This window comes from Panthera pardus, unplaced genomic scaffold (assembly GCF_024362965.1).
Source record: "Panthera pardus isolate Hobbes unplaced genomic scaffold, ASM2436296v1 HiC_scaffold_18, whole genome shotgun sequence".
NCBI classification, from domain to species: Eukaryota; Metazoa; Chordata; class Mammalia; order Carnivora; family Felidae; genus Panthera; species Panthera pardus.
This window is the reverse complement of record NW_026526743.1, coordinates 12,935,253-13,070,268: the sequence shown is the minus strand read 5'-3', so window position 1 is coordinate 13,070,268 and position 135,016 is coordinate 12,935,253. Positions and strand designations below refer to the sequence as shown.

Here is a 135,016-nt window from a genome sequence, read left to right as displayed (position 1 = left end):
AGGTAGCGGTCGTGATCGCCCTGCATCTCAGCTGGGCCGAGTGAGGCTCACGCTTACTAGCTCACGTTGAGATGCTTGAGTAACTTGCCCAAGTGCCTGGCGAGCAGTGGTGGGGCTGGAGCCTGCTGAAGTTCTCTCAGACCCTCTCGCTCCATCCTTCCGTCTCACTCCCACCCCCCACCCCCCCCTGGCGTCCCTGCCCAGGGGTCACTGGGGCTGGTGAGATCTTGCACAGCTGCCCTGGCCGGGGCATATTCATCTGGGGACTGTTGTTTTGCCCCGAGACCCTCTCCCTCTTGAGGCAGGTGACTCCAAGGGCTGCTGTTCCCCTGAGAAAGGGTCACTGGTGCTTGGGGGTGGGGCAGAGCCTGACCTGAGAATGGGAGAGAAAAGTGGGGGGGGGGGGCGCAGAAGCAGTGAGCGGAAGGAGGGGAAGGGGAGAGTGGATGACGAAGGCCATGGTCAGGCTAGGCCAGGGAGTCTGGAGGGGAGCTGAACTCTGGGGCTGGGGGCTGCTGCTCTCCGAGCCCTGAGGCCATGGCTCTTGTTATTTCAGCAGGAGCAGATCCGGCCCTTCCCTGTCCCTGCAGGTGTGAGTGAGCTCCTGACAAGGCGTGGGGCGTGTGAAGGGGAGTGTCAGCCTGCCTGCCCCGGGGTTCTGTGCTTGTCAGTGTGTCTGTCCAGATGCCCTGGGCCTGTGTGTCACCCAAGCTTTGTGCGTTCAGAGGTGGAGTGTGACCGTGTGTCGCCATGCTTCTGTGTGTGTCTGTGTGTCCGGTTTGTGGGTCAGTGATTCAGGGTCCATCTGTTTGTGTATGTACTTCTCTGTGTGTGTCTGAGGGTCCAAGTGCCCACTAGGCTGTGTATCCTGCGTGTGTTTGCACCGTGTTACTGTCTCCGCGCGTCCCCATGTCCGGGTGCCTGTGTGTCTGTGTGTCCGGGTCCGTTTCGAGTGTCCAGCAGGGGTCCTGGCCGCGTAGTTGCTCCCTCCACCTCCTGCCCGCCAGTCGGTTCGTCCGCGCGTCCTCCTCGGGAGGGGCGGGGCGGGGAGGGGAGAGAAAGGGGGGGGTGTCTCTCCACCCACCCCGCCCCCACCCCCACTCCCTCAGTCCCGGGATCGAACCTTATTTAGAGTCGCGATTCGACATCTGTTTTCAAATTTGATCAGCTCTGAACTTTATTTTCCGAGTTTGAGGAAAATTATATTCCATCGATCGCGCTCCCGCCCCCTCCCCCGCAGCGCCCGCCGCCGCCGCCTCCATATATCTGCGCGCCGAGCCGGCCGGGCGGCCGCGAGGGCGGAGGCGCGCGGCGCGCCGCGGAGGAGCAGAGGGAGGAGAAGGAGGAGGAGGAGGAGGAGGAGGAGGAGGAAGAGGAGGAAGCGCAGGAGGCTCAGGAGGACGGCCGGCCGCCCGCGCCCCCGCCGCCGCCCCGTCCCCGGCGGCCCGCGTCTCCGGCTCTCGGCGCGCCTCTCTCCCGCGCGTCTCTCTCCGCGTCTCGCGGTCTCTGCTCGGCCCCCCTCTCCGTGTCCCCCGGCTGTCCCTCCGTCTCCGGGTCTCTCCGTCCGGGTCTCGCAGTGACTCTCGCTCCCGCTCCGTCCCCCGGGGCCCCCGGGCCCCGCCCCCCGCCCCGGAGCCCGCTCCCCAGGACGCCGCCGGGGCCATGGCTGCGGGATCCGAACTTTAAACACTTCTCGCCGGACCGGAGCGGAGGCGCAAACCCCGGAAAGTGAGTGAGCGCCGCGGGCCGGCGCGGGGGGGGGGGATGGGGGGCGGGGCGCGGGAGGTGCTCCCGAGGGACCGTCGGAGCCCGGCCGCCGAGCCCGGGGCGGGGAAGACGGGAGGGGTCGGCGGCCCGGGGTGGGGGTGGGGGCAGCGCCCAGCTCTGGGGGTGGGGGGGTGGGGGAGAGGGCTGGAGGTGCGCGCACGGGACAGGGGCTCCGGAGGCGGGGGGGGGGGCGGAGGAGTGTGTGAGAGCGCTAGAGATGGGGGCCGGCAGAGACTGGGGTCTATTTGGGAACCGGGGCCGACGGGCACACCTGAGGGGGTTCTGGACGTGCGGGGCTAGAATCCTGGGAGGTTTTAGAGACCAGGACTGAGGGCTTGAAATTTGGGACCCGGGGGTTCAGAGCCAAGAGACTGGCTATTTGGGGTTGAGAGCTGACAGTTTGAGGCTGGAGTCAGTATGGGGTGTGGACCTTTGGGGCTGTGGTCAGTGTGAAGGTTTAGCTGGGGGGGGTGGTGGTGCTGGGAGGTCTGGATTTGGAGCTGGAGTTCAAGGCTGAGGGTCTGCACACTTAGCTCTGGATATTTGGGGTCTGGATATTTGGTGGAAGGGGGTCATCCGGGCCAATAAATGGGTCTGCACACTTTGGGGCTGGGAGGTCCTGACCTTCCAGAGACTGTGTCCTTCTGGGGACAGGTGGCCAGTATGCTGCATGCCTTTGCTGTCTGTCATTCCACCACCGTCCCAGGGCCATGCTGGGCCACCTCTGCCATCTCCTCCGTGGCTGGGTCTCTCCTTACTGTGTCTCTGTCTCTTCCAGCATCTCTGGCTCCACCTCTAACTCCAAGAATCTGTCTCTGACTCTTTATCTCTGTCTTTTGGAGCATCTCTCTCTTCCTCTTTGGGTCCAACTCTCGGACGATCTCAGAATCTCTGTGCCTCTTTCTCCCCAGGTCTTTCTCAGTGTCTCTCTGTCTCTGCCTTTCTCTGTCTCTTGCTATCTCTCTGTCTCTGCCTCTCCCAGCATCTCTGTCTCTGTCTCCCCCTCGCTGGTTTCCGCTCAGATTAAGCCGGGGACCTAATTCCAGGCCCAGGATCGAATTTTCTGGCAACAAAGGGAAATAGCGAATCGATCGGTCGCTCCGGAGATTAAGAGACAAGCGGCGCGCGGATCTATCACGGCTAAACGGCCCCCCCGCCCGCTCCCCCTGCCCGGCCGGCCCGCCGAGGCCCAGACGCGCTCCGCATCGCCAAGCAGCCTCAGGAGCCTGGCTGCCCGGCAGGCCCGGCCGGCCTCGCTGAGCCCAGAGCTGACTGCGTGAGCTAACTGCGCGCCCTGCCAGGGGCCGAAGCCGCGGGAGGGTTCCCAGCGCCAGCACTGGCCCCTGGGGAGGGGAGGAGAGGGAAGGAGGTGAAACCAAGGCAGTGAATCACCCAGAAGAACCATGCTGCACGCACCTGTGGCCGCAGGTAACACCTTTCACTCACACCTGTGTATCAACACACCCGTCACGTTAGCGTGTCCCCTTCATTTCCCCACATCTGGACCTCCAGGTAACATTAGTCTTCTTATACCTGTCCCCTGCAGGTAACCTGTTCTCTTCATCTGTCCCTGTAGGTGTCACCTATTTCCTGTCACCTGCTTTTACAGGTAACACGTGTCCCTTGCAACCTGCCCCACAGATGCCTATGATCTCTCGGTGACACGTGTCCTCTCTTACCTGCTTCTCCAGGTAACACCTGTTCTCCAAAATCGGCCCCTTCCATTCGAATCCCTGCCTCTGTCCCACGCATGCCACATCGTCCCTTTCCTACCTGCACCCCCCCATTCCCTGAAGCTCTAAACACACTTATTAAACACACTTCTCACACATTCCTGTTCACTTCTGTGTCTCAAACAGTACCTGTCCACCATATCTTCTCTCTCCGCCCCCCGCCCCACACACACACACACACACACACACACACACACACACACACACACACACTCCGTCCTTCGCACGTAAGCACTCATCCTCTTAACCTGCCCCCTCCCACCTCTCCCGTCCCATACTCCTCCCTTCCAATGCTAACCTTGTCCACCCTCGTACCTGTCCTTCCAGAAGCACTTCCCACTCATGTGTCACCCGAGAACACACCTGCTTCCCACCACGCTCCCTGCCTGCACCTACCGCCCCCACACTCCGTCTCCCATCCTTTGGCCCAAAGATACCTACTTCCCGCTGTCTTTTCCACTTGTCAGTTCAGGTGACTCACCCCAGACGGCAGGTGCACCCACCTACCCGCACCTGTCTCCTAATCGGCACGGCTTGATCGCTCACACGTGCAGTGGGCCCTGGGCACCCTTCCTCGTGTGCCTCCCCCCCGCCATGATGTCTCCTAGAGCCCTTGTCCTGAAAGTCACCCCTCCCTGCTCCACCCTTGAGCTGCTCACGTTTATCTGGCTCCTTCTATCTCTCTGTCTCTGCTTCTCTTTTGTCTCTCACACCACCACCTTATTCGTACACATGTTTGGACGGGGAATCTGACCTTGGCCTCAGGCAGCTACCTGTTGCCCCACACCGTCCCTCAGGCACTACCTACTTCTTTTCCTCCCCCACAGAACTAATTCCCCATGTTTCCCACATCCCCCCTTCCTTGCTGCACGCGGTCACCCCAGCGTCTCTCCATACCTGCCCCTTTCTCACCTGTCTGCCAGAGCATCACCGGCTCCAATGTCCTGTCCACTCACTCCTGCAGCAAACACGTACCGAGGCTTCCACACCTGTCGCCTCCCTGATCTCTCTCTGCTTTTCATCTCTTCAAGTGGGTCTCTGCCATACCCCTGGCATCCCCAGCCTGTCCACAAAGGGAATGCCTGCTCCTGGCCACACTGTTGCCCCACAGACGTGAACCAGCTTCGAGTCCCCTTCTCTCCTTCCCTCTCACTGACGTCCACGTAGCTCTTGTCCCCTCACAGCTTTTTCTTTTTTTATTCTTTTTTTATTTAAATAAACATTTTATTTATTTTTGAGAGAGACCGAGCATGAGTGGGGGAGGGGCAGAGAGAGAGGGAGACACAGAATCCGAAGCAGGCTCCGGGCTCTGAGCGGTCAGCACAGAGCCCGACGCGGGGCTCGAACTCACGAACCGTGAGATCATGACCTGAGCCGAAGTTGGACGCTTAACTGACTGAGCCACCCAAGCGCCCTGCTTTTTCTTTAAAAAAAAAAAAAAAAAAAAAAATTTTTAAAGTAAGCTCCATGCCCAGTGTGGGGCTTGAACTCATGACCTTGAGATCAAGAGTCTTATGCTGTGCCGACTGAGCCAGCCAGGCCACCCCCCTTCATGACTTTTACAGACATTGGGTACATACCCCAACACCTCTCAGCCGCCTTGTCTCGGCTGTGCTCGTCTTCACTACCTGCTCGTGCGGCCTGTCACCCCCCTACCCCCATCCCACCCCGGCACCTTGAGAGCCTAACCTTCAGATCCCTCACATCTGTCTCCAGCCTGCTCCCCTCTGGAGATACCTGTCCCTTTTCACAGGACATGTCACCAGCCATCTAGCCCCTCAGGGAACACCTTCCTTGATGAGCTTAAGTAACACCTGTAGCATTTGCTGACCACATAACACTGTTCCCAGGGGTCCCCACACCTGCCCTCTGCATCGTACAGACTCCCTTAAGCCAGAGGCTCTCTGACTTCAGTGTGCAGGGGAAACTCGTGGAGGGGCCGCTGGCACATACCGCTCCGGGCCTCGCCCCAGAGACCCTGGTGTGGCAGGTCTGGGGTGGAGCCTGAGACTGCATTTCTAGCAAGCTCCAGGTGCTCCTGGCCCGCGGACGGCTCCTTGAGTAGCACCTGCCTACTCGGAACATGTTCCCAGCTCCTGCCCGGTTTCTTTGCGTTTTGGTTTTGTTTTAGATTTTAATCTCTGCACCCAACACGGGGCTCGAACCCACAACCCTGAGATCAAGCCTTGCACGCTCTGCTGACTGAGGCAGCCAGGAGCCCCAGCCAGCCGCTTATTCAGGCTTATTCAGCCTTATTCAGCCTGTCTCGGTGACTGGCAGTGTTCTCAGTTCTTTCGAACCACGGTCTCGTTTCCTCCTCACGAGGCCCCCGGGGAGGCAGGTCCTTATTCTTATCCCCAATTTACGGAGAAGGAAACTGAGCCCCGAGAAACGGAGTCGTTTCTCTGAGGTCTCAGAAACTGGCATTCTTGGAGGCCATCTGACTTCAGTCATCCAGGTGTCCTTACCTCTCCCACCTGCCTATCAGGTGACCTGCTTCCTCCACAGAGGCACCTGTCCGCCCTGTCACTTGGGCAACACTTGTTCCTCCATGACCCAGCAGCCCTCCTGCTCCCCAGCCTCGCGTTCTCCCCCCCACTCCTGCCATCAGTCGTGTCCCATCTCCCTGCTCGTACACCTGTCTCTTGGACACCCACTCCCCGGGGCCGAGCTGGTCACTCACATCCTCACTCCCTCCCACCGTCCAAGCTGCCCGGAGCCAGCCCAGCTCCTCCCAACACGCTCCTGTCTCCTCAGACACCCCTTGTCCTGCAGAACTACCCATCTCTGCACACCCGGCTTCCCCAGCCTGGTGCCTCTCTGCCCGCCCTCCCTCTGTGTGCTTCCTCTACTCCATCTCTGTCTCCCGAATCTGAGTCTCTGTCTCTCTGTGTATCTCTGTCTCTCTCTTCCTCCCTCCCTGTCTCTTTGTTCGCTGTGTTTCTCCACCTCTGTCTGTCTCTGTGTCTCTGTATCTTCTCTCTTTATAGGGTCTGATTCTTGTTCTCTGTGTCCTGCATTCTCTGTCTCTTTCTCATTCTCTGTCTCCTCCCACCTCTTCTTTCCCTCTCCTTTGTTCTCTCCTCCAAAAGTACAGGTTTTGGGGGCTTGAAGTCCTGACCCACGTTTGAGTCCAGGCCTCCCCACTCACCCTTGTGGGACTCTGGCCAAGTTACTTTTCCTATCTGAGCCTCAGTTTCCGCATCTGTGAAATGGGCATCACGGCACTTGCTACCTCCCAGGTCGTGTGGTGAGGATGGGGTGGTGAGGGAGGCAAGAGGACCTGGGCCAGATGGGGGCTGATCTTCCCTCCGTGGCTTCCTCTCTGCTCCCATCTCTTCCCAAGGGCTGCTGGCCCCACCTGGATGTTGGTGGGAGTATGTGTGGTGGGGGAACGGAGAGAGAGATGGGCAGAGGCGTCCGGGCCAGGGCTTGGGCATGGGACCCGGTGTGGGGCTGGGGACAGGGATCGATCCGCCTCGGCGGCAGTGCGCGGGCCAGGATTGCATCTTGTCACAATAATTTATTGCTCTCATCCCGTCTGATCGATGGAGCTGAATTAGCACCGTGCGATGCCCCTGGAGCCCCGAGCCTCCCCCAGCCTGGCCGGACCCCGGCCCTTCTCTGGCCCTCGTGGGATCCCCTGCAGCCCAGGCACCCAGCTCCCATGGGCCCAGGACCTGCACTTGGCCCCAGGCTCTGGGGCCCTGCCCTCTGTTTCCTGGTTGCCTGTCCCCCTGTGCCTCTCTTCCCTTTTTGCCTCTATGTTTGCCTTCCTGGGTCTTTGACCCCATTTATCTGTTCCTCATTTTCTCTGACCCTCAGTCACTCACTCCTCCCCCATTTTTGTTCCTCATCTGTTTCTCTGTCCCCCTGTTCTTGTGTCTCAGTCCCCCATCTGTCTGTCCCCCTGCTTCATCCCTCAGTCTTCCTGTCCCCCCCCCCCCCGTGCCCCTGACCCCACGTCTCGCTGTACCACCTTCATCACTGCCCCTTGGTCTCTGGCTTTCTGTCCCTTTGACTCCCTGTCTGTCCCTCTGTTTCTCTGCCTCCTTTTAATATGAGTTTCACTTAAGCCCCGTTTCCTGAGCACATACTTGGTGCCAAGCCCCATGAACAGGACACAGGGTGCCCCCGCCCCTGCCTCTTGGCCATCACGGTCCAGAGGGGCCCTCTTGGACTTCGGCCACAGGGATTAGCTGGCTACACTTGCCTTCAGCTTTCTGTTCCTCCACCCCTCCGGCACTGCCAGATCACAGTCCTTGCCCCTGCACCTCTGTCACTGTCTCTGATACAAGGCAGTTGGCGGGGGGTGGGGGGGGGGGCGGGGGAGGGTGGTGCTGGGGTGTAGGGATGAGACAGGGGAGGGAGCTGGAACTGAGGAGTCTAGGGAAGAGGTTGGGGTTCAGGATGAGGCAGGAGGTGTGACCTGGCCAGGTGGAGGTGAGGAGGAGGGGCAGGGTGGGTTTTGGAGTTGGGGTGGTAGCCAGGAGCTGGGTCAGCCCCCGGGGACACTGACACCCCCCCCCAAAGACCACAGCTGGGCATTGTGCTGGCCATGAGCCCACACTTGTGCCTTCCCCTTGCTCCCGCCTCCTCTGCCCCTGTAGCCCCTACAGCCTCTGCCCTCCTTGCCCACTCCTTTGCCTCCGTCCTAATCCCTCAATTTTCCGCATCTCTGCCCCTCCTCTCCTTTCTCCCTGACGGGGTCCCTCCTTGGAACAGCTCTCTTCCCGACCTCTATCTCCCTAATTCACTTTGTCCAAGCGGCTCTGACTCACTCCCCTTTTCCAGGTTTCCCTAACTCGTCCCCTTCTGTCCCCCTCTGTCTCCCGGTAGGTGTTGCTTTCTGCTTGTCTCTGTCCCCCACCCTCCCTCTCTGGGTGTCTTCTCCCTCCCTCTACCCGCCCCCCAGGCTTCCTCCATCTCTTGGGGTCTCTGAAGGGGAAGGCAGGGGGTAGGGAAGCAGCCTGAGCTCTGGGTCCACATCCGCGGTGGCGCCTCCCGCCCTCCCCTCCCCCAGTGCTGTTTGGTAGGCGGGGTGCGTGGCACTGCGGCTCCCACCTCCCCGGGGACGCTCCCCCCCCCCCAACTGACACGGTTCCGCGTGCTGGCCACAGCCCCAGGGATGTTCGTGCAGAGACTGGGACTCAGGGAACGAGAGAGACGGAGACAGAGAGATAGACCCAGAGACACCAGCGAGAGGGAGAGAGGGGGAGAGGGTGGGTGTGAGGTCTCTGGTGCTGCCATGGCTTGGTGCCTCTCGCCTTCCCCAAATCGCATCTCAGACACACCTTCTCCGGGCGGGCCGGGAGGCCGGTGCCTCATCTGTCTGCCCTCCCGTCCTCCTGTCTCACACAGAGAGTCCGGTGTGTGTGCATGTGTGTGTGCACACACGCAAGCTACTGTAACTCTGTGTGTGTGTGACACTGCGGGGGGGGGGTGGGGGCGGGCTTGACGGTTCATGTGGCTGTGACTTGTGTTGCAGACGTGACCTGCGGAGACCTGTGCGTTCCAGGGCAGTGGGGACTAAGCGTGGGAGCGTGAGCCCGTGGGGGCTGGGAGACGCCGTCTGAGCCGTGTCTGTGAGCCTGTGCGTGCCTTGTGCGTGTGACGCTCCTCTGCGGGCATCTGGTGTGACTGCCCACGGTTCTGGAGTTGTACGGAGTCTGGACTTTCCAAGTCTGCTGGCCTGTCTCAGTGACCGGGACGGCCCACGCCGCTGCAGGCGAGGAGACCAGAAGGCTTAGTCCAAGGGAGGCATGGTGGGGGGGGGGGGGGGCTGAGCGGGCACCACCCCAGGAGCCGGGCTGGCGAGTGTGGGCGTGGGACACCGTGAAGGAGCAGCTGTGGGCTGTGGTCACAGCTCCTGCTCGCCCTCCCCACCCCCACCCCCACCCCCACCCCCACCCCCACCCGCGTCAAAACCAGCCATGTGAGCCTGGGTGGCGGTGCGTTTTGTGTTAAGGAGGTGCCGTCGTGTCTCCGAGCCTGTGGGATTGTGTCCGAGTCAAGGCTGGACGTGAAACGATCCTGCGTGTGCCCCGAAGAGTGTTGAAGGCCCTGTGCACTTGTGGTCGTGTGTCTGCGTGTGCTCTCCACGTGGGAGCTGACGCCCCAGCACGCGTGAGGCCGTGTGTGTGTGTGATGACGCGCGGGCACAGACGTGTGTTCCGCGCTGCCCTGTGTGTGTCGCGTGTATTCCGTGGGTCTCTGTCATGGGGGCCTGTGTGCTTCTGTCCCTGCGTTTTTGGGGTTTTTTTAAACTTTTATTTTTATTTTTTTGGATATTTATTTTTGAAAGACAGAGAGACAGAGTGCAAGCAGGGGAGAGGCATCGTGAGAGAGGGAGACACTGAATCCAAAGCAGGCTCCAGGCTCTGAGCTGTCAGCACAGAGCCCGACGCGGGGCTTGAACCCACAGACCGTGAGATCATGACCTGAGCCAAAGTCAGATGCTTAACCGACCGAGCCGCTCAGGCGCCCCGTCTGTCCCTGCGCGTTTCGTGTGCCCGTGTGGAGATGCGCTAGCTCTCAGATGAGCCAGCCTGTTGTGGGGATGATGGCGTGTGGCCTGGAGAGAAGCAGCGAGCGGCGTGTTTGTGTGCCAATGTACGTACACGTGCGCTCACGCACCCCAGACGCAGAGACGCCCCCGCCCGGGGGCAGGCTGAAGCATTTGGTTGATCAGGCAGGGGTGGGAGTGGGGGTGACCTTGGGGGGGGGGGCGGGCAAGTCCAGGCAGGAAAGCCCCCGTCCCCTTCCTGGCCCAGTCCTCCTCGGGACAGCCGCAGAGGCCCCCTTGGTGCCTGCGGTGAGACCGCCTTCGGGCCCGTGTGCACACAGATGTGGGCAGGCGCGTGTGCGAGCACGTGCACAGGTAGCGTGCGACAGCGGGCGGCTGGGCCGTGTGCGGCCGGAGGGGACAGGGCGCACGGTGCACGACGCGTGCCTACCGGTGGGGGCCTGGAGAGGGTGGTGCGAGAGTCTGCCGTGTGTCCGCGTGTGCACAGATGTGTCCTGCGTGGGTGTGTGGCCTAGGGAGGGGCGTGTCCCCGGCGCGGGTGCAGACGGAGGGTCAGGGTGTATACGCGTGTGTGTCTAGGTGTGAGGTGTGTGCCTGTTGGCGTGTGTGTGCGTGTGTGAGTGCAGGGGCGGCAGCGGGAGAAGGGTCTTGGGCCGCGTCTCTCTCCTCTTTAGACAGAGCCCCGGAGAAGATATGAAATTTAAAAAAAAAATCAATTTTCATTCCACTTGTGCAGATTGTGTTAAGGGGAGGGGGTGCTGGGTGAGGGATGAAGGGGCTGTGGGGGGGGGGGGTGAGGCCCGAGGCGGCTCCCGAGGCGGCCGGAGCAGCTTAGAGAAATCAAAACAACTGGTTAAACCCCAGCCCGGGGGGCCGGGGTGCTGGGGGGGGGGGGGTGAGGAGACCAGAGGCGAGGAGAGATGTGGAGAGACAGAGACGCCCAGAGACAGGGAGAGACAGAGACGCCCTAAGACAGAGACAAGAAACGCAGACCCTGAGAGTCTTGGAGCTCCAGGCGGAGAGAGGGATGGAACAACAAAGACCTCTGTGAGACGGACCCCGCCAGCCCGTGGGCCTGAGGCCGGGAGCCCCATCTCTAGAGAGACAGAGGCAGACGTAGGCCTGAGACGGTGCCCGCTTTATACACGCAGACACGCGCTGGAGAAGTGCGGGGGGGCGGGTGGACAGACAGTCGGACAGACGGCGGCTTGACCTCCGAGTGCCCGCCTTGCCGCGACACAGCCCGTCACCCACTTGGCCTCTGGGCGTGAGCGTGCTGCTGGGCGGGCTGGTCCGTGTGCGTGTGTGTGTGTGCATGTGCGTGCGTGCGGTCTCGTGGTGGCTGTATCGGTGCCGCGTGTGCGTCTGTGTCGCCGTGTGTGTGACGCAGGGTCTCTGGTGCTGGTGCGTGTGGCACCGTGTGCAGCTGTTGCGTCCCTCGTGTGTGTCCCCTGTGTCCCCGGCTTGGCTGTGCTGGTGTGTGTGTCCGGGTGGGTGTGGCGCCGTGTCGGTGCGCGCTCGTAGGTCCGCGTGTCTGTGTGTGATTGTGTCAGTGTGTGTTTCTGTCCACGGTTGTGTGTCTCCACTTCCGGGTGGGATCAAGGTGGTGTGTGTATCCCTAGACAACCGTGTGTTCCTCTGTGAATATCTGTGAGCGTCGTGGTGTGTGTGTGTGTGTGTGTGTGTGTGTGTGTGTCGGTCACGGGGCGTGTGGCTGTTTTGACCTGCGTGTCTGTGTGTTGCGTATGACACGGGTGGGCGGGGGGGGGTGCCGAGGGTGCCGTGTGGGTCTGTGTGAAGTGTGCCTGGGCCGGATTGTGGGTCTGTGTGACTGCTTGGCGAGGAGGGGAGAGGCAGCGTCTTGCCTGCCCAGCCCCTCTCCCCACACTGCTGCACGCACACGCACAAGCACACACACATTCAGTGCCGTGGCTGCAGGCGGTGGAGATGGGGGGCGGCGGGGGGGGGGTGGAGGAAGCAAAATAAAATTAAAAATTAAAGCTGGCCCGGGGTCCCCATCCGCACGGCGCGGACCGGCGGGGCGGGGCGGGGGTTTGCAGCGGCTCCCCCTCCACAGCTACCGGGTCTGGGGCCGGCTGTCCGTCTGTCCAGCGTCCTAACCGGGCCCCTGCCTGGCCCCGCAGCCCCAGCCCCGCAGGCCCCGCTCCTTCCACCGGTCGATCGGCGATCAATGGGGCCAGGGGGGCGCCAGGGGCAGGGCGAGATCAAAGGGACCCCAAGAGACGGACAGTGGGACGGAAACAGAGATGCGGAGACAGAGATGGAGACAGAGACGGAGACGGAGAGACAAGGATGTGGGGAGGAGAGACGTGGAGAGACGTGGGGACCCAGAGAGAGACACGGGGACCCTGAGACGTGGTGCTGTGGACCCTGTCAGTCAGGGCAGGGACCCAGTCCCTGTGGGCCTGACCGGACAGAGACGGGGACAGAGAAGGGGCAGGCAGAGATGGCGAGACGGCAGAGACGCGTGAGAGATGCGGGGGGGAGCGTGGGAGCAGGGCCCGGAGCGCCGATCCCACGGCTCCTCGTTATAACGTGTCCGGAGGAGGCGGCGGGGAGTTGAAAGCGTCGGGAAGAGAAATCAAAACCAACACGGAAATGAGAGGGGCCAGTGGGGGTGGGGGCGGGGGCGGAGGCAGGAGGGAGGGGGACCCGGAGAGGCAGAGCGAGCGGGAGGTGGGAGAGAGGTGGCCGGCGAGGTGCGGAGCCGGAGCCGGGAGGGAGATGGGGAGACTGAGGCGGGACGGGCTGGGGGCCGAGCAGGGGTGGTGGCACAGCTGGGGAGAGGGGAGAGCCGGCGGAAGAAGGGACGGAGGGGATGGGGTGCGGGGAAGCCAGAGATGGGAGAGACCCGAGGGAGGTTGGGGGGGGGGCACAGGGGTTGGGGAGAGGGGGTGGGAAAGGATGGGAGGAGACCCCCTGGGTTGAGGAAGACAAGGAAAGAGAGAAGAGAGATGAAAAAAAGGAAAAGAGATGAGGAGGAGGCAGAGAAGGGGAGAGAGAGAGAGAAGAGTGTGGGAGGGGGGACGGGGGGGGGAAGAGACAGGGAGGGAGAGCAACAGAGAAAGTTGGGGAGATTGGATGGGAGACAGGGGACATGGGGGTGTGGGGGCAAAGTGGCCGCAGGAAGGGGGGACCCTGAAGAGGCAGATGAGGTGGCCGGGGGCCTGAGTGATGGAGAGGACTGTGTGGGAGAGACGCAGTGGACACCGGGTGGCGGGGGGGCCGCCTGGGTGCCCGTGGGGACCCGGCAGGTCTGGAGGGAATGGGCCATCTGCCAACTCTTGTCTGCCGTCCAAGGGGTGAGGTGGGGCTTGTGGGGAGCAGAGCGGCCGTGCGGGGTCTTTGGGGAGAGCGGTGTCTGCGGGGAAGGCTGTCTTATAAGAGCACGTCGTGGGGGTGGGGTATTTGAGGGGGGTGTCTGAACGAGGAGGTCTGAGAAAAGTGCTCTCTCTGAAAGGTGGGGTCTCAAAGGGAGGAGCGGTGAGGGGCTGAAAAGTATCTAAGGGGGAGGATGTGCCCGAGGGCTGGGTGTCTGAGAGGAACAGATGTCCAAGGGTCTGGGGGCGCGTGGGGGGGTGTCTGTGTAGTGGGGTATCCGCGGGGGAGAGGCTGTCAGAAGGGTAAAGGTTCTGAGAGACGGGTGAGGAGGGGGGAGGGGGGTATTTGAGGAGAGGGGTATCTGAAGGAGTAAGGGGGTCTGAGAGAGAGGACCTGAGAGGGGAGGCATGTCCAAGGATGAAGGGGTGTCTGAAAGAGGAGGCATATTTAAGGGGGAAAATATGTCTGAGGGAGGAGGCAGATAGGAGCACAGGTGTCTGAGGGGGGAGGCATATCCATGGAGGAAGTGGTATCTGAGGGGTGCTGTTTGGGAGAGGCAGATCTTAGGGGAAGGAGTGTCTAAGGGGGTTGTTTCGAGGGGAGGCATATGGGAGGAAGAAGGGTATCTGAGGGGGGGCCTCCCGGAGGGAGGCAGATCTAAGAGGAAGGGGTGTCTGGGGGGGCGGCTGGGGGGTGAGGGGAGGCAGATCTAAGGGGAAGGGGTGCCTGGGGGGGGCTGTGGGGTGAGGGGAGGCAGATCTAAAGGGAAGGGGTATCTGGGGGGGCTGTGGGGTGAGGGGAGGCAGATCTAAGGGGAAGGGGTATCTGGGGGGGCTGTGGGGTGAGGGGAGGAAGATCTAAGGGGAAGGGGTATCTGGGGGGTGCTGTGGGGTGAGGGGAGGAAGATCTAAGGAGAAGGGGTGTCTGGGGGGCTGTGGGGTGAGGGGAGGCAGATCTAAGGGGAAGGGATATCTGGGGGTGCTGTCCGGGGAAAGGGGATCTGAGGGGGGCTGTGGGGTGGGGGAGGCAGATCTAAGGGGAAGCGGTGTCTGGGGGGCTGTCTGGGGGAAGGGGATCTGAGGGGGGCTGTGGGGTGGGGGAGGCAGATCTAAGGGGAAGGGGTGTCTGGGGGGGCTGTGGGGTGAGGGGAGGCAGATCTAAGGGGAAGGGGTGTCTGGGGGGGGCTGTGGGGTGAGGGGAGGCAGATCTAAGGGGAAGGGGTGTCTGGGGGGGGCTGTGGGGTGAGGGGAGGCAGATCTAAGGGGAAGGGGTGTCTGGGGGGGCTGTGGGGTGAGGGGAGGCAGATCTAAGGGGAAGGGGTGTCTGGGGGGGGCTGTCCGGGGGAAGGGGATCTGAGGGGGGGCTGTGGGGTGGGGGGAGGCAGATCTAAGGGGAAGGGGTATCTGGGGGGGGCTGTGGGGTGAGGGGAGGAAGATCTAAGGAGAAGGGGTTTCTGGGGGGCTGTGGGGTGAGGGGAGGCAGATCTAAGGGGAAGGGGTATCTGGGGGGGCTGTCCGGGGGAAGGGGATCTGAGGGGGGCTGTGGGGTGGGGGAGGCAGATCTAAGGGGAAGGGGTGTCTGGGGGGGCTGTGGGGTGAGGGGAGGCAGATCTAAGGGGAAGGGGTGTCTGGGGGGGCTGTGGGGTGGGGGAGGCAGATCTAAGGAGAAGGGGTGTCTGGGGGGCTGTGGGGTGAGGGGAGGCAGATCTAAGGGGAAGGGGTGTCTGTGGGGGGCTGTGGGGTGAGGGGAGGCAGATCTAAGGGGAAGGGGTGTCTGTGGGGGGCTGTGGGGTGAGGGGAGGAAGATCTAAGGGGAAGGGGTGTCTGGGGGGGGCTGTGGGGTGGGGGAGGCAGATCTAAGGGGAAGGGGTGTCTGGGGGGCTGTGGGGTGAGGGGAGGAAGATCTAAGGGGAAGGGGATCTGAGGGGGGCTGTGGAGTGGGGGAGGCAGATCTAAGGGGAAGGGGTGTCTCAGGGGGCTGTCCAGGTTGGGGGAGGCAGGTGCAAGTGGTAGGGGTCTGAGGTCAGGGAGGCGCATCTGTGGGATCCCTCCTTCAGGGTGCTGGGGTCTGTTCTGCGGCGGGAGGGGGGGGCCCTCTCTGGGCCGGCGGGTGAAAGCTGGGGACTGCTTGGGAGCTAGATGAGCCAGCCCGGGGGGAGGGGGGTCCACTGGGCGGGCCAGGGGGTGGGGGCGAGGTTCAGAGCGAGACAAATCTGGGGCGGCCAGATAGACAGAGACCCAGAGACGCTGAGACGGATGAGAGGTCGGGCACGAGCCGGCCGGAGAGGCGGCGGCGGCGGCAAAGCTGTTGCGGGGCGGGCGGGTGGCGCGGCCAGCCAGCGAGTGTGAGTGAGCCAGCGAGTGGGAGCAGCGCGGAGGGAGGCTGGGGGCGACGTGGGTAGTGACTGAGGCACAGGATGAGGGCGAGGCTGCGGGAGGAGAGGCTGGGAGGCAGGGTCCGTGGGACGTGGGTGGAGAGGGTGGCGGGTGGCGGGCCGGGAGGGCCCGTGGGGAGCGCCCGCCCCACTGACCCCTGTCTGTCTCTCCTGCCTGTCCCCGCCTGTCCCCGTGTGTCTGTCCCGGCCTCTCTGCAGGGCTGGCTCCACCATGGACTGTAGCTGCGTCTCCGACCTTCTCTTCGCCCCGCCCGCCCTGCCGGCTCTCTGGACCCCCGGTAACTGGCCCGGACCTCCTGCCCCTCCCAGCCAGCTGGCTCCTCCTTTCTGCACCTCTTCCTGTCCTCCCTCCTCTGTCCGGGTCTGTCACGGTCCCCTGAATGCAACCCCCTAATGAGAAACTTGGCTAAAAACTTCACAGCCAGATGTCCCTGCCACCTGCCTACTGGGACGTGAGGGTCTTTGGAGGGTAGGGGAGGTGCTGGGGTCCGAGAGGGGTAGGCTCCTGGGATCCGAGGTGCTGGGGTCTCGGCCTGCTCCCACCCGGGACCTTGGGCAGAGAGGCAGGTACTGGAGACGCCCGGGCAGTGATGGAGCAGGGCGGGGACCAGAGGGGGCACCAGGCCAGGCGCGGGTGTGCAAACGGACAGGGGCCGCCTGGCCAGGGGGACATGGAGCACGGTCCAGCCAGCCGGAGCCCTGGGACAGAGGACGGCCTGCTCAGAAGCGGACACTCAGAGCTGGGGATGTGGACAGTAAGACTGGCTTGGACGCGCATTTAAGCCCAAGTCACACGCCCCACAGATGGGGAATGCGCGTGTGCACGCGTGTAGACTGGGACTCTGTGCCTGCTAGTTTGGGGGCTCGGAGTGTGTCCTTGCGTCACACGTCAGTGCTTCTGGAAGAAGTGGTCGCACTGGGAGGGTGTATGTGCAACGTCTGTCTTTGTGTGAGCTGGTGAGCCTGCTCGTGCGCGTGCACACACACACAGACACACACCCCTACCTGAGCGTGTCTGGGCTGGGTGGGGGGGTTTCTTCGGGACATCGGGCAGAGCATGTCTGCGTTTTAGGATTGGGGGTGTCTGTGGGCTTGCCAAGCACGTACCTGCCTCGGGGGTGAGGAGCTCTCGACCATTACTTCCCGGTGCGTGTCATGGTCCGGGATGGAGGTCTCGGTGCACTTCGGGCTGCGTGGGCGGGTGGGTGCCCCCCAGGCCTCTGTGTCGGTGTGTGCGCGGTGGGGGGAGGGGTCCTTGCATCCGTGGGTCACTGTGACTGAACTTGGGGGGGGGGCGGTCTGTCACAGTGTGTCTGCGGGCTGAAGTTGCGGGTCCTCTCTAGTTGTGCGTTGTGGGTCCCGGCAGATCCAGTCCGTCTGAGGAAATGTGTTTGAGGGCACGTGGTGGTTCCGGACTGGGTCGTGTATCTGCAGGTGTGGGGCAGTTGTGCACTGTCCTCTCGGGGTCGCGTGTGCGTGTGCGTGTGTGTGTGTGTGAGATGCAGTAGCGGGTGTGGAATGGGCCGGAGCTCACGAGCTGATTGAGCCCCATCACCCGAAGTAAGAAAGACCCAGAACGGGGTTGAGAGAAAAATTCTCCCTTCGGGGAGGAAACCGCCTGGCCTCCTGAGCCCTCGGCGGAAAGGCATTAGCACCGATTCTCACGCACCAGCACCAGGCAGCCTGGGTGGGACCCCGCTGCTCCTTGCCTCCTACCGCTGAAATTCTATTAAGCCAGAGAGGGCAAGGACCTACCCTGGGGCCACACAGCAAGTAGGTAGCTTAGCGTTGTCTTCCTCCCCAACCTTGGTTCTTTGTAGGCTGATCCTGCCTGCTGTTCTCAGGCCTGGGCCCCGGGGTCTCTGAGGAGGGAGGGAGGACAGAGGATGTGGCCCAGGATTGAGCACAGAAGTGGGCCCGGGGCCTTGTGGCTGGGAGGGGAGATTCAGGGGTGGGCGAGAGACCCTCCCCTTTCCATCCGGCTTATTCGGCACATTTGGACAGTAGGGTGCAGGCCACTCGTGTGTGTGAAGCGTGTGCCGAGGGGCGAGCCGTGGGTGTTACAGAGCGCAGGTGCCTGCGTCTCGTGGGTTTGGGAGGGCGTTCCGCAGGCGTGGTCTCAGCCCGCGTGCGCCTGTCAGGCTGACACCCGCGTCCCGATGCCGCACCCGCCAGTTCTGCCACACTGTGTGTGATTTGGGCCTTTGGCGTCCTGTGCGTCTCCCGTCATGGCTGCGTTGTTGTGGGTCTTGGTTCCGAGGGGCCAGAGATGTACGATTGTGTGTTGGGACGGACGTGTGATGCCGGGTATCTGGTGTGTCCGCCGTGGTGGCACGTCGTGGGCGAGGTGTCGTGCCCCAGCAGGAGCGCCGCCCTCGGGGCCGCCTGTGTCCCACGGTGTAGCTGGGCATCCCTGGAGCGTGAGGGGACGGCTGTGTGCGTGCTGCAGGTTTACGCTTATGCACACTGCTCTAGGACCGACAGAGCCAGGTATGGGAGGGGATGTGGCACGTGAGAGTATAAGTACACGGACCGGTGCAAAGACACACGGGCACACGGGCCTGGCCGCCCCAGGGTGGGGTCAGCGGAGGGCTTCAGGGAGAGATGGAGCAGGGGGCAAGGGACAGGGAGGGGGCCATGCAGCAAGGGGTCAGGGGTGTTCCAGAGAGCAGGAGCGACCGGGGGCTTCTCAGGGCAGGGCTGGAGGGGGCAGCGGGAGGAGGGCTGTCCCCGTGTCGGGGGTGCCCTTCCCCTGCAAGCTGCCCCCTCCATTTCCTCCCCACGGTTTGAGGCCGCAGGAAACTGATCCCTCCCACCTCCACCCCGGGGGCGCTGAACCTGGCAGACTTGTGCCAAGGTCGAGGATGAGGCCGGAGGTGCCACCCCGGGGTCCCCGGACAACGGAGTTCTTGCCTCTTTGGCCAGATGGGGGACTAGACACCAGCTGGGGTAGAGAGTAGGAATTGGGTCCCTAAAGACATCAAGGGGTGGGTAGCTAGCTGTTCATCAGAGGCTGGGAGTCGGGGGAAGACCGGATGCCTCTCGGTTCTGGAGTCCAAGTAGGACCGGGAGCCCTGGCCTCGGTGTCCTGACCCGGGGCCACTCCCCTGCCTCCTGTCCCCAGGGTTTGCCTTCCCAGATTGGGCCTACAAGCCGGAGTCGTCCCCTGGCTCGAGGCAGATCCAGCTGTGGCACTTCATCCTGGAGCTGCTGCAGAAGGAGGAATACCAGGGTGTCATCGCCTGGCAGGGGGACTACGGGGAATTCGTCATCAAGGACCCTGACGAGGTGGCTCGGCTCTGGGGCATCCGCAAGTGCAAGCCCCACATGAATTATGACAAGCTGAGCCGGGCCCTGCGGTGAGGAGGGGTGGGGAGAGGCCGGCTGGCACCTTGCCCCTTCTCCCCTCCCTGTCCCTCTCGACCCCCACCCCCTGGGGCTTGCCCTCAGTCTCCTGGGGCAGAGTCCCTCGGATCCCAGCGCGCAGTAGCTACCGTGACTACTTGTGAGCGGACGGGAAGCAAGGAGGAAGGCCGGAAGCCAGCGTCCCAGCCTGCTTCACCCTTTCCTTGCCTTGTGACCTTGCTGAAGGGACTTCTGTGAGCCTCCGTTCCCCCAAACTACAGTGCTCTGTGCACCGTGCCTGGCACAGAACGTGAGTTAGGGGCCCTGCCCAGCATTCCCTCATTCTCTCTCTAGCTACTACTACAACAAGCGGATTCTCCACAAGACCAAAGGGAAGAGGTTCACCTACAAGTTCAACTTCAGCAAAGTCGTGCTGGTCAACTACCCGCTGTTGGATGTGGCAGCAGCCACCACGGGCTCCCCACTCTTGCTGACCCCTGGTCCCTTTGGGGGGACCCCTGGGCCAGATGCTCCTCCCCTTACCCCTGAGGTGAGTTAGGGACACTGAGGTCCCAGCACTGGGTGTCTGGTGCCCCCCTCGCCAGCCATCAACCCCTGGGGAATGGGGCAGCCACTCTGAGCGGTGCTGCCTCCCCCCTCCCCCTCTAGACCTTGCAGACCCTGTTCTCTGCCCCTCGCCTGGGAGAGCCAGGGGCCCGGGCGCCCCTGTTCACCCCTGAGACAGACAAACTGCGTCTGGACAGCCCTTTCCCGTTTCTGGGCTCCGGTAAGAGCCTGCGGGTGCTGGGGGAGGGTGGGGGCATGCTGCACGTGTTTGAGGGGAAAGGATGGGCAAAGATGGGGAGAGACAGGATGCAGGAAGGAGGCCCGGGGCGAGGTTGTGTGTGTGCACGTTTTAAAAGCCACAGGAGGATTCGTGGAAGGCAGGGAGGAGGGAAACTAGAGAGGGAACAGCCTGGGAGAAGGGCTTTCAGGGCGCCAAAGGAATGGGGAGACCCGGGGAGAGCTGGGGGCAACCACAGGGTAGGGGGCGGCAGATGTCACGTGGGAGAGAGGGGGAGAACTGGGTGGAACACTGCAGGCAGCCCCGGCAGTGGAGGTGTGCCCGGCCTGATCTTCTGTCCCCTGTACTCACCAGGTGCCACCGGCTATTCCAAGCCCCCTGGCCTGCTGGGTCCTTATGGCCGCGCCTTCCCAGAGTACCCCTGGAACTTTAACCCGTACCTCACCGGCCCCTTCCCCAAGCTGCCCCCCTCTCTCTACCCCCCACACTTCTACCCCAACCCTCTGGCCGGTCCCCTGGGCCACCTGCCCTCAGCAGGGGCAGGGGGAGGCCCCGCAGCTTCACCCCTGCTGGCTGCGACAGGGGAGGGCCTGGGCCCTGAGCGCCCCTCGGGCCTGGCAGCCACCCCTCGCCTGGCACTGCCCGGAGCTGGGGGTCCAGAGGCTGCGCTGGGTGGGAAGGAGGACAGCGACTCGGAGCTGGAGATCACGGATGTCAGCGGCTGCAGCTCTGACAGCGAGGGCGACGAGGGCCTCCCTGTGCCCCCCAAGGCCAAGGCGAGCAAAGGGGGGATCGGCAGCTGAACCATTGTGGGGTAAAGGATTCTGCCAGGGTGGGGGCTCGGGGGGGGGGGCAGCCTCTGCCCTGGTCCAGTGTGCCCTCCATGTCCCACCCAAGGCCAAGGCCCTGCCCTCGGCCCCTCCTAGGACCGGCCACATGGTCACCCACCTTCTTTCCTAACCCTGGGTTGGGGTCTCACCTCCCCCTTCAGAGGGGGAGGGGACACAATGGTCTCCAGCCTCTTTCCCAGGCTCCGGTTTGAGGGGGCTCCCCGCCTCGCCCCACTCTGAAAGTGCAATATGGCGCCCAGCCTCTCCTGCCCACCCACCCACCCCTGTGCTGTGACCTGCGTGTTTGTTCGGCCATGTCTGCTCTTGTGCCAGCCCCAGTCCTGACACCCTCCCCACACAGGCCCCCTGGGGACAGGGAGCTCAGAGCAATAACCCCGCCCCCAGCCCCTGCCCAGGAGGGCCCCCTCCCCACAACCCCCAACAGCCACCTCCAGAGAGTTTACTACAAAAATAAAGAACGGAAAGGAGTGTGAGATGTGGGGGAGCCCAGTGTCATGGGTGACGGCGGGGGCTCAGGGTGTGGGAGGAGTGGCCTTGGGAGTCTCTGTTAAAGCACAGGAATCAATGAAGAACTGGAGAAGAAGGGGATGTCAGACAACCCAGGAGGGTCCAGAAGCCACTCCAGAGCCCCCACCCCACCCTCACACACACAGACCTCTCCTTAGGTAATATATATTAAAAAATAAACCTCCAATTCAGGGTATAAAAACAGAGCAAAGGCACTTGGGGGTGGGGGGATGGAGGGGTGGCCCAACCCCAGGCAATACAGAGCTGGCCCGGGGAATGGGAGGTCACTGTGGGTCCGCCCTGGAATGAAGCCCTGAGTCCCCCAAGCAGAAGGCAGGAGGGAGAGAAGGCCAAGGCCAATGGGAGGTTGGGGGGAGGCAGTGATCCCAGCTGAGCCCCCCAGGCACGCCTGGCTCCCTCTCCTCAGGCCCTTGGGGTTGGAGATGCTGCGGCAGCTGTGCGGTGGGGGCGGGTGGCCCTCAGTCTTGCAGAAGGCCTGGGGGCTGGAGGAGAAGGGAAGCGGAGAGATGAAGACAGCAGCAGAGAAAAGGCGGGGAGATGGCGGGGGAGAGGGTGTGGAGTTGGGAGGACAGAGGTGGGGGGCAAAGAGGAGGGAGGGAAGGGAGAGGATGGGCAGGGAGGGGACAGAAGAGCCCGAGAAGCAGAAACTGATGGCCAGGAGGTGGCACGGGGAGATGCAGCGAGACCAAGGGAGAGAGATGGACAGGGCTGTGGACAAGGGAGCCCTGAAATGCCCACTCTGGTCCCTCCCCTCTGGGCAGTGTTGGGGCCTCCGGTTCCCCCACTCACCTGCCTGGGACAGGGAGCCTCAGGTACAGCCAGGCTGGGGGACAGGGTTTTCCCCAAGCTGAGATAGGAGGAGTCGTAGGCGACAGAATTCCTCTTCCACCTCCTGGTTGGGGGGGGGACGGGGGCAGAGAGGTCATCAATGAGTGAGGTCCCTCCACCGAGCCCCATCCTCCCCCAACTCTGACCCTCCCCCCAGGCCACCACCTCCAGCTGTTTAATGGTCTCCTCCAGGCTGAGCAGCTTCTCCTGAATGTCCTGGGTCTGGGTCTGTGTCGGGCTCGGGGGGCCGCCCCCCGGGACCCCATCCCCTTCACGGGGAGGCCCCGCCCCACTATCTTCCTCCGAGGGAAACAGGAGTTGCTTCAGGGACAGCACTGGCCAGGGACAAGAGGACAGAGTCAGAGGCAGGACTGGCAAAGAGGGGAGGTGGGGTGCAGAGGTGAGCCTGTGGCTGGAGCTGGGGCAGGGTGGGAGGGCATGGAAGATGGCGTCCTGGGAGAGGTTGAATTGAAAGGTCAAGGAAGGGACAGAGGCTGCAGAAGGAGGGGCTCGGCCCCCTGAGGGTGGCGGTACAGGCCTGGCATGCAGGCCCGGGCAGGAGGCAAGCTGGAAAGCCGGGCTGGCAGCAGGACGGGACGGGACGGCACGGCACAGGGCTACCTTTCTCAAGGGCCTTGGCCGCCAGCTGGCCTTCAGGGCCAGGTCTGCAGTAGGGCAGGAGGGTGCTGAAGATTCTCTCCATGCGGCCTGGGTGGGGGAGCAGGGAGGGTGCTCAGTTCCGGCCGGGTGTCCTCGGCAACCCTGCCCCCTTCCAGCACCCCCCGAAAAGGCTCACCGTCAGCTGGGGGCATCTCTCGGCCACCACAGTTGCCATTGTCCGAGCTGCTGAGCAGGGGTTCCCGGGTGCTGTGGGGAGGAAGTACTGGGTGACCCCACAGCCCTGGGGGGCAGCAGGGAGACAACAGCAGGAGGCAAGGAGGTTCAGAGACAAAGAGAAATTGAGGCTGGAAGATGGAGACAGAGGGACCTGGAGAGGAGCCAGATGGGCTGTGACGGGGTGGTGGGTGTGCATGCACGTGCACACACATGCACACACACACAGGGCCAGAGCTCAGGTTCTGGGGCACAGAAAGAGGTCTCCCCCGGCTCCTCAGCCCTCCAATTTCCTCCCAGGCCCCTCACCTGCTTGGGCTGGGCCGGGGTTTGGGGCGAGAGGCAGGGGCAGGGACCTTCAAGGATCCAGCGGTCTCCGTGATGAGGGCACACCAGCTGGGGAGACAGGCCCCGGGGCAGTCAGAGCCCCCCAGACCCTGTGTCAGGGCCTCCCACCGCCAGCCCTGCCCCTGGAGACCCGGGGCCTGGACCTCCTCTTCCACCCAAGCTTAGAACCCAGACCCCCTCACTTCTTCCGTTCCGACACGGTCTGGGCCACCAGCTCGTAGATCTGAGCCTCTTGGTCCCAGGTAAAAATGACATAGAAGGCTTTGTGATCTGCAGGAAGAGGGAGGGGGGTTTTGGAGCCAGGGTCACCCCACCTTGTGCCTCCCCTGAGCCTGGGCAAGCCCCTGACTGCGGTGGCCTCAGACGCCCCAGCTCAGTCCGTCCCTCCCTCTCACTCCCCCTAATCCATCAGGCAGCCAGTCCCCAGTCTGGCTCCACACACAAGCCCCTGGAGCCCCTGGTGCAGCTTCCCGGCAGCACACGTGCAAACCCCTCCTCACTGGGCTCCCGCCCCCACCGCTGCTCCCCCACCATCCCCAAGAAGCAGCCACGGTGTCTTTTCGAACGCCGGTCAGAGCTGGCTGCTCCTGTGCGGGCACGTGTAGCCCTAAGATCTACAACCCGGCCCGGCCCCCCGCCATGGCGAGCTGGGGGCCTCTCACACCGCCCCCTTCTCAACCTCCGCAGCGGCCTCCCAAGTGCTAGAACGTGCGTTCCCCAGCTCTCTAGAGGGTCACCTCCCGTTCCACGGGCGGGTGTGCCCGGGGCCGCCGGGCCAGGCCTCACCGGTGGCCACCTCGCGGGTCATGGCGGACGTGAGCCGCAGCACGGGCCGCAGCATGGTCTTGCCGTCGGGGGTGGGCGTCAGCGTCCGGCTGTGTGACTTGAGCAGCAGCCGCTCGTCCTGGCGCTGGAGCAGTAGCAGCAGGTCGTCCAGCAGGAGCACGTGGACCTCTGCAGGGCAAGGCCGGAGCTCAGCGGCCTCCCCGCTCTGAGTGCCCCGCCCCTGGGCCCCACTCGGCGCCAGCACCCACCTACAGCCTTGTCCTTCGTCACCCGCCACGTCAGCGGGCCCTCGTGGACCAGCTTCCTCTTGGTGATATCTAGGTTCTGGAGGCAGGAAGGCGTCATGGTCGATGCAGGCGAGGGCAGGGGAGGGTCGGGATGATTCACAGGGCCAGGGTCATAGTCGGGGATCATCAGGAGGGGCAACCCGCTGGGAATGAGGAGGGGTGCAGGGCACAGGGGTGGCTCTCACTCCCTGGGTGCATTATGGGAGACTCCCTGGGGCCAGAGGGTCAGGGCTGGCTGAGGGCAGGGGAAGGCAAGGGAGAGGAGAGGAGGGGAGGCCAGGGCAGGCAGAGCCACCTTGAACTCGTTCAGCATGGGGTCGCTGCTCTGCCGCAGGTGGGACAAATCCAGGCGCTTCTGATAATCCTTGAGCCGCTGGGGCAGGGAAGGGAGAGTCACGGGGACAACCCAAGGGCTGGGGCTGACCGACAGTGACCCCGAGGGGGACAAGCCAAGGGCTGGGCCCGACCTCCCAAGAAGTGGCCCCGGGGAGGACGAGACAAAGGCCGGGCCAACCTCTGCACACATTCGTCCCAGTGCCCTGGGCCCAGGGCCACACGCGGGCTCACCAGCAGGTCCTCCATGTCGCGCACAGCTTGGTTGACGTGGTGCAGAATTTCCCGGCAGCACTCAGCCGCCCGCTCCACTTTCTCCCGTTCGGCCAGCTCTTCTGTGGCAGAGGAGACACCGGCCCCGGTGAGCTCCAGCCCCGGAAGCTCAGGTCCCACAGCCACGCGGGAGATGGGAGAGCGGGGCCCGCGGTACCTGTGTTCTGCCCGATGCTCTGCAGGAGCAGGGGGTACTTGGTCAGGCGCTGCATCTCCGTGGGGATCATGTCCTTCAGCTGCAGGCGGCGGCACCGCGGGCGGCTCTCGGCCTCCTGAGGGGAGAGTAGCGTGGAGGCGGCTCACCTTGGGGACTGGGACACCAGCCCCCTCCGGGGCCCCGGGGTCCAGGCTTCCCCCTTACCTGCACAAAGGCGCAGAACCGAGGCTCCTTGCGCTGTTTGGCTTTGAGCTGCTCTAAGGCAAATGACTGGTGGCTGCAGAAGCGGGAGGAGATTTTCTGGAACCAGGAGCCTTCGGCACCATCAAACTATAGTGAGATTCAGGCCAGGGAGGGTGTCTCAGGTAGGATTGGAGAGAGCAGGGCCTCACGTGGGAATAGCGGCCTAGACAGGAGGACAGGGCTAGGGGCCCAGACCCCCGGGTCTTGATGGAGGGGAGGCTTGAGAGCTGGCCTCCTCGGGCCTGGATTCCAGGTCCCTGGCTGGGAGGAGGGGCTCCCAGGGTGGGCAGGGGCTGGGCACCCTCACCCGGGCCAGCAGTACATCTCCGATCTCCTCAATGAGGTAGCCACTATCCTGCCTCCGCTTCATCAGTTGATCGAGGAACTGGGCTGTGGAGCACGGTGAGGAAAGGGGGTGCTCTGTCAGGGCCCTGTGAGGACCTCCGTCAGGGTGCAAGGTTGTATGCAGAGCCGGTCAGGAGACGGTGGTGGCTGGGCTGCAGGGTGTCTGCCTGATCCTTGGGGCCAACGGGCTGTCCCCCACCCCACCCCCACACTTATTGATGTGCCCCATGGAATGTGAGCTCTGGGGGTCTGGGGCTGTCCCCACTGCTAGAAAAGAAGCTGGCCGGGGTAGGGACTCAGGGAGACGTGCTAGGCTCCAGGTCTAGCTGCCAAGGCCTTGAAGGAGGGGGCCCATGGTGGGGCGCACTGTGGGGCCGCTGCCCTGCACTCACAATGCACCTCGATGAGCTCGTCCAGGCTGGGGAAGATGTACTGTAGCTCCTCCAGGGGGAAGAAGCCTCCTTCCGCCATGGGCTGGTAGAAGAGGTCGTGCAGCACCCGGAGCATGCGCACATGGGCCGCCTCGGTCACCAGCAGCTCTGGTGGGGGGCAAAGAACAGGCAGCATGGCTGGGGAGAGTGCAAACTACAGGGTGCAGTCTCAAGGGCAGGTTGGGAGAGGGGGACGAGGACGACTCTCTCTGGACAGTCATTTGCCCCTGAAATAGCCACTGAGGGTTCCTTAGCCCATCACGGCTTTTCCTCGGCCGCAGCAGCCAGCCAGGCTGTGGCCACGGCTCCCAGTTTGCCTGGCACCGATGCATTTCCCGGCACGTGAGATTTTCATTGCCAAAGCCAGGAAACTCCCAGGCAAACTGGGATGATACGGTCACACCACCACCAGCAAGCCTGCAGCTGTGTTTCGTGTCTAAAGGTCCAGTGAGTCTCTCAGCCTTGGTTTCTGGAACAACAACAACCCCTCAAACACACGCCAATAGCCTTGGATTCAGGGACCCCGCCCCCAGAGGGACCATATGCTTGGATTTCAGGGGCCCCAGGAGTTCCTGGAGACCGAATGTACAATTCCACATTATTCGTATTTTTCTGACTAGAGAAAGTGCTGTGCTGTCTGCTACGGTAGCCACTAGCCACATACGGGCCTTCAAAATTTAATTAAAATGAGATGAAATACAAAATTCACTTCTCAGTTGTACTGGTCACATTTCAAGGGCTTAAGAGCCATTATGTGGCTGGTGGTAACCATGCTGGACAGCACAGATGTTGCGTGTTTTCATGATTCCGGAAAATGCTATCAGATGGCGTTGCTTTATGTTTGGATCACGTCCCTAGGAGGGTAACACAAAAAGGATTCACCTAACTGCCCTAAAAATTCCAAACGAGTACCCTTCTTACTAAGTAACTTGTAAATGAACTTCCAAACCAGAGCTTCCAAAAAGGTCTTCTACTTTTGCCAAACCCCCCTCCGCACAATTTGAAATCACAGAAAAGAATCGAGACAGAAATGATACTCCCATCATCTCTCTGCCCAGAAGCAAGCACTGATATATTATCTTCTGAAACTTGCCCATTTCGCCCCTAAACGGTTAAGATCACAGTAATAACCGTCACATCGGAACGTTCTTACCCAGCCCCACACCCACGCTAAACATCACGTGAAACATCTCAGCTTCGTGACAGTCTTTTGGGGTAGGACCATTACTATCCGTGTTTCCCAAATAAGGAAGCAAGGATTTGCACTAGAAATACAACTTTCTGTACCATTTCCAGCTCCTGCCTGCACTGTCCCGCACTACCAAAAACTCTCTGCGGACGTCAGTTCGACGGGCTGACAGCCACAGTCCTGTTCCACGAGTGGCTGTTCTACAATTTACATAATGAATGGCCCTCAATGGGAACAGGCCAGCTTGCAGTCCGGCCTGTTGTCATTGACCCCCGGGGGGACATCTCCCCACACCTGTCTCTTCGGCAGAACTGGGCTGTGTGGCTGGCCACAGGGGGTGCAGGGAGGGGTACTCACCGCTGATAACCTCCTGCCGCTTCACCTGGCTCTTGGGCAGGCTGTGCAGGGTGCCTGGGGGGACGAGCTCCCGCCAGCCAGGGGGCTCTTCTGGTTCCAGCTCTAGTCCAGACCGACCTGGGTCCCCTTCATCTCCAGGCTCAGGGCTGTGGGACAGAGGCTTTGTTAGGGCCCTGGCTTGGGGCATCCCAGGGAGAAGACCTCCATTCCTAGTGTCCAACCCCCCTCTGTGGCCTTGGCATTCAATGCCTCCAAAGTAGCCCATATGCCCCCAGATCTCTAGAAAGAAGAGTCCCACACCTTTCCTGTGACCTTGGTGACCTTAGCATCCAAAACCCAGGTCTCTGTCACTCTGGCAACAACCCCGCCCCCACCATCCTTCTGACTCTCCAGGCTGCCTCAGTGGATGGGGGGAAGAATGACCTACGTGGCTCGTCGGGCAGGGCCAAGCACGGCCGTGGCAGAGCTGGGGTCCATGTCCACGTCACTCCGGGAGCGGCCCCCACCCCGGCCCTTAGCCCCGAGGCTGCCCCGGGAAGGCCGGCGGCGGTCACTCACCCGCAGGCTCTCCGAGCGCCCCAGACGCCCCGATAGCCTGGACCCCGAGGCCAAGGACAGAGTCAGCCAGAGGCCAGTACAGAGACAGGGAGAGACCAAGACAGGGACAGAGATGGGGAGAGACCAAGACAGGGACAGACGGGGAGAGGCCAGGACAGGGACAGAGGTGGGGAAATACCAGGTCAGGGACAGACAGACCAGGACAGGGACAGACGGAGACGGGGGTAGGGGAGACCAGGACAGAGATTGAACATGCAACAGAAGAGAGGAGAGAGTCAGAAGGAGCAGTGGGACTTCGGGGTGCTGGGGCAGTGGGGGTGGTCAGGAGGGGTAGGGAGGGAAACCCAGTATGGAGCACAGGACTGACCCCTCCCTTCCCTGAGGCAGGGGGATGGTGGGGGCAGAGCTGGGAGTGAGGTGGGGAAGGGGATTTTAATACTTAGCTCTTCTGCTGGGAGGGTGATGTCCCCACCCACCCCTTGCAGGGTGAAGGGGAGGGGGTGGCCCATGGGGAGAGGGGAGGGGCTGGGAGAAGTGGGGGAGGGGCTAGCCCTCCCCCAACCCAGGGCCCAGGCACCCACCTCTTCCACTTTCTGGGGAGAGAGGGGCACAGGGTCAGAGGTGGACCCAAATGGAACCCAACTGACCTCCCCCACCCACCAAAGGGTCCCCAAAGCAGCGGCACAAGGACAGGCAGGGGGCAGAGCCTGCCCCCCAACTGTGAGGGGGACAGGGCCCCCAGGCATGGAGCACACAGGGTGGGGGATGGAGGACAGGGCACGGGGAGGCAGGAGCAAGGCGCTGGGCGATGGCTTAGAAGAGGAGGGAAGGGCTGAAAACCTGAAGGGGCTTGGAGCGCAAGAAGAGGAAGTGGGAGGAGGAGATGAGAAAAGAGGAAGCCGGAGAAGGAAAGAGAAGGCGGAAAATGGAAAAAAGGAGGAGCAGGGCAGAGTGGAGATGGTTCGGGGACAGCAGGTGCAGATGGCAGCGCGACCCGGCACACGGCACACGCCTCCCCAGCCTGGTAAGCCTGGTCCTGCTCCCAGCAACCCCTCCCCCCGCACCCGGCCCCGGGTACCTCTCTGTCTCAGCACCCTCCTCCGTGTTCTCCGGGGGCACCACGGGCTCCAGGCTGGCCGGGCCCTGCGGGGGAGGGTCCCCCAGCTCTGGTGGGGCATCAACACCTGTGCGGGCAGCGGGGGAGAGCGAGGCTGGCTGCCAGGCCCTCGTGGCAAGACCCATGCTCTGGGGGGCCTCCATGACCCCCGGGGAATGGGGGATGGGGGCTAAAACTACCCAACGCCGGCCAGACACCAGAGGCTGCCCTGTGCTTCAGCGGGGGACGGACAGATGGAAATGGAAAGGCCTCTAAGAACACGGCTGTGGGCAGCTGGGGCCGGCGGGGGGGGGGGGGGGGGGCGGAGGCGGTGAAGAAAACACTGAAGCAGGGGAGACCAGACCGGGTGCTCTGCATGATGCCTCCGCGTCCATTCCCTCTCCCGAGCCTCAGCCGGGACTTACGGGAAGTGGGGGGGGGGGGGGGGGGGGGGTCCCATTTAGGAACGAGGAGCCTGAGTCTCAGACAGAGGAGTGACTCCCGAGATACAACACAACTAAGCCGCAGAGCCAGGATCTGAACCCAGGCCCAGCCAAGCAGCTGTCTCAGACCCATGGGGGTGACTGACAGTGTACTGAGAGGGTCCTGGGAAATGCCGCTGTGGGGGGCTGACGGGAAACGTAGTCCAAACAGGTGGGAAACGCATCACCTGGAGAGCAGTGGGAGCCTGAGAGGAAAGCTGTGGAATGGGTGAACTGAGGGAAGGGGGTGGTTTTATTAACAAGACTGGTGACCAGGAGCAGGGAGGGGCGGTCTCTCTGAGAGACCCAGGAAACTCACCTGGCTCCCGGTCAGGGCTGTCCCCAGACAGAGGGTGCAGAGAAACTCCAGGGATGTCCTGCCCGGCAGCTCCAGTGTTCCGGTCCCGGGAGGGCACCCCCAGGCCTCCCTTCCTTTCTGTAAGGCCTGGCTTCTCAGCTGGGGAAACATCCAGAAGAAAGTGGAAATGAGAGCCCAGTGGCTCTAACCCACACAGCAGCCTGTGCTCCAGCTCCATCCTCCTGCCCCCCACCCCCTCCCCGAGGCCCCCAGCTAGCTTCAGGACCATTACCATCAGCCTCGACTTTGAGGTGTCGGAAATCTGGAGCTGAAATGAAAAGACGGGACCATGAGGTGGGGGCGGTGTGGGGGAAGTCAGGGAGGGCCGGGGCCAGCCACCTCACCCTGAGGCTCTCCCCGATTCCAGCGGGCAGCATCCAGGAAGATGCTCAGGCCTTTCTTCGTCTTGGTTGGCTCATCTGACCGCCGATTCCCTATCATCTAAGGGAAGGAGGAGAGTGGAGAGGGGGCTATGCATTTCTGAGACCCCAACAAAGCTGAACCAGACCCCAGGAGGCCAGAGTCACGGGGCTCCCCAGGAGTCCCTGGGGAGAAAGGGCCAGGTTTGGGCGCTCAGGGAAGCACCTTTTTTCGGAAGAAATTCCTCCCTGACTTCTTGTCCCCGCTCTTGGTCCGCACCCCAAGGTGGCGCATGTACAGGCTGATGGCGTTGACCACAGCGGCACTGTGGGAAGGGGATGGTGAGGGCCCCGACACGTGCACAGATGCGCACACGCCCATGGCCGCAGGGACACCGCTATCCCCAAGGCTTCCCCTCCACGTTCGCTCCCCACCCCAACCCCACAACAGCTTCCAAGTGAGTGTCTGAGGAAGGGGGAGAGGGCTCCGGAGGGCAGGGCCAGGGATGCCGTTCCATGCCCAGGCCCCCAGACCCCTGGTCCTCCTCCCTGGGTCCCAGGGGGCTAAATGCCTCTCCTGCTGTCCTCTCTGCTTCCATCACCTCTTTTCCTCATCAGTCGAGATGGTGTGTCTGTAAAAAAGAAGAAAGAAGTTTGTGATAAACTTGCTGGGACAGGAGAGAAAGAAGAGGCAGAGAGGGAGAGTGCCAAGGCTGAGGGGAAGGAGGATCACAGCAGGGAGGAGTGTCTCTTTCGAGGGCACCAAGGGCAGCCGGGAGCTGCAAGGACAGGACCCAAGCGCCAGGCCCACATGCAAGGCTGTGGAAAGACCTGGAAACTGGGAGGGTGCCCCAAAGCTGGGAAGAGAGGACACAAAACCAGACAACCAGACGGATTAAAATGCCAAGGCCAGGGGACCCAGAGCCCAAACGTTAAGGAACGAACCGTGAAGTTGCAGGGACCACCCCCCCCCCCCCACCAGGCTGGACAGGGCACGGGCCCCACTCACTGCATCTCTTCCAGGTGGGTCAGCAGCCGCTCGGCCAGGTGCCGCTCCCGGGCCTCAAAGCTGGCACGGTCCCGCCCCACCCAGGCCTCCAGCTGGGTCAGGTCGTGCTCCCAGGGCGTCATGCCCATGAGCCGCTTGGAGCGGAAGTCCTCCAGCAGCTGGCTGACGGTGGCCTGCTGGCTCTGCACCACCTCCTGCACAAACTGCCGCTGGAGGTCCTCGGAGAGGAGGTCGGGCCGTGTGCGGTCTGTGTAGGGACACAGGCAGGGGGCTGGAGGCCAGTTCCACCCACCCTTGGGCTGCAGTGACCAGGGGGAAGGGGAGGAGGAATCTCTACTGTCCCCGTGAGCAGAAAGGGTGGCCTCCCTCCCTGAGACTCCCCGGATACCCCAGCTCCCCGGCTAGCAACCTCTCCCCCACCCACAGTCCCCTTTTCTCTCCTTACCAAGTTCAAAGGCGACAGTGGGAGGGACTGGCACCCGCAAAACCTGCTCGGGACAGAGAACAGAGAACGGAATGAAGGAGAGGACTGGGCAGTGGTGGGGTCACGGGACCGCAGCCCAGGAGCCCACTGGGAATGACGGTCTGAGGGGAGGGAGCGGCGGAGGGTGGGCCAGGGTGGCCCAGAGTCTCCCCAGGACCAAGGAATGGGGGGGGGAGGGGCTGGGGTCCCCCGAAGGTGTTTCTCACCGCGGTCTTTTCCAGGAAGCTGTGGCAGAAGTCGAGGAAGGCCTTTCTGGCCTCCTTAGGGCCCAGTGAACCCAGCATGTCCGCGTGCAGGCAGCAGAGCTGGGGAGACAGACTGTCACTCGTCTTCCCCCTCCCCAAACCATATTCTCCCTCAAAAAGCCTGGGGCTCAAACCTTCTGCTAGTGCTCCCTGATTTCCATCATCCCCCCCCACCCCAACCCGGCCACCCAGGCCCTTGCCTCTCTTGGCCTCCCTGGGGCCACCAAGAGCATTTGCTAATTTTCTGTCCCGTGAAATGGCTCTCTCCGATTCTGTCTCCTGGCGTCACCTGCTACACTAAGACAGCTAGGGGCGCGTACCAGATGCTGCTCTAAACCCTTTAACCACGTTAACCTGGTCAACGTTATCCCATTTTACAGATAAGAAAACTGAGCTGAAGAAGCTTGCTCGAGGTCACACAGCTAGTAAGTGGCAAAGTTGGGATCAGAATCCAGGCAGCCTATTCCACTATACCCCACTGCCTAGGAACACCGTGAGCAGGGCGCCCGGGGGGCTTAGTCAGTTAAGCATCTGGCTCTTGATTTCAGCTCAGGTCATGATCCTCAGAGTCGTGAGATTAAGCCCAGAGCTGGGCTCCGTGAGCTGGGGGTGGAGCACGCTTGAGATTCTCTCCCTCTCACTCTGCCCCTCCCCCTGCTCTGCTGGTGGGTGCTCTTGCTCTAAAAAAAAAAAGCCACAATACCACGAGAGACTTGAGGATGCGTGTGTGCGCGTGTGTGTGTGTGTGTGTGTGTGTGTGTGTGAGGTTCTGACTCGTCTGTGCCCCAGACAAGGCCCAGTGCACAGTGGGGGCTGAGTAAATAAACAGGTGGACAAGTGGGCTCTCTCATTCATTTACCGCTCTTTTCCTGAGGCTGGCTGTGTGTCAGCCCCATGCTGGGTGATGCTGGCAGGGCACTGGAAATTCCAACCCGGCTCCTGGGGTCTCTCGTCCGGTAAGGGACATGGTCTCTGCGCTAAGGACTTGCCCCAGCAGGGGCAAGAATCTATTTCTCTGCTGTAACCATTTCCAACAAATCTGCGTCTGCACACCCCCAAACTCCAGGAGAGGCCAACAGGAAGCAGCCCACGGGACCGCAACTCTTTCTTGGCCGCTTTCCCAGCTGATGAGGTGAGGGAGCAGCAGGAGGACAGATTCCAAATGCTGGGGTGCGGGGAAGGGGGGCATCTGGGTCACCTCAGCCAAGCCCCCGGCCCTCGCCAGGCCTTAGTTTCCACATCTGTAAAAGGCCATGGCAGTCAGCACCACCCTGGGCTGAGTTCCAAGAGCTCAGGTTCTAGAAACCTCAGGTTCAGTAGGGGGACCCCCTCGCCCGGAGGGCCAGAGCCTCCATTCACAGGCAAGGGGCAGCTACTTTTCTGGAGAGAAGGCACCTTCCCGATTCCTGCCGATCTCGGAAGCCACAGGATCAGTCAATGCGCCCTCCCTTCTGCATCCCCCAGGCATCCTGCCCTGGCATTTCTATCAATCTCTGGTTTCCAGAGGGACCTACTATGCATTTCCAGTGCAGTCCAGTGCTCTAGGCTACCCCCTAACTGCAGCCTGTGCTGGGTTGCCCTGGGTCATCTTGGGAGGAGATCCTTGCCTGGAACCCCCTCCAGCCCGAGCGGTGGCCTCTTCCTTTCTAAATCACCCACTGGGTTCTCTGGACTCTGCATGTTTCCAGACGGCATGGCTCTCTGGGCATCCACCACCGCCCAGGTAATTTCTGTCTGATATCTGTGGATCATCAACTGCATTCTCTCTGCCTTGTGGGCTGCTTGTGGTGGCTTCTTATTTCTGGACCGGGACCTCCTGTGCCACCTGGACCTGGGAAGGCTAGTGGCTTTCTCCCGTGCACCAGCCCTGAATGACCGGTTGGCACCTGCCGAGGCCACAGAGGGGGATCCACTTGCAGGGTCAGTGGGAAAGGTCGCTGTCACTGCCACGGGCTGGGAAGGCGGGGGTGGGGCACGGTCTCTGCCAGCTTCAGGATTCCCTGCTGCCCTCCGGGTGCCCCTGCTGGGTGTACTCTCCCGCCTGCACCTGCTGCTCACGGAGACGGACACGGGGCACCTGCAATCTTGTCGGGATCATGCGGCTAGTTCTCTGGCTCTCTGTTTCTAGATCTTGTGCTGTGTATTCTGGATCTGTTTTCCAAACCCTCCCAGCTCATCTTCACTAGTCCATCTCTCTGAGTGCTGTGGCCTGTCCCGGCCCCACCCCTCCCTCTGCCCACCCGGCCTTGCCCTCACCAGGGGTCCCGGCTCAAACTGCAGGGCGACGTGCTGCAAGAAGGCCATGAGGTGGGCAGGCCGCCGCTTCACCTGCTCCAGACTCTGGAACTGGCTGTTTTGCTCCTCTGCATTCTGAGGGTGGGGATGGGGGTGAGAAGGTGGGGAGAAGGGGAGCCTTGGGCTTGACCCGTCCCCCACCCACACCACCACGGGCAGTGGTGTCTACGTTGTAAGGGTGGTGGCCAGCGCTGGTGTCGGGGACAGGGGATGAGATCTAATGTTATGCATGTGGGTGACAAGGACAGGCATTAGGAGACAGAGTAGGGGTCTGTGCCGCAATTAAGGAAGACGGTGACAAAAACCAGGGTGAGAGTAAAAAGGGTGAAAGTCTGTGCTCTAATGGGGCATCAGGGATGGGGTAGTAGGGGATGGCAAAGTGGTACCCAGAAGATTAGAGAAAGAGGGGCGAGCGGCGAGAGGAGGCAGGGGGCAGCATCCAACGATGGACCTAAGGAGGGAGGGGACCCTGAAGATGGGACTTGAGGGCTGGGGCCTAGGGAGACTGGGACAGAAGCTTTTCCACCCCTCACCGTCTCCAGCTCATTCTCAAAATCTTCGTCTTCAGCCCCGATGATGCTGACTGGCACCAGGCCAGGCCGCGGTGGTCCCGGGGCCTGTGGAAGAGGGATGGCTTCAGCTCACAGTGCTCCTCACTTCAGTCCCCCAGTCCTCTCACCCCAGGCTCTCTCCACTCACCAGCCCGCGGGCAATGTCGTCTGCCTCCATGGGCTCCACAGGGCTGAGGAAGAGGAGGGGCCACGGTTAGGGGGGGCAGGAGGCAGCGGCACAGGCACAGGCACAGGGCGGTTACTCACAGATTCCTGGCCCAGGTGTGAAGGTGAGTAAACAGCACCCCCCCCCCCCCCAATCCCGGCCTCCGCAGCTCAATGGGGCCTCTGTGTGGCGACAAAGAGCCCTTCAGAGGCCAGCCAGGGCAGGGAGCCCAAGGACAGGGAGCCTTGGAATGGGGGGAGAGATGGGGGCCCAGGAGCCTGGGTCCATGAGAGAGCTGTGGACATGAGAGCCTGTAATTTGGGGTCCCTAATGGAGGAGGGGCCGGGGGGCCTGGACTCCTGGGTCTGAGGGAGGAGGGGGCTGCAGGCTGGGTCCTAGGGAGGCAGGGCCTGGAGCCAAGCAGAGTTGGGAAGGTTGAAAGGGAGGTAGAAGGGAGATAACTGGGGTGTGGGGGGCTCTCCTCCATCTGACAGGCTTGGGGCAGGATGTTGCCTCTGAACCCACCAGCCCCACTTCCTGTGACAGGAAACCTAATGGCAGATCCCCCAACCCCCAACTCGCTCTACATTAGAAAACAAAACTGAACCTCCTTCCCCAAACCCAGCAGTTTCTTTCCCTCGGGGACCCGGTATCTTCCCCAGCTTCCAATCCCAAAAAACAAGGGACAGTCCTCAGCCAGTCCATCCCCAAGGGGTGTCGGTCTCCCTCACCCTGCATCAGTCTGTCTGGTCGGCCCTCCTGCCCCAGCCAGCTCTCCCTGGCTGTCTGTCCCATGAATGTGCCTCAGGTCTTTGCCTCTCTTCTCCCTGTCTCCCTTTCCTCCCTCCCTTCCGGCCCGTCTCACTTCCCCACCATCTCTGCCTCCCTTCCGAGTCAGGAACCTCCCCCTAACACTGCTTCTGCTGCTCCCTGCCTGTCCCCTGTGTCTCTGCCTGTCTTCCCCTGTCTGGCTCTGCAGCCACCTCTCCAAGTCCTCTCTGAGTCACTGTGTCAGATGCTGTCTCTCATCTCTCTCTCTCCCATCTCTTGCTGTCTCTCCCATCTTGTCTCCCTTAGAGTCTCCACTTCCCCCTGTGCCTTCCCACCGCCATCTTCTGTGTCCTTAATTAGGCTGACTAATGCCACTCGAGCCCGTGTCAGGCGGGAAGGAGCTGTGGAAACAGGGTGGGGTGGACCAGCAGGGCTGTGGGGGGGGGCCTCTCCCAAAGCTATTTATAACCCCGGTCGCCTCAGACCCAGCCTTCTCCCTCCTCCACAGGCCTCCTCCCTGGCACTCAATAAACGGTGGCTATGATTTTGATTAGGCTCATCAGACAGCGACGCTTTCTGGAGTCTTCAAGTGCTGTCCTGTGGGTTCCCCAGGGCACGCATTGTTTTTATTCTTTTCCATAGAGTGTATCTGTCCAACTTCAAGTTTGGGTTAACTTAAGATTTGAGCACCGTTTAAACTTCACTTAAATAAATTTGTAAACCAAGGCAAAAAGAAAAAAAAAATAGTGCTTATTTATGACAAAAGCTAAACTTACCTAGCACTTACAGTGTGCTAGGCATCGCTCTCAGTGCTTCTCACATACGAACTCAACGCTCACAACCACAAGCACCCCATGCGATTAGTATTCCCGTTCGAGATGGAAAACCTTCACCAGGCCACCAGCTGCAACTTCTGGGCTGGAAAACATGACCACGCACATGGAACGTCCGTGCTCATCCCACTTGGGGGGGGAAGGGGCGGGGCGAGGGAAGGTTCAACAGAGGCAGGGAGGTTCCAAAAGGGCAAAGGAAAGGACCCACATTATGTGAGCAAATGCTCAGTGCCAGGCAGACCCGGAATCATGCACTAGATGCTCGTGACCTGCTTCATTCCTCATCACGCTAATACGAAATAATAGCTAACACCTGATCTGCGCTTAAGGGCCACTGAGTATGTGCCGGGTACAACGTAACTGTTTTATAGGTATTAACTCATTGAATCCTCTAAATGAACCCTGGAGTTCAGTTTTATAACTATCCCCCTTTTACAGAAGAGGAAACTGAGGCACAGCTCATAAGGGACAGCGCCAGGATTCAGACCCACGTAGTCTGGCTCCAGAGTTTATGCATTTATCAGAATGTGCTGCTTCAGAGCATGGGGAAACCCCACCCCAACCTTAAGAAACTAAAATCTGAACCGAAGCTGAGACCTATAGGGTCTCTTTATGGTGTCTGGGGACGTCAGAGGTATGTGGGCACTGTGACCTGGGCAGGAGTGCAGGCTGCTGCTGAGGCTGCTTCACAGGGACTTAGGGCTCAGAGAGGATGCTGGCAGGGAAGGTGAGGGGTTGGCTGCTTAGGAGATACAGGGTGAGGGGCTGCCACGAAGGGCAATTATAGGTTGAAGCCGTCAGATGGATCTCTAGGCAACTGACAAGGCCTAAGGTCCAGCAGGGGGGACGCTGTGTGCATGGGACTGGGGGTGGTGCTGGCTGGGGAAGGTTTAGAAGGTTCTTAGAGATAAGGGTCCTAAAGCAAAGCAGACACGGGTCGGGGACTACATGGGCGCCTGGATTCTGTGCAAGGTTTGGGGTCTATAAGACATTGCATGGATGACCCTGGTCTCCAAGAACCTCTGGGAGGGAGCCTTTAAGAACCTAAAATAGAGTATTCAAATTAAGTCCATGAAGGGCCCTTGGAATGTATAAGGCCCCAGATTCTATTTGACACACGGTGGGTCTACACGGATCTGGGGATCACACAGAATCATGATTCCATATGTAAAATAGCCAGTTCCTGGGACCTATGTAAGGTAAAAAGGGAACCAGGATTCTATAGGAGCCTGTGGTAGTCCCAAGACCTAGGATCTACAGGGCCCAGGATTCTAGGAGGTACTAATGACTGATCTATTAAGAAGCCTGCCTCTATTAAGAAGCCGAGTTTCCATGGGGGGCTAGCAGAAAGCTGGTGAGCCTGTAGGGCCTTGTAATTTATATGGAACGTGGCGGATCCATAACAGCCCCAAATCCTATGTGGGACGTGGCGGGTCTATACGGGCCCCAAATCCTACAGGGGACGTGGCGGTTTGCACGGCCAGGGATGCTGGGGCGGACCTGCGGAGTCAGGGTTTGACGCCTGACAGGGGCCGCGTCCCTCACCTGCTCCTGGTCGTTGGAGTATCCACCGCAGCCGCCAGAACCGAAGTCTCGGCGCGCCGGTCCCCCACCCCCAACTCCGAGTCGCTCTAGCTGTCCCCAAATCTACCTTTGCTTCCAGCTCCACTCCTCCCGCCAGCCACTCTAGCCCAGCTCCTGCCAGGCTACTGCCCAGGCGACTCTACTCCTCCCGCCGGCCGCTCTAGCTCTTCACTGCGCCACGCTGGCCAGACAGGGCCGCTCTGGCCTGCCTTGGAGGACTGGCGTTTCCGTATCTCGACTGCTCCTGTCACTCTACCCTGCCCCGCCCCCAGGCCGACTAGAAAGTGGTTCCAGCCCCCTGGCCAAGGCTCAATTCGAGAGCTCCGAGTCACCCGTGGCCCTTAGTCTCCGGACTGGGCTCCCCACCCTATCTTGCCTTCCTAACTCCGGAACCAGCTGAATTCCCAAGGTGTACGTTAATTTTTCCCCGCATCCCCCACTCCCCACCCCCCGCCCCGGCCGCACGCTTTCTGCTGGGGCTGTAATGCAAAAATCCTGTGTGCCAGCGTACCTTTCCCGCAGATACCTTTCCAGTGTAACGTGGAAAAAGTAATTACCTCTTTCCGAGCCTCAGTCTTCCCACCTGTACAATGGGGGGAAGGTCTCTAGCTCTGTCCCCTACAACCCATGTCTCAGGGTATAACCAATGGCCCAGAAAAAGAGCTTTCCAAAACTGCTTTCAAACGGCGCTCTGCAACTTTCAGCTTCACCGCGGCCTACGGCGTGGTTACGGACGTTTTTCTTTTTAAGTGGCCCTAAAGCATGTGGAGTCGGAGGAAGGTGCTTGAAACACCTGCAAGTTCAAATCCCAACTCCACTCGGTCTCACGGTGTGTGTACCCTGGGATGAGTCGGTTCCGCTCCCCGAGCCTCAGTTTCCCCAGCAGTACAATGGGAGTGGTCATCCGTCCTCGGCTACACAATCGGGAGGCCTTGACCCCGGCCTCGCACCCCTCACCCCCACTTACGGGGCATTCGGCAGGCATGAGCTCTCTCTCCTCTTTGCCCCTTTGACAGATGGGAAAACTGAGGCCCGGGGAGGGGCGGCCGCTGGCTCTGTGGGGCGCAGCGAAGGCCCCTCCACTGACGGCAGCGCCCCGGCCCCCTCCCTCCTCCTCCCCACTTCCCCGGGCAGCCGAGGGGCGGGAGGCCGGGCGGGGCCAGGGACGGTGTACCTGGTGTCCGCGCGGGGAGGCGACCGGCGGGGCGCCCGAGGTCGGGCTCGGCGATCCCGGGCCCTGTGTCCCGGCTCCCGCTTCCTGACTCTGGCGGGGCAGGAAGTTGGGGCGTTTTTCCGGAGGCCCCCGCCCCGCCGCCCCTCCCCGCTTCCTGCCCGCGCCCCGCGCCCGCCCGGCACCTCCGCTTCCTTCCCCTTCTTGCCGCTCGCCCGGCCCCTCCTTCCCCCCCTCGGCAGGGGACCCGTGGGCCCCAACCCCGCCCCGGCCCCGCCCGGCCCCTCCCGGCTTTGTCCGTCTGTCCATCCGCAGGGCGTCGGCCCCACGTTTCTCGCCCCTGCCGGGTGTCCGCCATCGCCTCCCTTGCTTTCCGTCCGGGTCTCTCGGTCTTCCTCTCTTTTATTTGCCTCGCTGTGCGTGTTTCTTTACGTGCCCCTCTCTGCCACTTTCTCTCCGTTGGGGTCTTTTCCTCCCGCTTCCTCCTGCCCCCCCCCCCCCACCGCTTCCCCTCGTTGTCCCTCCCCTCTGTCACTTCTCCCTCAGAGCCCTTCTCTTCCCACCTCCGGGGCTCTGTATCTCTCTGCATCGCCACCTCAGTCATTTCCCCGACTGTTGCTTTCCTTAGAGTCTCGGGGGGTCAGCCTCTCCGTGTCCATTTTTTCATGGACCTTTCCTTTCTCTCTCTTCCTGCTTTCCCTCTGTCCCAGTACCTCTGCCTCTCCCTGATTCCCTGTCCATTCCTTGTTTTTCTCTTCACTTGCTCTCTCTCCATCACTATCTCTCTGTGTCTTGGCCTGTCTCTCCTCTCCCAGAAACCCTGTGTCCCTCTGCTTCTGTCACTGGCACCCCCCCCCCCCCCCCCGGGGCTCCCTACCATCCCCAAGTCAGAGCCACAGATTACAAATCCCTCTGCTTGGACTCCACTGCCAGAGAACAGGTATGGCCTGGCTGTGATCAGGGTCCGAGTCTGGTACCGGCCCCACCAGACAGGCCCCTGTGTTTGTGAGACTTAAATATGCAGAAATGGATATGGTCACCTGGCTCCTTCCTGTGTCTCTTCCCTGCTCTGGGATGTAGCCTGGGCAAGATGCTCCCCCAGACACTTCCTGTTTCTCTCACCTGGCAGCCAAGGCTGGCTACCTGGTCCCAGGTGTGGACAATGGGTAGGGGCTGGGGGCCCAGGATCCTGGGTCTGAGGAAGGAGGAGGCCAGAGGCCTGGACTCCTGGGTCCCACCAGGGGAGGGGGGCATCCCCATGAGATCCATGACTCCTGCCAAGGTCTGCAGTTGGGAAGGATTTATTATCACTAAGTGGCCATGACAGAGCAGGGAGGGGGAGGTGACACTAACGAGGCTCTACAATCAGCTCCCCTGGAGGCAGCGATTAAGGGCTCATTACCCGCTGGGTGTAGGGGGAGGCTGGGGCGGGCAGCGGGAGAACTGAATTGGGGTGTGGGGAGGGGATGAGGACAGTCGAGAGAGAAGAAGAGTGGATACCCCCAAGGGGGAAGTTGAGTCAGGACACTCCCAGGGAAGATTTTGTGAAAAGAGAACAGGAAGGGGTGGGGTAGGGGGCACAGGGGCTGGCAGCACAGCCGGTTGGGGCAGCCTTCAGGGTCAAGGCTTCTCCAGCTGGACGTCCCCGTCTCCGATGTGGAGGCTGCCCACATCCTGGTAGGTGCCCTGGAGGCCCCGGGAGATGTCCTCGTACATGGAGCAGTCATCAAGGTTCAGGCCCTGGGGTGGACACATGGTGGCGGGCCTCAGCGCCCTGATGGCCGAGCCCCTGCCCCCGGATGACCCTAGGGAGGACCCCACGAGAACCCCCAGGCGCCTGCCCCTAACTTGTCCCCACCCACCACTCACCTCATAAAGGTTTTCGTCTTCATAGTCATCCTGGACGTCCACCCCGAACTTCAAATTCTGCCATCGTTTCTGGGGGTGGGGGTGGATAATTGGGAGCCTCAGTGAGGGGGGTTGTGGGAGAATGTTTTCAGACCCTCCTGGGTGCCAGGAGGGGGTAAGGGGCACGCCAAAACCACATAGCGGGGGAGTGGCAGGTGTCCCGGCTGTCTCCACTGTCCTTCCACAAATAACAGCAATCACAGTAAATGGCAGTGGCCGCCGTGGCCTCAAGAGGGGCTGGTGCAGGTCAGAGGCCCCTGGGGGAACACGCAGCCCCCATCTTCCCTGGAGGGAGGGCCACTGCACTCCCGGTTGGGGGTGGGGGTAGAGTGAGACACCATGACTGGGGGGGGGGGCGGGGAGAGGGAGGTACATCTGGGGAGGTGGTGGGGGGAGGGGGGTTGAGAATGTCCTGGGGTAGGGAGGTTGAGGACAGCCCTGAGGGGAGACTGAGGCAAGATACCCCTCTTGGCCCCCGCACTCTTTAAACTCCCGTCATGGTACTAATTCATTTACCCCCTCAGCACTGTGAGGGTGCTGTCAGTCTCCCATTTTAGCAGGTGACCTCAGACTCAGAGGGCCCTGATCCCCAGGGGGCTCACCCTGAACAGCAGCAGTGTCCCAGGTACCACAGCACAGAACAGCAGGATGATGCCCTCGGCCGTGATGATATTGTTCTTGGTGCCCTCTCCCATGTCCAGGAAAGGTCTGGAGAGTGGCTCTGTGAGGAGGGGTGTTGCTCAGAGCGCTGCTGCCCCCTGCCCCCACACCCCTGGCCTCCCAGCCCCCCCCCCCCCCGCAACGCCAGACCACTGAAGCCCCCACTCCACAGATGAGGAGATCTGGCAGTGCGGACCAGGATATGCCCATGGTGGGGGCACTGGCTCCGTCCGCCACCTCCCAGGCAGGGTGGCAGCGGTGGGGGTGGGAGGGGAGACCCCCGGAGCCCAGCCAGGGCTGCCACTCACCGCGCACGCGGAGGTAGGTGCCGCAGGACTTCAGGATGTTGGGGAGTTCTCTGTTGGGGACTTTCTCCTCCACCTGGCACCTATACATGCCCATGTGGCTCTTGTTCACGGTGCTGATGGTCAGCTCGCCGTTGGGGCCTTCACCGCGGCTCCATAATCTATCGGGCCACGTGGCATTGCCTTGGAGGACACGCCACCACGTGATGTTGAGGGTGCTGTCCGACCTGCTGCCATTGTGCAGACACTGGAGGTGGACGGTGTCCCCCAGGCTGACGGTCACTGATGGTGGGCCCCCATCCACCCACAGGGCCTGGCAGCCGGGGCCTGTGGAGAGGCGGAGGAGTCAGGGACTGTGGATGGGGACACAGGCCCCAGCCCCGGCCCCTGCGGGCAGCTGCCTGTGTGTGTGTGTGTGTGTGTGTGTGTGTGTGTGTGTGTGTCGGTGTCGTGGGGCTTGAGGACACTCCAGCAGGGCGGGGGTGGGGTGGGGTGGGGTGGGAAGAGGGCACATGGTGTTGTCATTGGAGTAAGGCTGCGGGTTAGAGTGAATACGCTTGCTGGGGGACTGAGGCTGTACCTAGGGCAGCGGAGGGAGGGCACACCTGTGGAGGATGAGGACACCCTGGGGGAGGAGGGGAGGACACACCCCTGCGGGTCCCCCTCACTTCTCCAGCACTCCCTCTTGCCCCCCTCCCCATGCTCTGTGCTTTGGCCCCACTGAATTCACTGGCATTTGGATATTTGGTTCCCTAGTGGCAGAGGTGCCCCTGCCCAGGCAGCTCCCTCCAGAATCAGTTTGGGCGTCACCTCCTCCTGAAGGCCCTCCTGGTCCTCCTTCCACCCCCCCCCCCAGCCCTGCCCCACCCCTGCCACTTTATCTTGTGTAATCTTCACAAAACCCTCAGAGGTAGGTTCTCTCATCCCAGTTTACAGGTGGGACAGCTGAGGCCCGGGGAGGGCAAATCTGTTGCCTGGCATCATCAGGGCAGGGGGAGTGGCTGGGGTTTCTAAAGCCTGAGCCTCCCGGGCCTCTTCCTGCCAGTCTTTGGGCCTGCCTTGCCCTGCACCCTCACGCCCACCCGTTATTCTCTGTAACTTTCACGTGTCAACCTGAGAGGTTCAGGAGCGAGTTCAGTTGATGGCTGGGCTGGGGATTAGGGTAGGGACTCAGCACGGTGGTTGTCAAAAGGAAGCCAGCCCACAGCCCTCTTCTGAAGGGAGGAGGTGGGAGGTGAGGAAGAGAGGAGGGGGAAGAGGGGGGGAAAGAGGCAGCCACCTCAGGGTCATGGGCTACATTCCCCAGCCCGGCTCCCAGTGTAACCTGGGTGGTCACAGCCCCACTAGCTGGCATTGCCGGGATGGGGTTGGGGGGGGCAGTACAGCTGGGAGGACAGTGTCAACGAGGAACCCCTCCCCCAGCATTGAAAAGGGGCTCCAGCCCATCGGGGTGACTGAGACTCAAGGCAGAGAAGGAGAAAGCTGTTTCTCCCCCCTGAAGCTGAGCCCTACCCCCAAGTGCTCTTCCTGCCCCCAGCTCTGGAGCTCAGTCAAGGGCGACCTTAGTTCCTTATTTTGACCTGTGAGGGGAGATGAGGGGGTGGGGAAGTCATCTCGCGCCCCTGTCTCCTTCCATGTGGCCGTGGACGGCCCTTCAACTTCGCCGAGCCCCCTCCGGCCTCCCCTCGGACCTGCGGCCTGCTTGGGACAGTCAAGCAGACAGATGCAGTTTCTTTAGGGGCCTTCCCAGCACTGCCCCCCCCCCACCTGCCGGTTCCTCTCCCCCCACTCCTAGTGCCCTTCTCTCTGCCCAAGCCCTCTCTCCAGCCTCCAGTCCTCCCCCGGCCCCCCCGCACCAGCCTGTTAGCCACGTACCCAGACCAACAGCGGAGATTAGGAAGAGGAGAAAGATAGTAGCACACGGCACTTGGGGGACTCCGGGACCCCCAGGCATCTCTCCCAGCGGGTTGGTTAGTCTGGGCTGCAGCAGTCCTGGGGTACCAGATTCCACCTCACTGGCCCCAAGCCCCGCCCCACTTCCTGCCCAGCCCCACCGGAGATGGGCTCCAATGGCCCCACTGCTGGGCCCTTCGGCTGTGGGCCCAGGGGCAGCCCCTGCCAGTGTGCTTCAGGCCCCGAGTGGAGAGAAACCGCTCCCTGCACCTGTGGCCGCAATTCCCCCGAGGGGAGGCTGCTGGGTTGGGGAAAGAAACCAGTTCACAGCCTGGCTCGGCCACTGGCCAGCCCTGGGAAGGAAGCCTGAGGGAGTCAGAGTTTGAGGTGCCTGCTGCGTGCAGGCGGTCTGTCCTGTCTGGGTGGTGGTTCTGAGCCCGGTCTCCGTTCAGTCACTGACCTTAGGCAAAGCTGAGCCTCTCTCTGAGCCTCCACGTCTTCACCTCTTGAGGTTGGAATCCAGGATTTAAAGGGGTTGTGCATGCACAGCTCTGAACATAGGGCCTAGCCCATAGCAGGTGCTCAGTAGATGTTGGTTGCTCTTTTTTTTTTTAATTTTTTTTTTCAACGTTTTTTATTTATTTTTGGGACAGAGAGAGACAGAGCATGAACGGGGGAGGGGCAGAGAGAGAGGGAGACACAGAATCGGAAACAGGCTCCAGGCTCCGAGCCATCAGCCCAGAGCCCGACGCGGGGCTCGAACTCACGGACCGCGAGATCGTGACCTGGCTGAAGTCGGACGCTTAACCGACTGCGCCACCCAGGCGCCCCTGTTGGTTGCTCTTAATGTTCATGAAAATAAATGGGGGCAGGCTGATCGGCTCTATGACTAGGTGGTGGCTTTCTAAGCCTTGGCATTAAAAGCAAAAAAAAAAAAAATTTTAATGGTTATTTATTTTTGAGAGAGAGAGAGAGTCAGAGCTCCAGCAGGGAAGAGGCAGAGAGAGAGGGAGGCACAGAATATGAAGCAGGCTCCAGGCTCTGAGCTGTCAGCACAGAGCCCGATGTGGGGCCCCAACCCCCAAACTACAAGATAATGACCTGAGCTGAAGTCGGATGTTTAACCGACTGAGCCAGCCAGGTGCCCCGTGGGCCTTGGCGTTTAAAAAAAATTTTTTTTTTAAATAATCTCTACATCCAACTTGATGGGGCTCGAACTCACAACCCTGAGATCAAGAGTTGCATGCTCTATTGACAGAGCCAGCCGAGAGCCCCAGCCTTGGCGTTTTTAATCTCAGCAATGAGAACAAGAATATCTCCCTGCTGTTGTGAGATGAGCTGATGTCCCCAGCACCCTAGGAGTTAGAGCCATGATGGGCTCTCGACATGAGTCAGCCTCCCCACAAGTAGGTAAGGTAGGTCACCCCCCCCCCCCATTTTACAGAGGAGAAAACTGAGGCCCAGAGAGGAGATGCCATCACTTACCCAGTGTAGTACAATTTGGGAGTAGTGGAGCAGAGATTCAAAGTCACTTACGTGGGCCCACATACCTTTGAGCATCATTTTAGGTCACGTGGAAGGAAAATGAGGTCTGAGGAGTGGGGGTGGGGAATTACATGAGGTTGTTGAGATGTTTGTGAGCCGTTAGGGGACAGTCACACATGCACCTAAGAAGACACATAGGGAAAAACATTTATTGCAGAGAGATTTTTGGTAGCAGAAGCTGGGAAACAGAAAGCCCATTTACAGGAGAATGGGATGCATACATTGTGGTGTAGGCAGCCGGTAGAGTAATACTCAGCAGGAGAAAAGGCAGAGCTCTGCTTGTCAACACGGCTGCGTCTCAGAAATGACATGAAAATGACGTGTAGCATGAAACAGTTGACTTGTTTTCAAAAGGCGAAGCAACACTGGGTGCTGTTAGGGACACATGCATCTGTAGTCAATTAGGGAACCCATGCAGGTGAGCGACACCCAGTTCCTGAGAGGGGGTTCCCTTTGGGGCAAGCGAGGAGGGCTGTGACCTCAGAGGGCTGGTACAGAGGCTTTGTCTGTGCCAGTTTTAGGTCTTGTGTTACTTCTTAAGCTGGGTAGGGGGTACATGGGTCTTTCTTACACTAATAGGTATACTGTTTTGATTGCTTGAAGCATTTCATGACTTATAAATGAAAATGCAATTGTCACCCACACAGAGCATGGGCCTCCGGAGTTCATGTTTGAATGTCAGTTCTGTTTCGATCTCAGCTCTGCCAACTGACTGGTGGTCTGAACCTCAGTTTCTTCTCCTGTAATCACCCCGCTTGTCCCCCTTGTGAGGCTACAAGAATACTACAGTGAGCTTATCACAGTTCCTAGGACACAGTTCCGCTTCTCTGGCCTGGGGCCCTCCCCCTTCCCTCCAGGGACCCAGGTGTTCTGCTGTGACCCTTGTTGTGTAGCAGGTCACCAGCCCCTCTCTGCTTTAGCTCCTCCTTATGATCCTCGTCCCCCCCCCCCCCCCGCCCTCCCCCACCTCAAGAAACCTGGGCAGACGCTGCAGCCCTATAATTCACCTCCTGCATCTGCTGAGGCTGTTTCCAGGCCCTCGACTGCCCCCCAGCGGCTGGAGAGGCGCAGCTGCTGGATTGCAGGCCTTTGAGGCCGAACTGGACTGTTTGGGCACGTCCACACCCCGCTTACCTCGTTGCCCCATTTCCTGTACTTCTGAGGCGGGAAATGCACCGTAGTGGCTGGAGCCCAGCTGCCCGGGTCCAAATTCCGGCTTTGCCACCCACCTATAGTACATAGGCAAATTACCCACCCTGTGACTTACTCTCACTACATCTAAAATGTGGGGGCTTTTGGGCACCTTCAGCAGGTTGCCTTGTGTTAGGTGATACAAAGTGCCTTTGCATGTGGTAGGCTGTTTATTCAGTACAAGTCTTCCAGCACTTTTTTTTAACGTTTATTTATTATTGAAAGAGAGAGACAGAGCGTGAGCAGAGGAGGGACAGAGAGAGAGGGAGACACGGAATCTGAAGCAGGCTCCAGGCCCTGAGCTGTCAGCACAGAGCCCGACGCGGGGCTCGAACTCAACAGACCGTGAGACAGGACCTGAGCTGAAGTCGGACGCTTAACCGAGCCCCCCAGGCACCCTCAGCACTGACTTCTAAGCTGGGAGAGAGGCCAGCTTCATTTCCCACCAGGTGAGGGACTCTGCTGTTCTCTGGTAACTGGTTGTCTGCTTGCTGTGATGTCCTGAGCCATGGCACAATCTACCTATATGGTACTTCCCCAGATCCCTCAAGAATAAGAAACTAAGTTGGGGCACCGGGATGGCTCAGTCTGTTGGGCGTCCAACTTCGACTCAGGTCATGAACTTGTGGCCTGTGAGATGGAGCCCGCATTGGTCTCTGTGTTGACAGTTTGGAGCCTGCTTCCAAAGGTCTCCCTCTCTCTGCCCCTTCCCCATTCGCACGGTCTCTTCCAAAGCCAGCTCAGGCTCAGCATCCTAGCACTCCCCAGGTAGGAGGTGGGTTTGGTCCCACAGGGGCCACTTTTCCAGGCTGTTTTCTGGGGCCTGGCACATACCCACTTGGTGCCCTTCGTATCCCCTGCCCCTACCAGGGGCCCAATCATACGCAGGCTCCTGCCCCATTCATGCCTGAGAGCCAATCACCTCACAGGACTGAAGAGGCAGTGCCCCTCTACCTCTGCTCAGGTGCCTCTCGCACCTCTCCACTAGGAGGATGGTGGGTGTGGGTGGGAAAGGGCACTGGGTCCCAACTCTGGGGCAGGTACAACCAGCTCCAGAAGGGCCCAAGGCAATAGATCTCTAGAGAGCAAAGGTTCAGGCAGGGTCAGTGGTCTGTTTGCCAACAAATGGTGCACACCAAGTCACCTTGGCCTGGAGGCACTCAAGGAGTCACCAGAAATGAAGGCCGGCTGCCCCAGCCCTGCTTTGTTGCAGGAAGGGACAGAATGCGGTCTCTGTAGCCCAGGCCCCAGCTGGGGCCACTGCCTGAAAGCCACTCCTTTTCAGTTTCTCATCTTACTGAGAACTGCAAAGGCAGGATGTGGGGGAGGTGCAAGGGCCTCTTGTCCTGGCCCCACCCAACCACCAGTCCAGCTAGGGCACCAGGCCCACTGGGGGTGGAACTGCTTGAACCGGGAAGGCTGGGCCTTAGGCTTTAGTGGCTGCTGGTATCACAGTCACTAGGGATCCCTAGTCCCCCTCTTTCACGAGGAAAGGGAAGCTCAAGGCGCCTCCTTCATGCCCCCAAAGGGAAGAGCAACAGCAGCCAATCAAGAGACTCGGACCAGGATTACGAATGAGGCAATTTATTAACCCAGCATTTGTTCTAATGCTTCTTGTTGGCAGCTGCCACCTGTGGGAAAAGACGGGAGAGTAATTAAGATCGGCCGTGGGGTCTGTGTTCTGGAGCTTTGGAGCAGCTACCCGCCACCCGAGGGAAGCCAGGCACCTGGATTTGTGGTCTGACCGGTGTTCATCCAATCTAATCCTTATAGCCTCGGGCATTTCCCCATTTTACAGAAGTGTCAACGGGGACTAAAAGAAAGGGAGTGGCGGAGCAGGATTCCAACACCTGCCCACTGCTCTGCTATCCACACTGTCTATGCCCTGCCCTGCGCAGAAGAGATCACCGGCTCCTTCCAGGCAACCCCCGGACTCCCAGGGGGCTGACACCTTCTACTCTTTTTTGACACTTGACTAAGTGATTGAGCCCTCCAAGGCTCCTAGGAGACCTGAGTCAATGATACAGAAAGAAAAAACCCAACAATGGGTTCATGCCTGGCCCTGGGGGCTCCCACTGCTGTAGCCCACTGAGCCCTCACCACTACCCTATGGAGGCTGGCAAGAGTAGACCATTCTACAGATGGGACTGGATCCAGGCGAACAGACTCTGCCCCAAGGTGTCCAGCCAGTCAGGGATCTGGATGGAGACCCTTGTTCTCAGCTGGCTTGCCTCCCCCACTCTCTCCACAGCCATCCCGGCTGATGTCAGTGAGCATGAAGAATGAGAAAACACTGCAGCTAGAGTCCTGAGAAGGCTGATTGGGCAAAGGGGAGTTGTGTGCAGAAACCTGTCCTGCACGAGAAACAATTCCAGCTGCACGCCAGGCCTGGGGTCCCGGCACCCACATTTCTAACCAGCTCTAGCAGGAAGTTAGTCAGAAACGTTCTTTCTCCTGCCCCTGACCCCACCAGCCTGGGCTGTGCCCTCCAGGGTAGGAAATTCTGACCTGACAAATCCCAGGCAGTGACTAAGAGACCCAGTCCCGGCCCACACCCAGGCCTCACCTGTCCGGCGATTCTGTCCAGATCTCTCTGTCCCTGAGGTGTCAGTTTGCGTCCCCTGCGGGAGAAGGGTCATGCAGCCCCCCATGAGTGGAGGCTCTCAACCATGTCACTGCCAGGCCCACCCTGGATGTAAGCCAGGCTTCCCAAGAAGGCACCTGGCCATGGGACCACATGACACCAGCCAAGTCCCACTGAGGGCCCCAGTCAGCTGCATTCTAACGAGCTGGGGGCAGGAGTGGGAGCCCCCCTGGGAGCTGCCAGGGTGTCGTTTGTGCAAGCATTAGATCAAAAGCCCCGAAAAATCAATTGGGAAAAGTTAACGAGCAGGCTAATGAAAGCGGACAGTTGCTAAATTACCTTCCTGGAGCTTGGGGTAGTCAGCCAGAGAGGTCGGGGTGAGGCCCCTCACTGTTCACTTTTCTGCAGAATCCCCTGCCCGCCTGAGGGGCAGGTGCAGACAGCAGGACAGACCTGGCACCTCTCCACACGGGGGAAGGATGGCTCTAGACAACTTCATTACAAGTGATCTGACCCCAAGTGTCCTCCATCACCCCTGTCCCAGCCATTCCCCCCAACCCCGCTTACCCATCTTGGTCCTTTTCCACCATTTTCAGCCCCTCTAGGGCTTGGAGGACCCTGCGGGCCACGCTCTTGGAGCCTCTGCTAAAGTGGCTGGGCATGACCCCATTTCTCTGACGTCCTCCATAGATCTTGGTCATGGAGCCGACTCCAGCGCCGCCCCGGAGGTACAGGTGCCGTGCTGTGGAAGCTGGGTGGGGTGTGCGTGAGATGTGAGGATCCTTCTCAAGCAAAGTAGAGTCCTCTCTATAGCTGATGCAGGCTGAGGGAAGGGCCTCGCTCAAGGTCACACACATAACTGTGTGCATAGCAGCTAATTCCTCCCATTGTATAGCCCGGAAAACTGAGAATACACAGACTAAGGACTGGGCCCCCACCCCAGCTATCCCACAGCCAAGCTGCCCTACACCCCGGGCCCAGCTGAGGAGACTGGACGGCCTGCCACAGCTGAGCTGCCGTGAGCCTGGGCCCAGGGTCCTATGGGCAGAGCCTGGCAAATGCTTAAGCCGTTGACTTTCCACCTCCAGGCCCAGGCCTGAGGGGCAGGAGTACGAGCAGGGATATGTCACCTGAGCGCAGCTCCCTAAGCCCCTTGGCCCTGGAGAACTCAGGGTCAGAGCCAACACCCCATGCAGTGACGTTCCCAACCCTGAACGGGCATCACCCCTTCCGCAACCACAGGATTCTTATCCGGCTTGGACAAGTCCCCCATCCCTCACTGTTCTGTTCAACAGGGCCATTTGCCCACCAGGCCCTGTGCCATCTGCTTTTCATGCTCCCCCATGAGGCAGTAAGATGGTTTTACGACCTGGCCTGATGGTATGTGGCCTCGGTAAGTCACCCACCCTCACCTGAGAGCTGCACGGGTGTCCAGTGCTATTCTCCTTCACAGAAAAGCAAACAGGCTCCAGAAGGCACTCACTGGCCTCATGTCACATAGCACGGAGGGACAGACTGTTCTGGCTTTCTATCTCAGGGGGCCACTGAAATTTGAGGGAACTAGGGCTTGAGATGCAAGGACTCCAGGTCATTCCAGGGCTGCCAGCGATCAGTACATAAGGTTTTGCCCAAGTGACTACTTTTAGTCCCTACAGATCAGAGGGGAAAAATCAGGATTCCTTCCTCCAGTAACTACTTACTCCTAACAACCAGGTGCCAGGCCACATCCATGACCTTGTGGGGTTCTGAGCTGGGGGTGGGTGGAACTTACCACCTAAAGTGGGCTACTCCTCCCAAAGAAGTTCTTCCACACCACTTGTCCCCACCCAGACCCCTCCTGCCCTGTAAGATGGTCTTCAGATACAGTCATGGGCTTCTGGGGGCCTTGGCATGGCTGAAACCCTCACCACCTTTATCAGGACCACTGTACAACCTCTCCCTGGTTTCACTGCTTCCAGCTTTTGCTCACTTTAAAACTGTTCTCCTTGGGGGGCGCCTGGGTGGCTCAGTCAGTTGAGCATCTGACTTCGGCTCAGGTCATGATCTCACAGCCTGTGAGTTCGAGCCCCGCATCGGGCTCTGTGCTGACAGCTCAGAGCCTGGAGGCTGCTTCGGATTCTGTGTCTCCCTCTCTCTGCCCCTCCCCCACTCATGCTCTCGCATGCTCTCTCTCAAAAATAAACAAACATTAAAAAAAATTTTTTTTAAACAGTTCTCCTTGGTTCTTCCTACCTCCACACCACCTCCAGCATCAAAACTCCCCTTCCAGTGATATCACTGGAAAAGTCCAGACTTCCAGACCAGCTCACATGCCCAACAGCTACCACCATTCCTCCTGTGCCTGTGCCAAGCCATGCTTTGGCCTGGGTGGAGATGTGCTCTCCCACCTAGGCTCTACCCAGGGCTGAGGAAAGCAGAATGGCCTCAGGAAGGGGTCAGTGGAATACTCCCAAGCACACAGATGCCCAGGAGAAGCCTGGCCAGGCTAGGACCAACGCTCAGCCTAGCCCCAATCCGGGCTCTGTATAAAAAGAGATGGCCAACCCCTGAGCCGTCTGGCAACACAGGGTGTGAATCCCGACACTGCTCCTCTCAGCCGAGTCCACCCCCTGTTTGGGCGGTCTGGGCCTGGGCCACGGGACTCAAGGGGAAGCCTACTCAAATCCTGAGGATTGAGTGGCAGACAATAAGCTCCAGTAAAGTCCAACTATTAGTTTCTTCAAGGAGGAGGTGGAGGGGCTGCTGTAAATTTTTCCTTAAGCTGCAAAAAACTAGCTGGTGTGGTGTCAGATAGAGGGTACCCCCCACCCCAGTTCTTGGTAATTATTTTCCTGACCTATTAAAAGGGAAAGAATATGAATGCTACAAGTCGGAAGGCATTACAGTCAAAATAACAGAATTCTACAAAATAATTGGCCTTTTCTCACCCCCACCCTGCTGAGACCCAGGCCCCAATCCTTCTGAAGTGGAGCTGTAACATCACAAATCAGGCCATCCTAGGTGCTGCTTAGGAGGTGACAGCAAGCCAGGTGTGGTCACAAATGGCTTCTCAAGTCCCTCTAAGACTTTCTGCTCCTCTTGGAAATCCTGTCCCAAGTGTCCAGGAGTCACTCCCCACCTCAGAGTATAAAGGAGGGACCAGTAGCATCCTCCCACCCAAGGGGCCACCAGGCGGAGAGGGTCACAATGCTCTTGAACACCTGGTATACCAAAGTTTCACAAATGTCTTTGCAGCGCAGCATTTTTTTTTTTTAAGTTTATTTATATTGTGGGGGGGCAGGGGAGGGGGAGGGGGAGAGGGAGAGGGGGAGGGAGGGAGGGAGGGAGGGAGGGGGAGGGGGAGGGGGAGAGGGGGAGAGAGAGAGAGAGAGAGAGAGAGAGAGAGAGAGAGAGAGAGAGAGAGAGAGAGAGAGAGAGATAAAGAGAATCCCAGGCAGGCTCTGCACTGTCAGCATGCAGGGCCTGAACTCACTGTGAAAACATGACCTGAGCTGAAGTTGGATGCTCAACTGAGCCACCCAGGTGCCCCTACAGCTCAGCATCTTAATAACTGTTCTTTGTCAAGCTTCTAAGGAAAGAATCCGGACATTGTCACCCCTTAACTTGTTCCTGAAATGTCTCCAAGGCCTTGACCTTTCCAATAACAGCATATGTGACTGCCCAGCCCTATGCACTGATCAGAGAAGACCAGGTCCCATCCACAATGATTTCATTTGGGACATTCAGATGTCCCAATTTAGGAGTCACTCACTGCTGGACAAGACACAATGGATTCCCACCCCCCTCCCAAGCAAGACCTTCTGACAATGAAGAAACCAGGGGGCTTGTCCAAGGCCACACGGCAACACCCCCTCCCCTCACAAACCCTACAGTGGTCTTTCCTTGACATCACAATGCAGGGAAGGAGAAAATGCAAACACAGCACAGACTCGGGTCTGCCAAGCTTGGAGTCAGCGTGTCATGCTCTCCTAAGGTCACTTCACCTGACTGTACCTGTTTCCTCTTTGGTAACTGAGTATCTCCAGTGACTTGCCCAGAGTATGAGCTAACCCCAACTAGGTGGGAGCACTCTAGGCTGGTAAACTTCTCCAGTAAAGGGTCAGAATAAATATTTTTGGCTTTGGACGCCACCAGTCCGTCACAATTGCAACTCTGCCTCAGGTGTACATGTAAACAAATGGGCGTGGCAGTGTCCCAACAAAAATGTGCACAACAGACCTTGGTCTAGAATCACTATGCTATGCCACTAAGGCAGTTGGGGAAATGAGGTCAAAAAGGGAGTTTTGGAAACCTTGAGTAAGGGAGATCAGGATGGCAGGTAGAGGATGCACACTCCGTGTGAGTTGTCAGAGAAGGGGCCAGGAAACAGTCTAAGGCTCATCTAGGTGTACTGCCCAGGGTGGTCTCGATCTCATTTCACATTAATCTCTCCCCATCTACAAAAATACAACAAGCATAAAACAGAAAACCACCAGTACTATGTGGGAAGTTTTCAACAGGGCAGATTAAACAAAATATGTAGATTTACCTGACCACATAGGAAAAGCCAGTAGACTTTCTCCTCATCTTAGATCCAAAACTGCCTTGACCAACTGATTCTTGGGGCGTTGCCAAAGAACATTCAGGACCAGGCAGCCTTGCTTCCCAAGATGGGTGGATGGGGTGGTGGTCTCATCCAGGCCCCATCACTAATGTGTGCCTGGGGAAATCAAGCCAGCTTCCCTTCCCCAACCCTTTTTTCTTCCTAAAAGCAGAGTGGGGATCCCCGCTATATGCTACCCACCCTACCCACCTGAGAGTTGACCTTTTAATCCTCAGGGGTCTGAGGCTGTGGCCAAGTCATGTTGGCCTCTGCCCGTCCAGGGCCTGAAACAGAGTGGACCTCATGGACATCTGATGCACAAGAGCAACACCAATCTACAAAATACATCATATTCCAAAGTGCCAAAGGGACTTGGTACCAAGGCCAACTCTTCTCAAAGTCACCCTGAAGCTTTCTTTATTTCTAAACTGTGCTTCCCACCTACTTCCTGTCTGGAGACAGTCTTTGGCCAGGATGGAGCCCCTAGGTCAGAGATTGAAGGTTAAAAGATTGCAGAAGCTGAGGGTCCTGAATGAAGGCCTGTGCAGAGGTTGCTGCCTTGAACAACCTAGCACTGACCACCCCTCCATCCCTAAGTTAGGCCTTCATGGAGTGACAGCTGGGAGAAACTTGAGATGTCAAGGACAGGTGAAAATTAGCACTGTGCCATTGGGCACTACACTGAAGTCTCTCCTTCCAACTTATCACTGGTAGACTAATAAGAGAGGGGACTGGCAAATGGTTACAGGGTGATCATAAGGCTTTGTTTTGGGTACTTGGGACTTACCAAGATTTAGAGCAAGGAGTGACCCGGCCAGATCCCAACCACTTAAAAGAAATGGTCTCTCTAGAGAGACAAGGAGAAAACCAGCCTATGGATCTGAACGATAAAAATGGGACACCTGACTTTTCTTGAAGGACTACTCTGCCACAGGGGTATTGTACAGGTTTTAACTGTCATAAGCTCATTTGATTCCCACTACAATCCTGTGTTGTTAACAATCGTTAGCCTCATTTCAGAGAGGACACAAAGAGGAACAGGCAGATGGAGGCCACACAGTTAAGTGGCAGAGAGAAATCTGAACTGGGGAGAGTCTTGACTCCACGAACATGGAAGCGTCAGTAAACGCTTTCCTCTAAAACAAACTACCTCTAAGTAAACGATGAACATTCACTTGACCCTGGGTTTCCCTAGAGTTTCAGAGGAAGCCACAGGTCCTCACATCAATCGCTTACAAACGAAAACAGACTCAGAAATGAAGTTACTGAGCGTCACACAAGCACGCAGCGATAGCCTAGTGCTTCTCACACTGTAGATCAACTATGATTTAAAGAGTTTCTCTCCTCTTGCAATCTTGGGAGAGCTCACAGAGAGAACAGGGAGGTATGGTTTGTGCCAGGGGTCACCCAGCACCCCCCCCCCCCCCATTACCCAGAGGCCCCAGTTCCTCACCAGCTCGTGTGTAGAACCAGTTCTCATCGTAGGGAGCAAGCTCTTTATGCTTGGCCAGCTTGACAGTGTCCACCCATTCAGGGACTTTCAGCTTCCCAGACCTGGGACCAACGGTGAGAAAGTGACGATCCAGGAGTCTCCCCAAACTCCAGCCCCCAAATCCCCTCTGCTCAACCCAAAATGTATAGGTTACCAGGAGCTCCACGTGTCCCAGAATATAAAAAAACCAGAAACGCGGCCACAACCCAAACCCAGGCCTCAGGCAGAAAAGCAGACTCCACACGGAGACCTCACACAAGCCTCCCGGTACCCGAGAAGAGAAACAACGTCCGCGGAGGAGTCAGGCAAAGACCACAGCCCCCATCCACCGAGCCCGAGGCCCCACACTCACTTTTTGAGGAAGGCTGCCAGAGCTCTGACGAACTCCTGCTGGTTCACGTCTTTTACAGTAACTCCAGGCATCTACGAGAAAAAGAGCAAGCATGTGAACTTGGCACTGGTGGAGACGGCTGACAGGGGCCAGGGCCTTGCCCCCACGCGACCGCAGCCGCCGCACTCCCGTTCCTTCCCGAGGCCCTACTTCAGATACGGGCCCTAAAGGCCCCGGCGCCTGTGGGTGCTAGACTTCACCGCCGCTCACGGTCTCTGCGCGTCGCACCAGCACGGCCTGGCGCCGTGATGGAGACGCCAGATGACCCCAGCCCCTGATTCTGGGGACCCCCTCCTTGCATCCCCGCCGCCCGCCTGGCCCAGTCTCGGTCCCCGGACCTCGCAGACCGGGCATGTCCGGGCCTGCCGCTCGCACGTGGCTGCGGCTCCAGGGGGCGGGGCGGCCCCACACAGTCTCCCCGGGGGCCCCAGGCACGCACTCCCGCCTGGGGAGTCGGGCCCCTGACGCCCCGCGCCCAGCCCGAGCAGGAGCGCCCGTCCTACCGTGCGGCCTCCGCGCTGCCAGCCAGGGGAAAGGGAGCAACGGGGTTTCCCGGGCGCACAAGTCGGGCGTCGGGTATCGCGAGAAGTGCGAGCTCTCGCGAGAGCGAGGCCAGAAGAGCCGCCCCGCCTCTCTGAGGGCGAATGCGGCTTCGAGCTGGGAGGGCGTGTGGTGTGGGGGCGGGCAGGCAAAGGAGAAAGCCTAGGGGACGGGGGTGGAAGCCTGGGTCCTGCCCGCCCTTTCCTCTCCCGGAGTGTAATCGAGCGCCCGTCCTGAGCTGTGGGGTGGGACGGCTTCGTTTGCGTCGATCGCGGCGGAGGAGACTGTGGCGGCGGAAGTTGGGCTTTGGATGGGCAGGAAAGAGGGACCCGGCCACGGCCCGTGCCCCCGCGGGACGACCCCCTTTGGGGGTGGAAGTGGCTTTTCGGGCCGGAAGTAGGGGGTAGTAAGGGCGGAACTGTGATGGGGAACCCTGCGGTAGTGCAAAGAGGAAATGTGTTCGATCACCAGTCCTCGCGAGAGCAGAAGGAGAAGCACCACCCTTCTTAGGGCGGAAACTGCTTCATCACGGCCCAGGCGACCGCAGTGGGATGGAGGAACTACAGGCGGGGAGGAGATTAGGGCAGGGACAAAGAGGTGGAGGCGGGACGTTCGGAGAAGTTAGTGCAGCTCTGCCTCCTAGTGCTTGAGTCTGTTCGCTCAGCACTTTAGGTTTCTTTTGCTCACTTGCCTCACTGACCCGTGTGGCTTTAGGCAGTCCACTTGCCCTTTCAAGGCTTCAGACTCTCAGTTAAAAAGAAAATACAGGGGCGCCTGGGTGGCTCAGCCGGTTAAGCGTCTGACTTCAGTTCAGGTCATATCTCACAGTCCGTGAGTTCGAGCCCCACGTGGGTGCTCTGTGCTGACCCCTCGGAGCCTGGACCCTGCTTCAGATTCTGTGTCTCGGTCACTCTCTGTCCCTCCCCTGCTCATGCTCTCCCTGTCTCAAAAATAAAAACATTTTTAAAAAATATTTAAAAAAAGAAAAAGCAAACACAATTTAGATGGAAACACCAAAATCCTGGCGTTTTGCGCCTTTTAAGTGACTGTTCTTGTACATGGTGTTATCACGTTAATTCCATCAACAAATATTTTTTGTGTGCCTACTCTGGGCCAGGCACAGGTAAACGTTATGTAGTGTTACATGCGTGGTTTGGTTCAATCCTTGAAAGGTCCAACGACCAAGAACAGGAGGGACACACTTGTCTGATAAAATGGTTAACTTGCTGCAAAAGGAAACATTTAAATGCGTGTTGCTATTTTCTTATGTTGAAAAGAGTTTAAAAATCAGAGCGAATAATATTATTTTTTTCACAGTGATATACTGTGTACACAAAATGCCTTAGTTATTAGTAAGCCAATGTGTTACACCGATACCTGTTAAAAAAAATAAAAGTTAAAACCAAATATCTTAGTTGATTCAGACTGCTATAACAAAATACCATGGATGGTGACTCATAAACAACAGAAATTTATTTCTCATAGTTTTGGAGGCTGGGAGAAGTCCAAAATCAAGGTGCCAGGCGATCCCGTGTCTGGTGAGGGCCCACTTCCAGGTCCATAGACAATTATTTTTTGCATGCCCTTACTTGAGTGAGGGAGCTCTTTGGGGAATTTTTTATTAGGACACTAATCCCATTCATGAGGGCTCCGCCCTCATGATGTGAATCACCTTCCAAAGGCACACCTCCAAATACCATCACAAGTGGAAACTAGGTTTCAAGATAGGAAATTCGGGGGAGGGGCGACATAAGCACTAAGTCTATAACACAAACCCTGTTTCTAGCATGATAACATCTGGTGTTTACATTAGGAGCTTCACCGTTCAGGTAGCGAACGTTCAATGGTGTCGAAACCTATCTTACACTGTCTTGAAAACTTAAGAATAGTTTTAGTATCTCAAATTCCATGCCCCCCACCCCGAATCAAAACATGTATGTATGAATATGTAGTTGTATGTAGGTGTAACTATAAGTGTCCATATACTTAGGTAACTTATGTTCTCCTTTTATACACTTTTGATGTACATTTCTAATATCAGTGCTGAATCATTTAAGGTTAGTCCACTTGAGTCAATTTACTAAAGAGTTCTTTAAAAAAAGCTTTCCAGAACCACTGTAGGTAAAATTTATATTAAGCAGAGGTTTGAGGGACTCAAGGCAAAGCAGGTCCTATGTAATGGAGTCAACATCATACCTTGGCTGAGAAGCAGACACAGGGTCCTGTTTGTTTGGAAATTATAGGGTTAAGATAAATGTGCAATGTTATCTCCAGAAATCCCTCCTCTGAAGCCCCGCACCTGGGTGAAAATCATGGCTACGTCTCTGTGTCAAAGTGATCCCCCAGGCAAGAGTGAGATGTCCCCTTCTCACTATTGCTATGATTTCAAAGAGCAAACTTTCTGACGGTCTATGATTTTACAGAACATGGTTTCTCAGTACTGTGTCCTTGGTGTTAATTTTTACAGGTTCATAACCTTAACAACTCTGTAAGGTGGTTGGTAGGCAACTGGATTTTCGAGCATCAAGTAGTTTGGCCAAGCTCACGTAAATGTAAAGCCCAGACTGGATTTGAATCCATAACTGGTGACTGCTTAACCTCTTTCAATAACTCTATAGACAGAAAATTTAAAAATGATTCAAAGTTGTGGTGCATTCGGACAATAGAATGCCATTCAGTGCTAAAAAGAAAGGAACTATCAGGCCATGCAAAGGCATGGAGCAAACTTGGATTCACATTACTGAGTGAAAGAAGGCAATCTGAAAAGGCAAACTGTATGATTCCAACTATACAACATTCTGGGGGAAAAAAGCAAAATTATGGAAACAGTAAAAAGATCATTGGTTGCCAGGGGTCGACGGGGATAAGGACGATGGGAATAAGGATAGGTGGAGTACAGAGAAATTTTAGGGCAGTGAAACAATTGTTTGATACTATAATGGTGGATACGGGTCATTATACATTTGTCCAAACCCGTAAAGTGTACAATACCAAGAACAAACCATAATGTAAACTATGCACCTTGGGTGATACTGACATGTCAATGTAGGCTCCTCAGTTTTAACAAATGTACCACTCTGGTGTGGGATGGTGATAGTGGGGGAGGCTGTGCTTGTACGGGGGCAGGGAGACCACAGGAACACTTACAGTCTGCTCAATTTTGCTGTGAACGTAAAACTGCTCTAAAAAAACTCTCTTAAAAAAAATTGGTTTGAGGACAGGAAGTTGTTCATATTGTGGTGAGGGGAGAGGCAACATTAGAGTTTATCAACTTTGTAGGAAAAAAAAATTCGTAAGGAATCAGACAGAATGTATTTAGTTATTTATTCTGAGTTCCCAGAGAGGAACTCCCTGAGAGTTCCTGAGAATAAGTACTGCTCCCTGAGAGTACTAAGAGGGGGAGACATAGAGGCACAAAGCCAGACGCGGCTCAGGGTGATCAGGTCTGTGGATGTAGGAATGTAGGGAATTTGGCCTGATCTGTTTATAGGAGACATTAAGTCAGATGAAAAGGAGGAATCTTGCTTTTGGGGAGAGCTCAGGATGTCATTAGGGCCCAGGCAGGGTATGGGTTATAGGACTGTGTTTCTGAGAACATATGTTGGGGGCTGCAGAGCCAGCTACACAAGGGGCTGGGAGAGCAGAATGAGGCCTGCATGGACCAGGTAATGAGGGTCTGAGTAGAAACTGGATGGGGTGGGTGATAAGATGTCGGTTCTACACTGAACAAGGACTGTGGTCACGTGTGGACCAGGTTCACGTAGGGCTGAAGTGAAGGGAGGAGCATCGATTCTCAAAAGGCAGAATGTGAAATGAACTTCTGAAGTAATACGTGGGTGACAGGTGGGATGGGGCAATCTTGTTTGGACAGAGGGATGGCGCCTCAGATTTGGAACCTCATTGGTTATTTCTGCAGAACGTCAGGGTGGTACACAAAAGGCGCTTAGAAGGGGGATGAATTATGCATTACCCTATTGGACCTGGGTGGCACCTTTCCTCGCCTTGCCCTGGGAAGTGGGAAAGTGGCAGCACATGGAACAGTGCTCACAGCCCACTGACTCTAATCTCTAAGGGCTGCTCACAGGCCAGGAACCCACTGGCTCCCTACAACCACAGCAGATGAAGACGGCTGCACCCAGAGAGGCAGTGACAGAGAGGAGCAGGAACAATTCTGAAATCTGCCCTTTTCCCCAGGGCTCGCTCCTGCAGAGTCTCCACCCTCTCCCTCAGGCACCAATGGGGAAGCCCTGACAATGTGATAGACAAAGTAGGCCTAGCCAATGGCGTGAAAAGCCCTAAGGATCTGGCTGGGAGGGGAGGTGGGCTGCAGAGAAATAAGAAGGGCCAGGGAAGAGTGGCCTGCCCCTAAGCTCCTTCGCCCAGTCCTCTCTTTCCCCACCTTCTCATGTCATCCCTTAACCCCACATTGTACTTTCTCATTTACTCTTCCCAGCTGTGTGACCTTGGTGTACTGGGACCTTTGGTCAGCCCTGAGTAGCAGGGTCTCAGGCATCTTTCCTGTTGCAACGCTTCCCTTCTCCGCGACTATGTGGGCTTGGTCATCTGTCACTTGAGAGAGCAGGGCCCAGCAAGGCTTAGGCAGGTCTATTAAGGAGCAATCATATATCTAAGTTATAACAAGGGGAGGGAAGGAAAGTGTGAAGCAGGCTTTCCTCCTTTGATTATCTTGTGTTGAGTCCTGAGAAGTGTCGCAGATTTGTTACCCTGTAATGTTAGGCAGTAGAAGCAGCCCATCTTTTCAAGGCTCCAGACACAAAAGAACAAGCAGTGACTGAATGCCATCACCAGCAATCATCTTGGATAAAAAGAGGAGTGTAAGTGGCCTCAGGAAAAAGAATCAGTGATCAGGCCTGTCCCTTGCGCTTTCTGTCTGCTGCTTCTACGAGTGGAAATGGGGATGGGGATCTCCAGGTGTTCATATCTTTGGAATAGCTCAAGAGGTCTTCATGTGTGGAATGGTTCGAGGAGAAGGACTTGACAGCAGCGGACAAAGAAACATGCAGGTACGACCTGCTTATTATCTAAGGATACCTTGAGTAGAAAAATCAAAGACTTTCTGAAAAACCCTTGGGCTCATGCCTGTCTGCTGGAGTCCTGAATCTTTCACTCTGTTTTATAAAAATTACCTAATTGATTTAGGGCTTGGCAAGGAGAAGGAAACTTTTTCCTTTATTTGCCTAGAAATTTTCCCTAAAATAGTTGGGCAAGTTACTTTCTCTCTTTAAACTTGTTCTTGGGGCACCTGGGTAGCTCAGTTGGTTAAGCGTCCAACTCTTGATTTCGGCTCAGGTCATGATCTCATAGTTTGTGAGTTCAAGCCCTGCATCAGACTGTGTGCTGACATCACTGAGCCTGCTTGGGATTCTCTGTCTCCCTCTCTCTCTCTCTGCCTCTCCCCTGCTCATGCTCTATTTCTCTCTCTCAAAATAAACTTAAAAAAAAAAATAAAAAATAAACGTGTTCTTTATTTGTAAAATGGGAGTAATCATGCATGGCTTACAGAGTTGCTGTGAGCATGTATGTGAATCACATACAGTGGGGTACTTAATAAATGGTAATAATGTTCTCTTACCTTTCATAGGTCCTTCAAAATGTAGACACATGAATCTCCCTAGTTCAGATAAAGCCCTTGAAAAAGGCTAACTTGATTCTTCCTATTCTCATTGGCCTCAGTTTCCCCATTTAAAAAATGTTACATTATGTTAGCATTATAGGTATTCCATTTGGCCAAAACTGGCCTGAAGATATGTTTTGTTCAGCTCACCTAGAATTTAAAGAAGAAAACTGAGCCAACTCTTGAAAATTAATATGTTTTATATAGAAATTCAGTTTTCCAGCTTCTCTTAAGGAATCAGAAATTGTGGCAATAGTCACATTCCTGCCTGGCAACAATCCACTAAGGCCCAAAGGAGGCTGCCCTCTCTGGTATGGCATGTATTCTGTTTTCTAGGGCTCATCTAGCTTTCTGTACTCACTTAAATTTAAAAAAAATTTTTTTTTGAGAGAGAAAAGCAGCATGAGCCGGGGAGGGGCAGGGAGAGGGAGACACAGAATCCGAAGCAGGCTCCAGGCTCTGAGCTGTCAGCACAGAGCCTGACGCGAGGCTTGAACTCACAAACCATGGATCATGACCTGAGCTGAAGTTGGACACTTAACTTACTGAGCCACCCAAGCACCCCTCTTTACTCATTTAAATGATGGGCTTGGTCTTGTATGCATTTCAATTTTTAGCCCTCTGGACAGCTGGAAAGTGTCTATGCCCGGCACAGGGCAGACACTTAATTGTTGAGTCACTGAATCTCCCATCTCCCTCTACCAATCTGTCTTATCGAGCCATAATAAGAAATCCAAGTTTGTATTTATTTATGGTAGTTACTGGATAACTATTTTCAATTTGAAAAGTGAACTGAACAAGTCCTTTATGTCAATGAGAATAGACTAGGTTAGGCTTTGGCAACAAACACTCCCTAAGTCTCAGTGGCGTAAAACAACAAAGGTTTATTTTTCGGTTACTCAGCCAAACGTAGACACAAAATGAAAATACCCTCCTGTTTTTGCACGCATGGAGACAGACATAAGTGCACAAGTACGTACAGAATCACATGTCAAATATTCTGGAACATGAACTCATGCAAAAACCTATTTAGATACTTGTTAGCTTAAATTGCATAACTCTCACTTTGTTGGGTATTTAAAAAGGTCCCCGGACCCAAGTGGGTAAGAGGATATCCACTTTCAGTCAAGGAAATACCCACACTACAAAAGGAACCAAAAGCTAACAAAGCACAATAAAGCTTAAAAAAAAAAAAAAAAAAAAAGCCGGAAGCTCGCACTATATTATATTCCATGCATAAATCCAGAGGCAAAATACCAAACATGCGGTGACTGCAGGCTCTTGCCCCTTGCTCAAGTGAGGTCTCAACCTCTGGGCTTCTAGCTTAGGAGGGAGATGGAGCCCAGATGCCCAATATGCAGAGCTACAGAGGGGGCTGGGCTGGGGTGGAGAGAGGGGCCAACAGGCTGGAATCCTCTTCCTCCAGCAGGAGCTATAAGCAAGAAGGAAGGGGGTGGGACTAAGTCACATCCATTTCCTTTCCCAGCAATCCCCTCTTTCTACCCCACCCAATCCAGGCCTCATCCTTGTTCACCTGGCTCATCGCAAACACTTCCTCCTCCCCGATTTTCCCACCTTGTCTCTCAATCCCTCCATCAAGCCACCAGACTTGTCTTTCAAAGCTCAGGGTATCTAAATATGTCCCTGCCTAGCTCAGAAACATACCCTGGCTCCCCTTCATGCACAGTGGCTGCTCTAGCCTAAGCCTGGCATGCCACACCTCCATGATCAGAAGTCTCTCCAGCTTCATCTCCTTCATTCCAGCAGTTCTTCCATGCAGGTTTCCTCACTCGTACCCATGCCTAATTCAACATTTTGGACAGGAAGATCTTCAGCCTTCCCTCTCTGTCCCCGTAAGTCTCATTCCTCAAGATTTTTCTAGTTCTTTCCAGGTTTGTCACTGATTTTAAGTTTTACTTATTTAAGTGATCTCTATACCCAACATGGGGCTTGAACTCATGACCCCGAGATCAAGAGTCGGACGCTCTACCAACTGAGCCATCTGCTCTGTCACTGAGCTTTGTGAAGGCATCCAGTTTCCCCAAGTAAAACGGAAGCTCCTTGAAGGCAGTGATCAGATCTCCTTCCAGGCCAGACCCTTGTTACTTCTTCAGCCCTCTCGAGACAACAGCAGGCAGCATAGGTCTAGAGAGTGAGCCTTGGGCTGGAGTCTACCACTGTCTTGCCGCATGCCCTTGGGCAAGTCCCTGCCTCTCTCAGGGCCTCATTTTCCTTGACATCAGGGCACTGGACATTTGCTTTTGAGCACGAAACTAATAAAACTAATCCACTGAACAACTCTCAACTGCAATTCCAGGAGCTAGGTTGAGAAGCTTGGGGCCTGAGTCTGAAGATGTTCAACCTGCTGACCCCCCTGATCTCCTTGGTTAGTCCCTACTTAATTCTGGTACCTCAATTTCCCAATATCTCTATCCCATTGTCTCCTTTCAGGGAACAGGTTACCTGGTGGGCCACAGGGGTGGAGCAGGGAGATCCAGGCAGGGTTGGGAGGAACAGAAGAGGTCAGGCGGGGAGCCTGGGAAGAATCTTTCAGACCCACAAGAGCCTCAGCTGCCTCCCGCTGCAGCTGCCGCTCTGAGGGGGCAGAGGTCCAGGCTAGGCGAGAGGCTGCAGGCGCCTGCAAAAGAAAGGGAGAGAAACAGACTGGGAACCCCCACTTCTGCCCACCCTCCAAGTGCTCTCTCAGCCCCTGGTTACTTCACTAACCCCCATGTTTCCTTCCCCTGGCTCAACTTCCTTCCAGGGTCCTGGATCCCACTTTGGTCCCAGGACCTGTGGCTGCAGCAGAAGAGGGTCTGGGGTGCCACAGGGCTGGAGTATCAGAGTCGAGCATCTAGAAAGAAGAAGAGAAGATGCCAAGGGGATTAAACACATGGACAGACATGTACACATGGGAGAAAGGGCAGGATTTTGCCATATGCTGATCTGGGAGTCTGAGTGCCTGCTGGGTCATTAGGCTTTGTGGACTTGGGCAAGTCCTTTCCCCTGGCTTGGCCTTCTTTGTTTTCTATGAAATGAAAATATCTGCCAGCTTCTTTCCTCCAGCGCTACTGTGCCGATTATGGGAAATCAATGATGTCAGTTTTTAAAAACATACCAAACATTGGGAGGGACTGGGATGACTGTTCCTGCCCTACTAGAGTCTAGTTTCCCTCCCCAATCCCCATGGAATTTGAGGAACAGGTTGGGACCCCTTGAAGAAGCCTTCCCTAATGGTCTCTGGCCTCTATCTCAGGCCTCTAAGGCTCTCACCATCATGCCCCACCCATTTCAGCGGGCAATTCGACTCCATCTTATCTGTTTAAAAGGACTCAATAGCCCCTATTTGTCCAAGGCCAGGGCTTGTGCTAGGTGCATTCCATACATTATCACTAATGCTCATGACAACCCACAAAGAAAATAATTGTGTCTCCGACTTCCTGATAGAAAACCAGGTTCAGGGAGAGTAAAGATACTTGTACAAAGGTTCATAGTAAGGCAATGGCAGAGCTAGGAGAGCTCCTCTTCATAAGGTCTAAGACCTTATCTTCTATATCATCTACTGTGACGTCCAGAACAGGGTCAAGCATATGATAAACGCGTGTTCTTCCCTCCCTACTCACGTGCGGGGCAAGGCAGAGGGCCCTTGGGATTCTCTGGAAAGAGGAGCCATCAGTATCGGGCAAGATCCTGGGCAGGTTGGGCGGGGTCCATGAGTGGGCAGCCGGAGGGAAGTGCCAGGGTCAAAGTCTAATGAGGGTAAGAGAATGCAGGAGGGTACAGGGGTTAAAGGTCATGGCTTCTAGCTTCCTTCCTACCCTGTCCTCTTCTCTTTCTGATACAGTGGTACAATGGCATTTAAACATCTGTTGAATGTTGAATTCGTCTTACCAGAAAAGGGATGCAGAGGGACAGTAGGTTCTTGGCATAGCAAGCGGTACACCACTGGGGGTGGCATGGAAAGGCCTGGAGGAAGCCAGTGTCCAGGAGCCCAAGGGCCTGGGGGCATTGGAGTCCAGGACAAAGGCAAGGCTTCCGGGGGACGGCTGAGCAGCAGAGGCCCCTGGGAGTTATCCTGCAAGGGCAGAGAGCACAGGTTGGATTCAGGTACAAGCCTGGGGAAAGAATGAGTATGTTCTAGGATGGGGGCAGGACCTCAAAACTTTAGACTTGGAGGGCTGTAAAATCCCACTCTCTCATTTTTTGCCCACAGAAGAGAAGTGATTTGCCCAGAGTTGATATTACAAGTCAGGGCTAAATCTAGAACCCAAGTGTTGAGGGCACAGAGGAAAGGGCCTGGGCAGGGGCTAGTGTAGGAGTCACTCCCCCCACGGCCCAGGTTCTCCTTACCTTCCCAGGGGGTGTCAGTGCCAGTGGGACTGCCCCATGGGGCGTCTGAGGCTGGGGTGCTATGTTCTCCTTTCCAGCTATAAAGGACCAGAGGGAGTTTTGATGAGCCCTTTTTCCTGACCCCCATCCCACTCCAACTGCAAACTGAGTTTTTATCTCCCCATGACCCTCTCTGTGACACTTTTCTATCCACAGATCTCACTACATACTCCCAATGATCACATTTTAAAGTTGGAGAGACTGAGGCCCAGAGAGTAGAAACGCTTTGCCCAAGGTCACACACTAATCCAATGGCAGGTCTGGGACTGTTTTCCACCCCAAACCCTGCCCCATCCCTGGCCAGACACTCACAGGGGACCCCTGGTCGAGTGGCTCCCTTCTTGGCACGGCTAGGAGCTTTAGGAGGGGCCGCCCCTCTCCTCATGAGTCCCTGAGCCAGGTGCCTCTTTAGCTGTGCCTCCTGTTGCCTACGCAAGGCCACCTGGGCAGCCATGACCCTTCGGCGCTCCCTAAAATGGGGGGTGCGAGTCAAAAGTTAGCCTCCCTTTAGATGAGGCCCACCATCTTCCCTTCCCTGGATCTCCTTCATACTTACAAGATGAGGACACATTTGTGACACTCGCAAGTCTGAAAGAGGCACAGGCGCTTGTGGCCCTTGAGGTGCGCAGTGACGCCGTGGTTTCGGCAGCGGGCGCAGGTTGGAGAGCGACTGACAGCTCTCCTGGGGATAAGCTCTGTGCCCGGGAGGGCTCTGGGCTCATCCCCAGTGGCAGAGTCTGCGGCGCAGTGGTGGGCAGCAGGCACTTCCTTGGCTTCCATGGATCTAGAGGCAGGAATGGAAGGTCAGGGTGGCCACATGGGCCCTCTCCCCACCAGCCCTCCTGCCCCTGGGAGGCCACACCTGAAGGGGTTTCCATTGCTACCCGTCTGTGGACTCAGCTTTCACCTTGCTTCCTCCCTGGCTTTCTCCCTTCTTCACCCACTGCCTTCCTCGAGCATCCTCCTTCCCAGAAGGCTCACCGTCTTGCCAGGCGCCCCTCTTCTCACTCCCTTCTTACATATTCCTTCAACGCAAACAGTACTCTATGCTGCTCGCCTGTGCTTTCCCCGCGCCCAAGTCCCACGTTCATTCTCATTCAGGGCCCCTTCTCTCCCCCCCACCCCCGGGGATTCTATACCCCCTTCCCCCCACTGCCCCGATCCGATGATGTTTCCTGCCATCATCTTCGGCAACTATCATCCTTCCCTCGTGCATTTATCCAGTTCCTGCAAATGTTTGTGCTCCCCGTTCAATTCTCAGCCTCACGTATGTCCTGCGAGGCAACGTTCGCCTTGCCCCCCTTTTACATCAGAACACTCTCTTGATCCCACCCCCACCCCGCGATTACTTTCTTCTTAGAGATTCCTCGCGCCCCCCCCCCCACCCCCCACCCCGCTTTCAGGAATGATTGTCATCCACTCCACAAACGTTTACTGAGCCCCTTCCAGGTGCCAGGCCCTGATCTCGGTCGCAGGCCCCCTCCTCCCGGCACGGAGTCCCCTCTTGCACCCACAGGCGTCCAAAGTCGGACGCCAACCCTGCGATCGCTGCCCCGGCGCTTGGGGCGCCTTTGACCGTTCCCAGCAACCGGATCTCATGGACCGCCCCCCCCCCCCCCCGCCCCAGCCCACCTCCCCGCATGCACCACCGCCTCGAGCGCCTGCTGCCCGCGTGCACCCCCTTTCAGAAGCTGGGCCTTCGGCCTGTCCTCGCTCCAGGCTCCCAGGAAGAGGGCAGGGCACGGGGAGCGCGCCGAGGGGCCCCGTGAGGTGGGGGAGGGGAGGAGAGGGGAGCGAGGAGCGCGAGGGGGAGGCGGGGGAGGGGGCCCAGCGCCAGAGACAGGGCGGAGAAGGGGCAGGGAGGGGCGGGGTCGTGTTCGCGTCCTCGCCCCGCGGTTACCACAGCCTCGAGCGAGCGAGCAAAGTCGGACTCAGTCAGGAGGACGCGAAAGGACGCGGTGAGGAAGCGGCGTGAGGAACGGCTGCGCTCGCGCCGGTTTTCCCGCCCCTTCTCACAAGGACCAATGAGCGTCAAGCGTCGCCTCACGCCACCGAGGCAAGCGACCAGTGCGCTTCAAGATCCTGCACTGACGGCCCGCCCCTTACCTCCAGGCCTCTTCTCCCCGCGCCAGACTGTGAGGCCAGCCAATAGCGCGTCGAGTTGAGTCTCGGCACCCCCCCCCCCCCAATTCCCCCGCCCCTTGTGGCTTGCCTTCCCGGATTGTTATTCCCCTTTTCGGAGAGGTGGCCAATGGGGCGTCGAGTACGGCCCCCAGGATGAGGCTGGCCCTGCCCCCCAAGAAACGGCTATCTGGGTCCCATTCCCAGGCGTTGACTGGGACCTGCCTGCGCTTGCGCAGTCTCGCCCTCTAGGCTGCACAGTGCGGCCTTCCTTTTGGCGTTCCTGGCTTCGACAGGGCATTTCCTCTTCGCTGTGTGGACGCTCGTGTTTCTTTCACTTTTCTCCCTGTGCCCCAACTCCCGATCTACCCTTCTCTTTTTTATGTGTTCCCCCTCCTGTCATTTTCCCGCTTCCTTCCCTTATCCCACCCCTTTCTGTGTCTCTCGTACCGTCCGTTTCCGTGTTGATTTTCCTAACTCCTACTTTCCCCATTCTCTTGGAGTTTCTCTCTGCCTGTCTGTCCTGCTGATTTTCGGGCCCCCTTCCTCCACGTTCTTAATTTCCAAATAGCCTGGCCCAGTTCCCCACCCCCACCTCCCCCGCCCATCCTTCGCTTTCTTTCTGAGACGCCTACTGTAGTTTTTCTATGTCTTCATAGACATAGACACCCTCTCCACCCCCCACCCGCACCCCCCCATGTGCATCTCGCTCCCTGATTTCACCAGAATTCATCAGTTTCATCTGGGCTCCACTCTGTAATCATCGCCTGCCTTCTCGGTGTGTCTCACAATTTCCCTCCCACCCTCTGTTTTGTCCCCTTCTCCCTGCGCATCCCGCCCTGTCTCCTTCCCCCCCCACCCCCTCACCCCCCCCCCCCGCCCCCAGAACCACATCTTTGTGCCCCAGGCCTCATTTTCCTGCCTCTCCTCTTGTGCTTTCTCTGCTGCACCTCTTGACTCCCTTGCACGGTTCCAGTCCATCAATTTACCCTTCCTCCTCTGCATGGTTTCTCTTTTGTAGGGATAGTATCTCCTCTGACTACCTCTCTATCCTCTCCATCCTTTTTCCCTGAGGATTTCATTCCACTCTTTTTTCAGTGTGTCTCCACCTGTGCTCAGATTTTTGGGTCCTGTCGTTTTGCATTCCAGGCTGGTGTGTGCCATCTTTTCTGATTGGCCCAACCCCTGTGTGTGCTCCTTCATCAGCCTTCATTGCCCCTTCCTGTGTCCCATCTTTTCTGTGAGTCTTAGTCCCTTTGTTTGCCACAGACTCCTGTGTTACAGAGCCTGTATGCCAGGCATTCTGGACAGAAAAGTGTTGCTGATGTGACCTCTAGCTGGACTGCTGTTGCAGGGGAGCCATACTAGACAAAGTTGCAAAGATTGTTTGGGGCCAGTCTGGGGTGGGGAATGTGGGGTGCGGGAGGCTTGAATGCCAGCTAGTGAGGTTGGCCTTGTTCCTTTACATAGTGGAGAGACAGGGAAAGACCGGGGAATGGACATTTATGGAAAGCTTAGTTCTTGCCTGGCACTTTATGTTAATAATCTTACTAATTTTCAACCGTACCTTATGAGAGGTATTATTAATCCAGTTTATGGATGAGTTCAACAACTTGCGCAAGATCGCACAGCTAGTCAGTGCAGGGGTAAAGATTCTAACCTTGCTCTACCTTTGAGTCCAAAGCCCATGAACTTTGTACCACCTACATTGTTTTCGTTAGTTTTTCCAGTAATCATCATTCTCCACTTTCATCCCCTAACCCTCCTGTGGGCACTCCCTTCAGGTGGCTACTGGGTATCTTTTGGTTCACGTGTGTGCTTGCAATATGTGCAGTGTCTTATGTGCACGTGTTTTTTAAAGTGTGTGTGTGTATGTGTATGTATGTAGTTTCTACACCCATTGTGGGGCTCGAATTCACAACCCCGAGATCAAGAGTTGCATGCTCTCCTTTTCTAACTGGGCCAGCCAATGCCCCTCTGCATGTGGTTTTAGCTTACGCAAGCGATATTGTGTTATTATGTAAGATAATCAGCACTGTGCTTTTTTGATCCATCCACGTACCTATTACGTGTACATCTCATCAGTTTCTTTTAATTGCTGCATGATATTCCACGGTTGGCATCCCCTGCAGGTTGCGTGTTCACTAAGTCTCAGGGAGGGATGCCCACAGTGCTCTCGACTCACCATCTCCCTGATAATGCTGCATCCTTGTATATATTCCTTTGTAGATGAAGGTGGAGCTCTTTATTACGTCATACCTAGGATATAGTAGTAATGGGTATTTGTAAACCTAATTTGACTCAGTATTGCCAGACTCCTCCCCACAACACTGCTTTGGGGCTGAAACATCGATCAGAACTCTCAACTCCTTTATTCCTCACGGTCCAGAAGAAGGTCCTGTCCCCCTCCCAACGACCCCACGAGCAGCAGTACACAAAAGTCCCTGTATCCCCACATTGCTGCCAACACTTAATCTTTTTCCGGCTTTCCGGTTCTTTGCCAGCCTGATAGATGTACAGTTTGATAGACTGCATTTCTCTGGTTATTGTTAAGCTCGGGTGTCTTCACGTGCTTCTTAGCCTCTCTGGTTTGCTCTTCTGAGAATTGTCTCTTCCTATGCTTGGCCCATATTCCTACTGGGGTTACTCTCTTTTTCTTTTCAATTTGCCAGAGATCCTTGGCCATTTTCATTGCTTTAAGGCATTGCGTATACTCTTCATATGCCAGTCTTGACATTTCATATTATTTTAAAAATTAATCCACTTCCTCTGGGTGTTCTAAAGATTTTATTTTATTTTTTAAGTAATCTCTGTACCCAATGTGGGGCTCGAACTCACAATCCCAATGACAAGAGTCATGTGATCTACCGACTGAGCCATCCAGGCACTCCCGACTTCATCTCGGTTTTCAAATTTATAAATGTAGAGTTCTTAATGATACTTTTATTTTTTAAAAACATCCTGTCTGTTACTTCCTATTTTTCATTTTGTATTTTATTTGCATCGTCTCTTTTTCTCCTAATTAGATTTGCTGGAGAATTATCTTGTGGATCTTGTCAAAGAATGTTAGTTTCCTGCAATAATTTTTATTGTTGCTGCTGTTTTCTAATTCACTGGTTTCTGCCGTTATCTTAATTTCTATCCTTTTTTTTGGGGGGGGGGAGCAGGGGATGCTTTGTTGCTCCTTATACAACTTCTTAAGTTAACTCATGATCATATTTTTTAACGATCCTGTTTCCTGATAAAGGTATTGAAACTATAAATTTACTTCTAAATACTGCTTCAGTTGTGTCCCAAATTTTGACTTGTAGTTGAAAAAAAAAAAAAAACCCAGTTGATTTTGAAATGATTATTGGCTCACAAGAAGTTGCAAAAGTTGTAAACCCGTAAATACTTCCTCTCACTTCCCCACAGGGACATCTTCTAGAACTGTAGGATGCAAACGTGAAATTGACATTGGTATAACACTCTTAACTAGACTGTAGACCTGATTAGGTTTCACCAGGTTTTACATGCACTTGTGTGTGTGTGTGTGTGTGTGTGTGTGTGTGTGATATGTACTAGGTTCATTATTACTCACTCCTGAATACTTATAAATATCCTTTTCAACGTTTTCTTTTTTTTTTTTTTTATTTATTTTTGGGACAGAGAGAGACAGAGCATGAACGGGGGAGGGTCAGAGAGAGAGGGAGACACAGAATCGGAAACAGGCTCCAGGCTCCGAGCCATCAGCCCAGAGCCTGACGCGGGGCTCGAACCCACGGACTGCGAGATCGTGACCTGGCTGAAGTCGGACGCTTAACCGACTGCGCCACCCAGGCGCCCCATAAATATCCTTTTCAAAGCCAAATCTATTTAGTGGTATTTCAGTGAGCTTCCGTACACACCTTTGCTGTTCTGGTCTCACTGTCTCTGGCTGGAGAGCAGCCTGTGTAACAGTGACTCTGATTAAGTCAGCATCTTTGCTCAGCCTCCAATGGGAAGACCTAAGCAGGGGAGAGTCATAACTTGAGAAGCTAATGTGGTGGGTTCGGGGCAGGTTGGAGGGGAGACTATGAAGATGGGAAGACCTGTGTCCCTGAAGGTCTCAGGGAGCCTATGTCACAAAAACTGACAATCAACTTTATGCTCTCGAAACAGTGACCCAGAGGCAAGTGAACAGAGGATTCAGAAGCTAGCTAGAACTGACCTTGATTGATACCTGGATTGAAATTGGTTCCAGATTGACCTGTAGCATCCGGGGACCCAGACCCAGGACCATGGGACCCCAGCACTTGAGCCCTGTGCATCTGCTCTGCCTCCTAGGGGCCATCTCCACTCTGCCTCGTATGTCCTGCAGGGCTAGATGCTTTGGGGGCCCCCAGAGGGTGCGGGGCTGGATTCACATAACTAGGGGGCGGAGGGCAGGATATCTGGGTTCCTCGGGGGAACAGGATCTGTGGAGGCTGAGATCTTGGTTGGCAGTTTGGGGGCTGAGAAAGCAACGTGAGTGGCACACGACTGGAAGGACATTCTCTCCTTAGGGGCTGGGGCTCTTTTGTGCTACGAAGCAACATCCTCGCTCTTCAGAGCTGTTTCTCTCCATAACTGGAAATGGCTTCTGATGAGGAGCATGGTGTGTAAGCTGAGTGAGGGCTGTGAGGAGACGCTGGTATTCATCGAGACAGCTGAAGGGAAGTGGCTCTGGGCTCAAGTTCTGAATATTTACACCATTACATCTTTGGGAACAATGTCAAGACCCTGGCAGGAGAGAGGCAGGACCCAGTGGGGTGTGGTGTGGGCTGGATAAGAGGGCAGGAAGGAGGTGGGCAGATCCCAGGAGGAGAGGGGCAATCTGGGAGAGGAGAAAAGGAAGGGACACAGGGGAGAGAGGAGCAGAGGGGCTCCTGTGGGGAGGGTGGGTTGAGGAGACACAGATGGAGACCCCGGGACCTGAGCCCCGTGCGGCTGAACACCTCAGCACAGCTGGTGATGGGACAGAATGAGCCAGAAGAGCGGGGTGCAGGGTGGGAGGGGGAACTCTGGGTGCGACCAACGACACTGATCAGAGCTCTCTAATCTGCTCCTCAGGGTCCAGAAGGGGAGTTGTGGGTTTTAAGGGCTGCAGCCCAGCCTCCTCTTACCCCCAGCAAGTCTCTTACCTCGTTTCACCGCCTGGACTGTCCGTTGCCTCCTACAGCCGCGTCTGCCGGTCATATCTCTGCAACAACCTCACCAGCTTGGATCCTTTTGTGAAACTCAAGGCCAACACTCCGAGGTCTACAGCATTTTCTTCCCATGGTTGCCCAACCTGTGTGGGCGAACACTCTAAGGACTGCCTCCCAAGTTTTGTCACCACTGATTCTTGCCCCTATGACGCCTCTCAGTGCTACAGTTCCACCTTAAAATTTCAGGCAGGTGAGAGAAGAGAAACTTGTGTTAGTGCCTTCTCATCTCTCAGAGGGGCTGGAGGACTGAGAGGGGGTTGGGGCTGTGGGGACCAGGCACGTGAATTCCAAGGGGGAAGGAATACGGTGCCTGGTACCCAAGTTTTTGGTGGAAGAACGGGTGTTCTGGTTTGTGAGGCGTGTCTGGAAGGAGGGGTGGGGCACTTGCATCTTGAAAGTGTCCCTAACTGCTCTGTCTTCCTTACAGGGCTCCTCAATACCACCTTCCTCCTCATGGGCTGTGCTCGTGGACATCACAAACTTTTAGCAGATTTTCACCATATTGGGAGCATCAGAGTGACCGAGGTCCTCAACGTCTTAGAGAAGGCCCAGATTGCTGGTGTCGAGCCCTCCAGTCGGGGTCCTGCTTGGGGCATCCTCTCAGGGCTTCTGCTTGCCTTCAGGGACTGACAGTCTGGCTGGACTGGACAAACCCCTTCCCATAACCCAGTAAAGTCACAGAGTTGCCTTTCTGCTTTGTCCTGTGGTCCATGAGGGTTGTGGAGACATGGGAGGTGTGTGTGGGGGGGGAGGGGCACGTGGTGGGCAGTGTGCACGGTGAAGTGAGCAGGGGATGGGTGGGGGTGGGGAGCATCACTGCCAAAGTGACCATGTCATGCCCAGCAGCCAGAGAGAGAGGACGTGAGCGGGGAAGGGGCAGAGAGAGGAAGATACAGAATCCAAAGAAGGAACCAGGCTCTGAGCGGTCAGCACAGAGCCCGATGCGGGGCTCGAACCCACGAACGGCAGGAACATGACCCGAGTCAAAGTCGGACGCTTAACCGACAGCCACTCAGGCCCTCCCCAAGTTTACTTTTTTAAGTGTGCCTTTTTAGTAATCTCTACGTCCAAAGTGGGGCTTGAACTCATAACCCTGAGATCAAGAGTCTCACACTCCAATGACTGAACCAGACAGGCACCCCCATATTTCCAATATTCCAGTGTATGCTTTTGTCCTTCCGTTTTTACTGGTGTATCACCTCCTACTGTATCACCATGCATTTGTCGTCAATCATCCTTGGATTCCCGTCTCCCTCCCCTGCAGTGTTTTGATCCAGCAGTGGCTGCTTATGGATATTCTTTTACATGCCCCCTTATGCTTATGTGTAAGTGTTTTTCCTGGGTACACACCCAGGAGCGGTATGGCTGGGCTGTAAGGTCTGTTCAGCTTTAGGGGACAATGCCAAATTGTTTTCCAAAGTGGTGGTAGCAGTTATACATTACTAGTGACAAAGTAAAGAATTCTTTTTGATCCGCATCCCTCCGACTTTTCTGACTTTTTAATTCTTGCCAGTCTGGCGGCTGCAAAATGGCATCTCCCTGCAGTCTGAATTTGTGTCTCCCCGAATACTCAGCAGGCTGGGCTTCCTTTCATGGGAGTATTGGCTGTGCTTCTTTTGTAAAATGCCTATTTTATGGGGGTTTTTTTTGTCTGTTTTTCTATAGGGTTATTTATCTTTTTCTTAAATTTATTTTTTTAAGTTTATTTATTTTGAGAGAGAGAGAGAGAGCAGGGGAGGGGCAGAGAGACAGGGAGAGTGAGAATCGCAGGCAGGCTCCATGTTGTCAGCACAGAACACGATGTGGGGCTCGAATTCATGAACCATGAGATCATGACTTGAACCAAAACCAAGAGTCGGACACTTAACTGACTGAGCCACCCAGGTGCCCCTTATCTTTTCCTCATTGATATATAGGAGTTCCTTATGTATGCTTATATATTAAGTGCTAATAGTCTGTCAGTTGGATGATTTGTCTTCATTTCTTATGGTATCTTTTCAAGAACAGAATTTCAGTGTTGAATTTCTCAGTCTTCCAGTTTTACGGTTAAATCTTCTCGTGCCTTGCTTAAGAGATACTCTCTTTTCTCCAAAAAGTTAAGTTTGGCTTTTCACATTTCAGTTCTTTTTTTTTTTTTTTTTTTTTTTTAAGAAGACGAAAATCATACCAACTATATTTGCCAACCACGATGGCACAAAGCTAAAGATCAACAATAAAACAAAGCTGGGGGGTGCCTGGGTGGCTCAGCCAGTTACGTGTCCAACTTCGGCTCAGGCTCATCTCACCGTTTCTGAGTCTGCGTCCTGCGTTGGGCTCTCTGCTCCCAGTGCAGAGTCTGCTTCAGATCCTCTGTCTGTCTGTCTGTCTGTCTCTCTCTCTCTCTGCCCTTCCCCTGCTCTCAAAAGTAAATAAACATTGAAAAAAAAACATAGCTGAAAAATCTACAATGTAAATATTAAATATTCAATATGCAAATACCAAGCAACACACAACGGCACAGCCAACGGGCCGAATAAGAAATCAAGCGGCAAGTCAAAGCATGTCTCAAAAGGAAAGAAGAAGAAAAGACAATATTCCATTCACATTTAGATTCTTAATCGATTTAGAATTGATTTTTGTGCTCCTTTGGGGTAGGAATCTACTTTCATTTTTAAAAATATGGGTAACTAATTACCCTCCTTTATTAAATAATTCTCCACCTCCTTTATTAAATAATTCCACCTTTCCTCATTTATCTGCACCGGCATCTTGGTTGTATATCAGAGTTCCACATCTGCATGAGTCTGTTTCTGGGCTCCCTGTTTTTTCCGGGGATCAATTTATCTACTCCTGTGCCAGCCCTACACTGTCTTAACTTTTATAACTTTTTACTAAATCTTTCCACCTGAGAACGCAAGTCATTTCCCCCTTACACTTGTTCATCTTCAGGAGAATCTTGGCTTTCCATATTAACTTAGGTTCAGCTTGTAAGTTCCATAAAAACCCTGTCGGGATTTTGGTTGGAACTTCATTGAATAATAGCCAATTTAGGGGACACTTTATGTATTTATGAAGCTGACCCTTTCTATCCATGAACATGTGTCATCTCTCCATTTAAGTCTTCCCTAATATTTTTCGGTAAAGTTTTTTTTTTTTTTAATTTTATGCATAAGAGTCTGCACATCTTTTGTTAATTTATTCCAAAATGATCTATAGTGTTCGTTATTATTAATGGTTTCTTTTCATTTTTTATTATTTTTTAAGGTTTATTTTTGAGAGCGAGAAAGCGAGAGAGTAGGGGAGGGGCAGAGAGAGGGAGAGAGAGAATCCCAGGCCGGCTCTACACCATTAGCGCCCCCCACTGGGCTCAATCTCAGGAACAGAGAGATAATGACCTGAACTGAGATCATGAGTCCAACGCTCAACGGACTGAGCCCCCAAGGCACTCCGATGGTGAGCCACCTGTGTGGCTCAGTTGGTTAAGCGTCTGAGTCTTGCTTTTGTCTCAAGTCATGATCTCTCGGTTCCTGAGATGGAGCCCTGCATGGGGCTCTGTGCTGACTGTGAGAAGCCTGCTTGGGATTCTCTCTCTCCCTCTCTCTCTCTCTCTCTCTGCCCCTCCCCTGTTCTCTTGCCCTCTCTGTCTCCCTCTCCAAATAAATAAATAAATAAATAAATATTTTTAAGAAAGGAAAAAAAGGACATTTTCTATTTGTTTCTAATTTATAGAAATGCAATAAATTTTGTACACTATGTTGATCTTAAAGTCAAACATCTTGCTATACTCTTTTATTATTTCTACCAATATGTTTACAGGCTTTGGGGGCTTCTCTGTATAGACAATAATCACCTATGAGTGATGACAGTTGATCTGTGCTGTCTGGGACATCCCAGGAGGACACTGACAATGCTGGACATCTTTGAGTTGATTTTAAATGTAATTCTGCCATTTCCCTATCAACAATATTTGCTGGGGTGCCTGGGTGGCTTAGTCGGTTAAGCCTCTGGTTCTTGATTACGGCCCAGGTTATGATCTCATGGCTTGTGAGATCGAGCCCTGCCTCCAGCTCTGTGCTGGCAGCGCGGAGCCTGCTTGGGATTCTGCCTCCCTCTCTCTGCACCTTCCCTGCTTGCTCTCTCTCTTAAAAAATAAATAGAAACTTTTTTAAAAGGAAAAAAAAAACCACCCCACAATATTTGCTGTTTTTTGTTTGTTTACTTGCTTTTTTTTGGTAGTTCTTTCAAGTTTTTTCCCAGATTTACTGAAATATAATTGACATACAATTGACGTACAACATAAGCTGTACAATGTGATGATTTGATTCATCTATGTATTGCAAAATGATTATTACCGCAGCGTTAGCTAACACCTCCATCACATCACATAATTATCATTCTTTGTTGGTGGTGCGGTCATTTATGATCTACCCTCTTAACAATTTCAAATATACAATACAGTATCGTTGACTAAAATCACCATGCTGTACATAAGATTCTCAGAACTTATCCAACTTATATAGTAGTCCCCCCTTATCCATGGGGAATATATTCAGGCATCTCCAGTAGATGCCTGAATCCATGATCGTACTGAGCCCTATGTATACTATGTTTTTTCCTATGCATACATATCCAAATTAAGTTTAATTTATAAATTAGGCACAGTAAGCTGTATAGATGTAAATATGTGCACACGTGTACCCACACATTTTATTATATATATATATATATATACACACATATATATGTGTATATATATATACACACATATATATACATATATATGTGTGTATATATATATACACATATATATGTGTGTATATATATATATATATATGATTTTTTGATGAATCATTTGAAAGTTATAGATACCATAATACTTCACCCTAACTACCTCAGCCTGTATCTCATCAGAACCAGGACTTCCTCCTATACATCCACAGTCCTATTATCAAGCCCCCCAAATTTAATATTAATGCAAAAATGTAAACTAATATGACATCTATATTAGTGCCCTATTACTGTTGTAACAAATTACCAGAAGCACAGTGGCTTAAAACAACACATTTGTTACCTTACAATTCTGGAGGTCGGAAGTCTGGCATGGATCTTGCTGGGCTAAAATAAATATATTGGCAGGGCCACATTCCTTTCTCTGGGTTCTAGGGGTGGATCAGTTTTCTTGCCTTTACCACTTTCTGGAGTCTGCTGAAAACTGCTTCACTTGTGGCCTCCTTCCATCTTCAAAGTCCAGAACAATTGACCAAGTTTTTCTCACATCAGCTCACTCTGACATTGATCCTTCTGTCTTCTTCTTTCACATTTAAGGACTCATGACGACGTTAGGCCCATCCCAGATAATCGAGGATAGTGTCCATTTTTTTTTAAGGGCAGCAGATTAACAACCTTAATTCCATTGGTTACATTAATTCCCCTTCGGCATGTAATGTAGTATATTTACAGGCTCCAGGAATAAGGATTTGGATATCTTTGGGAGGACATTATTCTGCTCACCATAGACTGCACATTGAATCCCAGAGATGGATGTAGAGACAGGAAGTAGATTAGTGGTTGCCTAAGACTGTGGGCATCTGGGGAAAGAGGGCATGACTGCTAATGGCTGTAAAGTATAAAAATAGTTCACAATTGATTCTGCTGATAGTTGAACAATTCTGTGAATTATATACTAGAAACCATTGAATTGTACACTTAAAAATTTTTTAAAATTTTTAACCTTTATTTATTTTTGAGACAGAGAGAGACAGAGCATGAACGGGGGAGGGTCAGAGACGGAGGGAGACACAGAATCTGAAACAGGCTCCAGGTTCTGAGCTGTCAGCACAGAGCCCGACGCAGGGCTCGAACTCATGGACTGTGAGACCATGACCCGAGCTGAAGTCGGACGCTTAACCAACTGAGCAAACCAGGAGCCTCTATTATTACTTTTTTAAATGTTTGTATTATTTTTGAGAGAGACAGAGATAGGGAGAGAGCACGGGGTAGGGGGAGAGAGAGAGGGAGACAGAGGATCTGAAGTGGGCTCCGCACTGACAGCAGAGAGCCCACGTGAGCTTGGACTCACAAACCCTGAGATCATGATCTGAGCCGAGGTCAATCAACAGATCCATCCAGGCGCCCCTCATTACATCTTTCTTACAGAGAATAGATATGGGCAGCTTCTTCAGCCCCAGGCTGAGACACTGTCCAAGGTGCTGATGTCTCCCAACTATGCCCAGGGCTTAGTTTGAGAGAGAGAGAGAGAGAGGGAGAGAGGCAGGGAAAGAAAGACACAAAATCCAAAGCAGGCTCCAGGCTCCCTAGCTGTCAGCACAGAGTCTGACACAGGGCTGAAACTTGTGATATCATGACCTGAGCTGAAGTTGGACACATAACTGACTAAGCCACCCAGGCATGAGAGAGGGAGTGACAGAAGGAGGCAGGAGAGGCAGAACCAGAGAAGAGGTGATGTGGAAGTAGGACACAGAGAGACTTCAAGATGTTGAACTGCTGGATTTGAAGGTGAAGGAAGGGGCCACATCCATGGAACTTGGGAAGCCTCCAACGGCACAGCTTGAAAAACAAGGAAACAGACTGTCTCCTAAGCCTCCAGAAGAGACAGCCAGGTGGGCACCTTGATTTGTGTTGACATCCACCACTAGGCTTACAATAATTTGCTAGAGCAGCAAGACGAAACTAACAAGAGGCGTCACCCTGTCTAATCCAACATAGTGTGCATTGCGATAGGAGCATCACAGAGCTAAACATGACGTGATACTTTGCAGCTTGTTTTCCTTACCTCTCATCTCATGACTAAGAAACAAGTGGGTGATGGCAAACCCACCTGTGAAACGTGGGTGCGGTGCCTTGGTGCTTGGACCGCTTTTGTGTGAACAGGGCACCTTGACGCGAGCGAATCCATATGGGCACCCAACTGGGGGCCTCAGGGAAGGACTGAGAGCCACTGGCCCAGGTGTGTGGAGGAGGCTGCAGGTGGGACAGTAGGACGAGGCCTGTGGACCAGGTGGAAGAGACACTTTGTCCCAACACCATGGGAGCCTGGGTGAGTTAGGTGGGGGAAGCCCTCTGCCTCTGACCTGCATGCTTATTTATGGGGAGGAGGTGTGTTTCAAGATAAGATCCCGTTCAGGGAGAAAAGTGGACACTGCTGGGAGGTACTGGGCTAGACGTCATGGGCAGTGTCCGGGAAGGCTATGCTCAGAGCATGAATTCTGGGTCCCAAACCCTGGGGTTCCTCTGACAACCTGCCTTTATGTCACCCCAGCAGGAAGGACATCCCGAAGGCTGGAGAAACCTTCAGACAGGTCTCAGTGCCCTGGATCCTGGATTTGGGGACAGGGCAAGTTTATTGGTGAAGGACACCAGTCAGGGCCACTGGGGATGGGTGAGGAGGACCAAAGGGCTCAGGACACCAAAAGGCTATGAAGGGGTCCCACCTGGGATGTGTGCCTGACTATGGCTGCTCCTTCCAAGCTCATCCTCGTGTGGTCATCAGAGGCCCCATGTTCTGTGCTCCTGAGAACCCCGTGCACATTTGCAAACACTGGAGGTGTCTCCAGCCTTGGTCCCTGAGCAGGGTGAGGACCGCTGAGTGCTGTCATAGTTTGGCCACAGCTCTGGTGATCTCTCCTTTTCTAGTTAACGTGGTCCCAGCATGTCAACACCCCTCGCCCCTCCTCTATCTCAGGGGACTAAGGTGGGGGCTTGGTGAACTCAGAGGGAACATTTCCCTGTGTGACCCAGGAGAGAAGGGCCCCAGAGGTTCAGGTGAATGTCTGCTCAGAGAAATCACCATTCACCAAAAAAGGGCCAAGGAGGGGGAAGAGTCCTGTTTAATCAGATCCCCTCATGTTGTCCCTGGTGGGTCAGGGCCCAGGACACTTTCCCTGGGAAACCCCACTTCCTGGGACATGGCGGCCTTTGTCCTGGCCCATCCGGGGTTCGTGGCAGCCTGTCAGGGCTTCCAGAAATCAGGAAGGCCCGGACCCTGGGTCCATGTCCCTGAATATCCTCTGGGCTTAGAGCTGGTTCTCTGGCTCAGGCGGCGGCACCTGACCCCACCCAGGGTCTGGGGTCTCAGGAAGGCCCCTGGAAGGAGTAGCTCCCAGGGGAAGGGGAAACTAAGAAGACACTTGTCCTTTGTGGTTGATCTGGCAGTAAATGTTCCTGTCAGGGTGTTGTAACTCCTGTAAAAGAAAAAGAGGCCTCTGAACCCCGCAAGCTTCTCAGAACATGTCTGGGTGACTTTCAGGTCCTGCGTCCACCTCTCTGGGAACCTGGCTGGGTGGCAGGTTTCTGCCCCAGGCCCCTCCTTCCTCCCACTAGCCCCTGTGCCCTTTTGCCCTGCTGTGTCCTAAACCTGAAAGCACAGGCAGGGCAGGCTGGGGACAGATCCTCAGTCCCCTTGGGCTTGGGGGACCTGAACATTCATTGCCCACACTCACCTGGTAGATGGGAACGGCTATCCTCGGGCTGGGTAGGGTGTTCTGAACAGGGGGAGAGAATGGGTGTCAGTGGACAGAGGGAGAGTCATTTCTCTGCAGGGGTGACCCGTTCTGCCTCTTGAGCAGCGTTCGCCAAGCCTGTTGACCCACACCCCAGACCCAGACCGGTCTCTCCTTAATTCCCTGCCCCGCTCCTATTAGCCCAGGACCCCTGGCTGATGTTCCCAGTGCTCTGTCCTTGGCCAGACTCCAGGGTTCCCCTTGGGCCAGCTCAGAGTGGCAGGAGAGACTCAGGACGGGGTGGGGAGTGGTCCTGTCCCTGAAGACGGTCCAAATCCTGGGCAGAACGGGCCCTGCCTTGTCCTGGTTCTCTGGGGGAAGCAGGGTGTGTGCGGTGCTGCTGAATTTGTTGGTTCTCTGCCTTGCGCCCGCACAATCTAGACCCCAGTGGGGAGGGGGCGGGCTTACCGGGGATGTGGAGCTGCTGACTGGACCATGACCTGGGCACGGAAACAGGAATTAGCACCCAGGGTCCACCCTCCCAGGAGGTACCGGGTCATCGGCTCTCGGAGAACCAGGGAAGGAGCACCTCCCACAGGGAGACCCACTGGTGCTGGTCTGTGAGGTGCTGACCCGTGACCTAGATTCCATAGGTCAGGGAGTATGGCCAGTTGGGGTCCCCTGTACTCAAGCCCCAGGGACGTGGTCAGAGGCCCCAGGGTGTGACTGGCAGGAGTGGACATTGGGGGCAGGTCGAGGGGCTCCCTGTGCTGCCTGGGCTGAAGGGATACTCACCAGGGGTGCAGGCTGGGTGCCCCATCTCTCTGTGATTACGTTGGCCACTGGCCCTAGGAAAGATCAGGCTTATTTGTGAGGTAGGCAGGGAGAGGTCACAGCTCTGGTGTCAGAACAGGGGACAGAGAGGGTCCTCATTCCAAGCAGGCCTTAGAGTCCCCTTCTCTCCACCAGTCTAGGAGGGGAAGGGCCCAGGAGAGGGATAAAAAAAGGCCTTCGGAGCACATGTATCCTCGGACCAGAGAGGAAGCTGGGCAGCGGACGGACACCTAGGAGAAGGTGTCCTGAAAAGGGATCAAGGGCCCAGGAAAGGAATCACACATGAGGGTCTGAGTGAGTGGAAGGGTCAAGGCGGCCAGCTGCGTGTGCAGGACGCTTGGGGAGCTCCAGGTATGTCAGATCCCTGAATGCGGTGCCCCTGCTGTGGCCAGACCCTCGAGTCCTCAGGCCAGAAGACGCTGAAAACTGACATTGGCTCGTGCTCTATCTCCATCTGCCTGGACGAGGGGCTTCGTCCCAGGACCTCTACCTGACGGGGCCCAGGGTCTGCGGTGTCACACATCAGGCGCCGTGGTTCCCGCATGTGCCACTTTGGGGGTCGACCCCACCCGGCCTGTCAGGGTCTTCCACTCTCCCTTGCGTGACCTTGGCCAGGACCACCCTCGGTCCTGAGGCTGCAAATCCCCGTCCCAGGGCATGTGGACTGACAAACCACGGGAGGTACCGGTCACTGTGCACTTAGTACCGAGCACTGCTGTAGGGTTGCCGAGCGAACCAGGACAACCCTGAGGGGCTGTTCTGTGATTGTCCCTAATTTGGCACAGAGGCAGCTGTGGAGGAAGGGCCCCGGGCAGCAGCTGGTGAGGAAGGAGCCAGGTGTGATCAGAGGAGAAATCCAGGGGGCAGTTGGGAGGTCTGGGACACCCAGCCCAGAATCCCGGGTCAGGACGGCATCTGCCTGCTGGTGAGGTCGATGGGGTGAGGGAGGGGTGGTGGACAGGATCGTGTGTGGGAAATGCCATCGTACCTTCCCGACTTCACCCAGAGCAGGACATACCCCAGGGCGGCCACGAGTGCCACCCCAACCAGGACCCCAATTGCAATGCCAACACTGGTCCCCACAGGGAGGCCCGTGGGGCTTCTTCCATCTGAAATAAGAAGCAAAAGGGAGGAGGAATGAGTCCCAAGTCATATCTGCTGAAGCCATGAGGGGCTTGGGGGCGGGGGGAAGGGCCTGGTTAAGGAGGAAGGAAAGACCTTTCAGGTCTGGGTGGTGTGTGTTATCCCTACAGCGTCCCCACCCACTTGGCTGCTGTGTCATTTAGGTTTTTTTTATTTATTATTGAGAGATAGAGATAGAGAGAGAGAGAGAGAGCAAGAAGGGGGAGGGGATGAGAGAGCGAGAGACAGAATCCCAACCAGGGTGTCCGCTTTCAGTGCAGGCCCCAACGAGGGGCTCTAACCCACGAACCAGGGGATCATCACCTGAGCTGAGATCAAGAGTTGGATGCTTGGGGCACTTGGGTGGCTCAGTTGGTTAAGCATGTGTCTTTGGCTCAGGCCATGACCTCATGGGTCATGGGTTCTGGCCCCACATTGGATGCTGTGCTGATAGTACAGAGCTTGCTTGGGATTCTTTCTGCCTCTCTGTCTGCATCTCCCTAACTCCATCTCTCTCTCTCTCTCTCTCAAAATAAATAAATAAGCTTAAAAAAACTTTAAAAAACCCACAAGAATTGCCAGCTTAACCAACTGAGCCACCCAGGTGTCCCCTGCTGTGTCGTTTCTACTCCTCATAGTGAAACCTTGGACTTGAATCTTCATGTTGCCCTCCTCTGCCCAAAACTGTGGTAGGTGCCAACATCCTGTTTATTTTCCTCCTAAGGCCTCTCTCTCTTCCTCTCACATTATGCCTCTTCCCCCATTTCTTCTTTTCCATCACTATCGATGGTCTTAGAGGGAGGCCCCTACTTGTCCACTCAACACGGATTAGTGAAAATAACACTAGCTGACTGCTTTCAAGGTCAGCGCTGGGCCAGGCACATGGAAAATACTTTGTGTTTATCTCATCTGCTGCTTCCATGAGGCGGCCAGGTGTCAACCCCACTCTGCAAATTACGGTCTAAGAGTGTCAAGGGCTTCAGTAAAGTAGTGAAGGTCACAGAACTGGACCGAGTTGAGACAACACTTAAGCCCAGCTCCACGGGACATTACGGCTAATAACAACAACGTCAATGACAAAAGAACAAGAACTGCTAAATTTGATTGAGCCTTGAACCTGTGTAGGATGCTGTCTCAGGATTTAAGATCTCATTAACCTCATAGTGACAACCCTCAGAACAGCCCTAAGACCCAGCCGTTCTTTCCAGTTTTACAGATGAGGAAACTTAGGTTCTGGAGTTTGAGTGTCTTGTCTGAGGTGCACAGCTGGTATAAAGCAGAACCAAGATGTTAACAAGATTAGTCTAATTCTGGGGATCTCATCCACATTGCTGTAGAGGCTGTGAAGGAGGCTCCCACCTCCCCTAGACCTGTATTCTATTTCACACACACCCCCTGCCCATGAAATATACAGAGAGGAAGGGGGAGAAGTTGAGGGTTACTCACAGCTCACAGCCAGCCTGACGGGGTCACTTTTGCTGGAACTGACTGGGTTGGAGACTTCACACTGATAATTCCCGGCATGCCCCACCCTGACAGGGCTTATGGTGAGGATGCTGTTGTCCGGGGACAGCTTCATCCTCTCTGTGAGCTTTAGACTCTGGTTATTGAAGAACCACCAGATGGAGACCCCTGTGTTATTTGTAGAGCAAGTCAGGACCACAGAGTCCTTATGTCCTGTGGCTGTGGTGTTGCTGATGTTGATGGAGGGCTGGGACACTGGCTCTGTGGAGAAAGAGAGGAGGTGACAGAATGAGAGGGGGCCTGGGGCCATGCTCCTTCTTCCAAGATATCAGCCACTCCGAGGGCCCCACTGAGCTCTGTAAAGGTGCCCCAGAGGATGGCCCTGATGTCTGCAGAAGGATGAGTGTCTTTGTTCAGGTGGCGATCTGTAAGGAGGGGGCTGTACCTCTTCCTCTGACCCTCAGGTCCCCCTCTGGCCCTCGGTCATCTGCCTGGTCTGCCTGAACATCTCTGTAGTATCAGCACCACACACCTCTTAGCCCATGTCCAGCATCCTCATCAGCAGGTAGAATTTTTCCCATGGGCTCCTGTGTGGTTCCTTTCTTGAACTTCTATGACTTTAATAGATCAAGCCTCACTCCTTATATACCTTTTCGTGTATGGTGGGGAGGAAGGCTTGCAGGCCTTCTATCTCTGCGTCCCCAGCAGCTTTGTGTAAAGTAGGGAAGGTATTTGCACAGTTATAATTTATTAGGAAATGAGAGCAGCCCACCCAGTCTTCATCACCTTAGGAATTAAAGAGTTTCAATCTACAGGATTTCTCAGGCTGAAGAAGGCTTTTACTTCCACCACTGTGGATTGACTCTCATGGTGAAAAACTTCTGTAAAGAAGCGGTTACTGTATACAGAATACTGGCACCCTTATAAATAGAAGGAAATGATTGCAACAGAATCAAGGCCTTATAGGAAACACCCCCAGCTAGCATCATACTCTATGGTGAAACACGGAAAGTGTTTCCTCTAAGATCAGATAGTCCATAAACATGCCTCTTTCACCACCCATGTTCAACAGAGGAAAGGAGTCCAGGCCAAAATAATTAGGAGAAAAACAATAGAATGCAATCAAATTGGAAAGGAATAAGTACAATGAGGTCTGGTTGTAGATGATGGAAATTATATGTACAAAACTCTAAAGATTCTGCAAAAATTGTGGAACTAATAAATAATTTCAACAAACTTGCAGGATACAAAATCAACAGGCAAAAATCAATTGTGTTGCTGTACACTAAAAATACCTTCCTCCCAAAATCAAGGAAGAAATTCATTTACAATAACATTAAAAAGAATAAAATACTTAGGAATGAAAGAATGAGGCAATAGAGTATACATGGAAATCTATAAAACGTTGCTGAAAGAAATTACAGAAGACACAAATGAAGGGAAAGACATCCCATGTTCATGGATGATGAGACTTAATATTGTTAAGATGACAATACTACCCAAAGAGATCCACAGATTCAATGTAATCCGTAACAAATGCTTTTCTTTTAAGATTTTATTTTTAAGTAATCTCTGTACCCAACGTGGGACTTGGACATACAACCCCGAGATCAAGAGTCGCATGATCCACTGTACTCAGTCAGTCAGGTGCCCCCCCTGTTAAATTCTTAAGGGAATATTTTGCAGAAATAGAAATTCCAAAAAGTCACATGGAATCTCAGGGGCCTCAAATAGCCAAAATTATTTTGAAAAAGAACAAAGTTGGAGGACTCCTACTTCCTCACTACAAAGCTACAGTCACCAAAATAATGTGGGCCTGCTATATAGATAGACATAGAGACCGATGGGATACAACAGGCACCCCAGATACAAATCCTGATACATAGGGTCCAATGATTTTCAGTACGGTTGTCATGACCATTCAATGGAGAAAAACTTCTATTCAAGAAATGGTCTTGGGAACACTGGATACCCATGCAAATAATGAAGTTGGATCCTGACCTTACATCATGCACAAAAACTAACTGAAAACAGATCAAACATCTAAACGTAAGAGTCAAAACTGTGAAAGTCTTAGAAGAAAACATAAAGCAAAAGCTTATTGAAACTGCATTTCCCGATGATTTCTTAGATATGACACCCAAAGCAAAGACAACAAAAGAAAAAACAGATGAACTGGATTGCACTGAAATAGAAAACTTCTGTGCACCAAAAGGCACAATCAAGAAAGTGATGGTAGCACTTAAGGAATAAACAGGACTCAGGAAGGAAATAGACAGCATAGGAAATATAGTCAATGGCATTTTATTATTTTAATTTTTTAAAGATTTTGTTAAGATTAAATAAGCTCTACACCCAATGTGGGGCGTGAACTCACAACCCCGAGATCAAGAGTCACATACTCTACCTACTGAGCCAGCCAGGTGCCCCTAGTCAATGGTATTTTAATAGCATTGCATAGTGACAGATGGTAGCTACACTGTGGTAGGCATAGCATAACACAGAGTTGTCCAATCTCTATGTTGTGCACAAGAAACTAGTGTTACCTTGTGTGTCAACTAAAGTTCCCTAACCAACAAAAAAACAACAACAACAAAGTGATGGCAACCCACAGACTGGAAGAAAACATTTGCAAATCATAGCTGGTAAGAGATTAATATCCAGAATATATAAAGCACTTCTGCAATTCAACAACAAAAAAAAGCAACTTGACCCTGAGGACCCTTCTTTTTTCCCCATCTACAAAGGCGCCTTATATGTGTGGGGGTTTTGGGAACTGACAGAATCCTCTCCCCACATTGCAGACTGGACTGGGAGATCTCAGATCTCAGATCTCAAGATCTGCCATGAGAAATCAGACAGCACAGGGAGGAAGCATCTGCAGACATGTGATGGGAGAGTTCAAGGACAGATCTGAGTCACAAGCAAATGCAAAATAACTTCTTCTAGGCTCTTTTCTGGAAACCAGGAAGATCGCCACCACAGTGCTTGATGTAAATGTTTCAGGGATCCACTTACCAGAGACTGTGATAGTCTTGACCGTGAACTTATTGAGGCAAGTGCCAGGGTTATAAACAAGGCAGGCATAGGATCCATTATCATTCACAGTGATGTTGGGGATAAAGAGCTCCTGTGAGGATGGCTGGGGGCTCCCATTGATAAGCCAAGAATACTGTGCAGGCGGGTTAGAGGCTGAGTGGCAGGAGAGACTGAGGTTTGCCCCTGGACAGTAATAGGAGTCTGAGGGGGAAATGGTGGGGACATCCGGGCCATCTGGAGCAAACAGAATAAAGCCACATGTGATGTAATCCAAGGGAAGGGGAAGAGGAAGATCTGGGTGTGTATAGGGGCCACAGTGTCCATCTAAGTTGGGTCAGAAGCCATGGCCAGCCTGGGTGTCTAGGTGAGAGTCAGGTACTCAGACCCCAGAAGGACAGATGTGGCCTGACCTCTGGCAGCGTGGATTTGGGCTGGCAGCCCGGGGCCAGGTAGGAATACAAGTTACTCACAGAGAACATTCAGGGTGAATGGGTCACTACGACTGGCACTGACTAGGTTCCAAGTCTCACACTCATAAGGTCCTGTGTCGTTCCTTGTGACACCATGTAAAGTGAGAGTCCTGTTGTCCAGGGACAGCTCCAGCCTGGCGCTGTCCGGGAGGCTCTTACTGTTTACTGACCACAGGTAGCTTGTGTTCTGAGTCTGAGGTTCACACGTTAATACTACAGAGTCCACGTTCTCCACGGGGTCCGAGTTGTTGCTTGTGATGTTGGGTTTGGGTAACTCCGCTGTGTAGACAACAGAGAGAACATTGCCCTGTGTGGTACCTGTGATTCCTCCAAAGGCATCTTCAATCAGAGCTGCCTTCTCTCATCTGTCTGCCAACCCGAGTCCTTAAGAATAACGCAGATCTGTGAATCTCAAGACAAATGCGAGAGGATCTGAGGACTCACAGAAGGAAAAGCCCCTGCTCTGTGTGTCTGAGAGCAAGCACAGAGCTTCTCAAATGTCAATCACAGAGCAGAGTTTTGTCGTGGAAGACGCGGGACAGAGTCAGAGACAGCCCCCAACCCCCCAACACGGCACCTCTCCTGGTTCTTCACAGACCTGATGGCTTGGCCAGGGGGTGAGGATCTCAGCAGAAATGACACCCAGGGACACCAGAAGCAAGCCCAGAGGTCAGTTCAGTACTTGGGCCCCAGGGCCTGAAGGGGCTTTGATAATGACTGCCGTGAGACAGTGATCCCATACGTGGCAGAGCAGAGTCCAAAATCAAGCAAAGAGTCAGAGAATGAGCAGGAAGGAGGGGTGATGAGCGAATGAATGACCACATCTCTTCAGAAAGGCATCCTGGTGCAGGATCCTAGGAGGCCTGCTACACAGGACCCCTGCCCTCCTCCAGCAACAGAGGCACCCACACTGTTCACTCCATCCTTCCTATTTTTTTTTAAATAATTTTTTTAGGGCTCATTTATTGTTGAGAGACAGAGACAGAGAGAGACACAGAGAGAGGGGTGGGAGGGGCATAGAAGGAGAGAGGACAGAGGATCCAAAAGGTTTGCCCTGACAGGAGGGAGCCCAATGTAGAGCTTGATCTCAGCAGATCTGGAACTGAGCCGAAGTTGGACACTCAACCAACTGATCCACCCAGGCGTCCCTCACGCCTTCCCTCCTAAACAAAAGCAAGTGAGTTGGTTACACGTGGACCCTGTGCTGGTTTCAGGTGCAGAGTCAGAAGGAGAAGGCAATTCCACCCCAGTGGGAGGGACACCAACACACCAGGAAACACTCTGTGATTTCAAGTCCAGCACAAGGAGGTGAGGATGGGCCACCTGAGGGGCGGCCGGGGCATGCTGACTCAGGTTGCTGCTGGGGGTCATTAGTTGTAGAGTAAACACAGAATGAGCCTCTCTATTTGCTCTCACTGCCCACACCAGGACCCTTCCCTCTGACGGAGGAGAGGACAGGGCTGTGCTGCCCAGCAGCCCAGCAGCCTGTGTGACCCTGATTCAGTGACTATACCTCCCTGGGCCTCAGTTTCCCCCTAATACAACAGGAATAATGGTAAATGATCTCCACCTGCCATGCCTGTGAAGTAACCTTTAAACATCCTTAAATACCTGGCCCTAAAATGGTATATCGCGGCCGGCCAATCAAATGGCCTCTCTTACTCTTGCCTCCACAAGACAAGGCTCCCTCCCTGGGCCTCCTTCTTGGGAAAGGAAGAGCCGTCAAGAGCATCTCTCTGCTCTGTTCCTCCCTGGGGGTGCTGACCCTCCGCTGGAGTCTCCTAAGTCCCCCACAGCAGTTGGCTAATGGACTGGAGCCTTTTTATGTCTGTGCTGCCCATGCCTCTCTCCAGATGTAGATCTGGAGACCGAGCCCAGGCTGGCGACCAGCTCAGAGGCTCAGGACTCGGGCAGCTGGGAAATCATTGCTCCCAGTCAGCCCTGCCCAGGACCCCTACCCCACCCTGGCACAGAGTCCCCGGGGTCACGAGACTCAGGAGCCCCAAGGCACTGTTTAGGACAAGGGCCTTCTGAGCTCAGCTCTAGTGAGGATCAGGGCCCCTTCGGGCCTGGCCTTGACCGTGACCTGCATGGTCTTTCTCAGATGGTCATAGAGTCTGGATTCCAGGAAAGGAGTTGCAATCTTAGGAAAGTCATCTCACTGTGTGTGTCCTGCACTAAATGCTCAAACACCATTTGGAGCAAAAGGCAGAAGGGGAGGGAGGCACAGTCCAGGCCTGTCAATCCTGTGTGTGTGAACTAGAATTCATTCCACCTGACACCAGAGGTTAGAAACGAATTACTCACGATATACACGGAGCAGTCCAGTTACTCTTTCAACTTTGACATTCCTATTTATGATTTGTAGGGTATAGTATCCTGTGTCCTCCAGGTTGATGTTCTGGAACAGCAGGGATCCGTTGTGATATAACGTCTCTCTGCCGCTGTGTGCAAATCCTGGGGTAATTGCTTGTGAGTCTGCTGCATATGATACAATTTCCCTACGGGGATTTATAGTTGTCCCTTTGAACCAGCCAAAGCCTAGAAGATTGGCAGTCAGATTGTGGACACGCAGAAGAACGTCCTTCCCTTCGGCAGCATTGGGCGGCACCGATTCAACAGTGACTTGGGCAGTGGTGGGAGGGTTCCAGAAGGTTAGGAGTGAGACTAGGAGGGAAGAGAGAAGACCTGGGTCAATATTTGGCCTGTGTATTGGGACGGAAAGATGTGGCCCTGGAGACTGAGCAGGTCCTAATCGCTCAGCCTTGGGCCCAGGGGTGAGCGTGTGTGTGTGTGCGTGTGTGTGTCCTACCAGTCAAGGTCAGTGGCACGACCACCATGGCTTCAGTGCTTCTGAACTTGTGATTTCCTCTGTTTCCAGTACTCTCCCTCAGATGTCTGTGGGCTCACTCCCTCACTGCCCTCAGGTACCTGCTCACACTCAGGGGTCCTTGGGAGAGGCCTGCCCACACCGCCTCCTCTAAAGACCCTCTGTCTTCACATTCTGACCTTTCCCGCTCTGTTCCCTTCATGGCCTGTCAATGCCCAACCTCCCATTCTGTGTCTTTGCTGGTCTGTCTTCCTCCCCCGAGAAGTGTGCTCAGGGAGGGCAGGGACTCTGATCTGTGTTGTGCCCTAGGGTGGGGCCGGCTGCAAATACCTGTGGATGAATGAATGAGTGTTCCCAGGGCCCAGCATTGATCTGTCAATATCTCAGGTTGGTGGGAGGCGCAGCGTTTAGGGGCCCTGGTTGCTCACATCGTTTCCAAAATTCAACCCTCAGTGATGAGTAACTTGGGACACAACACGTCGTCACTTGCTCGCCTCTTCCAAATCATGAGATTTTCCTGTTGCTGAGCCGGGAACCCCCTGTCCTGCCCTGCCCTGCCCTGTTCCCATGTCCCCTCTCGGCGCCCCATCCTCCCCTGGGAGACCGCAGCCAGTCTCTCTCTTCCCTTCACCCTTAACCCAGGGGATCGTCCCTCTCACCTGCCAGCAGGAGCTCCTGCCAGGGAACACGCCCTCCTCGGGGAAGGGCCGAGGGGGGCTCCATGCCGCCTGCTGCCTGCTCTGTCCTTCTCTCTGTGCGGAGAGCTTCGGCTCCAGAAATGCTCAGGAGCACTGCTGTCACGACAAGTAGGCTCTGTGGTCCTTCCTCCCTCTGTGCTGAGCCGCCTCTGGGGGCAGGAGCGCTTGGCCAGGTCACGTGGGCAGGGGCGGGTCTCTGCCCGGTCCCTCCCCCTCCCCTCCCCTCCCACCCCTCCCCTGCCCTCCTCTCCCCTCACTCCTGCCCTCTTGGTCTCCTTCCCCTTTCATTTCGTCTACGTTTGGGTTCCCTGTGAACTGCTGAGGCCTCTCCCTCTTCAGCTGGGATTTCCCACCATATGCAAGTGCGCACACAATGCCCTTGTGTGGACAAGCACAAGCCTGTGGCCTTGGTGTCCTGGGCGCTCCCCACAGCTCAGGGTCGGGGCGCACAGTCAGCCCCCTGCAGCCCTCTCTCCTCCCCATGTGGCTTTTCTCTTCAGAGCAGGAGCCCGAGGGGCTACCCCAGGAACTCTCCTCACAGGGATGTTACCCCCACCGGGCATCGGAATCACCTGTGGAACTTTCTAAAGATCGAGAATGCCCTGGTGACCCCTAGAAATGCTGCTTCAGCAGATGGCCAGCCAGGCTGAGACCCCAGGATGTGGGAGTGGGGCCACCTCCTTCTTTCCTGCACCCACAGAGGGTCTGCAGATCCTGTAAAATGCACATTCTGACTCAGCAGTGTGGTGTGGACCTGAGAGTCCGCATCTAACAAGCTCTCAGGTGAGGCTGGTTGTCCTGGGCCAGGCACACGTTGAATAGCCAGGCTGACGGGGACCTGGTTCTCTCAGAGGACGAGCCTCCTCCCTACTCCGAGTTGGCCTCTGCTGAGTCCTGGCCTCGAGTCTGTCAGCACCGCACACAGAGCCCCAGAGGCCCCAAACCCAGGGGATTCTTTCCACCTGTATCAGAGAAGCCCAGCGGGGCACGGGGTCCCCCCAGTGTTCTCAAATGCTCTGGGGAAGTTGCATTGACTCCTGGCAGCAAGGTCACAGTAACGTTCTGAGGGTGAGAAGAGGGCAAGCAGGGTGATGACTGGTGAGGGACCCACTCTCCATCCCTGGGTGTCCCCAGCCCGGCCTCTGCTTCCAGGGACCGAGACCCGGGACCAAGTGTCTCCGGAGCTCAGGTTCCAGGTGTGCAGGCAGTGTCCTGTGTGTCCCGGGAAGAGAAGAGGTGGGGGAAGGTCCGGTGGCGGGAGGTTCCCTGATCCTCGAGGGAAGATCGTAAGGAGACCCTTCCTCTCCGTGTCTGCTGGCTGCACTGTGGCCGAGAGGCTGGCCGTGTGCTCCTGAGCATCCTGGGCAGCCCGTGTCCTCTGCCAGGGGGACTTTCCTGTGGTCACCCTGCCTCCCCCGTGGCTGGTGCCAGGCAAGGAGTGGGGGCTGCACAGGGACCCCTAACAGATCAGGGTGCTCCTCAGCCCCACTCGTCCTAGTGGGCAGGACAGGAACAGCCACATGGGAGGGACTCAGAAGGGTCTCTTGGAGAAAGAGACGGAAATCAGGCTCCTCTACCTCCTTAGGCAAACAAAGCCAGCTTCACGTTTTAATTCCCTGTGTGTTGCCTGCGTGTCCCTATGTCGCCCCCTGGAGGCGATCCTGGGCTTTACCAGGGACCCTGACTGGGCTCCAAAGGATGCGTGGGCCCTGAGCCCTGGGCAGCCTGTGGGTCCCTGTGGGTCCTGGGTTGCCTGACTCCATTCCAGGGTAGGGTGAGCCCAGGGGTGGACAGGCACCGTCCAGAAGATTCCTGATCGTGAGTCAGGAGAATTGTCCACCCAGAGAGATGTGCTCCCTTAGGAGGAACTCTCTGTCCTTGAGGTTTCAAGGAATGACCCAATAGAGTCTCTTGAGACTTTGGAAGAGGCACTGGCTTGGGGGGAGGGGGCAGGACACCGCAATGCCCTGTTTCCTCATCACAGCACGGGGCGGGAGAGGGGGGGAATGCATCCGTGTCATCTGTGTCCCTGCTTTTGCTCTAGGCCTCCCCACAGAGCCCACCTGGAGACTCAGCTGAGGGTTTTCAGGGCTTCCTGTGTTACAGGGGAGGAGACCCTCAGCCCCTCTGAGATGGAAACAAACGTAGATCCTGGGTTCTCCTGTCCCATCCTGCACAGGGTCAGGCAAGGGGCACGGGGCTGGGTCCTGGGGACTCCAAAGAGAACAGGACAGACCCGGATCCTGAAACAGGGCCACAGGCACCCAGAGAAAATCATGGCTTTGAGGACACACTTAAAATGGAGGGAAGGTGGGGAGCCTCAGTCGCTCAGTTGATTTAATGTCCGACTCCTGATTTTGGCTCAGGTCATGATCTCTCTGTGGTGAGATTGAGCCTCTTGTCAGCTGCCTGCTGAGTGTGAGCCTGCGTGGATTCTCTCTCTCTCCCTCTGCCTCTCCACCGCTTTCTCTCTCTCTCTCTCTCTCTCTCTGTAAAGTGGAAAAAGGGGCGCCTGGTTGGCTCAGTTGAGTAAAGTGTTCCACTTTGGCTCAGGTCTTGATCTCATGGTTCGTGGGTTCGAGCCCTGCGTCAGGTTCTGTGCTGACAGCTCAGAGCCTGGAGCCTGCTTTGGAGTCTGTGTCTCCCTGTCTCTCTGCCCCTCCCCTGCTCACGGCTGTCTTTCTCTTAAATGAACATCAAAAACATTTTTTTTTAAATAAGATTGAAAATAAAGTACAATAAAATGGAGAAAAGAGCCGTGAAGGGAAAGCGTCTAGTGTGACAGGAGCAAGTAACGGGGTCTCAGCTGGCCTGGGGGTCAGGTCAACACCCCTGACAAAGTGATCTTTTGGCTGAGACCGGAAGTGTGAGTGGGCCTTTGCCCCTGGAAGGACAGAGGGTGTGGAGGGCTGAGCTGCCTACAGAGGGACCTGTCTCAGCGGGTAGACACCCGACTGGCCGGAGGGGCTGACGGAGGTCAGTGTGGGGAGCCTGGAGAGCGAGGAGGACTGTGACTGGGTGACGCTGGGGAGGGTCAGACCCTGCTGGGGAGTGGGCAGCCAAGGGGCATCAGCAGCGCCGCCCCCCCCCCCCCGCCCCCACCCTACCCAAGGCTCCAGGCTGCGGAGTTTCTCTGCCGCCCTCTGCTGGACCATGCGGAAAACGTGGAAGAAAACGTACTGCTCTGCATTTTTTAAGAGTTCTATATTTCTAAAGTATACTTTAAGTAATATTTCATGTATGCAGATATAATTTTTAGCGACCTTATTGTGTTATAGTTGACATATAAGAAAATCCACATGTTGAAAGTATAAGAAAAAGGGCGGGGGGCGCCTGGTGTCTCAGTTCCTTGTGTGTCGGACTTGGGCTGGCCCTGAGTTTGAGCCCCGGGGTTGGGCTGTGTGCTGACAGCTCGGAGCCTGGACCCTGCTTCTGATTCTGTGTCTCCTTCTCTCTGCCCCTCCCCCCACACTCACTCTGTCTCTCAAAATAAAATAAAGACATAAAAAAATTTTTTCATGAACATTTAAATATTATCGAATCTACTAACCCAATAACAAAATATCCAGGATACAATAAAAAAAATCACTCATCATACCAAGAGCCAGGAGAACCACGATTTGACTGAGCAAAGATCATTACTGACTCCAATTCCAATGACTGTGGAAGTATCCAACGAAGATTTAACAAGTAAATATCATTAAAAGAACACTTCAATAACCGATAATAAATTTTTTAACGAAATTGAGAGACGCCTAGCTGACCCAGTTGGTAGGGCACATGATTCTCGATCAAGGGGTTACGAGTTCAAGAGCCACACTGGTGTCAAGGTTGCTCAAAAAATAAATTGAAAACCACAGCAAAAAATGAAAGTTATACAAAGGAACCAAACAGGGGCACCTGGGTGACTCAATTGGTTAAGTGTCCAAGTCTTGATTTCTGCTCAGGTCATGATATCAGGGTTGTGAGATCAGGCCCCAAGTCGAGCTCCACCCTGGGCATGGAGCCTGCTTGAGATTCTCCCTCTCTCTCCCTCTCTCTCCCTCTCTCTCTCTCTCTCCCTCTCTCTCCCTCTCTCTCCCTCTGCCCCTCCTCCACTCCCACACCCATGCACTCCCTGTCTCTGTCTTCAAGAAAAATAGAAAAGAAACATAGAAATGATGAAACTGAAAACTACAGTAACCAATATTTAAAAAAACAAAACCAAACCCTCACTGGTGAACTTCATAGTAACATGACGATGCACAAGGTAGAATCGATGAACTGGAGGACAAATCCATAGAATTTATTCCTCCTGAAAAATAGAGAGGAAAGAGACAGAAAAATGAGCAGAGTCCCGAGTTCTGTTCCGTAAAAAAAGGATGGAACCTCGGTGCCACTGGGTACCAGAAGTGGAAGGGAAACGTGCGGACTGAAAAGGTATCTGAGGAAATGACAACCCAAGAGGCTGAGTAGAACCCCAAACACGGTGAGCAGTCACACTAAGGCACATAACAAACTTCTGAAAATAAAAGACAAGAGAACAAAAATCCTAAAGACACCCAGAGAAACCACCCTTGCGCATTAAGGAACACTAATGTAAGTGACAGTAGGTTTTGTATCTGAAAGCATGGAGGCCAGAAGGAAGTGGTACATGTTTCAAATTGTGTGCCTGCGAAAATTAGCTTCAGGAGTGAAGGGGAAAGAAGGAAATTCCCTGATGAAGGGAGAGTATGAAAATTTATTGCCAGCTGACCTACTATTAAAGAATGGCCAAAGGAGATGTATAATTCATCATTCTCTGTAGCTCATGTTTGGTATCATATCTAAAATCTAGCCAAATTTACTTTGTTTTTTTTTAATATTTATTCATTTTTGAGAGAGGGAGGAAGAGAGTGAGAGGGAGAAAGAGAGAGAGAGGCAGAGAGACAGGGTGACAGAGGATCCAAAGCAGGCTCTGCATGACGGCAGGAAGCCCAACGTGGGGCTTGAACTCACGACCCTGAGATCGAGTCACATGTTCTCCCAACTGAGCCAGCCAGGCGCCCCACACCAAATTTAAAATACTGAAATCTGGGGTGCCTGGGTGGCTCAGTCGGTTTGGCATCTGACTGCGTCTCAGGCCACGATCTCACGCTTCGTGGGTTCAAACCCCTCATCGGGCTCTGTGCGAACAGTTCAGAGTCTGGAGCCTGCTAAGGATTCTGTGTCTCCCTCTCTCTCTCTGCCACTCCCTTGCACATGCTCTTTCTCTGTCTCTCAAAAATGAATAAATGTAAAATACTGAAATCAGAGTATGTTCTCGGAAAATGGTAATGAATCTAGAAGTTAATAATAGACAACTGAAAAAAATCCCTAAAAGATTTGGAAAGTAAGCTACATATTTGTAAACAATTTATGGGTCAAAAAGCAAGTTTCAAAGGAAATTTTAAAAACACACAGAATTGGGATGCCTGAGTGGCTTGGTCGGTTGAGCATCTGACTCTTGATCTCAGGCAGGTCATGATCCCAGGGTCGTGGGACTGAGTCCCAAGGCAGGCTCTGCGCTGAGAGTAGAGGCTGCTTGGGGTTCTCTCTCTCTCTCTATCTCTCTCTCTCACTCGGCCTCTCTCCCCTACCCATGGTCTCTCTCTTTCTCTCTCTCTCAAAATAAAAAAAAATTTAAACACAGAATTAAATTAAATATACTAAAAAAAACCCTCCTCTGCTTATGGGATGCAGCTTATGCCACACTGAGAGGGGAATTTCTAGCACAAAATGCTTACATTACAAGAAAGGAAATATCTCAAATCAATAATGTAAGTTCCTACTACAAGAACCAGAAAAATAAGAGCAAAATGAACCCAACTAAAAGCAGAAAGAAAGAAATAATAGAGACCAGACCACCCAGCTGACCTTATATTGAACACTGTGAGTGGACAGAATGGACCCGAGCCCACGGAAGGGCAAGAATGGGTCTGTAGCATCAGAGTTGGTTCTGCAGGTGGGACGTGAATGGGGAAAAAGGAAGATGGGGGTGACTGTGAGTGCCCTTGTCTTATCTCCTCCCCTGAGGGGTCACAGGCAGATGCAGAAACCCTCAGATGTTGGATTCTCCCCTGGGAGATCTTCAGGTCCCCCCTCATCCCCTGGGTGAAATGTTTGCTCTGCTGGGAAGGGCGGGCAGATGGCATAGGACTCTGACACCACGCACACGGCTCAGCAAGGAGGAGCTGGAGAAGAGCCCAGGGGCTCTGCTCAGCCCTGCTGCCTGTGGGGTTCAGCTGGGGCTTGGAAACAGGATGCTGTGCTTAGGGGACGCTCCAGGCCAGGTGATGAGTGTGTTTCCAAGGTCAGGCACTAGGGTCAGAAGCTAATCATGAAACATTCCTTCCTTTTATTTTCCATTTTTTTCTTTTACTGAGGAAACTCTACCCCCAGTGCTCCTATTTACGACCCTGAGGTCAAGGGTCTCATTCTGTACTGACTGAGCCAGCCAGGCGCCCCCATTCCTTCCTTATTGTATGCAAGACAGTGGCCTGACTCTCGGGGGGTGGGGCAGGAGGTTCCCCAAGAGGCTGGAGCAGCCTCCCAGACTCCCCAAGGCCACCCTCTGGATGCAGCTAACAGCCACGCAGGGAATTGTAATCAACGTGCCAACAGTAACATCCAGACATGTGCAAAGGGCTTATGACTGATAAATTAGAGCAGAAGCAGCTCATCCCCCTGATAGCATTCTGCCTCATTACATCTTTCTTATGTAGAAAAGCAATAGGCAGCTTCTCCAGAGTCTCTTTTTCTTGCCTCCTCCCTGCTCAACGCCTGGGAGGAGGCTGGCTGGGGCACCTGTCCATGGTGCTGATGCTCACCGAACTATTCCCAAGGCTTGGGAGCTGTGATCTTCCAGTTGTGTCCACTCTCTTTGCATTCTTAACAAGGAGCATTACTAACAAGGAAGAGGTGGAGAAGGCTGCAGGGAGTGTGGACTGGCCTTCATCACTGGCTCAGGGCAGTGATGGTGTTGTGGACATCCCTGCAGGCAGTGACTCCATGGTCAGATGACCAAGTCCAGGCTGCCCACCAGCAGTTTGTCATGAACGATTGTGGTGAATATGGCCTTGGGGGTGCAGTAGACAGAACAGAGGCCTCTCAGACACTCCCACATCCCTTGTGTCAAGAATCTGTGATTATTTCAATGATAAAGGGACTAACAGATTAAGTTAAGGACCATGTGATTGTGACATTATGGTAGTTTACCCAGGTGGGCCAATACAATCCAAGAGTTCTTTCTTTTTTTTTTTAATTTTTAAAAAATGTTTATTCATTTTTGACACAGAGAGAGGTAGAGAGAGAGAGGGAGACACAGAATCACAGGCTCCAGGCTCTGAGCTGTCAGCACAGAGCCCAACACAGGGCTCGACCTTCTGAGATCACGACGTGAGCCAAAGTTGGAAGTCTAACCCACTGAGCCATCCAGGCACACACGAGGGTCCTTATATAAGTGACAGGGGGAGGCAGGAGAGGCAGAACCAGAGAAGAAGAGGTGATGTGGAAACAGGACACAGAGAGACTTCAAGATGTTGCACTGCTGGTTTTGAAGGTGAAGGAAGGGGCCACATCCATGGAACTTGGGAAGCCTCCAACGGCACAGCTTGAAAAACAAGGAAACAGACTGTCTCCTAAGCCTCCAGAAGAGACAGCCAGGTGGGCACCTTGATTTGTGTTGACATCCACCACTAGGCTTACAATAATTTGCTAGAGCAGCAAGACGAAACTAACAAGAGGCGTCACCCTGTCTAATCCAACATAGTGTGCATTGCGATAGGAGCATCACAGAGCTAAACATGACGTGATACTTTGCAGCTTGTTTTCCTTACCTCTCATCTCATGACTAAGAAACAAGTGGGTGATGGCAAACCCACCTGTGAAACGTGGGTGCGGTGCCTTGGTGCTTGCACCGCTTTTGTGTGAACAGGGCACCTTGACGCGAGCGAATTCATATGGGCACCCAACCGGGGGCCTCAGGGAAGGACTGAGAGCCGCTGGCCCAGGTGTGTGGAGGAGGCTGCAGGTGGGACAGTAGGACGAGGCCTGTGGACCAGGTGGAAGAGACACTTTGTCCCAACACCATGGGAGCCTGGGTGAGTTAGGTGGGGGAAGCCCTCTGCCTCTGACCTGCATGCTTATTTATGGGGAGGAGGTGTGTTTCAAGATAAGATCCCGTTCAGGGAGAAAAGTGGACACTGCTGGGAGGTACTGGGCTAGACGTCATGGGCAGTGTCCGGGAAGGCTATGCTCAGAGCATGAATTCTGGGTCCCAAACCCTGGGGTTCCTCTGACAACCTGCCTTTATGTCACCCCAGCAGGAAGGACATCCCGAAGGCCGGAGAAACCTTCAGACAGGTCTCAGTGCCCTGGATCCTGGATTTGGGGACAGGGCAAGTTTATTGGTGAAGGACACCAGTCAGGGCCACTGGGGATGGGTGAGGAGGACCAAAGGGCTCAGGACACCAAAAGGCTATGAAGGGGTCCCACCTGGGATGTGTGCCTGACTATAGCTGCTCCTTCCAAGCTCATCCTCGTGTGGTCATCAGAGGCCCCATGTTCTGTGCTCCTGAGAACCCCGTGCACATTTGCAAACACTGGAGGTGTCTCCAGCCTTGGTCCCTGAGCAGGGTGAGGACCGCTGAGTGCTGTCATAGTTTGGCCACAGCTCTGGTGATCTCTCCTTTTCTAGTTAACGTGGTCCCAGCATGTCAACACCCCTCGCCCCTCCTCTATCTCAGGGGACTAAGGTGGGGGCTTGGTGAACTCAGAGGGAACATTTCCCTGTGTGACCCAGGAGAGAAGGGCCCCAGAGGTTCAGGTGAATGTCTGCTCAGAGAAATCACCATTCACCAAAAAAGGGCCAAGGAGGGGGAAGAGTCCTGTTTAATCAGATCCCCTCATGTTGTCCCTGGTGGGTCAGGGCCCAGGACACTTTCCCTGGGAAACCCCACTTCCTGGGACATGGCGGCCTTTGTCCTGGCCCATCCGGGGTTCGTGGCAGCCTGTCAGGGCTTCCAGAAATCAGGAAGGCCCGGACCCTGGGTCCATGTCCCTGAATATCCTCTGGGCTTAGAGCTGGTTCTCTGGCTCAGGCGGCGGCACCTGACCCCACCCAGGGTCTGGGGTCTCAGGAAGGCCCCTGGAAGGAGTAGCTCCCAGGGGAAGGGGAAACTAAGAAGACACTTGTCCTTTGTGGTTGATCTGGCAGTAAATGTTCCTGTCAGGGTGTTGTAACTCCTGTAAAAGAAAAAGAGGCCTCTGAACCCCGCAAGCTTCTCAGAACATGTCTGGGTGACTTTCAGGTCCTGCGTCCACCTCTCTGGGAACCTGGCTGGGTGGCAGGTTTCTGCCCCAGGCCCCTCCTTCCTCCCACTAGCCCCTGTGCCCTTTTGCCCTGCTGTGTCCTAAACCTGAAAGCACAGGCAGGGCAGGCTGGGGACAGATCCTCAGTCCCCTTGGGCTTGGGGGACCTGAACATTCATTGCCCACACTCACCTGGTAGATGGGAACGGCTGTCCCCGGGCTGGGTAGGGCGTTCTGAACAGGGGGAGAGAATGGGTGTCAGTGGACAGAGGGAGAGTCATTTCTCTGCAGGGGTGACCCGTTCTGCCTCTTGAGCAGCGTTCGCCAAGCCTGTTGACCCACACCCCAGACCCAAATCGGACTCTCCTTAACTCCCTGCACCACTCCTATTAGCCCAGGACCCCTGGCTGATGTTCCCAGTGCTCTGTACTTGGCCAGACTCCAGGGTTCCCCTTGGGCCAGCTCAGAGTGGCAGGAGAGACTCAGGACGAGGTGGGGAGTGGTCCTGTCCCTGAAGACGGTCCAAATCCTGGGCAGAACGGGCCCTGCCTTGTCCTGGCTCTCTGGGGGAAGCTGGGTATGTGCGGTGCTGCTGAATTCGTTGGTTCTCTGCCTTGCGCCCGCACAACCTAGACCCCAGTGGGGAGGGGGCGGGCTTACCGGGGATGTGGAGCTGCTGACTGGACCATGACCTGGGCACAGAAACAGGAATTAGCACCCAGGGTCCACCCTCCCAGGATGGTACCGGGTCATCGGCTCTCGGAGAACCAGGGAAGGAGCACCTCCCACAGGGAGACCCACTGGTGCTGGTCTGTGAGGTGCTGACCCGTGACCTAGATTCCATAGGTCAGGGAGTATGGCCAGTTGGGGTCCCCTGTACTGAAGCCCCAGGGACGTGGTCAGAGGCCCCAGGGTGTGACTGGCAGGAGTGGACACTGGGGGACAGGTCGAGTGGCTCCCTGTGCTGCCTGGGCTGAAGGGATACTCACCAGGGGTGCAGGCTGGGTGCCCCATCTCTCTGTGATTACGTTGGCCACTGGCCCTAGGAAAGATCAGGCTTATTTGTGAGGTGGGCAGGGAGAGGTCACAGCTCTGGTGTCAGAACAGGGGACAGGGAGGGTCCTCATTCCAAGCAGCCCTTAGAGACCCCATCTCTCCACCAGTCTATTTAGGAGGGGAAGGGCCCAGGAGAGGGATAAAAAAAGGCCTTCGGAGCACATGTATCCTCGGACCAGAGAGGAAGCTGGGCAGCGGACGGACACCTAGGAGAAGGTGTCCTGAAAAGGGATCAAGGGCCCAAGAAAGGAATCACACATGAGGGTCTGAGTGAGTGGAAGGGTCAAGGTGGCCAGCTGCGTGTGCAGGACGCTTGGGGAGCTCCAGGTATGTCAGATCCCTGAATGCGGTGCCCCTGCTGTGGCCAGACCCTCGAGTCCTCAGGCCAGAAGACGCTGAAAACTGACATTGGCTCGTGCTCTATCTCCATCTGCCTGGACGAGGGGCTTCGTCCCAGGACCTCTACCTGACGGGGCCCAGGGTCTGCGGTGTCACACATCAGGCGCCGTGGTTCCCGCATGTGCCACTTTGGGGGTCGACCCCACCCGGCCTGTCAGGGTCTTCCACTCTCCCTTGCGTGACCTTGGCCAGGACCACCCTCGGTCCTGAGGCTGCAAATCCCCGTCCCAGGGCATGTGGACTGACAAACCACGGGAGGTACCGGTCACTGTGCACTTAGTACCGAGCACTGCTGTAGGGTTGCCGAGCGAACCAGGACAACCCTGAGGGGCTGTTCTGTGATTGTCCCTAATTTGGCACAGAGGCAGCTGTGGAGGAAGGGCCCCGGGCAGCAGCTGGTGAGGAAGGAGCCAGGTGTGATCAGAGGAGAAATCCAGGGGGCAGTTGGGAGGTCTGGGACACCCAGCCCAGAATCCCGGGTCAGGACGGCATCTGCCTGCTGGTGAGGTCGATGGGGTGAGGGAGGGGTGGTGGACAGGATCGTGTGTGGGAAATGCCATCGTACCTTCCCGACTTCACCCAGAGCAGGACATACCCCAGGGCGGCCACGAGTGCCACCCCAACCAGGACCCCAATTGCAATGCCAACACTGGTCCCCACAGGGAGGCCCGTGGGGCTTCTTCCATCTGAAATAAGAAGCAAAAGGGAGGAGGAATGAGTCCCAAGTCATATCTGCTGAAGCCATGAGGGGCTTGGGGGCGGGGGGAAGGGCCTGGTTAAGGAGGAAGGAAAGACCTTTCAGGTCTGGGTGGTGTGTGTTATCCCTACAGCGTCCCCACCCACTTGGCTGCTGTGTCATTTAGGTTTTTTTTATTTATTATTGAGAGATAGAGATAGAGAGAGAGAGAGAGAGCAAGAAGGGGGAGGGGATGAGAGAGCGAGAGACAGAATCCCAACCAGGGTGTCCGCTTTCAGTGCAGGCCCCAACGAGGGGCTCTAACCCACGAACCAGGGGATCATCACCTGAGCTGAGATCAAGAGTTGGATGCTTGGGGCACTTGGGTGGCTCAGTTGGTTAAGCATGTGTCTTTGGCTCAGGCCATGACCTCATGGGTCATGGGTTCTGGCCCCACATTGGATGCTGTGCTGATAGTACAGAGCTTGCTTGGGATTCTTTCTGCCTCTCTGTCTGCATCTCCCTAACTCCATCTCTCTCTCTCTCTCTCTCAAAATAAATAAATAAGCTTAAAAAAACTTTAAAAAACCCACAAGAATTGCCAGCTTAACCAACTGAGCCACCCAGGTGTCCCCTGCTGTGTCGTTTCTACTCCTCATAGTGAAACCTTGGACTTGAATCTTCATGTTGCCCTCCTCTGCCCAAAACTGTGGTAGGTGCCAACATCCTGTTTATTTTCCTCCTAAGGCCTCTCTCTCTTCCTCTCACATTATGCCTCTTCCCCCATTTCTTCTTTTCCATCACTATCGATGGTCTTAGAGGGAGGCCCCTACTTGTCCACTCAACACGGATTAGTGAAAATAACACTAGCTGACTGCTTTCAAGGTCAGCGCTGGGCCAGGCACATGGAAAATACTTTGTGTTTATCTCATCTGCTGCTTCCATGAGGCGGCCAGGTGTCAACCCCACTCTGCAAATTACGGTCTAAGAGTGTCAAGGGCTTCAGTAAAGTAGTGAAGGTCACAGAACTGGACCGAGTTGAGACAACACTTAAGCCCAGCTCCACGGGACATTACGGCTAATAACAACAACGTCAATGACAAAAGAACAAGAACTGCTAAATTTGATTGAGCCTTGAACCTGTGTAGGATGCTGTCTCAGGATTTAAGATCTCATTAACCTCATAGTGACAACCCTCAGAACAGCCCTAAGACCCAGCCGTTCTTTCCAGTTTTACAGATGAGGAAACTTAGGTTCTGGAGTTTGAGTGTCTTGTCTGAGGTGCACAGCTGGTATAAAGCAGAACCAAGATGTTAACAAGATTAGTCTAATTCTGGGGATCTCATCCACATTGCTGTAGAGGCTGTGAAGGAGGCTCCCACCTCCCCTAGACCTGTATTCTATTTCACACACACCCCCTGCCCATGAAATATACAGAGAGGAAGGGGGAGAAGTTGAGGGTTACTCACAGCTCACAGCCAGCCTGACGGGGTCACTTTTGCTGGAACTGACTGGGTTGGAGACTTCACACTGATAATTCCCGGCATGCCCCACCCTGACAGGGCTTATGGTGAGGATGCTGTTGTCCGGGGACAGCTTCATCCTCTCTGTGAGCTTTAGACTCTGGTTATTGAAGAACCACCAGATGGAGACCCCTGTGTTATTTGTAGAGCAAGTCAGGACCACAGAGTCCTTATGTCCTGTGGCTGTGGTGTTGCTGATGTTGATGGAGGGCTGGGACACTGGCTCTGTGGAGAAAGAGAGGAGGTGACAGAATGAGAGGGGGCCTGGGGCCATGCTCCTTCTTCCAAGATATCAGCCACTCCGAGGGCCCCACTGAGCTCTGTAAAGGTGCCCCAGAGGATGGCCCTGATGTCTGCAGAAGGATGAGTGTCTTTGTTCAGGTGGCGATCTGTAAGGAGGGGGCTGTACCTCTTCCTCTGACCCTCAGGTCCCCCTCTGGCCCTCGGTCATCTGCCTGGTCTGCCTGAACATCTCTGTAGTATCAGCACCACACACCTCTTAGCCCATGTCCAGCATCCTCATCAGCAGGTAGAATTTTTCCCATGGGCTCCTGTGTGGTTCCTTTCTTGAACTTCTATGACTTTAATAGATCAAGCCTCACTCCTTATATACCTTTTCGTGTATGGTGGGGAGGAAGGCTTGCAGGCCTTCTATCTCTGCGTCCCCAGCAGCTTTGTGTAAAGTAGGGAAGGTATTTGCACAGTTATAATTTATTAGGAAATGAGAGCAGCCCACCCAGTCTTCATCACCTTAGGAATTAAAGAGTTTCAATCTACAGGATTTCTCAGGCTGAAGAAGGCTTTTACTTCCACCACTGTGGATTGACTCTCATGGTGAAAAACTTCTGTAAAGAAGCGGTTACTGTATACAGAATACTGGCACCCTTATAAATAGAAGGAAATGATTGCAACAGAATCAAGGCCTTATAGGAAACACCCCCAGCTAGCATCATACTCTATGGTGAAACACGGAAAGTGTTTCCTCTAAGATCAGATAGTCCATAAACATGCCTCTTTCACCACCCATGTTCAACAGAGGAAAGGAGTCCAGGCCAAAATAATTAGGAGAAAAACAATAGAATGCAATCAAATTGGAAAGGAATAAGTACAATGAGGTCTGGTTGTAGATGATGGAAATTATATGTACAAAACTCTAAAGATTCTGCAAAAATTGTGGAACTAATAAATAATTTCAACAAACTTGCAGGATACAAAATCAACAGGCAAAAATCAATTGTGTTGCTGTACACTAAAAATACCTTCCTCCCAAAATCAAGGAAGAAATTCATTTACAATAACATTAAAAAGAATAAAATACTTAGGAATGAAAGAATGAGGCAATAGAGTATACATGGAAATCTATAAAACGTTGCTGAAAGAAATTACAGAAGACACAAATGAAGGGAAAGACATCCCATGTTCATGGATGATGAGACTTAATATTGTTAAGATGACAATACTACCCAAAGAGATCCACAGATTCAATGTAATCCGTAACAAATGCTTTTCTTTTAAGATTTTATTTTTAAGTAATCTCTGTACCCAACGTGGGACTTGGACATACAACCCCGAGATCAAGAGTCGCATGATCCACTGTACTCAGTCAGTCAGGTGCCCCCCCTGTTAAATTCTTAAGGGAATATTTTGCAGAAATAGAAATTCCAAAAAGTCACATGGAATCTCAGGGGCCTCAAATAGCCAAAATTATTTTGAAAAAGAACAAAGTTGGAGGACTCCTACTTCCTCACTACAAAGCTACAGTCACCAAAATAATGTGGGCCTGCTATATAGATAGACATAGAGACCGATGGGATACAACAGGCACCCCAGATACAAATCCTGATACATAGGGTCCAATGATTTTCAGTACGGTTGTCATGACCATTCAATGGAGAAAAACTTCTATTCAAGAAATGGTCTTGGGAACACTGGATACCCATGCAAATAATGAAGTTGGATCCTGACCTTACATCATGCACAAAAACTAACTGAAAACAGATCAAACATCTAAACGTAAGAGTCAAAACTGTGAAAGTCTTAGAAGAAAACATAAAGCAAAAGCTTATTGAAACTGCATTTCCCGATGATTTCTTAGATATGACACCCAAAGCAAAGACAACAAAAGAAAAAACAGATGAACTGGATTGCACTGAAATAGAAAACTTCTGTGCACCAAAAGGCACAATCAAGAAAGTGATGGTAGCACTTAAGGAATAAACAGGACTCAGGAAGGAAATAGACAGCATAGGAAATATAGTCAATGGCATTTTATTATTTTAATTTTTTAAAGATTTTGTTAAGATTAAATAAGCTCTACACCCAATGTGGGGCGTGAACTCACAACCCCGAGATCAAGAGTCACATACTCTACCTACTGAGCCAGCCAGGTGCCCCTAGTCAATGGTATTTTAATAGCATTGCATAGTGACAGATGGTAGCTACACTGTGGTAGGCATAGCATAACACAGAGTTGTCCAATCTCTATGTTGTGCACAAGAAACTAGTGTTACCTTGTGTGTCAACTAAAGTTCCCTAACCAACAAAAAAACAACAACAACAAAGTGATGGCAACCCACAGACTGGAAGAAAACATTTGCAAATCATAGCTGGTAAGAGATTAATATCCAGAATATATAAAGCACTTCTGCAATTCAACAACAAAAAAAAAGCAACTTGACCCTGAGGACCCTTCTTTTTTCCCCATCTGCAAAGGCCCTTTATATGTGTGGGGGTTTTGGGAACTGACAGAATCCCCTCCCCACATTGCAGACTGGACTGGGAGATCTCAGATCTCAGATCTCAAGATCTGCCATGAGAAATCAGACAGCACAGGGAGGAAGCATCTGCAGACATGTGATGGGAGAGTTCAAGGACAGATCTGAGTCACAAGCAAATGCAAAATAACTTCTTCTAGGCTCTTTTCTGGAAACCAGGAAGATCGCCACCACAGTGCTTGATGTAAATGTTTCAGGGATCCACTTACCAGAGACTGTGATAGTCTTGACCGTGAACTTATTGAGGCGAGTGCCAGGGTTATAAACAAGGCAGGCATAGGATCCATTATCATTCACAGTGATGTTGGGGATAAATAGCTCCTGTGAGGATGGCTGGGGGCTCCCATTGATAAGCCAAGAATACTGTGCAGGCGGGTTAGAGGCTGAGTGGCAGGAGAGACTGAGGTTTGCCCCTGGACAGTAATAGGAGTCTGAGGGGGAAATGGTGGAGGCATCCGGGCCATCTGGAGCAAACAGAATAAAGCCACATGTGATGTAATCCAAGGGAAGGGGAAGAGGAAGATCTGGGTGTGTATAGGGGCCACAGTGTCCATCTAAGTTGGGTCAGAAGCCATGGCCAGCCTGGGTGTCTAGGTGAGAGTCAGGTACTCAGACCCCAGAAGGACAGATGTGGCCTGACCTCTGGCAGCGTGGATTTGGGCTGGCAGCCCGGGGCCAGGTAGGAATACAAGTTACTCACAGAGAACATTCAGGGTGAATGGGTCACTACGACTGGCACTGACTAGGTTCCAAGTCTCACACTCATAAGGTCCTGTGTCGTTCCTTGTGACACCATGTAAAGTGAGAGTCCTGTTGTCCAGGGACAGCTCCAGCCTGGCGCTGTCCGGGAGGCTCTTACTGTTTACTGACCACAGGTAGCTTGTGTTCTGAGTCTGAGGTTCACACGTTAATACTACAGAGTCCACGTTCTCCACGGGGTCCGAGTTGTTGCTTGTGATGTTGGGTTTGGGTAACTCCGCTGTGTAGACAACAGAGAGAACATTGCCCTGTGTGGTACCTGTGATTCCTCCAAAGGCATCTTCAATCAGAGCTGCCTTCTCTCATCTGTCTGCCAACCCGAGTCCTTAAGAATAACGCAGATCTGTGAATCTCAAGACAAATGCGAGAGGATCTGAGGACTCACAGAAGGAAAAGCCCCCTGCTCTGTGTGTCTGAGAGCAAGCACAGAGCTTCTCAAATGTCAATCACAGAGCAGAGTTTTGTCGTGGAAGACGCGGGACAGAGTCAGAGACAGCCCCCAACCCCCCAACACGGCACCTCTCCTGGTTCTTCACAGACCTGATGGCTTGGCCAGGGGGTGAGGATCTCAGCAGAAATGACACCCAGGGACACCAGAAGCAAGCCCAGAGGTCAGTTCAGTACTTGGGCCCCAGGGCCTGAAGGGGCTTTGATAATGACTGCCGTGAGACAGTGATCCCATACGTGGCAGAGCAGAGTCCAAAATCAAGCAAAGAGTCAGAGAATGAGCAGGAAGGAGGGGTGCTGAGCGAATAAATGACCACATCTCTTCAGAAAGGCATCCTGGTGCAGGATCCTAGGAGGCCTGCTACACAGGACCCCTGCCCTCCTCCAGCAACAGAGGCACCCACACTGTTCACTCCATCCCTCCTATTTTTTTTTAAATAATTTTTTTAGGGCTCATTTATTGTTGAGAGACAGAGACAGAGAGAGACACAGAGAGAGACACAGAGAGAGGGGTGGGAGGGGCATAGAAGGGGAGAGGACAGAGGATCCAAAAGGTTTGCCCTGACAGGAGGGAGCCCAATGTAGAGCTTGATCTCAGCAGATCTGGAACTGAGCCGAAGTTGGACACTCAACCAACTGATCCACCCAGGCGTCCCTCACGCCTTGCCTCCTAAACAAAAGCAAGTGAGTTGGTTACACGTGGACCCTGTGCTGGTTTCAGGTGCAGAGACAGAAGGAGAAGGCAATTCCACCCCAGTGGGAGGGACACCAACACACCAGGAAACACTCTGTGATTTCAAGTCCAGCACAAGGAGGTGAGGATGGGCCACCTGAGGGGCGGCCGGGGCATGCTGACTCAGGTTGCTGCTGGGGGTCATTAGTTGTAGAGTAAACACAGAATGAGCCTCTCTATTTGCTCTCACTGCTCACACCAGCACCCTTCCCTCTGACGGAGGAGAGGACGGGGCTGTGCTGCCCAGCAGCCCAGCAGCCTGTGTGACCCTGATTCAGTGACTATACCTCCCTGGGCCTCAGTTTCCCCCTAATACAACAGGAATAATGGTAAATGATCTCCACCTGCCATGCCTGTGAAGTAACCTTTAACCATCCTTAAATACCTGGCCCTAAAATGGTATATGGCGGCCGTCAATCAAATGGCCTCTCTTACTCTTGCCTCCACAAGACAAGGCTCCCTCCCTGGGCCTCCTTCTTGGGAGAGGAAGAGCCATCAAGAGCATCTCTCTCAGGGCGCCTGGGTGGCTCAGTTGGTTAAGTGTCCAACTTCGGCTCAGGTTGATCTCACAGTCTGTGGGTTCGAGCCCTGCATCGGGCTCTGTGCTGACAGCTCAGAGCCTGGAGCCTGCTTCCGATTCTGTGTCTCCCTCTCTCTCTGCCCCTCCCCTGATCATGCTCTGTCTCTCTCTCTGTTCAAAAATAAATAAAAACATTTAAAAAATTAAAAAAAAAAAAGAGCATCTCTCTGCTCTGTTCCTCCCTGGGGGTGCTGACCCTCCGCTGGAGTCTCCTAAGTCCCCCACAGCAGTTGGCTAATGGACTGGAGCTTTTTATGTCTGTGCTGCCCATGCCTCTCTCCAGATGTAGATCTGGAGACCGAGCCCTGGCTGGTGACCAGCTCAGAGGCTCAGGACTCGGGCAGCTGGGAAATCATTGCTCCCAGTCAGCCCTGCCCAGGAGCCCTACCCCACCCTGGCACAGAGTCCCTGGGGTCACGAGACTCAGGAGCCCCAAGGCATTGTTCTGGGCAAGGGTCTTCTGGGCTGAGTTCTAGTGAGGATCCCAGGGCCCCTTCGGGCCTGGCCTTGACCGTGACCTGCATGGTCTTTCTCAGATGGTCATAGAGTCTGGATGCCAGGAAAGGAGTTGAAATCTTAGGAAATTCATCTCTACTGTGTGTGTCCTGCACTAAATGCTCAAACACCATTTGGGACAAAATGCAGAAGGGAAGGGAGGCACAGTCCAGGCCTGTCAATCCTGTGTGTACGAAGTAGAATTCACTCCACCTGACATCAGAGGTGACAGGAATTACTCACGATATACACGGAGCTGTCCAGTTACTCTTTCAACTTGAACATTCCTCTTTATGATTTGTAGGGTGTAGTATCCTGTGTCCTCCAGGCTGATGTTCTGGAACAGCAGGGATCCGTTGTGATATAATGTCTCTCTGCCGCTGTGTGCAAATCCTGGGATAATTTCTTGTGAGTCTGCTGCATATGATACTATTTCCCTATGGGGATTTATAGTTGTCCCTTTGAACCAGGCACAGCCTAGAAGATTGGCAGGCAGATTGTGGACACGCAGAAGAACGTCCTTCCCTTCGGCAGCATTGGGCGGCACCGATTCAATAGTGACTTGGGCAGTGGTGGGAGGGTTCCAGAAGGTTAGGAGTGAGACTAGGAGGGAAGAGAGAAGACCTGGGTCAATATTTGGCCTGTGTATTGGGACGGAAAGATGTGGCCCTGGAGACTGAGCAGGTCCTAATCGCTCAGCCTTGGGCCCAGGGGTGAGCGTGTGTGTGTGTGTGTGTGTGTGTGTGTGTGTGTGTCCTACTGGTCAAGGTCAGCGGCACAACCGGCATGGCTTCAGTGCTTCTGAACTTGTGATTTCCTCTGTTTCCAGTACTCTCCCTCAGATGTCTGTGGGCTCACTCCCTCACTGCCCTCAGGTACCTGCTCACACTCAGGGGGTCCTTGGGAGAGGCCTGCCCACACCGCCTCCTCTAAAGACCCTCTGTCTTCACATTCTGACCTTTCCCGCTCTGTTCCCTTCATGGCCTGTCAATGCCCGACCTCCCATTCTGTGTCTTTGCTGGTCTGTCTTCCTCCCCAGAGAAGTGTGCTCAGGGAGGGCAGGGACTCTGATCTGTGTTGTGCCCCAGTGGTGGGGCCGGCTGCAAATACCTGTGGATGAATGAATGAGTGTTCCCAGGGCCCAGCATTGATCTGTCAATATCTCAGGTTGGTGGGAGGGGCAGCGTTTAGGGTCCCTGGTTGCTCACATCGTTTCCAAAATTCAACCCTCAGTGATGAGTAACTTAGGACACAGCACGTCGCTCGCTCGCCTCTTCCAGATCATGAGATTTTCCTGTTGCTGAGCCGGGAACCCCCTGTCCTGCCCTGCCCTGCCCTGCCCTGTTCCCATGTCCCCTCTCGGCGCCCAGTCCTGCCCTGGGAGACCGCAGCCAGTCTCTCTCTTCCCTTCACCCTTAACCCAGAGGATCGTCCCTCTCACCTGCCAGCAGGAGCTCCTGCCAGGGAACACGCCCTGCTCGAGAAAGGGCCGAGGGGGGCTCCATGCCGCCTGCTGCCTGCTCTGTCCTTCCCTCTGTGAGGAGAGCTTCGGCTCCAGAAATGCTCAGGAGCACCGCTGTCACGACAAGTTGGCTCTGTGGTCCTTCCTCCCTCTGTGCTGAGCCGCCTCTGGGGGCAGGAGCGCTTGGCCGGGTCACGTGGGCAGGGGCGGGGTCTCTGCCAGGTCCCTCCCCCTCCCCTCTCCTCCCCTCCCCTCACTCCTGCCCTCTTGGTCTCCTTCCCCTTTCATTTCGTCTACGTTTGGGTTCCCTGCGAACTGCTGAGGCCTCTCCCTCTTCAGCTAGGATTTCCCACCATATGCGAGTGCGCACACAATGCCCTTGTGTGGACAAGCACAAGCCTGTGGCCTTGGTGTCCTGGGCGCTCCCCACAGCTCAGGGTCAGGGCGCACAGTCAGCCCCCTGCAGCCCTCTCTCCTCCCCATGTGGCTTTTCTCTTCAGAGCAGGAGCCCGAGGGGCTACCCCAGGAACTCTCCTCACAGGGATGGTACCCCCACCGGGCATCAGAATCACCTGTGGAACTTTCTAAAGATCGCGAATGCCCTGGTGACCCCTAGAAATGCTGCTTCAGCAGATGGCCAGCCAGGCTGAGACCCCAGGATGTGGGAGTGGGGCCACCTCCTTCTTTCCTGCACCCACAGAGGGTCTGCAGATCCTGTAAAATGCACATTCTGACTCAGCAGTGTGGTGTGGACCTGAGAGTCCGCATCTAACAAGCTCTCAGGTGAGGCTGGTTGTCCTGGGCCAGGCACACGTTGAATAGCCAGGCTGACGGGGACCTGGTTCTCTCAGAGGACGAGCCTCCTCCCTACTCCGAGTTGGCCTCTGCTGAGTCCTGGCCTCGAGTCTGTCAGCACCGCACACAGAGCCCCAGAGGCCCCAAACCCAGGGGATTCTTTCCACCTGTATCAGAGAAGCCCAGCGGGGCACGGGGTCCCCCCAGTGTTCTCAAATGCTCTGGGGAAGTTGCATTGACTCCTGGCAGCAAGGTCACAGTAACGTTCTGAGGGTGAGAAGAGGGCAAGCAGGGTGATGACTGGTGAGGGACCCACTCTCCATCCCTGGGTGTCCCCAGCCTGGCCTCTGCTTCCAGGGACCGAGACCCGGGACCAAGTGTCTCCGGAACTCAGGTTCCAGGTGTGCAGGCAGTGTCCTGTGTGTCCCGGGAAGAGAAGAGGTGGGGGAAGGTCCGGTGGCGGGAGGTTCCCTGATCCTCGAGGGAAGATCGTAAGGAGACCCTTCCTCTCCGTGTCTGCTGGCTGCACTGTGGCCGAGAGGCTGGCCGTGTGCTCCTGAGCGTCCTGGGCAGCCCGTGTCCTCTGCCTGAGGGACTTTCCTGTGGTCACCCTGCCTCCCCTGTGGCTGGTGCCAGGCAAGGAGTGGGGACTGCACAGGGACCCCTGACAGAACAGGGTGCTCCTCTGCCCCACTCGTCCTAGTGGGCAGGACAGAACAGCCACATGGGAGGGACTCAGAAGGGTCTCTTGGAGAAAGAGACGGAAATCAGGCTCCTCTACCTCCTTAGGCAAACAAACCAGCTTCACATTTTAATTCCCTGTGTGTTGCCCGCGTGTCCCTATGTCGCCCCCTGGAGGCGATGCTGGGGCTGCACCAGGGACGCTGACCGGGCTCCAAAGGCTGCGTGGGCCCTGAGCCCTGGGCAGCCTGGGTCCTGGTCCCTGTGGGTCCTGGGTTGCCTGACTCCATTTCAGGGTAGGGTGAGCCCAGGGAGTGGACAGGCACCGTCCAGAAGATTCCAGATCCTGAGGCAGGAGAATTGTCCACCCAGAGAGACGTGCTCCCTTAGGAGGAACTCTCTGTCTTTGAGGTTTCAAGGAATGACCCAGTAGAGTCTCTTGAGACTTTGGAAGAGGCACTGGCTTGGGGGGAGGGGGCTGGACACCACAATGCCCTGTTTCCTCATCACAGCACGGGGCGGGAGGGGGGGATTGCGTCCGTGTCATCTGTGTCCCTGCTTTTGCTCTAGGCCTCCCCACAGAGCCCACCTGGAGACTCAGCTGAGGCTTCCCAGGGCTTCCTGTGTTACAGGGGAGGAGACCCTCAGCCCCTCTGAGATGGAAACAAACGTAGATCCTGGGTTCTCCTGTCCCATCCTGCACAGGGTCAGGCAAGGGGCACGGGGCTGGGTCCTGGGGGCTCCAAAGAGAACAGGACAGACAGGATCCTGAAACAGGGCCACAGGCACTCAGAGAAAATCATGGCTTTGAGGACACACTTAAAATGGAGGGAAGGTGGGGAGCCTCGGTCGCTCAGTTGATTTAATGTCCGACTCCTGATTTTGGCTCAGGTCATGATCTCTCTGCGGTGAGATTGAGCCTCTTGGCTGCCCGCTGAGTGTGGAGCTTGCTTGGATTCTCTCTCTCTCCCTCTGCCTCTCTACCACTTTCTCTCTCTCTCTCTCTCTCTCTCTCTCTCTCTCTCTCTCTCTGTAAAGTGGAAAAAGGGGCGCCTGGTTGGTTCAGTTGAGTAAATTGTTCCACTTTGGCTCAGGTCTTGATCTCATGGTGCGTGGGTTTGAGCCCTGCGTCAGGTTCTGTGCTGACAGCTCAGAGCCTGGAGCCTGCTTTGGAGTCTGTGTCTCCCTGTCTCTCTGCCCCTCCCCTGCTCACGGCTGTCTTTCTCTTAAATGAACATCAAAAACATTTTTTTTAAATAAGATTGAAAATAAAGTACAATAAAATGGAGAAAAGAGCCGTGAAGGGAAAGCGTCTAGTGTGACAGGAGCAAGTAACGGGGTCTCAGCTGGCCTGGGGGTCAGGTCAACACCCCTGACAAAGTGATCTTTTGGCTGAGACCGGAAGTGTGAGTGGGCCTTGGCCCCTGGAAGGACAGAGGGTGTGGAGGGCTGAGCTGCCTACAGAGGGACCTGTCTCAGCGGGCAGACACCCGACTGGCCGGAGGGGCTGACGGAGGTCAGTGTGGGGAGCCTGGAGAGCGAGGAGGACTGTCACTGAGTGAGGCTGGGGAGGATCAGACCCTGCTGGGGAGTGGGCGCGCCAAGGGGCATCAGCAGCGCCCCCCCCCCCGCCCCCACCCTACCCAAGGCTCCAGGCTGCGGAGTTTCTCTGCCGCCCTCTGCTGGACCATGCGGAAAACGTGGAAGAAAACGTCCTGCTTGAGTTCTGTATTTTTAAAGTATACTTTAAGTAATATTTCATGTATGTAGATATAATTTTTAGCGACCTTATTGTGTTATAGTTGACATATAAGAAAATCCACATGTTGAAAGTATAAGAAAAAGGGCGGGGGGCGCCTGGTGTCTCAGTTCCTTGTGTGTCGGACTTGGGCTGGCCCTGAGTTTGAGCTCCGGGGTTGGGCTGTGTGCTGACAGCTCAGAGCCTGGAACCTGCTTCTGGTTCTGTGTCTCCTTCTCTCTGCCCCTCCCCCCACACTCACTCTGTCTCTCAAAATAAAATAAAGACATAAAAAATTTTTTTCATGAACATTTAAATATTATCGAATCTACTAACCCAATAACAAAATATCCAGGATACAATAAAAAAAATCACTCATCATACCAAGAGCCAGGAGAACCACGATTTGACTGAGCAAAGATCATTACTGACTCCAATTCCAATGACTGTGGAAGTATCCAACGAAGATTTAACAAGTAAATATCATTAAAAGAACACTTCAATAACCGATAATAAAATTTTTAACGAAATTGAGAGACGCCTAGCTGACTCAGTTGGTAGGGCACATGATTCTTGATCAAGGGGTTATGAGTTCAAGTGCCACACTGGTGTCAAGGTTGCTCAAAAAATAAATTGAAAACCACAGCAAAAAATGAAAGTTATAGAAAGGAACCAAACAGGGGCACCTGGGTGACTCAATTGGTTAAGTGTCCAAGTCTTGATTTCTGCTCAGGTCATGATATCAGGGTTGTGAGATCAGGCCCCAAGTCGAGCTCCACCCTGGGCATGGAGCCTGCTTGAGATTCTCCCTCTCTCTCCCTCTCTCTCCCTCTCTCTCCCTCTCTCTTCCTCTCTCTCCCTCTCTCCCCCTCTGCCCCTCCTCCACTCCCACACCCATGCACTCCCTGTCTCTGTCTTCAAGAAAAATAGAAAAGATACATAGAAATGATGAAACTGAAAACTACAGTAACCAATATTTAAAAAAACAAAACCAAACCCTCACTGGTGAACTTCATAGTAACATGACGATGCACAAGGTAGAATCGATGAACTGGAGGACAAATCCATAGAATTTATTCCTCCTGAAAAATAGAGAGGAAAGAGACAGAAAAATGAGCAGAGTCCCGAGATCTGTTCTGTAAAAAAAGGATGGAACCTCGGTGCCACTGGGTACCAGAAGTGGAAGGGAAACGTGCGGACTGAAAAGGTATCTGAGGAAATGACAACCCAAGAGGCTGAGTCAGAACCCCAAACACGGTGAGCAGTCACACTAAGGCACATAACAAACTTCTGAAAATAAAAGACAAGAGAACAAAAATCCTAAAGACACCCAGAGAAACCACCCTTGCGCATTAAGGAACACTAATGTAAGTGACAGTAGGTTTTGTATCTGAAAGCATGGAGGCCAGAAGGAAGTGGCACATGTTTCAAATTCTGCGTCTGCTAAAATTTGCTTCAGGAGTGAAGGGGAAAGAAGGAAATTCCCTGATGAAGAGAGAGTATCAAAATTTATTGCCAGCTGACCTACTATTAAAGAATGGCCAAAGGAGATGTATAATTCATCATTCTCTGTAGCTCATGTTTGGTATCATATCTAAAATCTAGCCAAATTTACTTTGTTTTTGTTTTTTTAATATTTATTCATTTTTGAGAGAGGGAGGAAAAGAGTGAGAGGTAGAAAGAGAGAGAGAGGCAGAGAGACAGGGTGACAGAGGATCCAAAGCAGGCTCTGCATGACGGCAGGAAGCCCAACGTGGGGCTTGAACTCACGACCCTGAGATCGAGTCACATGTTCTCCCAACTGAGCCAGCCAGGCGCCCCACACCAAATTTAAAATACTGAAATCTGGGGTGCCTGGGTGGCTCAGTCGGTTTGGCGTCTGACTTCGTCTCAGGCCACGATCTCACGCTTCGTGGGTTCAACCCCTCATCGGGCTCTGTGCGAACAGTTCAGATCCTGGAGCCTGCTAAGGATTCTGTGTCTCCCTCTCTCTCTCTGCCACTCCCTTGCACATGCTCTTTCTCTGTCTTTCAAAAATGAATAAATGTAAAATACTGAAATCAGAGTATGTTCTCGGAAAATGGTAATGAATCTAGAAATTAATAATAGACAACTGAAAAAAATCCCTAAAAGATTTGGAAAGTAAGCTACATATTTGTAAATAATTTATGGGTCAAAAAGCAAGTTTCAAAGGAAATTTTAAAAACACACAGAATTGGGATGCCTGAGTGGCTTGGTTGGTTGAGCATCTGACTCTTGATCTCAGGCAGGTCATGATCCCAGGGTCGTGGGACTGAGTCCCAAGGCAGGCTCTGTGCTGAGAGTGGAGCCTGCTTGGGGTTCTCTCTCTCTCTCTCTCTCTCTCTCTCTCTCGGCCTCTCTCCCCTACCCATGCTCTCTCTCTTTCTCTCTCTCTCTCAAAATAAAAAAAAAAACATTTAAACACACAGAATTAAATTAAATATACTAAAAAAAAAAACCCTCCTCTGCTTATGGGATGCAGCTTATGCCACACTGAGAGGGGAATTTCTAGCACAAAATGCTTACATTACAAGAAAGGAAATATCTCAAATCAATAATGTAAGTTCCTACTACAAGAACCAGAAAAATAAGAGCAAAATGAACCCAACTAAAAGCAGAAAGAAAGAAATAATAGAGACCAGACCACCCAGCTGACCTTATATTGAACACTGTGAGTGGACTGAATGGACCCGAGCCATGAAAGGGAAAGACTTGGGTCTGTAGCATCAGAGTTGGTTCTGCAGGTGGGACATGCATGGGGAAAAAGGAAGATGGGGGTGACTGTGAGCGCCCTTGTCTTATCTCTTCCCCTGAGGGGTCACAGGCAGATGCAGAAACCCTCAGATGTTGGATTCTCCCCTGGGAGATCTTCAGGTCCCCCCTCGTCCCCTGGGTGAAATGTTTGCTCTGCTGGGAAGGGCGGGCAGATGGCATAGGACTCTGACACCATGCACAGGGCTCAGCAAGGAGGAGCTGGAGAAGAGCCCAGGGGCTCTGCTCAGCCCTGCTGCCTGTGGGGTTCAGCTGGGGCTTGGAAACAGGATGCTGTGCTTAGCGGGTGCTCCAGGCCGGGTGATGAGTGTGTTTCCAAGGTCAGGCACTAAGGGTCAGAAGCTAATCATGAAACATTCCTTCCTTTTATTTTCCATTTTTTTCTTTTACTGAGGAAACTCTACCCCCAGTGCTCCAATTCACGACCTTGAGGTCAAGGGTCTCATTCTGTACTGACTGAGCCAGCCAGGCGCCCCCATTCCTTCCTTATTGTATGCAAGACAGTGGCCTGACTCTCGGGGGGGCGGGCGGGGCAGGAGGTTCCCCAAGAGGCTGGAGCAGCCTCCCAGACTCCCCAAGGCCACCCTCTGGATGCAGCCAACAGCCACGCAGGGAATTGTAATCAACGTGCCAACAGTAACATCCAGACATGTGCAAAGGGCTTATGACTGATAAATTAGAGCAGAAGCAGCTCATCCCCCTGATAGCATTCTGCCTCATTACATCTTTCTTATGTAGAAAAGCAATAGGCAGCTTCTCCAGAGTCTCTTTTTCTTGCCTCCTCCCTGCTCAACGCCTGGGAGGAGGCTGGCTGGGGCACCTGTCCATGGTGCTGATGCTCACCGAACTATTCCCAAGGCTTGGGAGCTGTGATCTTCCAGCTGTGTCCACTCTCTTTGCATTCTTAACAAGGAGCATTACTAACAAGGAAGAGGTGGAGAAGGCTGCAGGGAGTGTGGACTGGCCTTCATCACTGGCTCAGGGCAGTGATGGTGTTGTGGACATCTCTGCAGGCAGTGACTCCATGGTCAGATGACCAAGTCCAGGCTGCCCACCAGCAGTTTGTCATGAACGATTGTGGTGAATATGGCCTTGGGGGTGCAGTAGACAGAACAGAGGCCTCTCAGACACTCCCACATCCCTTGTGTCAAGAATCTGTGATTATTTCAATGATAAAGGGACTAACAGATTAAGTTAAGGACCATGTGATTGTGACATTATGGTAGTTTACCCAGGTGGGCCAATACAATCCAAGAGTTCTTTCTTTTTTTTTTAATTTTTAAAAAATGTTTATTGATTTTTGACACAGAGAGAGGTAGAGAGAGAGAGAGGGAGACACAGAATCACAGGCTCCAGGCTCTGAGCTGTCAGCTCAGAGCCCAACACAGGGCTCGACCTTCTGAGATCACGACGTGAGCCAAAGTTGGAAGTCTAACCCACTGAGCCATCCAGGCACACACGAGGGTCCTTATATAAGTGACAGGGGGAGGCAGGAGAGGCAGAAGCAGAGAAGAAGAGGTGATGTGGAAACAGGTCACAGAGAGACTTCAAGATGTTGCACTGCTGGTTTTGAAGGTGAAGGAAGGGGCCACATCCATGGAACTTGGGAAGCCTCCAACGGCACAGCTTGAAAAACAAGGAAACAGACTGTCTCCTAAGCCTCCAGAAGAGACAGCCAGGTGGGCACCTTGATTCGTGTTGACATCCACCACTAGGCTTACAATAATTTGCTAGAGCAGCAAGACGAAACTAACAAGAGGCGTCACCCTGTCTAATCCAACATAGTGTGCATTGCGATAGGAGCATCACAGAGCTAAACGTGACGTGATACTTTGCAGCTTGTTTTCCTTACCTCTCATCTCATGACTAAGAAACAAGTGGGTGATGGCAAACCCACCTGTGAAACGTGGGTGCGGTGCCTTGGTGCTTGCACCGCTTTTGTGTGAACAGGGCACCTTGATGCGAGCGAATCCACATGGGCACCCAACCGGGGGCCTCAGGGAAGGACTGAGAGCCGCTGGCCCAGGTGTGTGGAGGAGGCTGCAGGTGGGACAGTAGGACGAGGCCTGTGGACCAGGTGGAAGAGACACTTTGTCCCAACACCATGGGAGCCTGGGTGAGTTAGGTGGGGGAAGCCCTCTGCCTCTGACCTGCATGCTTATTTATGGGGAGGAGGTGTGTTTCAAGATAAGATCCCGTTCAGGGAGAAAAGTGGACACTGCTGGGAGGTACTGGGCTAGACATCATGGGCAGTGTCCGGGAAGGCTATGTTCAGAGCATGAATTCTGGGTCCCAAACCCTGGGGTTCCTCTGACAACCTGCCTTTATGTCACCCCAGCAGGAAGGACATCCCGAAGGCTGGAGAAACCTTCAGACAGGTCTCAGTGCCCTGGATCCTGGATTTGGGGACAGGGCAAGTTTATTGGTGAAGGACACCAGTCAGGGCCACTGGGGATGGGTGAGGAGGACCAAAGGGCTCAGGACACCAAAAGGCTATGAAGGGGTCCCACCTGGGATGTGTGCCTGACTATGGCTGCTCCTTCCAAGCTCATCCTCGTGTGGTCATCAGAGGCCCCATGTTCTGTGCTCCTGAGAACCCCGTGCACATTTGCAAACACTGGAGGTGTCTCCAGCCTTGGTCCCTGAGCAGGGTGAGGACCGCTGAGTGCTGTCATAGTTTGGCCACAGCTCTGGTGATCTCTCCTTTTCTAGTTAACGTGGTCCCAGCATGTCAACACCCCTCGCCCCTCCTCTATCTCAGGGGACTGAGGTGGGGGCTTGGTGAACTCAGAGGGAACACTTCCCTGTGTGACCCAGGAGAGAAGGGCCCCAGAGGTTCAGGTGAATGTCTGCTCAGAGAAATCACCATTCACCAAAAAAGGGCCAAGGAGGGGGAAGAGTCCTGTTTAATCAGATCCCCTCATGTTGTCCCTGGTGGGTCAGGGCCCAGGACACTTTCCCTGGGAAACCCCACTTCCTGGGACATGGGGGCCTTTGTCCTGGCCCATCCGGGGTTTGTGGCAGCCTGTCAGGGCTTCCAGAAATCAGGAAGGCCCGGACCCTGGGTCCATGTCCCTGAATATCCTCTGGGCTTAGAGCTGGTTCTCTGGCTCAGGCGGCGGCACCTGACCCCACCCAGGGTCTGGGGTCTCAGGAAGGCCCCTGGAAGGAGTAGCTCCCAGGGGAAGGGGAAACTAAGAAGACACTTGTCCTTTGTGGTTGATCTGGCAGTAAATGTTCCTGTCAGGGTGTTGTAACTCCTGTAAAAGAAAAAGAGGCCTCTGAACCCCGCAAGCTTCTCAGAACATGTCTGGGTGACTTTCAGGTCCTGCGTCCACCTCTCTGGGAACCTGGCTGGGTGGCAGGTTTCTGCCCCAGGCCCCTCCTTCCTCCCACTAGCCCCTGTGCCCTTTTGCCCTGCTGTGTCCTAAACCTGAAAGCACAGGCAGGGCAGGCTGGGAACAGATCCTCAGTCCCCTTGGGCTTGGGGGACCTGAACATTCATTGCCCACACTCACCTGGTAGATGGGAACGGCTGTCCCCGGGCTGGGTAGGGCGTTCTGAACAGGGGGAGAGAATGGGTGTCAGTGGACAGAGGGAGAGTCATTTCTCTGCAGGGGTGACCCGTTCTGCCTCTTGAGCAGCGTTCGCCAAGCCTGTTGACCCACACCCCAGACCCAGACCGGTCTCTCCTTAATTCCCTGCCCCACTCCTATTAGCCCAGGACCCCTGGCTGATGTTCCCAGTGCTCTGTCCTTGGCCAGACTCCAGGGTTCCCCTTGGGCAGCTCAGAGTGGCAGGAGAGACTCAGGACGGGGTGGGGAGTGGTCCTGTCCCTGAAGACGGTCCAAATCCTGGGCAGAACGGGCCCTGCCTTGTCCTGGCTCTCTGGGGGAAGCTGGGTATGTGCGGTGCTGCTGAATTCGTTGGTTCTCTGCCTTGCGCCCGCACAACCTAGACCCCAGTGGGGAGGGGGCGGGCTTACCGGGGATGTGGAGCTGCTGACTGGACCATGACCTGGGCACAGAAACAGGAATTAGCAGCCAGGGTCCACCCTGCCAGGAGGTACCGGGTCATCGGCTCTCGGAGAACCAGGGAAGGAGCACCTCTCACAGGGAGACCCACTGGTGCTGGTCTGTGAGGTGCTGACCCGTGACCTAGATTCCATAGTCAGGGAGTATGGCCAGTTGGGGTCCCCTGTACTCAAGCCCCAGGGACGTGGTCAGAGGCCCCAGGGTGTGACTGGCAGGAGTGGACACTGGGGGGGAGGTCGAGGGGCTCCCTGTGCTGCCTGGGCTGAAGGGATACTCACCAGGGGTGCAGGCTGGGTGCCCCATCTCTCTGTGATTACGTTGGCCACTGGCCCTAGGAAAGATCAGGCTTATTTGTGAGGTGGGCAGGGAGAGGTCACAGCTCTGGTGTCAGAACAGGGGACAGGGAGGGTCCTCATTCCAAGCAGCCCTTAGAGACCCCATCTCTCCACCAGTCTATTTAGGAGGGGAAGGGCCCAGGAGAGGGATAAAAAAAGGCCTTCGGAGCACATGTATCCTCGGACCAGAGAGGAAGCTGGGCAGCGGACGGACACCTAGGAGAAGGTGTCCTGAAAAGGGATCAAGGGCCCAGGAAAGGAATCACACATGAGGGTCTGAGTGAGTGGAAGGGTCAAGGCGGCCAGCTGCGTGTGCAGGACGCTTGGGGAGCTCCAGGTATGTCAGATCCCTGAATGCGGTGCCCCTGCTGTGGTCAGACCCTCGAGTCCTCAGGCCAGAAGACGCTGAAAACTGACATTGGCTCGTGCTCTATCTCCATCTGCCTGGACGAGGGGCTTCGTCCCAGGACCTCTACCTGACGGGGCCCAGGGTCTGCGGTGTCACACATCAGGCGCCGTGGTTCCCGCATGTGCCACTTTGGGGGTCGACCCCACCCGGCCTGTCAGGGTCTTCTACTCTCCCTTGCGTGACCTTGGCCAGGACCACCCTCGGTCCTGAGGCTGCAAATCCCCGTCCCAGGGCATGTGGACTGACAAACCACGGGAGGTACCAGTCACTTGGTACTGTGCACTTAGTACCAAGCACTGCTGTAGGGTTGCCGAGCGAACCAGGACAACCCTGAGGGGCTGTTCTGTGATTGTCCCTAATTTGGCACAGAGGCAGCTGTGGAGGAAGGGCCCCGGGCAGCAGCTGGTAAGGAAGGAGCCAGGTGTGATCAGAAGAGAAATCCAGGGGGCAGTTGGGGGAGGTCTGGGACACCCAGCCCAGAATCCCGGGTCAGGACGGCGTCTGCCTGCTGGTGACTCTGCTGGGGTGGGGGAGGGGTGGTGGACAGGATCGTGTGTGGGAAATGCCATCGTACCTTCCCGCCTTCACACGGAGCAGGAGATACCCCAAGGCGGCCACGAGTGCCCCCCCGACCAAGACCCCAATTGCAATGCCAACACTGGTCCCCACAGGGAGGCCCGTGGGGCTTCTTCCATCTGAAATAAGAAGCAAAAGGGAGGAGGAATGAGTCCCAAGTCATATCTGCTGAAGCCATGAGGGCTGGGGGGAAGGGCCTGGTTAGGGAGGAAGGAATGGCCATCGAGGTCTGGATGATGTGTGTTATCTCCACAGCATCCTCACCCCCTCGGCTGCTGTGTCATTTCTTTTTTATTTTTTTAAGTGTATTTTTTTTGAGAGAGAGAGAAAGAGAGTGGGAGCAGGGAAGGGGCAGAGAAAGAGGGAAGACAGACTCCCAAGCAGGGTCCCCACTATCAGTGCATATCCCAACAAGGGGCTTGAGCCCATGAACTATGAGATCATGGCCTGATCTGAGATCAAGAGTTGAACGCTTGGGGCACCTGGGTGGCTCAGTTGGTTAAACATGTGTCTTTGGCTCAGGCCACGATCTCATGGTTTGTGGGTTCAAACCCACATCAGGTTCTGTGCCTACAGTGCAGAGCTTGCTTGAGATTCTTTCCCTCTCTCTCTGCCCTTCCCCAACTCTCTTTCTCTGTCTCTGAAAATAAATATACTTTTTTAAAAACTTAAGAAAAAAAAAGAAGAGTTGGATGCTTAATGGAGTGAGCTGCCCAGGTTCCCCCTGCTGTGTCCTTTCTATCCTTATAGTGAAACCTTGGACTTGAATCTTCATGTTGCCCTCCTCTGCCCAAAACTGTGGCCAGTGCCCACATCCTGTTCATTTTCCTCCTGATGCCTCTCTTTCTTATTCTCACATTATGCCTCTTTCCACATTTCTTCCTTTCTATTACCATTGATGGTCTTAGAGGGAGGCCCCTACTTGTCCACTCAACACGGATTAGTGAAAATAACACTAGCTGACTGCTTTCAAGGTCAGCGCTGGGCCAGGCACATGGAAAATACTTTGTGTTTATCTCATCTGCTGCTTCCATGAGGCGGCCATGTGTCAACCCCACTCTGCAAATTACGGTCTGAGAGTGTCAAGGGCTTCAGTAAAGTAGTGAAGGTCACAGAACTGGACCGAGTTGAGACAACACTTAAGCCCAGCTCCACAGGACATTACAGCTAATAACAACAACGTCAATGACAAAAGAACAAGAACTGCTAAATTTGATTGAGCCTTGAACCTGTGTAGGATGCTGTCTCAGGATTTAAGATCTCATTAACCTCATAGTGACAACCCTCAGAACAGCCCTAAGACCCAGCCTTTCTTTCCAGTTTTACAGATGAGGAAACTTAGGTTCTGGAGGTTGAGTGTCTTGTCTGAGGTCCCACAGCTGGTATAAAGCAGAACCAAGATGTTAACAAGATTAGTCTAATTCTGGGGATCTCATCCACATTGCTGTAGAGGCTGTGAAGGAGGCTCCCACCTCCCCCAGACCTGTATTCTATTTCACACACACACCCTGCCCATGAAATATACAGGGAGGAAGGGGGAGAGGTCGAGGGTCACTCACAGCTCACAGCCAGCCTGATGGGGTCACTTCTGTTGGAACTGGCCCGGTTGGAGACCTCACACTGATAATTCCCGGCATCCTCCACCCTGACGAGGCTTATGGTGAGGGCCCTGTTGTCCTGGGACAGCTTCATCCTCTTTGTGAGGTTTACATTCCGGCCATTGAAGAACCACCGGATGGAGACCTTTTTGTTATTTGTGGAGCAGGTCAGGACCACAGAGTCCTTATGTTCTGTGGCTGTGGTGTTGCTGATGTTGATGGAGGGCTGGGACACTGCCTCTGTGGAGAAACAGAGGAGGTGACAGAATGAGAGGGGGCCTGGGGCCATGCTCTGTCTTCCAAGATATCAGCCATTCCGAGGGCCCCACTGAGCTCTGTAAAGGTGCCCCAGAGGATCGCCCTGATGTCTGCAGAAGGATGAGTGTCTTTGTTCAGGTGGCGATCTGTAAGGAGGGGGCTGTACCTCTCCCTCTGACCCTCAGGTCCCCCTCTGGCCCTCAGTCATCTGCCTGGTCTGCCTGAACATCTCTGTAGTATCAGCACCACACACCTCTTAGCCCATGTCCAGCATCCTCATCCGCAGGTGGAATTTTTCCCATGGGCTCCTGTGTGGTTCCTTTCTTGAACTTCTATGACTTTAATAGATGAAGCCTCACTCCTTATATACCTTTTCGTGTATGGTGGGGAGGAAGGCTTGAAGGCCTTCTATCTCTGAGTCTGAGGCACCTTTACATAAAATAGGGAAGGTATTTGCACGGTTATAATTTATTAGGAAATGAGAGCAGCCCACCCAGTCTTCATCACCTTAGGGACCAAACAGTTTTCAATCCATAGGATTTCTCCCTCTGGAGCCTTTTACTTCTACATCTGTGGATTGAATCTCAGGGTGAAAAACTTCTGTAGAGAATCGGGTATGGTATACAGAATACTGGCACCCTTATAAATAGAAGAAAACTACTGCAACATAATAAAGGCCTTATATGAAACCCTTACAGCTAGAATTATACTCAATGGTGAAACACGGAAAGCGTTTCCTCTAAGATCAGGTAGTACATAAACATGCCACTTTCACCACCCATATTCAACAGAGTATAGGAGACCAAGCTGAAATAATTTGAAGAAAAAGAGTAGAACGCAATCAAATTGGAAAGGATTAAGTACAATTAGGTCTGTTTGTAGATGACATGAAATGATATGTATAAAACTCTAATGATTCCACAAAAACTGTTGAACTAATCAACAATTTCAACAAACTTGCAGGATACAAAGTCAACATGCAAAAATCACTTGTGTCGCTATACACTAATAATGAAATAACCCCTTCCCAAGTTAAGGAAACAATTTAATTTGCAATAACATTAAAAAGAATAAAATACTTAGGAATGAACTAATGAGGCAATAGACTGTACATGGAAATCTATAAAACATCACTAAAGGAAACTACAGAAGACACAAATGAATGGAAAGACATCCCATGTTCATGGATAGTAAGACTTAATATTGTTAAGATGACAATACTACCCAAAGAGATCCACAGATTCAATGTAATCCCTATCAAAATCATTTTTTTTAAAGATTTTATTTTTAAGTAATCTCTATACCCAACGTGGGGCTTGAACATATAACCTAGAGATCAAGAGTCGCATACTTTACCGACTGAGCCAGTCAGGTGCCCCCCCTATCAAATTCTTAAGGAAAGATTTTGCAGAAATAGAAATTTCCAAATATTCACATGAAATCTCAGGGGCCTCAAATAGCCAAAATTATTTTGAAAAAAGAACAAATTTGGAGGACTCCTACTTCCTGACTACAAAGCTACAGCAACCAAAATAACATGGGCTTGGTATAAAGATAGGCACCGAAATGCCAATGGGATGCAGTAGGTACCCCAGAAACAAACTGAATATATGTGGTTCAATGATTTTCAATAAGGTTGTCATGACCATTCAATGCATAAAAAAATCTGTTCAACAAATGGTATTGGGGGCTGCCTGGGTGGCTCAGTCGGTTAAGCATTCGACTTCGGCTCAGGTCATGATCTCGCGGTTTGTGAGTCTGAGCCCTGCATCAGGCTCTGTGCTGACAGCTCAGAGCCTGGAGCCTGCTTTGGATTCTGTGTCTCCCTCTCTCTCTGCCCCTCCCCTGCTCATGCTCTGTCTCTGCCTCTCAAAAACAAATAAATGTTAAAAATTTTTTTAAACAAATGGTATTGGGAACACTGGGCATCCTAGCAAATGAATAAAATTGGACCTTGACCTTACATCATGTACAGAAATAACTTAAAATAGTATGTTTTGGTGGTATAGTGGTGAGCATAACTGCCCTCCAAAATTAACTTAAAATAGATCAAACATCTAAACATAAGAGTCAAAACTGTAAAAGTCTTAGAACAAAACATAAAGCAAAAACTTTCTGAACCCGTATTTCCCAAAGATTTGTTAGATATGACGCCCAAAGCAAAGACAACAGAAGAAAAAATAAATGAATTGGATTGTATGGAGTTAGAAAACTTCTGTGCACCAAAAGCACAATCAAGAGAGTGATGGTAGCAGTTATGGAATGAACAGGACTCAGGTAGGAAATGCACAGATAGAAAAACAGTCAATGATTTTTTTTAATTTTTTAAAAGATTTTATTTTTAAGTAAGCTCTACACCCAATGTGGGGCTCGAACTTACAACCCCAAGATCAAGAGTCTCATGCTCTACTTACTGACTCAGCAAGGTGCCCTTAGTCAATGGTATTTTAATAGCATTGCATGGCGACAGATGGTAGCTACATTGTGGTGGGCATAACATAACATATAGAGTTGTCCAATCCCTATGTTCTGAACCTGAAACTAATGTTACATTGTGTGTCAGCTAAATTTCCCTGACCAAAACCAAGACCAAAACCAAAAAACAAAAACAAAAACAGAAACAAAAAACAAACAGTGATGGCAATGCACAGATTGGAAGAAAACATTTGCAAATCATAGCTGGTAAGAGATTAATATCCAGAATATATAAAGCACTTCTGCAATTCAACAACAAAAAGCAACTTGACCCTGAGGACCCTTCTTTCTTCCCCATCTGCAAAGGCTCCTTATATGTGTGGGGGTTTTGGGAACTGACAGAATCCCCTCCCCACATTGCAGACTGGACTGGGAGATCTCAGATCTCAGATCTCAAGATCTGCGATGAGAATTCAGAGAGCAAGAGGAGGAAGCATCTGCAGACGTGTGATGGGAGAGTTCAGGGACAGATCTGCATCACAAGCAAGTGAAAATAACCTCACCTCGGCTCTTTTCTGAAAACCCGGCAGACCTTCACCATAGTGCCTGATGTAGATGCTCCAGGGATCCACCTACCAGAGACTGTGATAGTCTTGACTGTGCACTTATTGAGGCGAGTGCCAGAGTTATAGACGAGGCAAGGCCCTGTGTTGGTTTCAGGTGCAGAGTCAGAAGGAGAAGGCAAGTCTACCCCAGTGGGAGCGACACCAACACACCAGGAAACACTCTGTGATTTCAAGTCCAGCACAAGGAGGTGAGGATGGGCCACCTGAGGGGCGGCCGGGGCATGCTGACTCAGGTTGCTGCTGGGGGTCATTAGTTGTAGAGTAAACACAGAATGAGCCTCTCTATTTGCTCTCACTGCCCACACCAGGACCCTTCCCTCTGATGGAGGAGAGGACAGGGCTGTGCTGCCCAGCATCCCAGCAGCCTGTGTGACCCTGATTCAGTGACTATACCTCCCTGGGCCTCAGTTTCCCCCTAATACAACAGGAATAATGGTAAATGATCTCCACCTGCCATGCCTGTGAAGTAACCTTTAACCATCCTTAAATACCTGGCCCTAAAATGGTATATCACGGCCGGCCAATCAAATGGCCTCTCTTACTCTTGCCTCCACAAGACAAGGCTCCCTCCCTGGGCCTCCTTCTTGGGAGAGGAAGAGCCGTCAAGAGCATCTCTCTGCTCTGTTCCTCCCTGGGGGTGCTGACCCTCCGCTGGAGTCTCCTAAGTCCCCCACAGCAGTTGGCTAATGGACTGGGGCCTTTTTATGTCTGTGCTGCCCATGCCTCTCTCCAGATGTAGATCTGGAGACCGAGCGCTGGCTGGTGACCAGCTCAGAGGCTCAGGACTCGGGCAGCTCGGAAATCATTGCTCCCAGTCAGCCCTGCCCAGGAGCCCTACCCCACCCTGGCACAGAGTCCCCAGGGTCATGAGACTCAGGAGCCCCAAGGCACTGTTCTGGGCAAGGGCCTTCTGGGCTGAGCTCTAGTGAGGATCCCAGGGCCCCTTCGGGCCTGGCCTTGACCGTGACCTGCATGGTCTTTCTCAGATGGTCATAGAGTCTGGATTCCAGGAAAGGAGTTGCAATCTTAGGAAATTCATCTCTACTGTGTGTGTCCTGCACTAAATGCTCAAACACCATTTGGGACAAAATGCAGAAGGGAAGGGAGGCACAGTCCAGGCCTGTCAATCCTGTGTGTACGAAGTAGAATTCACTCCACCCGACACCAGAGGTGAGAGAGGAATTACTCACGATATACACGGAGCCGTCTAGTTACTATTTCAATTTGAAAATTTCTCTTTAAGATTCGTACAGTGTAGTATCCCGTGTCCTCCAGGTTGATGTTCTGGAACAGCAGGGATCCGTTGTGATATAATGTCTCTCTGCCGCTGTGTGCAAGTCCTGGAGTAATTTCTTGTGAGTCTGCTGCATATGATACAATTTCACTACGGGGCTCAACAGTTTCCCCTTTGAACCAGCCAAAGCCTAGAAGATTCACAGGCAGATTGTGGACACGCAGAAGAACGTCCTTCCCTTCGGCAGCATTGGGCGGCACCAATTCAACAGTGACTTGGGCAGTGGTGGGAGGGTTCCAGAAGGTTAGGAGTGAGACTAGGAGGGAAGAGAGAAGACCTGGGTCAATATTTGGCCTATGTATTGGGACGGAAAGATGTGGCCCTGGAGACTGAGCAGGTCCTAATCGCTCAGCCTTGGGCCCAGGGGTGAGTGTGTGTGTGTGTGTGTGTGTGTGTGTGTGTGTGTGTCCTACCGGTCAAGGTCAGTGGCACGACCGCCATGACTTCAGTGCTTCTGAACTTGTGATTTCCTCTGTTTCCAGTACTCTCCCTCAGATGTCTGTGGGCTCACTCCCTCACTGCCCTCAGGTACCTGCTCACACTCAGGGGGTCCTTGGGAGAGGCCTGCCCACACCGCCTCCTCTAAAGACCCTCTGTCTTCACATTCTGACCTTTCCCGCTCTGTTCCCTTCATGGCCTGTCAATGCCCGACCTCCCATTCTGTGTCTTTGCTGGTCTGTCTTCCTTCCCAGAGAAGTGTGCTCAGGGAGGGCAGGGACTCTGATCTGTGTTGTGCCCCAGTGGTGGGGCCGGCTGCAAATACCTGTGGATGAGTGAACGAGTGTTCCCAGGGCCCAGCATTGATCTGTCAATATCTCAGGTTGGTGGGAGGGGCAGCGTTTAGGGTCCCTGGTTGCTCACATCGTTTCCAAAATTCAACCCTCAGTGATGAGTAACTTGGGACACAGCACGTCGCTCGCTCGCCTCTTCCAGATCATGAGATTTTCCTGTTGCTGAGCCGGGAACCCCCTGTCCTGTCCTGCCCTGCCCTGCCCTGCCCTGTTCCCATGTCCCCTCTCGGCGCCCAGTCCTCCCCTGGGAGACGGCAGCCAGTCTCTCTCTTCCCTTCACCCTTAACCCAGAGGATCGTCCCTCTCACCTGCCAGCAGGAGCTCCTGCCAGGGAACACGCCCTGCTCGAGAAAGGGCCGAGGGGGGCTCCATGCCGCCTGCTGCCTGCTCTGTCCTTCCCTCTGTGAGGAGAGCTTCGGCTCCAGAAATGCTCAGGAGCACCGCTGTCACGACAAGTTGGCTCTGTGGTCCTTCCTCCCTCTGTGCTGAGCCGCCTCTGGGGGCAGGAGCGCTTGGCCGGGTCACGTGGGCAGGGGCGGGGTCTCTGCCAGGTCCCTCCCCCTCCCCTCCTCTCCCCTCCCCTCCCCTCACTCCTGCCCTCCTGGTCTCCTTCCCCTTTCATTTCGTCTACGTTTGGGTTCCCTGCGAACTGCTGAGGCCTCTCCCTCTTCAGCTGGGATTTCCCACCATATGCGAGTGCGCACACAATGCCCTTGTGTGGACAAGCACAAGCCTGTGGCCTTGGTGTCCTGGGCGCTCCCCACAGCTCAGGTTCGGGTGCACAGTCAGCCCCCTGCAGCCCTCTCTCCTCCCCACGTGGCTTTTCTCTTCAGAGCAGGAGCCTGAGGGGCTACCCCAGGAACTCTCGTCACAGGGATGGTACCCCCACCGGGCATCGGAATCACCTGTGGAACTTTCTAAAGATCGCGAATGCCCTGGTGACCCCTAGAAATGCTGCTTCAGCAGATGGCCAGCCAGGCTGAGACCCCAGGATGTGGGAGTGGGGCCACCTCCTTCTTTCCTGCACCCACAGAGGGTCTGCAGATCCTGTAAAATGTGCATTCTGACTCAGCAGTGTGGTGTGGACCTGAGAGTCCGCATCTAACAAGCTCTCAGGTGATGCTGGTTGTCCTGGGCCAGGCACACGTTGAATAGCCAGGCTGACGGGGACCTGGTTCTCTCAGAGGACGAGCCTCCTCCCTACTCCGAGTTGGCCTCTGCTGAGTCCTGGCCTCGAGTCTGTCAGCACCGCACACAGAGCCCCAGAGGCCCCAAACCCAGGGGATTCTTTCCATCTGTATCAGAGAAGCCCAGCGGGGCATGGGGTCCCCCCAGTGTTCTCAAATGCTCTGGGGAAGTTGCATTGACTCCTGGCAGCAAGGTCACAGTAATGCTCTGAGGGTGAGAAGAGGGCAAGCAGGGTGAGGGATGCTTGCCAGATGACTGGTGAGGGACCCACTCTCCATCCCTGGGTGTCCCCAGCCCGGCCTCTGCTTCCAGGGACCGAGACCCGGGACCAAGTGTCTCCGGAGCTCAGGTTCCAGGTGTGCAGGCAGTGTCCTGTGTGTCCCGGGAAGAGAAGAGGTGGGGGAAGGTCCGGTGGCGGGAGGTTCCCTGATCCTCGAGGGAAGATCGTAAGGAGACCCTTCCTCTCCGTGTCTGCTGGCTGCACTGTGGCCGAGAGGCTGGCCGTGTGCTCCTGAGCGTCCTGGGCAGCCCGTGTCCTCTGCCAGGGGGACTTTCCTGTGGTCACCCTGCCTCCCCCGTGGCTGGTGCCAGGCAAGGAGTGGGGACTGCACAGGGACCCCTGACAGATCAGGGTGCTCCTCGGCCCCACTCGTCCTAGTGGGCAGGACAGAACAGCCACATGGGAGGGACTCAGAAGGGTCTCTTGGAGAAAGAGACAGAAATCAGGCTCCTCTACGTCCTTAGGCAAACAAAGCCAGCTTCACATTTTAATTCCCTGTGTGTTGCCTGCGTGTCCCTATGTTGCCCCCTGGAGGCAATGCTGGGTCAGGGATCCTGACCGGGCTCCAAAGGCTGCGTGGGCCCTGAGCCCTGGGCAGCCTGGGTCCTGGTCCCTGTGGGTCCTGGGTTGCCTGACTCCATTCCAGGGTAGGGTGAGCCCAGGGGTGGACAGGCACCGTCCAGAAGATTCCTGATCGTGAGTCAGGAGAATTGTCCACCCAGAGAGATGTGCTCCCTTAGGAGGAACTCTCTGTCCTTGAGGTTTCAAGGAATGACCCAGTAGAGTCTCTTGAGACTTTGGAAGAGGCACTGGCTTGGGGGGAGGGGGCTGGACACCACAATGCTCTGTTTCCTCACCACAGCACGGGGCGGGAGGGGGGGATTGCGTCCGTGTCATCTGTGTCCCTGCTTTTGCTCTAGGCCTCCGCACAGAGCCCACCTGGAGACTCAGCTGAGGGTTCCCAGGGCTTCCTGTGTTACAGGGGAGGAGACCCTCAGACCCTCTGAGATGGAAACAAATGTAGATCCTGGGTTCTCCTGTCCCATCCTGCACAGGAAGTTCCCCTCTTTCCCAGGACCCCTTGGGCAGGTGAGAAATCTTCAGGGAGCCATAGCAGGTGTCTGTCCCCACAGCCCAGGGGCCCTCAGGATGAGGAGTCGCCTCCCGATTTCTTTTGAGGTCAGGGTAGGTCTCTGAACTCCCGTGATGGCCACTCCACCTGGGGTCGTATCCAGAATTTGTGCCAGGTCAGATCTCTGAGAGAAGAGGAGGGACACATTCTGCCCACCCAGCCCTCTGGGGAGAGGTCGTTCACAAGGTAGAGATGCGAGGGGATCTGGGAACAAATGGGTGTCCAACCCCTCACTGTAGGAGGCCCCTGTCCTCCCTCCTGAATCTAGGAGGGGTAAAGACCCAACCACCTTAAAGGGACAGCCTGGGGCACTTGCTGGCCTCCTCCCTGCTGACGCTAGTCCCCCTGGGTCTACAGAGAAGAGGTTCTAACCCCAGGATCCACATGTCAGGGTGACATGCGTCCATTGTGTGGTGTCCCTCTTGCATATAACGAGTATTTACGTGTCAGGCACGGGGCTGGGTCCTGGGGACTCCAAAGAGAACAGGACAGACATGGATCCTGAAACAGGGCCACAGGCACCCAGAGAAAATCATGGCTTTGAGGACACACTTAAAATGGAGGGAAGGTGGGGAGCCTCGGTCGCTCAGTTGATTTAATGTCCGACTCCTGATTTTGGCTCAGGTCATGATCTCTGCGGTGAGATTGAGCCTCTTGTCGGCGGCCCGCTGAGTGTGGAGCTTGCTTGGATTCTTTCTCTCTCCCTCTGCCTCTCTACCACTTTCTCTCTCTCTCTCTCTCTCTGTAAAGTGGAAAAAGGGGCGCCTGGTTGGTTCAGTTGAGTAAAGTGTTCCACTTTGGCTCAGGTCTTGATCTCATGGTTCGTGGGTTCCAGCCCTGCGTCAGGTTCTGTGCTG

At 54.7% G+C, this 135,016-nt stretch overlaps 8 protein-coding genes across 17 annotated transcripts; 2 read left to right on the top strand and 6 right to left on the bottom strand.

Moving 5' to 3' along the window:
* Window positions 1-1,123: 1,123 nt before the first annotated feature.
* Window positions 1,124-21,237, top strand: ERFL (ETS repressor factor like). The gene is made up of 6 exons (XM_053905844.1): window positions 1,124-1,728; window positions 15,962-16,041; window positions 18,888-19,122; window positions 19,463-19,658; window positions 19,778-19,895; window positions 20,268-21,237. Exons 2-6 carry the CDS (start codon window positions 15,975-15,977, stop codon window positions 20,714-20,716), a joined length of 1,065 nt encoding a protein of 354 aa, XP_053761819.1. The 5' UTR covers window positions 1,124-1,728; window positions 15,962-15,974; the 3' UTR covers window positions 20,717-21,237.
* Window positions 21,238-21,422: 185 nt separating this feature from the next.
* ARHGEF1 (Rho guanine nucleotide exchange factor 1) lies at window positions 21,423-39,809 on the bottom strand. Of its 2 annotated transcripts, XM_019434495.2 has the most exons (31): window positions 39,669-39,809; window positions 36,865-36,995; window positions 35,289-35,331; window positions 35,123-35,206; window positions 34,551-34,664; window positions 32,256-32,354; window positions 32,011-32,053; window positions 31,566-31,812; window positions 31,159-31,188; window positions 30,783-30,882; window positions 30,542-30,638; window positions 30,430-30,465; window positions 30,159-30,296; window positions 29,340-29,445; window positions 28,131-28,298; window positions 27,704-27,849; window positions 26,119-26,265; window positions 25,689-25,771; window positions 25,343-25,468; window positions 25,139-25,253; window positions 24,943-25,043; window positions 24,671-24,748; window positions 24,337-24,412; window positions 24,089-24,256; window positions 23,485-23,572; window positions 23,264-23,350; window positions 22,917-22,987; window positions 22,742-22,828; window positions 22,286-22,455; window positions 22,082-22,184; window positions 21,423-21,774 (listed from the first exon to the last, which is right to left on the bottom strand). In XM_019434495.2, the coding sequence occupies exons 2-30, from the start codon at window positions 36,876-36,878 to the stop codon at window positions 22,101-22,103; spliced, it is 2,946 nt and encodes a 981-aa protein (XP_019290040.1). In that variant the 5' UTR covers window positions 36,879-36,995; window positions 39,669-39,809; the 3' UTR covers window positions 21,423-21,774; window positions 22,082-22,100. The 2 variants fall into 2 exon arrangements, with proteins under 2 accessions (XP_019290040.1, XP_019290045.1); XM_019434500.2 differs by lacking the exon at window positions 28,131-28,298 and having other exon boundaries at window positions 39,669-39,807.
* A 1,141-nt stretch (window positions 39,810-40,950) lies between these two features.
* On the bottom strand, window positions 40,951-44,567 carry CD79A (CD79a molecule). The gene is made up of 5 exons (XM_019434575.2): window positions 44,414-44,567; window positions 42,542-42,865; window positions 42,176-42,294; window positions 41,535-41,603; window positions 40,951-41,405 (listed from the first exon to the last, which is right to left on the bottom strand). The coding sequence occupies exons 1-5, from the start codon at window positions 44,490-44,492 to the stop codon at window positions 41,286-41,288; spliced, it is 711 nt and encodes a 236-aa protein (XP_019290120.2). The 5' UTR covers window positions 44,493-44,567; the 3' UTR covers window positions 40,951-41,285.
* Window positions 44,568-48,735: 4,168 nt separating this feature from the next.
* Window positions 48,736-56,841, bottom strand: RPS19 (ribosomal protein S19). Of its 5 annotated transcripts, none has more exons than XM_019434544.2 (6): window positions 56,720-56,830; window positions 56,178-56,248; window positions 55,787-55,887; window positions 50,319-50,574; window positions 49,734-49,788; window positions 48,736-48,980 (listed from the first exon to the last, which is right to left on the bottom strand). In XM_019434544.2, the coding sequence occupies exons 2-6, from the start codon at window positions 56,246-56,248 to the stop codon at window positions 48,960-48,962; spliced, it is 504 nt and encodes a 167-aa protein (XP_019290089.2). In that variant the 5' UTR covers window positions 56,720-56,830; the 3' UTR covers window positions 48,736-48,959. The 5 variants fall into 5 exon arrangements, with proteins under 5 accessions (XP_019290089.2, XP_019290088.2, XP_019290090.1 ...); XM_019434543.2 differs by having other exon boundaries at window positions 48,736-48,798; window positions 56,720-56,828; XM_019434545.2 differs by having other exon boundaries at window positions 48,736-48,798; window positions 50,319-50,502; window positions 56,720-56,810.
* A 6,414-nt stretch (window positions 56,842-63,255) lies between these two features.
* On the bottom strand, window positions 63,256-74,144 carry DMRTC2 (DMRT like family C2). Of its 4 annotated transcripts, XM_019434572.2 has the most exons (11): window positions 74,043-74,144; window positions 71,087-71,160; window positions 67,337-67,564; window positions 67,093-67,250; window positions 66,742-66,818; window positions 66,283-66,466; window positions 66,015-66,141; window positions 65,185-65,245; window positions 64,855-65,029; window positions 64,112-64,193; window positions 63,724-63,823 (listed from the first exon to the last, which is right to left on the bottom strand). In XM_019434572.2, the coding sequence occupies exons 3-10, from the start codon at window positions 67,558-67,560 to the stop codon at window positions 64,147-64,149; spliced, it is 1,053 nt and encodes a 350-aa protein (XP_019290117.2). In that variant the 5' UTR covers window positions 67,561-67,564; window positions 71,087-71,160; window positions 74,043-74,144; the 3' UTR covers window positions 63,724-63,823; window positions 64,112-64,146. The 4 variants fall into 4 exon arrangements, with proteins under 4 accessions (XP_019290114.2, XP_019290115.2, XP_019290116.2 ...); XM_019434569.2 differs by lacking the exon at window positions 64,112-64,193 and having other exon boundaries at window positions 63,256-63,823; window positions 74,043-74,142; XM_019434570.2 differs by lacking the exons at window positions 64,112-64,193; window positions 71,087-71,160; window positions 74,043-74,144 and adding an exon at window positions 68,681-68,783 and having other exon boundaries at window positions 63,256-63,823.
* On the top strand, window positions 69,015-74,800 carry LYPD4 (LY6/PLAUR domain containing 4). Of its 2 annotated transcripts, XM_053905840.1 has the most exons (5): window positions 69,015-69,679; window positions 73,042-73,227; window positions 73,425-73,578; window positions 73,952-74,298; window positions 74,536-74,800. In XM_053905840.1, exons 2-5 carry the CDS (start codon window positions 73,161-73,163, stop codon window positions 74,736-74,738), a joined length of 771 nt encoding a protein of 256 aa, XP_053761815.1. In that variant the 5' UTR covers window positions 69,015-69,679; window positions 73,042-73,160; the 3' UTR covers window positions 74,739-74,800. The 2 variants fall into 2 exon arrangements, with proteins under 2 accessions (XP_053761815.1, XP_053761814.1); XM_053905839.1 differs by lacking the exons at window positions 69,015-69,679; window positions 73,042-73,227; window positions 73,425-73,578 and adding an exon at window positions 73,764-73,869 and having other exon boundaries at window positions 73,972-74,298.
* Window positions 74,801-81,407: 6,607 nt separating this feature from the next.
* LOC109258028 (uncharacterized) lies at window positions 81,408-113,400 on the bottom strand. The gene is made up of 21 exons (XM_053906481.1): window positions 113,196-113,400; window positions 111,998-112,357; window positions 109,441-109,719; window positions 108,950-109,204; window positions 105,913-106,191; window positions 104,333-104,453; window positions 103,302-103,354; window positions 102,973-103,004; window positions 102,505-102,546; window positions 102,182-102,246; window positions 100,970-101,026; window positions 92,965-93,152; window positions 91,783-92,142; window positions 89,476-89,754; window positions 88,985-89,239; window positions 85,949-86,227; window positions 84,369-84,489; window positions 83,342-83,394; window positions 83,015-83,046; window positions 82,547-82,588; window positions 81,408-82,288 (listed from the first exon to the last, which is right to left on the bottom strand). Exons 1-21 carry the CDS (start codon window positions 113,257-113,259, stop codon window positions 82,223-82,225), a joined length of 3,282 nt encoding a protein of 1,093 aa, XP_053762456.1. The 5' UTR covers window positions 113,260-113,400; the 3' UTR covers window positions 81,408-82,222.
* An 8,202-nt stretch (window positions 113,401-121,602) lies between these two features.
* LOC109258029 (carcinoembryonic antigen-related cell adhesion molecule 4-like) lies at window positions 121,603-132,078 on the bottom strand. The gene is made up of 8 exons (XM_019434564.2): window positions 131,868-132,078; window positions 130,665-131,024; window positions 126,137-126,415; window positions 124,576-124,696; window positions 123,536-123,588; window positions 123,209-123,240; window positions 122,742-122,783; window positions 121,603-122,483 (listed from the first exon to the last, which is right to left on the bottom strand). Exons 1-8 carry the CDS (start codon window positions 131,929-131,931, stop codon window positions 122,418-122,420), a joined length of 1,017 nt encoding a protein of 338 aa, XP_019290109.1. The 5' UTR covers window positions 131,932-132,078; the 3' UTR covers window positions 121,603-122,417.
* Between the last annotated feature and the right edge of the window lie 2,938 nt (window positions 132,079-135,016).

Excerpts from the sequence above, each read along its gene's own strand:
- ERFL (XM_053905844.1), top strand. The coding sequence starts at position 15,975 with ATGGACTGTAGCTGCGTCTCCGACCTTCTCTTCGCCCCGCCCGCCCTG. Across the intron at positions 19,659-19,777 it reads CTCCTCCCCTTACCCCTGAG|ACCTTGCAGACCCTGTTCTC; the intron begins GTGAGTTAGGGA and ends CTCCCCCTCTAG. Across the intron at positions 19,896-20,267 it reads TTTCCCGTTTCTGGGCTCCG|GTGCCACCGGCTATTCCAAG; the intron begins GTAAGAGCCTGC and ends TGTACTCACCAG.
- ARHGEF1 (XM_019434495.2), bottom strand. Across the intron at positions 30,883-31,158 it reads TCGACTGATGAGGAAAAGAG|TGCCGCTGTGGTCAACGCCA; the intron begins GTGATGGAAGCA and ends CCCTTCCCACAG. Across the intron at positions 30,639-30,782 it reads GGAATTTCTTCCGAAAAAAG|ATGATAGGGAATCGGCGGTC; the intron begins GTGCTTCCCTGA and ends TCCTTCCCTTAG.
- CD79A (XM_019434575.2), bottom strand. The coding sequence starts at position 44,492 with ATGCCTGGGGGTCCCGGAGTCCCCCAAGTGCCGTGTGCTACTATCTTT. Across the intron at positions 41,604-42,175 it reads GGACACTGCTGCTGTTCAGG|AAACGATGGCAGAATTTGAA; the intron begins GTGAGCCCCCTG and ends CCCCACCCCCAG. Across the intron at positions 41,406-41,534 it reads AAGACGAAAACCTTTATGAG|GGCCTGAACCTTGATGACTG; the intron begins GTGAGTGGTGGG and ends TGTCCACCCCAG.
- RPS19 (XM_053905841.1), bottom strand. The coding sequence starts at position 56,248 with ATGCCTGGAGTTACTGTAAAAGACGTGAACCAGCAGGAGTTCGTCAGA. Across the intron at positions 50,575-55,786 it reads CTGGTTCTACACACGAGCTG|CCTGCATCAGCTATAGAGAG; the intron begins GTGAGGAACTGG and ends CCCTTCCCTCAG. Across the intron at positions 50,214-50,318 it reads GTGGAAAAGGACCAAGATGG|AGGTGCCAGGTCTGTCCTGC; the intron begins GTAAGCGGGGTT and ends CCCCGTGTGGAG.
- DMRTC2 (XM_019434569.2), bottom strand. The coding sequence starts at position 67,560 with ATGGAAGCCAAGGAAGTGCCTGCTGCCCACCACTGCGCCGCAGACTCT. Across the intron at positions 66,467-66,741 it reads CACTGACACCCCCTGGGAAG|GATAACTCCCAGGGGCCTCT; the intron begins GTAAGGAGAACC and ends CTGCCCTTGCAG. Across the intron at positions 66,142-66,282 it reads CCCTCTGCATCCCTTTTCTG|ACTTTGACCCTGGCACTTCC; the intron begins GTAAGACGAATT and ends TACCCTCATTAG.
- LYPD4 (XM_053905840.1), top strand. The coding sequence starts at position 73,161 with ATGGGACCCCAGCACTTGAGCCCTGTGCATCTGCTCTGCCTCCTAGGG. Across the intron at positions 73,228-73,424 it reads GGCCATCTCCACTCTGCCTC|GGGCTGGGGCTCTTTTGTGC; the intron begins GTATGTCCTGCA and ends TTCTCTCCTTAG. Across the intron at positions 73,579-73,951 it reads ATCGAGACAGCTGAAGGGAA|CTCTCTAATCTGCTCCTCAG; the intron begins GTGGCTCTGGGC and ends CACTGATCAGAG.
- LOC109258028 (XM_053906481.1), bottom strand. The coding sequence starts at position 113,259 with ATGGAGCCCCCCTCGGCCCTTTCTCGAGCAGGGCGTGTTCCCTGGCAG. Across the intron at positions 109,205-109,440 it reads ATTCACCCTGAATGTTCTCT|ATGGCCCGGATGCCTCCACC; the intron begins GTGAGTAACTTG and ends TGTTTGCTCCAG. Across the intron at positions 103,355-104,332 it reads CTCTGGGTGAAGTCGGGAAG|GGCCAGTGGCCAACGTAATC; the intron begins GTACGATGGCAT and ends GATCTTTCCTAG.
- LOC109258029 (XM_019434564.2), bottom strand. The coding sequence starts at position 131,931 with ATGGAGCCCCCCTCGGCCCTTTCTCGAGCAGGGCGTGTTCCCTGGCAG. Across the intron at positions 131,025-131,867 it reads GCAGGAGCTCCTGCTGGCAG|TCTCACTCCTAACCTTCTGG; the intron begins GTGAGAGGGACG and ends CTTCCCTCCTAG. Across the intron at positions 122,784-123,208 it reads TCAGCAGCTCCACATCCCCG|AACGCCCTACCCAGCCCGGG; the intron begins GTAAGCCCGCCC and ends CCCCCTGTTCAG.